The sequence below is a fragment of the Schistocerca nitens genome, chromosome 3 (assembly GCF_023898315.1).
Source record: "Schistocerca nitens isolate TAMUIC-IGC-003100 chromosome 3, iqSchNite1.1, whole genome shotgun sequence".
NCBI lineage: Eukaryota > Metazoa > Arthropoda > Insecta > Orthoptera > Acrididae > Schistocerca > Schistocerca nitens.
Window position 1 is genome coordinate 105,025,852 of NC_064616.1, and position 144,179 is coordinate 105,170,030.

A 144,179-nucleotide genomic window follows, 5' to 3' on the forward strand; every position below is an offset into this window, starting at 1 on the left:
CTAGTTGTGTATCTTAAGAGAAACATCGTTACTCTTGCCAGCGGTTTCTTGACTTTGAAGATGTGATTATACTGGTGACGAGATATTTGTTACCCTAAGAGAGTCACAGTGTTTCGTGCCAGTTGCTCACCCAAATACACATTTTTTAGATACTGTTTCCAGTGTGCCGGAAGCGATACGCCACTAGTTGTGTATCTTAAGAGAAACATCGTTACTCTTGCCAGCGGTTTCTTGACTTTGAAGATGTGATTATACTGGTGACGGGATATTGGCTACCCTAAGAGAGTCACAGTGTTTCCTGCCAGTTGCTCATCCAAATACACATTTTTTAGATACTCTTTCCAGTCTGCCTGATAGCTACGCCACTAGTTGTGTAACTTAAGAGTCATTCTAACTTTTGCCAGGGGTTTCTTGAAGTTGCTGATGTGATTATGCTGGTGACGAGGCATTGGCTACCCTATGAGTGTCATAGTGATTCCTGCTAGTTGCTCACACAAATACACATTTTTTTGATACTTTGGCCAGTCTGCCTCAAGTGACACCCCCTAGCTGTGTATCTTATGAGAAGCTTCGTTACCTTTGCAAGCGGTTTCTTGAAGTTGGTGATGTGATTATGTTGGTGACGAGGCATTGGCTACCTTAAGAGAGTCATAGTGCTTTCTGCCAGTTGCTCACCCAAATACACATTTTGAGATACTGTGGCCAGTCTGCCTGAAGCGATACGCCACTAGTTGTGTATCTTAAGAGAAACATCGTTACTTTTGACAGGGGTTTCTAGAAGTTGCTGATTTGATTCTGCTGGTGACGAAGGATTGGCTACCGCAAGAGAGTCATAGAGATTCCTGCCAGTTCTTCACCCAAATACACATTTTTCAGATACTCTTTCCAGTCTGCCTGATAGCTACGCCACTAGTTGTGTATCTTAAGAGTCATTGTAACTTTTGCCAGGGGTTTCTTGAAGTTGCTGCTGTGATTATGCTGGTGACGAGGCATTGGCTACCCTATGAGTGTCATAGTGATTCCTGCTAGTTGCTCACCCAAATACACATTTTTTTGATACTTTGGCCAGTCTGCCTCAAGTGACACCCCACTAGCTGTGCATCTTATGAGAAGCTTCGTTACATTTGCAAGCGGTTTCTTGAAGTTGGTGATGGGATTATGTTGGTGACGAGGCATTGGCTACCTTAAGAGAGTCATAGTGCTTCCTGCCAGTTGCTCACCCAAATACACATTTTGAGATACTGTGGCCAGTCTGCCTGAAGCGATACGCCACTAGTTGTGAATCTTAAGAGAAACATCGTTACTCTTGCCAGCGGTTTCTTGACTTTGAAGATGTGATTATACTGGTGACGAGATATTGGTTACCCTAAGAGGGTCACAGTGTTTCGTGCCAGTTGCTCACCCAAATACACATTTTTTAGATACTCTTTCCAGTGTGCCTGAAGCGATACGCCACTAGTTGTGTATCTTAAGAGAAACATCGTTACACTTGCCAGCGGTTTCTTGACTTTGAAGATGTGATTATACTGGTGACGGGATATTGGCTACCCTAAGAGAGTCACAGTGTTTCCTGCCAGTTGCTCATCCAAATACACATTTTTTAGATACTCTTTCCAGTCTGCCTGATAGCTACGCCACTAGTTGTGTATCTTAAGAGTCATTGTAACTTTTGCCAGGGGTTTCTTGAAGTTGCTGATGTGATTATGCTGGTGACGAGGCATTGGCTACCCTATGAGTGTCATAGTGATTCCTGCTAGTTGCTCACCCAAATACACATTTTTTTGATACTTTGGCCAGTCTGCCTCAAGTGACAACCCCCTAGCTGTGTATCTTATGAGAAGCTTCGTTACCTTTGCAAGCGGTTTCTTGAAGTTGGTGATGGGATTAAGTTGGTGACGAGGCATTGGCTACCTTAAGAGAGTCATAGTGCTTCGTGCCAGTTGCTCACCCAAATACACATTTTGAGATACTGTGGCCAGTCTGCCTGAAGCGATACGCCACTAGTTGTGTATCTTAAGAGAAACTTCGTTACTCTTGCCAGCGGTTTCCTGACTTTGAAGCTGTGATTATACTCACCCAAATACACATTTTTTAGATACTGTTTCCAGTGTGCCTGAAGCGATACGCCACTAGTTGTGTATCTTAAGAGAAACATCGTTACTTTTGCCAGGGGTTTCTAGAAGTTGCTGATTTGATTCTGCTGGTGACGAGGCATTTGCTACCTCAAGAGAGTCATAGAGATTCCTGCCAGTTCTTCACCCAAATACACATTTTTAGATACTCTTTCCAGTCTGCCTGATAGCTACGCCACTAGTTGTGTATCTTAAGAGTCATTGTAACTTTTGCCAGGGGTTTCTTGAAGTTGCTGATGTGATTATGCTGTTGACGAGGCATTAGCTACCCTATGAGTGTCATAGTGATTCCTGCTAGTTGCTCACCCATATACACATTTTTTTGATACTTTGGCCAGTCTGCCTCAAGTGACACCCCACTAGCTGTGTATCTTATGAGAAGCTTCATTACATTTGCAAGCGGTTTCTTGAAGTTGGTGATGGGATTATGTTGGTGACGAGGCATTGGCTACCTTAAGAGAGTCATAGTGCTTCCTGCCAGTTGCTCACCCAAATACACATTTTGAGATACTGTGGCCAGTCTGCCTGAAGCGATACGCCACTAGTTGTGTATCTTAAGAGAAACATCGTTACTCTTGCCAGCGGTTTCTTGACTTTGAAGATGTGATTATACTGGTGACGAGATATTTGTTACCCTAAGAGAGTCACAGTGTTTCGTGCCAGTTGCTCACCTAAATACACATTTTTTAGATACTGTTTCCAGTGTGCCGGAAGCGATACGCCACTAGTTGTGTATCTTAAGAGAAACATCGTTACTCTTGCCAGCGGTTTCTTGACTTTGAAGATGTGATTATACTGGTGACGGGATATTGGCTACCCTAAGAGAGTCACAGTGTTTCCTGCCAGTTGCTCATCCAAATACACATATTTTAGATACTCTTTCCAGTCTGCCTGATAGCTACGCCACTAGTTGTGTAACTTAAGAGTCATTGTAACTTTTGCCAGGGGTTTCTTGAAGTTGCTGATGTGATTATGCTGGTGACGAGGCATTGGCTACCCTATGAGTGTCATAGTGATTCCTGCTAGTTGCTCACACAAATACACATTTTTTTGATACTTTGGCCAGTCTGCCTCAAGTGACACCCCCTAGCTGTGTATCTTATGAGAAGCTTCGTTACCTTTGCAAGCGGTTTCTTGAAGTTGGTGATGTGATTATGTTGGTGACGAGGCATTGGCTACCTTAAGAGAGTCATTGTGCTTTCTGCCAGTTGCTCACCCAAATACACATTTTGAGATACTGTGGCCAGTCTGCCTGAAGCGATACGCCACTAGTTGTGTATCTTAAGAGAAACATCGTTACTTTTGACAGGGGTTTCTAGAAGTTGCTGATTTGATTCTGCTGGTGACGAAGGATTGGCTACCGCAAGAGAGTCATAGAGATTCCTGCCAGTTCTTCACCCAAATACACATTTTTTAGATACTCTTTCCAGTCTGCCTGATAGCTACGCCACTAGTTGTGTATCTTAAGAGTCATTGTAACTTTTGCCAGGGGTTTCTTGAAGTTGCTGCTGTGATTATGCTGGTGACGAGGCATTGGCTACCCTATGAGTGTCATAGTGATTCCTGCTAGTTGCTCACCCAAATACACATTTTTTTGATACTTTGGCCAGTCTGCCTCAAGTGACACCCCACTAGCTGTGCATCTTATGAGAAGCTTCGTTACATTTGCAAGCGGTTTCTTGAAGTTGGTGATGGGATTATGTTGGTGACGAGGCATTGGCTACCTTAAGAGAGTCATAGTGCTTCCTGCCAGTTGCTCACCCAAATACACATTTTGAGATACTGTGGCCAGTCTGCCTGAAGCGATACGCCACTAGTTGTGTATCTTAAGAGAAACATCGTTACTTTTGCCAGCGGTTTCTTGACTTTGAAGATGTGATTATACTGGTGACGAGATATTGGTTACCCTAAGAGAGTCACAGTGTTTCGTGCCAGTTGCTCACTCAAATACACATTTTTTAGATACTGTTTCCAGTGTGCCTGAAGCGATACGCCACTAGTTGTGTATCTTAAGAGAAACATCGTTACTTTTGCCAGGGGTTTCTAGAAGTTGCTGATTTGATTCTGCTGGTGACGAGGCATTGGCTACCTCAAGAGAGTCATAGAGATTCCTGCCAGTTCTTCATCCAAATACACATTTTTAGATACTCTTTCCAGTCTGCCTGATAGCTACGCCACTAGTTGTGTATCTTAAGAGTCATTGTAACTTTTGCCAGGGGTTTCTTGAAGTTGCTGATGTGATTATGCTGGTGACGCGGCATTGGCGACCCTATGAGTGTCATAGTGATTCCTGCTAGTTGCTCACCCAAATACACATTTTTTTGATACTTTGGCCAGTCTGCCTCAAGTGACAACCCCCTAGCTGTGTATCTTATGAGAAGCTTCGTTACCTTTGCAAGCGGTTTCTTGAAGTTGGTGATGTGATTATGTTGGTGACGAGGCATTGGCTACCTTAAGAGAGTCATAGTGCTTTCTGCCAGTTGCTCACCCAAATACACATTTTTTAGATACTGTTTCCAGTGTGCCTGAAGCGATACGCCACTAGTTGTGTATCTTAAGAGAAACATCGTTACTTTTGAAAGGGGTTTCTCGAAGTTGCTGATTTCATTCTGCTGGTGACGAAGCACTGGCTACCTCAAGAGAGTCATAGAGATTCCTGCCAGTTCTTCACCCAAATACACATTTTTTAGATACTCTTTCCAGTCTGCCTGATAGCTACGCCACTGGTTGTGTATCTTAAGAGTCATTGTAACTTTTGCCAGGGGTTTCTTGAAGTTGCTGATGTGATTATGCTGGTGACGGATCATTGGCTACCCTATGAATGTCACAGTGTTTCGTGCCAGTTGCTCACCCAAATACACATTTTTTAGATACTGTTTCCAGTGTGCCTAAAGCGATACGCCACTAGTTGTGTATCTTAAGAGAAACATCGTTACTTTTGCCAGCGGTTTCTTGACTTTGAAGATGTGATTATACTGGTGACGAGATATTGGTTACCCTAAGAGAGTCACAGTGTTTCGTGCCAGTTGCTCACCCAAATACACATTTTTTAGATACTGTTTCCAGTGTGCCTGAAGCGATACGCCACTAGTTGTGTATATTAAGAGAAAAATCGTTACTTTTGCCAGGGGTTTCTAGAAATTGCTGATTTGATTCTGCTGGTGACGAGGCATTGGCTACCTCAAGAGAGTCATAGAGATTCCTGCCAGTTCTTCACCCAAATACACATTTTTAGATACTCTTTCCAGTCTGCCTGATAGCTACGCCACTAGTTGTGTATCTTAAGAGTCATTGTAACTTTTGCCAGGGGTTTCTTGAAGTTGCTGATGTGATTATGCTGGTGACGAGGCATTGGCTACCCTATGAGTGTCATAGTGATTCCTGCTAGTTGCTCACCCAAATACACATATTTTTGATACTTTGGCCAGTCTGCCTCAAGTGACACCCCACTAGCTGTGTATCTTATGAGAAGCTTCATTACATTTGCAAGCGGTTTCTTGAAGTTGGTGATGGGATTATGTTGGTGACGAGGCATTGGCTACCTTAAGAGAGTCATAGTGCTTCCTGCCAGTTGCTCACCCAAATACACATTTTGAGATACTGTGGCCAGTCTGCCTGAAGCGATACGCCACTAGTTGTGTATCTTAAGAGAAACATCGTTACTCTTGCCAGCGGTTTCTTGACTTTGAAGATGTGATTATACTGGTGACGAGATATTGTTTACCCTAAGAGGGTCACAGTGTTTCGTGCCAGTTGCTCACCCAAATACACATTTTTTAGATACTGTTTCCAGTGTGCCTGAAGCGATACGCCACTAGTTGTGTATCTTAAGAGAAACATCGTTACACTTGCCAGCGGTTTCTTGACTTTGAAGATGTGACGGGATATTGGCTACCCTAAGAGAGTCACAGTGTTTTCTGCCAGTTGCTCATCCAAATACACATTTTTTAGATACTCTTTCCAGTCTGCCTGATAGCTACGCCACTACTTGTGTATCTTAAGTGTCATTGTAACTTTTGCCAGGGGTTTCTTGAAATTGCTGATGTGATTATGCTGGTGACGAGGCATTGGCTACCCTATGAGTGTCATAGTGATTCCTGCTAGTTGCTCACCCAAATACACATTTTTTTGATACTTTGGCCAGTCTGCCTCAAGTGACAACCCCCTAGCTGTGTATCTTATGAGAAGCTTCGTTACCTTTGCAAGCGGTTTCTTGAAGTTGGTGATGGGATTAAGTTGGTGACGAGGCATTGGCTACCTTAAGAGAGTCATAGTGCTTCCTGCCAGTTGCTCACCCATATACACATTTTGAGATACTGTGGCCGGTCTGCCTGAAGCGATACGCCACTAGTTGTGTATCTTAAGAGAAACATCGTTACTCTTGCCAGCGGTTTCCTGACTTTGAAGCTGTGATTATATTGGTGACGAGAAATTGGCTACCCTAAGAGAGTCACAGTGTTTCGTGCCAGTTGCTCACCCAAATACACATTTTTTAGATAGTGTTTCCAGTGTGCCTGAAGCGATACGCCACTAGTTGTGTATCTTAAGAGAAACATCGTTACTTTTGCCAGGGGTTTCTAGATGTTGCTGATTTGATTCTGCTGGTGACGAGGCATTGGCTACCTCAAGAGAGTCATAGAGATTTCTGCCAGTTCTTCACCCAAATACACATTTTTAGATACTCTTTCCAGTCTGCCTGATAGCTACGCCACTAGTTGTGTATCTTAAGAGTCATTGTAACTTTTGCCAGGGGTTTCTTGAAGTTGCTGATGTGATTATGCTGGTGACGAGGCATTGGCTACCCTATGAGTGTCATAGTGATTCCTGCTAGTTGCTCACCCAAATACACATTTTTTTGATACTTTGGCCAGTCTGCCTCAAGTGACAACCCCCTAGCTGTGTATCTTATGAGAAGCTTCGTTACCTTTGCAAGCGGTTTCTTGAAGTTGGTGATGGGATTAAGTTGGTGACGAGGCATTGGCTACCTTAAGAGAGTCATAGTGCTTCGTGCCAGTTGCTCACCCAAATACACATTTTGAGATACTGTGGCCAGTCTGCCTGAAGCGATACGCCACTAGTTGTGTATCTTAAGAGAAACTTCGTTACTCTTGCCAGCGGTTTCCTGACTTTGAAGCTGTGATTATACTCACCCAGATACACATTTTTTAGATACTGTTTCCAGTGTGCCTGAAGCGATACGCCACTAGTTGTGTATCTTTAGAGAAACATCGTTACTTTTGCCAGGGGTTTCTAGAAGTTGCTGATTTGATTCTGCTGGTGACGAGGCATTGGCTACCTCAAGAGAGTCATAGAGATTCCTGCCAGTTCTTCACCCAAATACACATTTTTAGATACTCTTTCCAGTCTGCCTGATAGCTACGCCACTAGTTGCGTATCTTAAGAGTCATTGTAACTTTTGCCAGGGGTTTCTTGAAGTTGCTGATGTGATTATGCTGTTGACGAGGCATTGGCTACCCTATGAGTGTCATAGTGATTCCTGCTAGTTGCTCACCCAAATACACATTTTTTTGATACTTTGGCCAGTCTGCCTCAAGTGACACCCCACTAGCTGTGTATCTTATGAGAAGCTTCATTACATTTGCAAGCGGTTTCTTGAAGTTGGTGATGGGATTATGTTGGTGACGAGGCATTGGCTACCTTAAGAGAGTCATAGTGCTTCCTGCCAGTTGCTCACCCAAATACACATTTTGAGATACTGTGGCCAGTCTGTCTGAAGCGATACGCCACTAGTTGTGTATCTTAAGAGAAACATCGTTACTCTTGCCAGCGGTTTCTTGACTTTGAAGATGTGATTATACTGGTGACGAGATATTGGTTACCCTAAGAGAGTCACAGTGTTTCGTGCCAGTTGCTCATCCAAATACACATTTTTTAGATACACTTTCCAGTGTGCCTGAAGCGATACGCCACTAGTTGTGTATCTTAAGAGAAACATCGTTACTCTTGCCAGCGGTTTCTTGACTTTGAAGATGTGATTATACTGGTGACGGGATATTGGCTACCCTAAGAGAGTCACAGTGTTTCCTGCCAGTTGCTCATCCAAATACACATTTTTTAGATACTCTTTCCAGTCTGCCTGATAGCTACGCCACTAGTTGTGTATCTTAAGAGTCATTGTAACTTTTGCCAGGGGTTTCTTGAAGTTGCTGATGTGATTATGCTGGTGACGAGGCATTGGCTACCCTATGAGTGTCATAGTGATTCCTGCTAGTTGCTCACCCAAATACACATTTTTTTGATACTTTGGCCAGTCTGCCTCAAGTGACAACCCCCTAGCTGTGTATCTTATGAGAAGCTTCGTTACCTTTGCAAGCGGTTTCTTGAAGTTGGTGATGTGATTATGTTGGTGACGAGGCATTGGCTACCTTAAGAGAGTCATAGTGCTTTCTGCCAGTTGCTCACCCAAATACACATTTTGAGATACTGTGGCCAGTCTGCCTGAAGCGATACGCCACTAGTTGTGTATCTTAAGAGAAACATCGTTACATTTGACAGGGGTTTCTAGAAGTTGCTGATTTGATTATGCTGGTGACGAAGGATTGGCTACCGCAAGAGAGTCATAGAGATTCCTGCCAGTTCTTCACCCAAATACACATTTTTTAGATACTCTTTCCAGTCTTCCTGATAGCTACGCCACTAGTTGTGTATCTTAAGAGTCATTGTAACTTTTGCCAGGGGTTTCTTGAAGTTGCTGCTGTGATTATGCTGGTGACGAGGCATTGGCTACCCTATGAGTGTCATAGTGATTCCTGCTAGTTGCTCACCCAAATACACATTTTTTTGATACTTTGGCCAGTCTGCCTCAAGTGACCCCCCACTAGCTGTGCATCTTATGAGAAGCTTCGTTACATTTGCAAGCGGTTTCTTGAAGTTGGTGATGGGATTATGTTGGTGACGAGGCATTGGCTACCTTAAGAGAGTCATAGTGCTTCCTGCCAGTTGCTCACCCAAATACACATTTTGAGATACTGTGGCCAGTCTGCCTGAAGCGATACGCCACTAGTTGTGTATCTTAAGAGAAACATCGTTACTTTTGCCAGCGGTTTCTTGACTTTGAAGATGTGATTATACTGGTGACGAGATATTGGTTACCCTAAGAGAGTCACAGTGTTTCGTGCCAGTTGCTCACCCAAATACACATTTTTTAGATACTGTTTCCAGTGTGCCTGAAGCGATACGCCACTAGTTGTGTATCTTAAGAGAAACATCGTTACTTTTGCCAGGGGTTTCTAGAAGTTGCTGATTTGATTATGCTGGTGACGAGGCATTGGCTACCTCAAGAGAGTCATAGAGATTCCTGCCAGTTCTTCATCCAAATACACATTTTTAGATACTCTTTCCAGTCTGCCTGATAGCTACGCCACTAGTTGTGTATCTTAAGAGTCATTGTAACTTTTGCCAGGGGTTTCTTGAAGTTGCTGATGTGATTATGCTGGTGACGAGGCATTGGCTACCCTATGAGTGTCATAGTGATTCCTGCTAGTTGCTCACCCAAATACACATTTTTTTGATACTTTGGCCAGTCTGCCTCAAGTGACACCCCACTAGCTGTGTATCTTATGAGAAGCTTCATTACATTTGCAAGCGGTTTCTTGAAGTTGGTTATGGGATTATGTTGGTGACGAGGCATTGGCTACCATAAGAGAGTCATAGTGCTTCCTGCCAGTTGCTCACCCAAATACACATTTTGAGATACTGTGGCCAGTCTGCCTGAAGCGATACGCCACTAGTTGTGTATCTTAAGAGATACATCGTTACTCTTGCCAGCGGTTTCTTGACTTTGAAGATGTGATTATACTGGTGACGAGATATTGGTTACCCTAAGAGTGTCACAGTGTTTCGTGCCAGTTGCTCACCCAAATACACATTTTTTAGATACTGTTTCCAGTGTGCCTGAAGCGATACGCCACTAGTTGTGTATCTTAAGAGAAACATCGTTACTTTTGAAAGGGGTTTCTCGAAGTTGCTGATTTCATTCTGCTGGTGACGAAGCATTGGCTACCTCAAGAGAGTCATAGAGATTCCTGCCAGTTCTTCACCCAAATACACATTTTTTAGATACTCTTTCCAGTCTGCCTGATAGCTACGCCACTGGTTGTGTATCTTAAGAGTCATTGTAACTTTTGCCAGGGGTTTCTTGAAGTTGCTGATGTGATTATGCTGGTGACGAGGCATTGGCTACCCTATGAATGTCACAGTATTTCGTGCCAGTTGCTCACCCAAATACACATTTTTTAGATACTGTTTCCAGTGTGCCTAAGGCGATACGCCACTAGTTGTGTATCTTAAGAGAAACATCGTTACTTTTGCCAGCGGTTTCTTGACTTTGAAGATGTGATTATACTGGTGACGAGATATTGGTTACCCTAAGAGAGTCACAGTGTTTCGTGCCAGTTGCTCACCCAAATACACATTTTTTAGATACTGTTTCCAGTGTGCCTGAAGCGATACGCCACTAGTTGTGTATATTAAGAGAAAAATCGTTACTTTTGCCAGGGGTTTCTAGAAATTGCTGATTTGATTCTGCTGGTGACGAGGCATTGGCTACCTCAAGAGAGTCATAGAGATTCCTGCCAGTTCTTCATCCAAATACACATTTTTAGATACTCTTTCCAGTCTGCCTGATAGCTACGCCACTAGTTGTGTATCTTAAGAGTCATTGTAACTTTTGCCAGGGGTTTCTTGAAGTTGCTGATGTGATTATGCTGGTGACGAGGCATTGGCTACCCTATGAGTGTCATAGTGATTCCTGCTAGTTGCTCACCCAAATACACATATTTTTGATACTTTGGCCAGTCTGCCTCAAGTGACACCCCACTAGCTGTGTATCTTATGAGAAGCTTCATTACATTTGCAAGCGGTTTCTTGAAGTTGGTGATGGGATTATGTTGGTGACGAGGCATTGGCTACCTTAAGAGAGTCATAGTGCTTCCTGCCAGTTGCTCACCCAAATACACATTTTGAGATACTGTGGCCAGTCTGCCTGAAGCGATACGCCACTAGTTGTGTATCTTAAGAGAAACATCGTTACTCTTGCCAGCGGTTTCTTGACTTTGAAGATGTGATTATACTGGTGACGAGATATTGGTTACCCTAAGAGAGTCACAGTGTTTCGTGCCAGTTGCTCACCCAAATACACATTTTTTAGATACTGTTTCCAGTGTCCCTGAAGCGATACGCCACTAGTTGTGTATCTTAAGAGAAACATCGTTACTTTTGCAAGGGGTTTCTAGAAGTTGCTGATTTGATTCTGCTGGTGACGAGGCATTGGCTACCTCAAGAGAGTCATAGAGATTCCTGCCAGTTCTTCACCAAAATACACATTTTTAGATACTCTTTCCAGTCTGCCTGATAGCTACGCCACTAGTTGTGTATCTTAAGAGTCATTGTAACTTTTGCCAGGGGTTTCTTGAAGTTGCTGATGTGATTATGCTGGTGACGAGGCATTGGCTACCCTATGAGTGTCATAGTGATTCCTGCTAGTTGCTCACCCAAATACACATTTTTTTGATACTTTGGCCAGTCTGCCTCAAGTGACACCCCACTAGCTGTGTATCTTATGAGAAGCTTCATTACATTTGCAAGCGGTTTCTTGAAGTTGGTGATGGGATTATGTTGGTGACGAGGCATTGGCTATCTTAAGAGAGTCATAGTGCTTCCTGCCAGTTGCTCACCCAAATACACATTTTGAGATACTGTGGCCAGTCTGCCTGAAGCGATACGCCACTAGTTGTGTATCTTAAGAGAAACTTCGTTACTCTTGCCAGCGGTTTCCTGACTTTGAAGCTGTGATTATACTCACCCAAATACACATTTTTTAGATACTGTTTCCAGTGTGCCTGAAGCGATACGCCACTAGTTGTGTATCTTAAGAGAAACATCGTTACACTTGCCAGCGGTTTCTTGACTTTGAAGATGTGATTATACTGGTGACGGGATATTGGCTACCCTAAGAGAGTCACAGTGTTTCCTGCCAGTTGCTCATCCAAATACACATTTTTTAGATACTCTTTCCAGTCTGCCTGATAGCTACGCCACTACTTGTGTATCTTAAGAGTCATTGTAACTTTTGCCAGTGGTTTCTTGAAATTGCTGATGTGATTATGCTGGTGACGAGGCATTGGCTACCCTATGAGTGTCATAGTGATTCCTGCTAGTTGCTCACCCAAATACACATTTTTTTGATACTTTGGCCAGTCTGCCTCAAGTGACAACCCCCTAGCTGTGTATCTTATGAGAAGCTTCGTTACCTTTGCAAGCGGTTTCTTGAAGTTGGTGATGGGATTAAGTTGGTGACGAGGCATTGGCTACCTTAAGAGAGTCATAGTGCTTCGTGCCAGTTGCTCACCCAAATACACATTTTGAGATACTGTGGCCAGTCTGCCTGAAGCGATACGCCACTAGTTGTGTATCTTAAGAGAAACTTCGTTACTCTTGCCAGCGGTTTCCTGACTTTGAAGCTGTGATTATACTCACCCAAATACACATTTTTTAGATACTGTTTCCAGTGTGCCTGAAGCGATACGCCACTAGTTGTGTATCTTAAGAGAAACATCGTTACTTTTGCCAGGGGTTTCTAGAAGTTGCTGATTTGATTCTGCTGGTGACGAGGCATTGGCTACCTCAAGAGAGTCATAGAGATTCCTGCCAGTTCTTCACCCAAATACACATTTTTAGATACTCTTTCCAGTCTGCCTGATAGCTACGCCACTAGTTGTGTATCTTAAGGGTCATTGTAACTTTTGCCAGGGGTTTCTTGAAGTTGCTGATGTGATTATGCTGTTGACGAGGCATTGGCTACCCTATGAGTGTCATAGTGATTACTGCTAGTTGCTCACCCAAATACACATTTTTTTGATACTTTGGCCAGTCTGCCTCAAGTGACACCCCACTAGCTGTGTATCTTATGAGAAGCTTCATTACATTTGCAAGCGGTTTCTTGAAGTTGGTGATGGGATTATGTTGGTGACGAGGCATTGGCTACCTTAAGAGAGTCATAGTGCTTCCTGCCAGTTGCTCACCCAAATACACATTTTGAGATACTGTGGCCAGTCTGCCTGAAGCGATACGCCACTAGTTGTGTATCTTAAGAGAAACATCGTTACTCTTGCCAGCGGTTTCTTGACTTTGAAGATATGATTATACTGGTGACGAGATATTGGTTACCCTAAGAGAGTCACAGTGTTTCGTGCCAGTTGCTCATCCAAATACACATTTTTTAGATACACTTTCCAGTGTGCCTGAAGCGATACGCCACTAGTTGTGTATCTTAAGAGAAACATCGTTACTCTTGCCAGCGGTTTCTTGACTTTGAAGATGTGATTATACTGGTGACGGGATATTGGCTACCCTAAGAGAGTCACAGTGTTTCCTGCCAGTTGCTCATCCAAATACACATTTTTTAGATACTCTTTCCAGTCTGCCTGATAGCTACGCCACTAGTTGTGTATCTTAAGAGTCATTGTAACTTTTGCCAGGGGTTTCTTGAAGTTGCTGATGTGATTATGCTGGTGACGCGGCATTGGCTACCCTATGAGTGTCATAGTGATTCCTGCTAGTTGCTCACCCAAATACACATTTTTTTGATACTTTGGCCAGTCTGCCTCAAGTGACAACCCCCTAGCTGTGTATCTTATGAGAAGCTTCGTTACCTTTGCAAGCGGTTTCTTGAAGTTGGTGATGTGATTATGTTGGTGACGAGGCATTGGCTACCTTAAGAGAGTCATAGTGCTTTCTGCCAGTTGCTCACCCAAATACACATTTTGAGATACTGTGGCCAGTCTGCCTGAAGCGATACGCCACTAGTTGTGTATCTTAAGTGAAACATCGTTACTTTTGACAGGGGTTTCTAGAAGTTGCTGATTTGATTCTGCTGGTGACGAAGGATTGGCTACCGCAAGAGAGTCATAGAGATTCCTGCCAGTTCTTCACCCAAATACACATTTTTTAGATACTCTTTCCAGTCTGCCTGATAGCTACGCCACTAGTTGTGTATCTTAAGAGTCATTGTAACTTTTGCCAGGGGTTTCTTGAAGTTGCTGCTGTGATTATGCTGGTGACGAGGCATTGGCTACCCTATGAGTGTCATAGTGATTCCTGCTAGTTGCTCACCCAAATACACATTTTTTTGATACTTTGGCCAGTCTGCCTCAAGTGACCCCCCACTAGCTGTGCATCTTATGAGAAGCTTCGTTACATTTGCAAGCGGTTTCTTGAAGTTGGTGATGGGATTATGTTGGTGACGAGGCATTGGCTACCTTAAGAGAGTCATAGTGCTTCCTGCCAGTTGCTCACCCAAATGCACATTTTGAGATACTGTGGCCAGTCTGCCTGAAGCGATACGCCACTAGTTGTGTATCTTAAGAGAAACATCGTTACTTTTGCCAGCGGTTTCTTGACTTTGAAGATGTGATTATACTGGTGACGAGATATTGGTTACCCTAAGAGAGTCACAGTGTTTCGTGCCAGTTGCTCACCCAAATACACATTTTTTAGATACTGTTTCCAGTGTGCCTGAAGCGATACGCCACTAGTTGTGTATCTTAAGAGAAACATCGTTACTTTTGCCAGGGGTTTCTAGAAGTTGCTGATTTGATTCTGCTGGTGACGAAGCATTGGCTACCTCAAGAGAGTCATAGAGATTCCTGCCAGTTCATCACACAAATACACATTTTTTAGATACTCTTTCCAGTCTGCCTGATAGCTACGCCACTAGTTGTGTATCTTAAGAGTCATTGTAACTTTTGCCAGGGGTTTCTTGAAGTTGCTGATGTGATTATGTTGGTGACGAGGCATTGGCTACCTTAAGAGAGTCATAGTGCTTCCTGCCAGTTGCTCGCCCAAATACACATTTTGAGATACTGTGGCCAGTCTGCCTGAGGCGATACGCCACTAGTTGTGTATCTTAAGAGAAACATCGTTACTCTTGCCAGCGGTTTCTTGACTTTGAAGATGTGATTATACTGGTGACGAGATATTGGTTACCCTAAGAGAGTCACAGTGTTTCGTGCCAGTTGCTCACCCAAATACACATTTTTTAGATACTGTTTCCAGTGTGCCTGAAGCGATACGCCACTAGTTGTGTATCTTAAGAGAAACATCGTTACTTTTGCCAGGGGTTTCTAGAAGTTGCTGATTTGATTCTGCTGGTGACGAGGCATATGCTACCTCAAGAGAGTCATAGAGATTCCTGCCAGTTCTTCACCCAAATACACATTTTTTAAATACTCTTTCCAGTCTGCCTGATAGCTACGCCACTAGTTGTGTATCTTAAGAGTCATTGTAACTTTTGCCAGGGGTTTCTTGAAGTTGCTGATGTGATTATGCTGGTGACGAGGCATTGGCTACCCTATGAGTGTCACAGTGTTTCGTGCCAGTTGCTCACCCAAATACACATTTTTTAGATACTGTTTCCAGTGTGCCTGAAGCGATACGCCACTAGTTGTGTATCTTAAGAGAAAAATCGTTACTTTTGCCAGGGGTTTCTAGAAGTTGCTGATTTGATTCTGCTGGTGACGAGGCATTGGCTACCTCAAGAGAGTCATAGAGATTCCTGTAAGTTCTTCACCCAAATACACATTTTTAGATACTCTTTCCAGTCTGCCTGATAGCTACGCCACTAGTTGTGTATCTTAAGAGTCATTGTAACTTTTGCCAGGGGTTTCTTGAAGTTGCTGATGTGATTATGCTGGTGACGAGGCATTGGCTACCCTATGAGTGTCATAGTGATTCCTGCTAGTTGCTCACCCAAATACACATTTTTTTGATACTTTGGCCAGTCTGCCTCAAGTGACAACCCCCTAGCTGTGTATCTTATGAGAAGCTCCGTTACCTTTGCAAGCGGTTTCTTGAAGTTGGTGATGGGATTATGTTGGTGACGAGGCATTGGCTACCTTAAGAGAGTCATAGTGCTTCCTGATAGTTGCTCACCCGAATACACATTTTGAGATACTGTGGCCAGTCTGCCTGAAGCGATACGCCACTAGTTGTGTATCTTAAGAGAAACATCGTTACTCTTGCCAGCGGTTTCCTGACTTTGAAGCTGTGATTATACTGGTGACGAGATATTGGCTACCCTAAGAGAGTCACAGTGTTTCGTGCCAGTTGCTCACCCAAATACACATTTTTTAGATACTATTTCCAGTGTGCCTGAAGCGATACGCCACTAGTTTTGTATCTTAAGAGAAACATCGTTACACTTGCCAGCGGTTTCTTGACTTTGAAGATGTGATTATACTGGTGACGGGATATTGGCTACCCTAAGAGAGTCACAGTGTTTCCTGCCAGTTGCTCATCCAAATACACATTTTTTAGATACTCTTTCCAGTCTGCCTGATAGCTACGCCACTACTTGTGTATCTTAAGAGTCATTGTAACTTTTGCCAGGGGTTTCTTGAAATTGCTGATGTGATTATGCTGGTGACGAGGCATTGGCTACCCTATGAGTGTCATAGTGATTCCTGCTAGTTGCTCACCCAAATACACATTTTTTTGATACTTTGGCCAGTCTGCCTCAAGTGACAACCCCCTAGCTGTGTATCTTATGAGAAGCTTCGTTACCTTTGCAAGCGGTTTCTTGACGTTGGTGATGGGATTATGTTGGTGACGAGGCATTGGCTACCTTAAGAGAGTCATAGTGCTTCCTGCCAGTTGCTCACCCAAATACACATTTTGAGATACTGTGGCAGGTCTGCCTGAAGCGATACGTCACTAGTTGTGTATCTTAAGAGAAACATCGTTACTCTTGCCAGCGGTTTCCTGACTTTGAAGCTGTGATTATACTGGTGACGAGATATTGGCTACCCTAAGAGAGTCACAGTGTTTCGTGCCAGTTGCTCACCCAAATACACATTTTTTAGATACTGTTTCCAGTGTGCCTGAAGCGATACGCCACTAGTTGTGTATCTTAAGAGAAACATCGTTACTTTTGCCTGGGGTTTCTAGAAGTTGCTGATTTGATTCTGCTGGTGACGAGGCATTGGCTACCTCAAGAGAGTCATAGAGATTCCTGTAAGTTCTTCACCCAAATACACATTTTTAGATACTCTTTCCAGTCTGCCTGATAGCTACGCCACTAGTTGTGTATCTTAAGAGTCATTGTAACTTTTGCCAGGGGTTTCTTGAAGTTGCTGATGTGATTATGCTGGTGACGAGGCATTGGCTACCCTAAGAGAGTCACAGTGTTTCGTGCCAGTTGCTCACCCAAATACACATTTTTTAGATACTATTTCCAGTGTGCCTGAAGCGATACGCCACTAGTTTTGTATCTTAAGAGAAACATCGTTACACTTGCCAGCGGTTTCTTGACTTTGAAGATGTGATTATACTGGTGACGGGATATTGGCTACCCTAAGAGAGTCACAGTGTTTCCTGCCAGTTGCTCATCCAAATACACATTTTTTAGATACTCTTTCCAGTCTGCCTGATAGCTACGCCACTACTTGTGTATCTTAAGAGTCATTGTAACTTTTGCCAGGGGTTTCTTGAAATTGCTGATGTGATTATGCTGGTGACGAGGCATTGGCTACCCTATGAGTGTCATAGTGATTCCTGCTAGTTGCTCACCCAAATACACATTTTTTTGATACTTTGGCCAGTCTGCCTCAAGTGACAACCCCCTAGCTGTGTATCTTATGAGAAGCTTCGTTACCTTTGCAAGCGGTTTCTTGACGTTGGTGATGGGATTATGTTGGTGACGAGGCATTGGATACCTTAAGAGAGTCATAGTGCTTCCTGCCAGTTGCTCACCCAAATACACATTTTGAGATACTGTGGCAGGTCTGCCTGAAGCGATACGTCACTAGTTGTGTATCTTAAGAGAAACATCGTTACTCTTGCCAGCGGTTTCCTGACTTTGAAGCTGTGATTATACTGGTGACGAGATATTGGCTACCCTAAGAGAGTCACAGTGTTTCGTGCCAGTTGCTCACCCAAATACACATTTTTAGATACTGTTTCCAGTGTGCCTGAAGCGATACGCCACTAGTTGTGTATCTTAAGAGAAACATCGTTACTTTTGCCTGGGGTTTCTAGAAGTTGCTGATTTGATTCTGCTGGTGACGAGGCATTGGCTACCTCAAGAGAGTAATAGAGATTCCTGGCAGTTCTTCACCCAAATACACATTTTTAGATACTCTTTCCTGTCTGCCTGATAGCTACGCCACTAGTTGTGTATCTTAAGAGTCATTGTAACTTTTGCCAGGGGTTTCTTGAAGTTGCTGATGTGATTATGCTGGTGACGAGGCATTGGCTACCCTATGAGTGTCATAGTGATTCCTGCTAGTTGCTCACCCAAATACACATTTTTTTGATACTTTGGCCAGTCTGCCTCAAGTGACACCCCACTAGCTGTGTATCTTATGAGAAGCTTCATTACATTTGCAAGCGGTTTCTTGAAGTTGGTGATGGGATTATGTTGGTGACGAGGCATTGGCTACCTTAAGTGAGTCATAGTGCTTCCTGCCAGTTGCTCACCCAAATACACATTTTGAGATACTGTGGCCAGTCTGCCTGAAGCGATACGCCACTAGTTGTGTATCCTAAGAGAAACATCGTTACTCTTGCCAGCGGTTTCTTGACTTTGAAGATGTGATTATACTGGTGACGAGATATTGGTTACCCTAAGAGAGTCACAGTGTTTCGTGCCAGTTGCTCACCCAAATACACATTTTTTAGATACTGTTTCCAGTGTGCCTGAAGCGATACGCCACTAGTTGTGTATCTTAAGAGAAACATCGTTACTCTTGCCAGCGGTTTCTTGACTTTGAAGATGTGATTATACTGGTGACGGGATATTGGCTACCCTAAGAGAGTCACAGTGTTTCCTGCCAGTTGCTCATTACAATACATATTTTTTAGATACTCTTTCCAGTCTGCCTGATAGCTACGCTACTAGTTGTGTATCTTAAGAGTCATTGTAACTTTTGCCAGGGGTTTCTTGAAGTTGCTGATGTGATTATGCTGGTGACGAGGCATTGGCTACCCTATGAGTGTCATAGTGATTCCTGCTAGTTGCTCACCCAAATACACATTTTTTTGATACTTTGGCCAGTCTGCCTCAAGTGACAACCCCCTAGCTGTGTATCTTATGAGAAGCTTCGTTACCTTTGCAAGCGGTTTCTTGAAGTTGGTGATGTGAATATGTTGGTGACGAGGCATTGGCTACCTTAAGAGAGTCATAGTGCTTTCTGCCAGTTGCTCACCCAAATACACATTTTGAGATACTGTGGCCAGTCTGCCTGAAGCGATACGCCACTAGTTGTGTATCTTAAGAGAAACATCGTTACTTTTGACAGGGGTTTCTAGAAGTTGCTGATTTGATTCTGCTGGTGACGAAGCATTGTCTACCTCAAGAGAGTCATAGAGATTCCTGCCAGTTCTTCACCCAAATACACATTTTTTAGATACTCTTTCCAGTCTGCCTGATAGCTACGCCACTAGTTGTGTATCTTAAGAGTCATTGTAACTTTTGCCAGGGGTTTCTTTAAGTTGCTGATGTGATTATGCTGGTGATGAGGCATTGGCTACCCTATGAGTGTCATAGTGATTCCTGCTAGTTGCTCACCCAATTACACATTTTTTTGATACTTTGGCCAGTCTGCTTCAAGTGACACCCCACTAGCTGTGTATCTTATGAGAAGCTTCGTTACATTTGCAAGCGGTTTCTTGAAGTTGGTGATGGGATTATGTTGGTGACGAGGCATTGGCTACCTTAAGAGAGTCATAGTGCTTCCTGCCAGTTGCTCACCCAAATACACATTTTGAGATACTGTGGCCAGTCTGCCTGAGGCGATACGCCACTAGTTGTGTATCTTAAGAGAAACATCGTTACTCTTGCCAGCGGTTTCTTGACTTTGAAGATGTGATTATACTGGTGACGAGATATTGGTTACCCTAAGCGAGTCACAGTGTTTCGTGCCAGTTGCTCACCCAAATACACATTTTTTAGATACTGTTTCCAGTGTGCCTGAAGCGATACGCCACTAGTTGTGTATCTTAAGAGAAACATCGTTACTTTTGCCAGGGGTTTCTAGATGTTGCTGATTTGATTCTGCTGGTGACGAGGCATATGCTACCTCAAGAGAGTCATAGAGATTCCTGCCAGTTCTTCACCCAAATACACATTTTTTAAATACTCTTTCCAGTCTGCCTGATAGCTACGCCACTAGTTGTGTATCTTAAGAGTCATTGTAACTTTTGCCAGGGGTTTCTTGAAGTTGCTGATGTGATTATGCTGGTGACGAGGCATTGGCTACCCTATGAGTGTCATAGTGATTCCTGCTAGTTGCTCACCCAAATACACATTTTTTTGATACTTTGGCCAGTCTGCCTCAAGTGACACCCCACTAGCTGTGTATCTTATGAGAAGCTTCATTACATTTGCAAGCGGTTTCTTGAAGTTGGTGATGGGATTATGTTGGTGACGAGGCATTGGCTACCTTAAGAGAGTCATAGTGCTTCCTGCCAGTTGCTCACCCAAATACACATTTTGAGATACTGTGGCCAGTCTGCCTGAAGCGATACGCCACTAGTTGTGTATCTTAAGAGAAACATCGTTACTCTTGCCAGCGGTTTCTTGACTTTGAAGATGTGATTATACTGGTGACGAGATATTGGTTACCCTAAGAGAGTCACAGTGTTTCGTGCCAGTTGCTCACCCAAATACACATTTTTTAGATACTGTTTCCAGTGTGCCTGAAGCGATACGCCACTAGTTGTGTATCTTAAGAGAAACATCGTTACTCTTTCCAGCGGTTTCTTGACTTTCAAGATGTGATTATACTGGTGACGGGATATTGGCTACCCTAAGAGAGTCACAGTGTTTCCTGCCAGTTGCTCATCACAATACATATTTTTTAGATACTCTTTCCAGTCTGCCTGATAGCTACGCTACTAGTTGTGTATCTTAAGAGTCATTGTAACTTTTGCCAGGGGTTTCTTGAAGTTGCTGATGTGATTATGCTGGCGACGAGGCATTGGCTACCCTATGAGTGTCATAGTGATTCCTGCTAGTTGCTCACCCAAATACACATTTTTTTGATACTTTGGCCAGTCTGCCTCAAGTGACAACCCCCTAGCTGTGTATCTTATGAGAAGCTTCGTTACCTTTGCAAGCGGTTTCTTGAAGTTGGTGATGTGATTATGTTGGTGACGAGGCATTGGCTACCTTAAGAGAGTCATAGTGCTTTCTGCCAGTTGCTCACCCAAATACACATTTTGAGATACTGTGGCCAGTCAGCCTGAAGCGATACTCCACTAGTTGTGTATCTTAAGAGAAACATCGTTACTTTTGACAGGGGTTTCTAGAAGTTGCTGATTTGATTCTGCTGGTGACGAAGCATTGGCTACCTCAAGAGAGTCATAGAGATTCCTGCCAGTTCTTCACCCAAATACACATTTTTTAGATACTCTTTCCAGTCTGCCTGATAGCTACGCCACTAGTTGTGTATCTTAAGAGTCATTGTAACTTTTGCCAGGGGTTTCTTGAAGTTGCTGATGTGATTATGCTGGTGATGAGGCATTGGCTACCCTATGAGTGTCATAGTGATTCCTGCTAGTTGCTCACCCAATTACACATTTTTTTGATACTTTGTCCAGTCTGCTTCAAGTGACACCCCACTAGCTGTGTATCTTATGAGAAGCTTCGTTACATTTGCAAGCGGTTTCTTGAAGTTGGTGATGGGATTATGTTGGTGACGAGGCATTGACTACCTTAAGAGAGTCATAGTGCTTCCTGCCAGTTGCTCACCCAAATACACATTTTGAGATACTGTGGCCAGTCTGCCTGAGGCGATACGCCACTAGTTGTGTATCTTAAGAGAAACATCGTTACTCTTGCCAGCGGTTTCTTGACTTTGAAGATGTGATTATACTGGTGACGAGATATTGGTTACCCTAAGAGAGTCACAGTGTTTCGTGCCAGTTGCTCACCCAAATACACATTTTTTAGATACTGTTTCCAGTGTGCCTGAAGCGATACGCCACTAGTTGTGTATCTTAAGAGAAACATCGTTACTTTTGCCAGGGGTTTCTAGAAGTTGCTGATTTGATTCTGCTGGTGACGAGGCATATGCTACCTCAAGAGAGTCATAGAGATTCCTGCCAGTTCTTCACCCAAATACACATTTTTTAAATACTCTTTCCAGTCTGCCTGATAGCTACGCCACTAGTTGTGTATCTTAAGAGTCATTGTAACTTTTGCCAGGGGCTTCTTGAAGTTGCTGATGTGATTATGCTGGTGACGAGGCATTGGCTACCCTATGAGTGTCATAGTGATTCCTGCTAGTAGCTCACCCAAATACACATTTTTTTGATACTTTGGCCAGTCTGCCTCAAGTGACACCCCACTAGCTGTGTATCTTATGAGAAGCTTCGTTACCTTTGCAAGCGGTTTCTTGAAGTTGGTGATGGGATTATGTTGGTGACGAGGCATTGGCTACCTTAAGAGAGTCATAGTGCTTCCTGCCAGTTGCTCACCCAAATACACATTTTGAGATACTGTGGCCACTCTGCCTGAAGCGATACGCCACTAGTTGTGTATCTTAAGAGAAACATCGTTACTCTTGCCAGCGGTTTCCTGACTTTGAAGCTGTGATTATACTGGTGACGAGATATTGGCTACCCTAAGAGAGTCACAGTGTTTCGTGCCAGTTGCTCACCCAAATACCCTTTTTTTAGATACTGTTTCCAGTGTGCCTGAAGCGATACGCCACTAGTTGTGTATCTTAAGAGAAACATCGTTCACTTGCCAGCGGTTTCTTGACTTTGAAGATGTGATTATACTGGTGACGGGATATTGGCTACCCTAAGAGAGTCACAGTGTTTCCTGCCAGTTGCTCATCCAAATACACATTTTTTAGATACTCTTTCCAGTCTGCCTGATAGCTACGCCACTACTTGTGTATCTTAAGAGTCATTGTAACTTTTGCCAGGGGTTTCTTGAAATTGCTGATGTGATTATGCTGGTGACGAGGCATTGGCTACCCTATGAGTGTCATAGTGATTCCTGCTAGTTGCTCACCCAAATACACATTTTTTTGATACTTTGGCCAGTCTGCCTCAAGTGACAACCCCCTAGCTGTGTATCTTATGAGAAGCTTCGTTACCTTTGCAAGCGGTTTCTTGAAGTTGGTGATGTGATTATGTTGGTGACGAGGCATTGGCTACCTTAAGAGAGTCATAGTGCTTTCTGCCAGTTGCTCACCCAAATACACATTTTGAGATACTGTGGCCAGTCTGCCTGAAGCGATACGCCACTGGTTGTGTATCTTAAGAGAAACATCGTTACTTTTGACAGGGGTTTCTAGAAGTTGCTGATTTGATTCTGCTGGTGACGAAGCATTGGCTACCTCAAGAGAGTCATAGAGATTCCTGCCAGTTCTTCACCCAAATACACATTTTTTAGATACTCTTTCCAGTCTGCCTGATAGCTACGCCACTAGTTGTGTATCTTAAGAGTCATTGTAACTTTAGCCAGGGGTTTCTTGAAGTTGCTGATGTGATTATGCTGGTGATGAGGCATTGGCTACCCTATGAGTGTCATAGTGATTCCTGCTAGTTGCTCACCCAATTACACATTTTTTTGATACTTTGTCCAGTCTGCTTCAAGTGACACCCCACTAGCTGTGTATCTTATGAGAAGCTTCGTTACATTTGCAAGCGGTTTCTTGAAGTTGGTGATGGGATTATGTTGGTGACGAGGCATTGGCTACCTTAAGAGAGTCATAGTGCTTCCTGCCAGTTGCTCACCCAAATACACATTTTGAGATACTGTTTCCAGTGTGCCTGAAGCGATACGCCACTAGTTGTGTATCTTAAGAGAAACATCGTTACTCTTGCCAGCGGTTTCCTGACTTTGAAGCTGTGATTATACTGGTGACGAGATATTGGCTACCCTAAGAGAGTCACAGTGTTTCGTGCCAGTTGCTCACCCAAATATCCTTTTTTTAGATACTGTTTCCAGTGTGCCTGAAGCGATACGCCACTAGTTGTGTATCTTAAGAGAAACATCGTTCACTTGCCAGCGGTTTCTTGACTTTGAAGATGTGATTATACTGGTGACGGGATATTGGCTATCCTAAGAGAGTCACAGTGTTTCCTGCCAGTTGCTCATCCAAATACACATTTTTTAGATACTCTTTCCAGTCTGCCTGATAGCTACGCCACTACTTGTGTATCTTAAGAGTCATTGTAACTTTTGCCAGGGGTTTCTTGAAATTGCTAATGTGATTATGCTGGTGACGAGGCATTGGCTACCCTATGAGTGTCATAGTGATTCCTGCTAGTTGCTCACCCAAATACACATTTTTTTGATACTTTGGCCAGTCTGCCTCAAGTGACAACCCCCTAGCTGTGTATCTTATGAGAAGCTTCGTTACCTTTGCAAGCGGTTTCTTGAAGTTGGTGATGAGATTATGTTGGTGACGAGGCATTGGCTACCTTAAGAGAGTCATAGTGCTTCCTGCCAGTTGCTCACCCAAATACACATTTTGAGATACTGTGGCCAGTCTGCCTGAAGCGATACGCCACTAGTTGTGTATCTTAAGAGAAACATCGTTACTCTTGCCAGCGGTTTCCTGACTTTGAAGCTGTGATTATACTGGTGACGAGATATTGGCTACCCTAAGAGAGTCACAGTGTTTCGTGCCAGTTGCTCACCCAAATACACATTTTTTAGATACTGTTTCCAGTGTGCCTGAAGCGATACGCCACTAGTTGTGTATCTTAAGAGAAACATCGTTACTTTTGCCAGGGGTTTCTAGAAGTTGCTGATTTGATTCTGCTGGTGACGAGGCATTGGCTACCTCAAGAGAGTCATAGAGATTCCTGCCAGTTCTTCACCCTAATACACATTTTTAGATACTCTTTCCAGTCTGCCTGATAGCTACGCCACTAGTTGTGTATCTTAAGAGTCATTGTAACTTTTGCCAGGGGTTTCTTGAAGTTGCTGATGTGATTATGCTGGTGACGAGGCATTGGCTACCCTATGAGTGTCATAGTGATTCCTGCTAGTTGCTCACCCAAATACACATTTTTTTGATACTTTGGCCAGTCTGCCTCAAGTGACACCCCACTAGCTGTGTATCTTATGAGAAGCTTCATTACATTTGCAAGCGGTTTCTTGAAGTTGGTGATGGGATTATGTTGGTGACGAGGCATTGGCTACCTTAAGAGAGTCATAGTGCTTCCTGCCAGTTGCTCACCCAAATACACATTTTGAGATACTGTGGCCAGTCTGCCTGAAGCGATACGCCACTAGTTGTGTATCTTAAGAGAAACATCGTTACTCTTGCCAGCGGTTTCTTGACTTTGAAGATGTGATTATACTGGTGACGAGATATTGGTTACCCTAAGAGAGTCACAGTGTTTCGTGCCAGTTGCTCACCCAAATACACATTTTTTAGATACTGTTTCCAGTGTGCCTGAAGCGATACGCCACTAGTTGTGTATCTTAAGAGAAACATCGTTACTTTTGCCAGGGGTTTCTAGAAGTTGCTGATTTGATTCTGCTGGTGACGAGGCATATGCTACCTCAAGAGAGTCATAGAGATTCCTGCCAGTTCTTCACCCAAATACACATTTTTTAAATACTCTTTCCAGTCTGCCTGATAGCTACGCCACTAGTTGTGTATCTTAAGAGTCATTGTAACTTTTGCCAGGGGCTTCTTGAAGTTGCTGATGTGATTATGCTGGTGACGAGGCATTGACTACCCTATGAGTGTCATAGTGATTCCTGCTAGTTGCTCACCCAATTACACATTTTTTTGATACTTTGGCCAGTCTGCCTCAAGTGACACCCAACTAGCTGTGTATCTTATGAGAGGCTTCGTTACCTTTGCAAGCGGATTCTTGAAGTTGGTGATGGGATTATGTTGGTGACGAGGCATTGGCTACCTTAAGAGAGTCATAGTGCTTCCTGCCAGTTGCTCACCCAAATACACATTTTGAGATACTGTGGCCAGTCTGCCTGAAGCGATACGCCACTAGTTGTGTATCTTAAGAGAAACATCGTTACTCTTACCAGAGGTTTCCTGACTTTGAAGCTGTGATTATACTGGTGACGAGATATTGGCTACCCTAAGAGAGTCACAGTGTTTCGTGCCAGTTGCTCACCCAAATACCCTTTTTTTAGATACTGTTTCCAGTGTGCCTGAAGCGATACGCCACTAGTTGTGTATCTTAAGAGAAACATCGTTACTTTTGAAATGGGGTTTCTAGAAGTTGCTGATTTGATTCTGCTGGTGACGAAGCATTGGCTACCTCAAGAGAGTCATAGAGATTCCTGCCAGTTCTTCACCCAAATACACATTTTTTAGATACTCTTTCCAGTCTGCCTGATAGCTACGCCACTAGTTGTGTATCTTAAGAGTCATTCTAACTTTTGCCAGGGGTTTCTTGAAGTTGCTGATGTGATTATGCTGGTGACGAGGCATTGGCTACCCTATGAGTGTCATAGTGATTCCTGCTAGTTGCTCACCCAAATACACATTTTTTTGATACTTTGGCCAGTCTGCCTCAAGTGACACCCCACTAGCTGTGTATCTTATGAGAAGCTTCGTTACATTTGCAAGCGATTTCTTGAAGTTGGTGATGGGATTATGTTGGTGACGAGGCATTGGCTACCTTAAGAGAGTCATAGTGCTTCCTGCCAGTTGCTCACCCAAATACACATTTTGAGATACTGTGGCCAGTCTGCCTGAAGCGATACGTCACTAGTTGTGTATCTTAAGAGAAACATCGTTACTTTTGCCAGCGGTTTCTTGACTTTGAAGATGTGATTATACTGGTGACGAGATATTGGTTACCCTAAGAGAGTCACAGTGTTTCGTGCCAGTTGCTCACCCAAATACACATATTTTAGATACTGTTTCCAGTGTGCCTGAAGCGATACGCCACTAGTTGTGTATCTTAAGAGAAACATCGTTACTTTTGCCAGGGGTTTCTAGAAGTTGCTGATTTGATTCTGCTGGTGACGAGGCATTGGCTACCTCAAGAGAGTCATAGAGATTCCTGCCAGTTCTTCACCCAAATACACATTTTTAGATACTCTTTCCAGTCTGCCTGATAGCTACGCCACTAGTTGTGTATCTTAAGAGTCATTGTAACTTTTGCCAGGGGTTTCTTGAAGTTGCTGATGTGATTATGCTGGTGACGGGGCATTGGCTACCCTATGAGTGTCATAGTGATTCCTGCTAGTTGCTCACCCAAATACACATTTTTTTGATACTTTGGCCAGTCTGCCTCAAGTGACACCCCACTAGCTGTGTATCTTATGAGAAGCTTCGTTACCTTTGCAAGCGGTTTCTTGAAGTTGGTGATGGGATTATGTTGGTGACGAGGCATTGGCTACCTTAAGAGAGTCATAGTGCTTCCTGCCAGTTGCTCACCCAAATACACATTTTGAGATACTGTGGCCAGTCTGCCTGAAGCGATACGCCACTAGTTGTGTATCTTAAGAGAAACATCGTTACTCTTGCCAGCGGTTTCCTGACTTTGAAGCTGTGATTATACTGGTGACGAGATATTGGCTACCCTAAGAGAGTCACAGTGTTTCGTGCCAGTTGCTCACCCAAATACACATTTTTTAGATACTGTTTCCAGTGTGCCTGAAGCGATACGCCACTAGTTGTGTATCTTAAGAGAAACATCGTTACTTTTGCCAGGGGTTTCTAGAAGTTGCTGATTTGATTCTGCTGGTGACGAGGCATTGGCTACCTCAAGAGAGTCATAGAGATTCCTGCCAGTTCTTCACCCAAATACACATTTTTAGATACTCTTTCCAGTCTGCCTGATAGCTACGCCACTAGTTGTGTATCTTAAGAGTCATTGTAACTTTTGCCAGGGGTTTCTTGAAGTTGCTGATGTGATTATGCTGGTGACGAGGCATTGGCTACCCTATGAGTGTCATAGTGATTCCTGCTAGTTGCTCACCCAAATACACATTTTTTTGATACTTTGGCCAGTCTGCCTCAAGTGACACCCCACTAGCTGTGTATCTTATGAGAAGCTTCATTACATTTGCAAGCGGTTTCTTGAAGTTGGTGATGGGATTATGTTGGTGACGAGGCATTGGCTACCTTAAGAGAGTCATAGTGCTTCCTGCCAGTTGCTCACCCAAATACACATTTTGAGATACTGTGTCCAGTCTGCCTGAAGCGATACGCCACTAGTTGTGTATCTTAAGAGAAACATCGTTACTCTTGCCAGCGGTTTCTTGACTTTGAAGATGTGATTATACTGGTGACGAGATATTGGTTACCCTAAGAGAGTCACAGTGTTTCGTGCCAGTTGCTCACCCAAATACACATTTTTTAGATACTGTTTCCAGTGTGCCTGAAGCGATACGCCACTAGTTGTGTATCTTAAGAGAAACATCGTTACTCTTTCCAGCGGTTTCTTGACTTTGAAGATGTGATTATACTGGTGACGGGATATTGGCTACCCTAAGAGAGTCACAGTGTTTCCTGCCAGTTGCTCATCACAATACATATTTTTAGATACTCTTTCCAGTCTGCCTGATAGCTACGCTACTAGTTGTGTATCTTAAGAGTCATTGTAACTTTTGCCAGGGGTTTCTTGAAGTTGCTGATGTGATTATGCTGGCGACGAGGCATTGGCTACCCTATGAGTGTCATAGTGATTCCTGCTAGTTGCTCACCCAAATACACATTTTTTTGATACTTTGGCCAGTCTGCCTCAAGTGACAACCCCCTAGCTGTGTATCTTATGAGAAGCTTCGTTACATTTGCAAGCGGTTTCTTGAAGTTGGTGATGGGATTATGTTGGTGACGAGGCATTGGCTACCTTAAGAGAGTCATAGTGCTTCCTGCCAGTTGCTCACTTAAATACACATTTTGAGATACTGTGGCCAGTCTGCCTGAAGCGATACGCCACTAGTTGTGTATCTTAAGAGAAACATCGTTACTCTTACCAGCGGTTTCCTGACTTTGAAGCTGTGATTATACTGGTGACGAGATATTGGCTACCCTAAGAGAGTCACAGTGTTTCGTGCCAGTTGCTCACCCAAATACCCTTTTTTTAGATACTGTTTCCAGTGTGCCTGAAGCGATACGCCACTAGTTGTGTATCTTAAGAGAAACATCGTTACTTTTGAAATGGGGTCTCTAGAAGTTGCTGATTTGATTCTGCTGGTGACGAAGCATTGGCTACCTCAAGAGAGTCATAGAGATTCCTGCCAGTTCTTCACCCAAATACACATTTTTTAGATACTCTTTCCAGTCTGCCTGATAGCTACGCCACTAGTTGTGTATCTTAAGAGTCATTGTAACTTTTGCCAGGGGTTTCTTGAAGTTGCTGATGTGATTATGCTGGTGACGAGGCATTGGCTACCCTATGAGTGTCATAGTGATTCCTGCTAGTTGCTCTCCCAAATACACATTTTTTTGATACTTTGGCCAGTCTGCCTCAAGTGACACCCCACTAGCTGTGTATCTTATGAGAAGCTTCGTTACATTTGCAAGCGGTTTCTTGAAGTTGGTGATGGGATTATGTTGGTGACGAGGCATTGGCTACCTTAAGAGAGTCATAGTGCTTCCTGCCAGTTGCTCACCCAAATACACATTTTGAGATACTGTGGCCAGTCTGCCTGAAGCGATACGCCACTAGTTGTGTATCTTAAGAGAAACATCGTTACTTTTGCCAGGGGTTTCTAGAAGTTGCTGATTTGATTCTGCTGGTGACGAGGCATTGGCTACCTCAAGAGAGTCATAGAGATTCCTGCCAGTTCTTCACCCAAATACACATTTTTAGATACTCTTTCCAGTCTGCCTGATAGCTACGCCACTAGTTGTGTATCTTAAGAGTCATTGTAACTTTTGCCAGGGGTTTCTTGAAGTTGCTGATGTGATTATGCTGGTGACGAGGCATTGGCTACCCTATGAGTGTCATAGTGATTCCTGCTAGTTGCTCACCCAAATACACATTTTTTTGATACTTTGGCCAGTCTGCCTCAAGTGACACCCCACTAGCTGTGTATCTTATGAGAAGCTTCATTACATTTGCAAGCGGTTTCTTGAAGTTGGTGATGGGATTATGTTGGTGACGAGGCATTGGCTACCTTAAGAGAGTCATAGTGCTTCCTGCCAGTTGCTCACCCAAATACACATTTTGAGATACTGTGGCCAGTCTGCCTGAAGCGATACGCCACTAGTTGTGTATCTTAAGAGAAACATCGTTACTCTTGCCAGCGGTTTCTTGACTTTGAAGATGTGATTATACTGGTGACGAGATATTGGTTACCCTAAGAGAGTCACAGTGTTTCGTGCCAGTTGCTCACCCAAATACACATTTTTTAGATACTGTTTCCAGTGTGCCTGAAGCGATACGCCACTAGTTGTGTATCTTAAGAGAAACATCGTTACTTTTGAGAGGGGTTTCTAGAAGTTGCTGATTTGATTCTGCTGGTGACGAAGCATTGGCTACCTCAAGAGAGTCATAGAGATTCCTGCCAGTTCTTCACCCAAATACACATTTTTTAGATACTCTTTCCAGTCTGCCTGATAGCTACGCCACTAGTTGTGTATCTTAAGAGTCATTGTAACTTTTGCCAGGGGTTTCTTGAAGTTGCTGATGTGATTATGCTGGTGATGAGGCATTGGCTACCCTATGAGTGTCATAGTGATTCCTGCTAGTTGCTCACCCAATTACACATTTTTTTGACACTTTGGCCAGTCTGCTTCAAGTGACACCCCACTAGCTGTGTATCTTATGAGAAGCTTCGTTACATTTGCAAGCGGTTTCTTGAAGTTGGTGATGGGATTATGTTGGTGACGAGGCATTGGCTACCTTAAGAGAGTCATAGTGCTTCCTGCCAGTTGCTCACCCAAATACACATTTTGAGATACCATGGCCAGTCTGCCTGAGGCGATACGCCACTAGTTGTGTATATTAAGAGAAACATCGTTACTCTTGCCAGCGGTTTCTTGACTTTGAAGATGTGATTATACTGGTGACGAGATATTGGTTACCCTAAGAGAGTCACAGTGTTTCGTGCCAGTTGCTCACCCAAATACACATTTTTTAGATACTGTTTCCAGTGTGCCTGAAGCGATACGCCACTAGTTGTGTATCTTAAGAGAAACATCGTTACTTTTGCCAGGGGTTTCTAGCAGTTGCTGATTTGATTCTGCTGGTGACGAGGCATATGCTACCTCAAGAGAGTCATAGAGATTCCTGCCAGTTCTTCACCCAAATACACATTTTTTAAATACTCTTTCCAGTCTGCCTGATAGCTACGCCACTAGTTGTGTATCTAAAGAGTCATTGTAACTTTTGCCAGGGGCTTCTTGAAGTTGCTGATGTGATTATGCTGGTGACGAGGCATTGACTACCCTATGAGTGTCATAGTGATTCCTGCTAGTTGCTCACCCAATTACACATTTTTTTGATACTTTGGCCAGTCTGCCTCAAGTGACACCCAACTAGCTGTGTATCTTATGAGAAGCTTCGTTACCTTTGCAAGCGGTTTCTTGAAGTTGGTGATGGGATTATGTTGGTGACGAGGCATTGGCTACCTTAAGAGAGTCATAGTGCTTCCTGCCAGTTGCTCACCCAAATACACATTTTGAGATACTGTGGCCAGTCTGCCTGAAGCGATACGCCACTAGTTGTGTAACTTAAGAGAAACATCGTTACTCTTGCCAGCGGTTTCCTGACTTTGAAGCTGTGATTATACTGGTGACGAGATATTGGCTACCCTAAGAGAGTCACAGTGTTTCGTGCCAGTTGCTCACCCAAATACCCTTTTTTTAGATACTGTTTCCAGTGTGCCTGAAGCGATACGCCACTAGTTGTGTATCTTAAGAGAAACATCGTTACTTTTGAAATGGGGTTTCTAGAAGTTGCTGATTTGATTCTGCTGGTGACGAAGCATTGGCTACCTCAAGAGAGTCATAGAGATTCCTGCCAGTTCTTCACCCAAATACACATTTTTTAGATACTCTTTCCAGTCTGCCTGATAGCTACGCCACTAGTTGTGTATCTTAAGAGTCATTGTAACTTTTGCCAGGGGTTTCTTGAAGTTGCTGATGTGATTATGCTGGTGACGAGGCATTGGCTACCCTATGAGTGTCATAGTGATTCCTGCTAGTTGCTCTCCCAAATACACATTTTTTTGATACTTTGGCCAGTCTGCCTCAAGTGACACCCCACTAGCTGTGTATCTTATGAGAAGCTTCGTTACATTTGCAAGCGGTTTCTTGAAGTTGGTGATGGGATTATGTTGGTGACGAGGCATTGGCTACCTTAAGAGAGTCATAGTGCTTCCTGCCAGTTGCTCACCCAAATACACATTTTGAGATACTGTGGCCAGTCTGCCTGAAGCGATACGCCACTAGTTGTGTATCTTAAGAGAAACATCGTTACTTTTGCCAGGGGTTTCTAGAAGTTGCTGATTTGATTCTGCTGGTGACGAGGCATTGGCTACCTCAAGAGAGTCATAGAGATTCCTGCCAGTTCTTCACCCAAATACACATTTTTAGATACTCTTTCCAGTCTGCCTGATAGCTACGCCACTAGTTGTGTATCTTAAGAGTCATTGTAACTTTTGCCAGGGGTTTCTTGAAGTTGCTGATGTGATTATGCTGGTGACGAGGCATTGGCTACCCTATGAGTGTCATAGTGATTCCTGCTAGTTGCTCACCCAAATACACATTTTTTTGATACTTTGGCCAGTCTGCCTCAAGTGACACCCCACTAGCTGTGTATCTTATGAGAAGCTTCATTACATTTGCAAGCGGTTTCTTGAAGTTGGTGATGGGATTATGTTGGTGACGAGGCATTGGCTACCTTAAGAGAGTCATAGTGCTTCCTGCCAGTTGCTCACCCAAATACACATTTTGAGATACTGTGGCCAGTCTGCCTGAAGCGATACGCCACTAGTTGTGTAACTTAAGAGAAACATCGTTACTCTTGCCAGCGGTTTCCTGACTTTGAAGCTGTGATTATACTGGTGACGAGATATTGGCTACCCTAAGAGAGTCACAGTGTTTCGTGCCAGTTGCTCACCCAAATACCCTTTTTTTAGATACTGTTTCCAGTGTGCCTGAAGCGATACGCCACTAGTTGTGTATCTTAAGAGAAACATCGTTACTTTTGAAATGGGGTTTCTAGAAGTTGCTGATTTGATTCTGCTGGTGACGAAGCATTGGCTACCTCAAGAGAGTCATAGAGATTCCTGCCAGTTCTTCACCCAAATACACATTTTTTAGATACTCTTTCCAGTCTGCCTGATAGCTACGCCACTAGTTGTGTATCTTAAGAGTCATTGTAACTTTTGCCAGGGGTTTCTTGAAGTTGCTGATGTGATTATGCTGGTGACGAGGCATTGGCTACCCTATGAGTGTCATAGTGATTCCTGCTAGTTGCTCTCCCAAATACACATTTTTTTGATACTTTGGCCAGTCTGCCTCAAGTGACACCCCACTAGCTGTGTATCTTATGAGAAGCTTCGTTACATTTGCAAGCGGTTTCTTGAAGTTGGTGATGGGATTATGTTGGTGACGAGGCATTGGCTACCTTAAGAGAGTCATAGTGCTTCCTGCCAGTTGCTCACCCAAATACACATTTTGAGATACTGTGGCCAGTCTGCCTGAAGCGATACGCCACTAGTTGTGTATCTTAAGAGAAACATCGTTACTTTTGCCAGGGGTTTCTAGAAGTTGCTGATTTGATTCTGCTGGTGACGAGGCATTGGCTACCTCAAGAGAGTCATAGAGATTCCTGCCAGTTCTTCACCCAAATACACATTTTTAGATACTCTTTCCAGTCTGCCTGATAGCTACGCCACTAGTTGTGTATCTTAAGAGTCATTGTAACTTTTGCCAGGGGTTTCTTGAAGTTGCTGATGTGATTATGCTGGTGACGAGGCATTGGCTACCCTATGAGTGTCATAGTGATTCCTGCTAGTTGCTCACCCAAATACACATTTTTTTGATACTTTGGCCAGTCTGCCTCAAGTGACACCCCACTAGCTGTGTATCTTATGAGAAGCTTCATTACATTTGCAAGCGGTTTCTTGAAGTTGGTGATGGGATTATGTTGGTGACGAGGCATTGGCTACCTTAAGAGAGTCATAGTGCTTCCTGCCAGTTGCTCACCCAAATACACATTTTGAGATACTGTGGCCAGTCTGCCTGAAGCGATACGCCACTAGTTGTGTATCTTAAGAGAAACATCGTTACTCTTGCCAGCGGTTTCTAGACTTTGAAGATGTGATTATACTGGTGACGAGATATTGGTTACCCTAAGAGAGTCACAGTGTTTCGTGCCAGTTGCTCACCCAAATACACATTTTTTAGATACTGTTTCCAGTGTGCCTGAAGCGATACGCCACTAGTTGTGTATCTTAAGAGAAACATCGTTACTTTTGACAGGGGTTTCTAGAAGTTGCTGATTTGATTCTGCTGGTGACGAAGCATTGGCTACCTCAAGAGAGTCATAGAGATTCCTGCCAGTTCTTCACCCAAATACACATTTTTTAGATACTCTTTCCAGTCTGCCTGATAGCTACGCCACTAGTTGTGTATCTTAAGAGTCATTGTAACTTTTGCCAGGGGTTTCTTGAAGTTGCTGATGTGATTATGCTGGTGATGAGGCATTGGCTACCCTATGAGTGTCATAGTGATTCCTGCTAGTTGCTCACCCAATTACACATTTTTTTGATACTTTGGCCAGTCTGCTTCAAGTGACACCCCACTAGCTGTGTATCTTATGAGAAGCTTCGTTACATTTGCAAGCGGTTTCTTGAAGTTGGTGATGGGATTATGTTGGTGACGAGGCATTGGCTACCTTAAGAGAGTCATAGTGCTTCCTGCCAGTTGCTCACCCAAATACACATTTTGAGATACTGTGGCCAGTCTGCCTGAGGCGATACGCCACTAGTTGTGTATATTAAGAGAAACATCGTTACTCTTGCCAGCGGTTTCTTGACTTTGAAGATGTGATTATACTGGTGACGAGATATTGGTTACCCTAAGAGAGTCACAGTGTTTCGTGCCAGTTGCTCACCCAAATACACATTTTTTAGATACTGTTTCCAGTGTGCCTGAAGCGATACGCCACTAGTTGTGTATCTTAAGAGAAACATCGTTACTTTTGCCAGGGGTTTCTAGCAGTTGCTGATTTGATTCTGCTGGTGACGAGGCATATGCTACCTCAAGAGAGTCATAGAGATTCCTGCCAGTTCTTCACCCAAATACACATTTTTTAAATACTCTTTCCAGTCTGCCTGATAGCTACGCCACTAGTTGTGTATCTTAAGAGTCATTGTAACTTTTGCCAGGGGCTTCTTGAAGTTGCTGATGTGATTATGCTGGTGACGAGGCATTGGCTACCCAATGAGTGTCATAGTGATTCCTGCTAGTTGCTCACCCAAATACACATTTTTTTGATACTTTGGCCAGTCTGCCTCAAGTGACACCCCACTAGCTGTGTATCTTATGAGAAGCTTCGTTACCTTTGCAAGCGGTTTCTTGAAGTTGGTGATGGGATTATGTTGGTGACGAGGCATTGGCTACCTTAAGAGAGTCATAGTGCTTCCTGCCAGTTGCTCACCCAAATACACATTTTGAGATACTGTGGCCAGTCTGCCTGAAGCGATACGCCACTAGTTGTGTATCTTAAGAGAAACATCGTTACTCTTGCCAGCGGTTTCCTGACTTTGAAGCTGTGATTATACTGGTGACGAGATATTGGCTACCCTAAGAGAGTCACAGTGTTTCGTGCCAGTTGCTCACCCAAATACACATTTTTTAGATACTGTTTCCAGTGTGCCTGAAGCGATACGCCACTAGTTGTGTACCTTAAGAGAAACATCGTCACTTTTGCCAGGGGTTTCTAAAAGTTGCTGATTTGATTCTGCTGATGACGAGGCATTGGCTACCTCAAGAGAGTCATAGAGATTCCTGCCAGTTCTTCACCCAAATACACATTTTTAGATACTCTTTCCAGTCTGCCTGATAGCTACGCCACTAGTTGTGTATCTTAAGAGTCATTGTAACTTTTGCCAGGGGTTTCTTGAAGTTGCTGATGTGATTATGCTGGTGACGAGGCATTGGCTACCCAATGAGTGTCATAGTGATTCCTGCTAGTTGCTCACCCAAATACACATTTTTTTGATACTTTGGCCAGTCTGCCTCAAGTGACACCCCACTAGCTGTGTATCTTATGAGAAGCTTCGTTACCTTTGCAAGCGGTTTCTTGAAGTTGGTGATGGGATTATGTTGGTGACGAGGCATTGGCTACCTTAAGAGAGTCATAGTGCTTCCTGCCAGTTGCTCACCCAAATACACATTTTGAGATACTGTGGCCAGTCTGCCTGAAGCGATACGCCACTAGTTGTGTATCTTAAGAGAATAATCGTTACTCTTGCCAGCGGTTTCCTGACTTTGAAGCTGTGATTATACTGGTGACGAGATATTGGCTACCCTAAGAGAGTCACAGTGTTTCGTGCCAGTTGCTCACCCAAATACACATTTTTTAGATACTGTTTCCAGTGTGCCTGAAGCGATACGCCACTAGTTGTGTACCTTAAGAGAAACATCGTCACTTTTGCCAGGGGTTTCTAAAAGTTGCTGATTTGATTCTGCTGATGACGAGGCATTGGCTACCTCAAGAGAGTCATAGAGATTCCTGCCAGTTCTTCACCCAAATACACATTTTTAGATACTCTTTCCAGTCTGCCTGATAGCTACGCCACTAGTTGTGTATCTTAAGAGTCATTGTAACTTTTGCCAGGGGTTTCTTGAAGTTGCTGATGTGATTATGCTGGTGACGAGGCATTGGCTACCCAATGAGTGTCATAGTGATTCCTGCTAGTTGCTCACCCAAATACACATTTTTTTGATACTTTGGCCAGTCTGCCTCAAGTGACACCCCACTAGCTGTGTATCTTATGAGAAGCTTCGTTACCTTTGCAAGCGGTTTCTTGAAGTTGGTGATGGGATTATGTTGGTGACGAGGCATTGGCTACCTTAAGAGAGTCATAGTGCTTCCTGCCAGTTGCTCACCCAAATACACATTTTGAGATACTGTGGCCAGTCTGCCTGAAGCGATACGCCACTAGTTGTGTATCTTAAGAGAATAATCGTTACTCTTGCCAGCGGTTTCCTGACTTTGAAGCTGTGATTATACTGGTGACGAGATATTGGCTACCCTAAGAGAGTCACAGTGTTTCGTGCCAGTTGCTCACCCAAATACACATTTTTTAGATACTGTTTCCAGTGTGCCTGAAGCGATACGCCACTAGTTGTGTATCTTAAGAGAAACATCGTTACTTTTGCCAGGGGTTTCTAGAAGTTGCTGATTTGATTCTGCTGGTGACGAGGCATTGGCTACCTCAAGAGAGTCATAGAGATTCCTGCCAGTTCTTCACCCAAATACACATTTTTAGATACTCTTTCCAGTCTGCCTGATAGCTACGCCACTAGTTGTGTATCTTAAGAGTCATTGTAACTTTTGCCAGGGGTTTCTTGAAGTTGCTGATGTGATTATGCTGGTGACGAGGCATTGGCTACCCTATGAGTGTCATAGTGATTCCTGCTAGTTGCTCACCCAAATACACATTTTTTTGATACTTTGGCCAGTCTGCCTCAAGTGACACCCCACTAGCTGTGTATCTTATGAGAAGCTTCATTACATTTGCAAGCGGTTTCTTGAAGTTGGTGATGGGATTATGTTGGTGACGAGGCATTGGCTACCTTAAGAGAGTCATAGTGCTTCCTGCCAGTTGCTCACCCAAATACACATTTTGAGATACTGTGGCCAGTCTGCCTGAAGCGATACGCCACTAGTTGTGTATATTAAGAGAAACATCGTTACTCTTGCCAGCGGTTTCTTGACTTTGAAGATGTGATTATACTGGTGACGAGATATTGGTTACCCTAAGAGAGTCACAGTGTTTCGTGCCAGTTGCTCACCCAAATACACATTTTTTAGATACTGTTTCCAGTGTGCCTGAAGCGATACGCCACTAGTTGTGTATCTTAAGAGAAACATCGTTACTTTTGCCAGGGGTTTCTAGCAGTTGCTGATTTGATTCTGCTGGTGACGAGGCATATGCTACCTCAAGAGAGTCATAGAGATTCCTGCCAGTTCTTCACCCAAATACACATTTTTTAAATACTCTTTCCAGTCTGCCTGATAGCTACGCCACTAGTTGTGTATCTTAAGAGTCATTGTAACTTTTGCCAGGGGCTTCTTGAAGTTGCTGATGTGATTATGCTGGTGACGAGGCATTGGCTACCCAATGAGTGTCATAGTGATTCCTGCTAGTTGCTCACCCAAATACACATTTTTTTGATACTTTGGCCAGTCTGCCTCAAGTGACACCCCACTAGCTGTGTATCTTATGAGAAGCTTCGTTACCTTTGCAAGCGGTTTCTTGAAGTTGGTGATGGGATTATGTTGGTGACGAGGCATTGGCTACCTTAAGAGAGTCATAGTGCTTCCTGCCAGTTGCTCACCCAAATACACATTTTGAGATACTGTGGCCAGTCTGCCTGAAGCGATACGCCACTAGTTGTGTATCTTAAGAGAATAATCGTTACTCTTGCCAGCGGTTTCCTGACTTTGAAGCTGTGATTATACTGGTGACGAGATATTGGCTACCCTAAGAGAGTCACAGTGTTTCGTGCCAGTTGCTCACCCAAATACACATTTTTTAGATACTGTTTCCAGTGTGCCTGAAGCGATACGCCACTAGTTGTGTACCTTAAGAGAAACATCGTCACTTTTGCCAGGGGTTTCTAAAAGTTGCTGATTTGATTCTGCTGATGACGAGGCATTGGCTACCTCAAGAGAGTCATAGAGATTCCTGCCAGTTCTTCACCCAAATACACATTTTTAGATACTCTTTCCAGTCTGCCTGATAGCTACGCCACTAGTTGTGTATCTTAAGAGTCATTGTAACTTTTGCCAGGGGTTTCTTGAAGTTGCTGATGTGATTATGCTGGTGACGAGGCATTGGCTACCCAATGAGTGTCATAGTGATTCCTGCTAGTTGCTCACCCAAATACACATTTTTTTGATACTTTGGCCAGTCTGCCTCAAGTGACACCCCACTAGCTGTGTATCTTATGAGAAGCTTCGTTACCTTTGCAAGCGGTTTCTTGAAGTTGGTGATGGGATTATGTTGGTGACGAGGCATTGGCTACCTTAAGAGAGTCATAGTGCTTCCTGCCAGTTGCTCACCCAAATACACATTTTGAGATACTGTGGCCAGTCTGCCTGAAGCGATACGCCACTAGTTGTGTATCTTAAGAGAATAATCGTTACTCTTGCCAGCGGTTTCCTGACTTTGAAGCTGTGATTATACTGGTGACGAGATATTGGCTACCCTAAGAGAGTCACAGTGTTTCGTGCCAGTTGCTCACCCAAATACACATTTTTTAGATACTGTTTCCAGTGTGCCTGAAGCGATACGCCACTAGTTGTGTATCTTAAGAGAAACATCGTTACTTTTGTCAGGGGTTTCTAGAAGTTGCTGATTTGATTCTGCTGGTGACGAGGCATTGGCTACCTCAAGAGAGTCATAGAGATTCCTGCCAGTTCTTCACCCAAATACACATTTTTAGATACTCTTTCCAGTCTGCCTGATAGCTACGCCACTAGTTGTGTATCTTAAGAGTCATTGTAACTTTTGCCAGGGGTTTCTTGAAGTTGCTGATGTGATTATGCTGGTGACGAGGCATTGGCTACCCTATGAGTGTCATAGTGATTCCTGCTAGTTGCTCACCCAAATACACATTTTTTTGATACTTTGGCCAGTCTGCCTCAAGTGACACCCGACTAGCTGTGTATCTTATGAGAAGCTTCGTTACATTTGCAAGCGGTTTCTTGAAGTTGGTGATGGGATTATGTTGGTGACGAGGCATTGGCTACCTTAAGAGAGTCATAGTGCTTCCTGCCAGTTGCTCACCCAAATACACATTTTGAGATACTGTGGCCAGTCTGCCTGAAGCGATACGCCACTAGTTGTGTATCTTAAGAGAAACATCGTTACTTTTGCCAGCGGTTTCTTGACTTTGAAGATGTGATTATACTGGTGACGAGATATTGGTTACCCTAAGAGAGTCACAGTGTTTCGTGCCAGTTGCTCACCCAAATACACATTTTTTAGATACTGTTTCCAGTGTGCCTGAAGCGATACGCCACTAGTTGTGTATCTTAAGAGAAACATCGTTACTTTTGCCAGGGGTTTCTAGAAGTTGCTGATTTGATTCTGCTGGTGACGAGGCATATGCTACCTCAAGAGAGTCATAGAGATTCCTGCCAGTTCTTCACCCAAATACACATTTTTTAGATACTCTTTCCAGTCTGCCTGATAGCTACGCCACTAGTTGTGTATCTTAAGAGTCATTGTAACTTTTGCCAGGGGTTTCTTGAAGTTGCTGATGTGATTATGCTGGTGACGAGGCATTGGCTACCCTATGAGTGTCATAGTGATTCCTGCTAGTTGCTCACCCAAATACACATTTTTTTGATACTTTGGCCAGTCTGCCTCAAGTGACACCCCACTAGCTGTGTATCTTATGAGAAGCTTCGTTACCTTTGCAAGCGGTTTCTTGAAGTTGGTGATGGGATTATATTGGTGACGAGGCATTGGCTACCTTAAGAGAGTCATAGTGCTTCCTGCCAGTTGCTCACCCAAATACACATTTTGAGATACTGTGGCCAGTCTGCCTGAAGCGATACGCCACTAGTTGTGTATCTTAAGAGAAACATCGTTACTCTTGCCAGCGGGGTCCTGACTTTGAAGCTGTGATTATACTGGAGACGAGATATTGGCTACCCTAAGAGAGTCACAGTGTTTCGTGCCAGTTGCTCACCCAAATACACATTTTTTAGATACTGTTTCCAGTGTGGCTGAAGCGATACGCCACTAGTTGTGTATCTTAAGAGAAACATCGTTACTTTTGAAAGGGGTATCTAGAAGTTGCTGATTTGATTCTGCTGGTGACGAAGCATTGGCTACCTCAAGAGGGTCATAGAGATTCCTGCCAGTTCTTCACCCAAATACACATTTTTTAGATACTCTTTCCAGTCTGCCTGATAGCTACGCCACTAGTTGTGTATCTTAAGAGTCATTGTAACTTTTGCCAGGGGTTTCTTGATGTTGCTGATGTGATTATGCTGGTGACGAGGCATTGGCTACCCTATGAGTGTCATAGTGATTCCTGCTAGTTGATCACCCAAATACACATTTTCTTGATACTTTGGCCAGTCTGACTCAAGTGACACCCCACTAGCTGTGTATCTTATGAGAAGCTTCGTTACATTTGCATGCGGTTTCTTGAAGTTGGTGATGGGATTATGTTGGTGACGAGGCATTGGCTACCTTAAGAGAGTCATAGTGCTTCCTGCCAGTTGCTCACCCAAATACACATTTTGAGATACTGTGTCCAGTCTGCCTGAAGCGATACGCCACTAGTTGTGTATCTTAAGAGAAACATCGTTACTTTTGCCAGCGGTTTCTTGACTTTGTAGCTGTGATTATACTGGTGACGAGATATTGGTTACCCTAAGAGAGTCACAGTGTTTCGTGCCAGTTGCTCACCCAAATACACATTTTTTAGATACTGTTTCCAGTGTGCCTGAAGCGATACGCCACTAGTTGTGTATCTTAAGAGAAACATCGTCACTTTTGCCAGGGGTTTCTAAAAGTTGCTGATTTGATTCTGCTGATGACGAGGCATTGGCTACCTCAAGAGAGTCATAGAGATTCCTGCCAGTTCTTCACCCAAATACACATTTTTAGATACTCTTTCCAGTCTGCCTGATAGCTACGCCACTAGTTGTGTATCTTAAGAGTCATTGTAACTTTTGCCAGGGGTTTCTTGAAGTTGCTGATGTGATTATGCTGGTGACGAGGCATTGGCTACCCAATGAGTGTCATAGTGATTCCTGCTAGTTGCTCACCCAAATACACATTTTTTTGATACTTTGGCCAGTCTGCCTCAAGTGACACCCCACTAGCTGTGTATCTTATGAAAAGCTTCGTTACCTTTGCAAGCGGTTTCTTGATGTTGGTGATGGGATTATGTTGGTGACGAGGCATTGGCTACCTTAAGAGAGTCATAGTGCTTCCTGCCAGTTGCTCACCCAAATACACATTTTGAGATACTGTGGCCAGTCTGCCTGAAGCGATACGCCACTAGTTGTGTATCTTAAGAGAATAATCGTTACTCTTGCCAGCGGTTTCCTGACTTTGAAGCTGTGATTATACTGGTGACGAGATATTGGCTACCCTAAGAGAGTCACAGTGTTTCGTGCCAGTTGCTCACCCAAATACACATTTTTTAGATACTGTTTCCAGTGTGCCTGAAGCGATACGCCACTAGTTGTGTATCTTAAGAGAAACATCGTTACTTTTGAAAGGGGTTTCTAGAAGTTGCTGATTTGATTCTGCTGGTGACGAAGCATTGGCTACCTCAAGAGAGTCATAGAGATTCCTGCCAGTTCTTCACCCAAATACACATTTTTTAGATACTCTTTCCAGTCTGCCTGATAGCTACGCCACTAGTTGTGTATCTTAAGAGTCATTGTAACTTTTGCCAGGGGTTTCTTGAAGTTGCTGATGTGATTATGCTGGTGACGAGGCATTGGCTACCCTATGAGTGTCATAGTGATTCCTGCTAGTTGATCACCCAAATACACATTTTTTTGATACTTTGGCCAGTCTGACTCAAGTGACACCCCACTAGCTGTGTATCTTATGAGAAGCTTCGTTACATTTGCATGCGGTTTCTTGAAGTTGGTGATGGGATTATGTTGGTGACGAGGCATTGGCTACCTTAAGAGAGTCATAGTGCTTCCTGCCAGTTGCTCACCCAAATACACATTTTGAGATACTGTGTCCAGTCTGCCTGAAGCGATACGCCACTAGTTGTGTATCTTAAGAGAAACATCGTTACTTTTGCCAGCGGTTTCTTGACTTTGAAGATGTGATTATACTGGTGACGAGATATTGGTTACCCTAAGAGAGTCACAGTGTTTCGTGCCAGTTGCTCATCCAAATACACATTTTTTAGATACTGTTTCCAGTGTGCCTGAAGCGATACGCCACTAGTTGTGTATCTTAAGAGAAACATCGTCACTTTTGCCAGGGGTTTCTAAAAGTTGCTGATTTGATTCTGCTGGTGACGAGGCATTGGCTACCTCAAGAGAGTCATAGAGATTCCTGCCAGTTCTTCAACCAAATACACATTTTTAGATACTCTTTCCATTCTGCCTGATAGCTACGCCACTAGTTGTGTATCTTAAGAGTCATTGTAACTTTTGCCAGGGGTTTCTTGAAGTTGCTGATGTGATTATGCTGGTGACGAGGCATTGGCTACCCTATGAGTGTCATAGTGATTCCTGCTAGTTGCTCACCCAAATACACATTTTTTTGATACTTTGGCCAGTCTGCCTCAAGTGACACCCTACTAGCTGTGTATCTTATGAGAAGCTTCGTTACCTTTGCAAGCGGTTTCTTGAAGTTGGTGATGGGATTATGTTGGTGACGAGGCATTGGCTACCTTAAGAGAGTCATAGTGCTTCCTGCCAGTTGCTCACCCAAATACACATTTTGAGATACTGTGGCCAGTCTGCCTGAAGCGATACGCCAATAGTTGTGTATCTTAAGAGAATAATCGTTACTCTTGCCAGCGGTTTCCTGACTTTGAAGCTGTGATTATACTGGTGACGAGATATTGGCTACCCTAAGAGAGTCACAGTGTTTCGTGCCAGTTGCTCACCCAAATACACATTTTTTAGATACTGTTTCCAGTGTGCCTGAAGCGATACGCCACTAGTTGTGTATCTTAGGAGAAACATCGTTACTTTTGAAAGGGGTTTCTAGAAGTTGCTGATTTGATTCTGCTGGTGACGAAGCATTGGCTACCTCAAGAGAGTCATAGAGATTCCTGCCAGTTCTTCACCCAAATACACATTTTTTAGATACTCTTTCCAGTCTGCCTGATAGCTACGCCACTAGTTGTGTATCTTAAGAGTCATTGTAACTTTTGCCAGGGGTTTCTTGAAGTTGTTGATGTGATTATGCTGGTGACGAGGCATTGGCTACCCTATGAGTGTCATAGTGATTCCTGCTAGTTGATCACCCAAATACACATTTTTTTGATACTTTGGCCAGTCTGACTCAAGTGACACCCCACTAGCTGTGTATCTTATGAGAAGCTTCGTTACATTTGCATGCGGTTTCTTGAAGTTGGTGATGGGATTATGTTGGTGACGAGGCATTGGCTACCTTAAGAGAGTCATAGTGCTTCCTGCCAGTTGCTCACCCAAATACACATTTTGAGATACTGTGTCCAGTCTGCCTGAAGCGATACGCCACTAGTTGTGTATCTTAAGAGAAACATCGTTACTTTTGCCAGCGGTTTCTTGACTTTGAAGATGTGATTATACTGGTGACGAGATATTGGTTACCCTAAGAGAGTCACAGTGTTTCGTGCCAGTTGCTCACCCAAATACACATTTTTTAGATACTGTTTCCAGTGTGCCTGAAGCGATACGCCACTAGTTGTGTATCTTAAGAGAAACATCGTCACTTTTGCCAGGGGTTTCTAAAAGTTGCTGATTTGATTCTGCTGGTGACGAGGCATTGGCTACCTCAAGAGAGTCATAGAGATTCCTGCCAGTTCTTCAACCAAATACACATTTTTAGATACTCTTTCCATTCTGCCTGATAGCTACGCCACTAGTTGTGTATCTTAAGAGTCATTGTAACTTTTGCCAGGGGTTTCTTGAAGTTGCTGATGTGATTATGCTGGTGACGAGGCATTGGCTACCCTATGAGTGTCATAGTGATTCCTGCTAGTTGCTCACCCAAATACACATTTTTTTGATACTTTGGCCAGTCTGCCTCAAGTGACACCCCACTAGCTGTGTATCTTATGAGAAGCTTCATTACATTTGCAAGCGGTTTCTTGAAGTTGGTGATGAGATTATGTTGGTGACGAGGCATTGGCTACCTTAAGAGAGTCATAGTGCTTCCTGCCAGTTGCTCACCCAAATACACATTTTGAGATACTGTGGCCAGTCTGCCTGAAGCGATACGCCACTAGTTGTGTATCTTAAGAGAAACATCGTTACTCTTGCCAGCGGTTTCCTGACTTTGAAGCTGTGATTATACTGGTGACGAGATATCGACTACCCTAAGAGAGTCACAGTGTTTCGTGCCAGTTGCTCACCCAAATACACATTTTTTAGATACTGTTTCCAGTGTGCCTGAAGCGATACGCCACTAGTTGTGTATCTTAAGAGAAACATCGTTACCTTTGAAAGGGGTTTCTAGAAGTTGCTGATTTGATTCTGCTGGTGACGAAGCATTGGCTACCTCAAGAGAGTCATAGAGATTCCTGCCAGTTCTTCACCCAAATACACATTTTTTAGATACTCTTTCCAGTCTGCCTGATAGCTACGCCACTAGTTGTGTATCTTAAGAGTCATTGTAACTTTTGCCAGGGGTTTCTTGAAGTTGCTGATGTGATTATGCTGGTGACGAGGCATTGGCTACCCTATGAGTGTCATAGTGATTCTTGCTAGTTGCTCACCCAAATACACATTTTTTTGATACTTTGGCCAGTCTGCCTCAAGTGACACCCCACTAGCTGTGTATCTTATGAGAAGCTTCGTTACCTTTGCAAGCGGTTTCTTGAAGTTGGTGATGGGATTATGTTGGTGACGAGGCATTGGCTACCTTAAGAGAGTCATAGTGCTTCCTGCCAGTTGCTCACCCAAATACACATTTTGAGATACTGTGGCCAGTCCGCCTGAAGCGATACGCCACTAGTTGTGTATCTTAAGAGAAACATCGTTACTTTTGCCAGCGGTTTCTTGACTTTGAAGATGTGATTATACTGGTGACGAGATATTGGTTACCCTAAGAGAGTCACAGTGTTTCGTGCCAGTTGCTCACCCAAATACACATTTTTTAGATACTGTTTCCAGTGTGCCTGAAGCGATACGCCACTAGTTGTGTATCTTAAGAGAAACATCGTTACTTTTGAAAGGGGTTTCTAGAAGTTGCTGATTTGATTCTGCTGGTGACGAAGCATTGGCTACCTCAAGAGAGTCATAGAGATTCCTGCCAGTTCTTCACCCAAATACACATTTTTTAGATACTCTTTCCAGTCTGCCTGATAGCTACGCCACTAGTTGTGTATCTTAAGAGTCATTGTAACTTTTGCCAGGGGTTTCTTGAAGTTGCTGATGTGATTATGCTGGTGACGAGGCATTGGCTACCCTATGAGTGTCATAGTGATTCCTGCTAGTTGATCACCCAAATACACATTTTTTTGATACTTTGGCCAGTCTGACTCAAGTGACACCCCACTAGCTGTGTATCTTATGAGAAGCTTCGTTACATTTGCATGCGGTTTCTTGAAGTTGGTGATGGAATTATGTTGGTGACGAGGCATTGGCTACCTTAAGAGAGTCATAGTGCTTCCTGCCAGTTGCTCACCCAAATACACATTTTGAGATACTGTGGCCAGTCTGCCTGAAGCGATACGCCACTAGTTGTGTATCTTAAGAGAATAATCGTTACTCTTGCCAGCGGTTTCCTGACTTTGAAGCTGTGATTATACTGGTGACGAGATATTGGCTACCCTAAGAGAGTCACAGTGTTTCGTGCCAGTTGCTCACCCAAATACACATTTTTTAGATACTGTTTCCAGTGTGCCTGAAGCGATACGCCACTAGTTGTGTATCTTAAGAGAAACATCGTTACTTTTGAAAGGGGTTTCTAGAAGTTGCTGATTTGATTCTGCTGGTGACGAAGCATTGGCTACCTCAAGAGAGTCATAGAGATTCCTGCCAGTTCTTCACCCAAATACACATTTTTTAGATACTCTTTCCAGTCTGCCTGATAGCTACGCCACTAGTTGTGTATCTTAAGAGTCATTGTAACTTTTGCCAGGGGTTTCTTGAAGTTGCTGATGTGATTATGCTGGTGACGAGGCATTGGCTACCCTATGAGTGTCATAGTGATTCCTGCTAGTTGATCACCCAAATACACATTTTTTTGATACTTTGGCCAGTCTGACTCAAGTGACACCCCACTAGCTGTGTATCTTATGAGAAGCTTCGTTACATTTGCATGCGGTTTCTTGAAGTTGGTGATGGGATTATGTTGGTGACGAGGCATTGGCTACCTTAAGAGAGTCATAGTGCTTCCTGCCAGTTGCTCACCCAAATACACATTTTGAGATACTGTGTCCAGTCTGCCTGAAGCGATACGCCACTAGTTGTGTATCTTAAGAGAAACATCGTTACTTTTGCCAGCGGTTTCTTGACTTTGAAGATGTGATTATACTGGTGACGAGATATTGGTTACCCTAAGAGAGTCACAGTGTTTCGTGCCAGTTGCTCATCCAAATACACATTTTTTAGATACTGTTTCCAGTGTGCCTGAAGCGATACGCCACTAGTTGTGTATCTTAAGAGAAACATCGTCACTTTTGCCAGGGGTTTCTAAAAGTTGCTGATTTGATTCTGCTGGTGACGAGGCATTGGCTACCTCAAGAGAGTCATAGAGATTCCTGCCAGTTCTTCAACCAAATACACATTTTTAGATACTCTTTCCATTCTGCCTGATAGCTACGCCACTAGTTGTGTATCTTAAGAGTCATTGTAACTTTTGCCAGGGGTTTCTTGAAGTTGCTGATGTGATTATGCTGGTGACGAGGCATTGGCTACCCTATGAGTGTCATAGTGATTCCTGCTAGTTGCTCACCCAAATACACATTTTTTTGATACTTTGGCCAGTCTGCCTCAAGTGACACCCTACTAGCTGTGTATCTTATGAGAAGCTTCGTTACCTTTGCAAGCGGTTTCTTGAAGTTGGTGATGGGATTATGTTGGTGACGAGGCATTGGCTACCTTAAGAGAGTCATAGTGCTTCCTGCCAGTTGCTCACCCAAATACACATTTTGAGATACTGTGGCCAGTCTGCCTGAAGCGATACGCCAATAGTTGTGTATCTTAAGAGAATAATCGTTACTCTTGCCAGCGGTTTCCTGACTTTGAAGCTGTGATTATACTGGTGACGAGATATTGGCTACCCTAAGAGAGTCACAGTGTTTCGTGCCAGTTGCTCACCCAAATACACATTTTTTAGATACTGTTTCCAGTGTGCCTGAAGCGATACGCCACTAGTTGTGTATCTTAGGAGAAACATCGTTACTTTTGAAAGGGGTTTCTAGAAGTTGCTGATTTGATTCTGCTGGTGACGAAGCATTGGCTACCTCAAGAGAGTCATAGAGATTCCTGCCAGTTCTTCACCCAAATACACATTTTTTAGATACTCTTTCCAGTCTGCCTGATAGCTACGCCACTAGTTGTGTATCTTAAGAGTCATTGTAACTTTTGCCAGGGGTTTCTTGAAGTTGTTGATGTGATTATGCTGGTGACGAGGCATTGGCTACCCTATGAGTGTCATAGTGATTCCTGCTAGTTGATCACCCAAATACACATTTTTTTGATACTTTGGCCAGTCTGACTCAAGTGACACCCCACTAGCTGTGTATCTTATGAGAAGCTTCGTTACATTTGCATGCGGTTTCTTGAAGTTGGTGATGGGATTATGTTGGTGACGAGGCATTGGCTACCTTAAGAGAGTCATAGTGCTTCCTGCCAGTTGCTCACCCAAATACACATTTTGAGATACTGTGTCCAGTCTGCCTGAAGCGATACGCCACTAGTTGTGTATCTTAAGAGAAACATCGTTACTTTTGCCAGCGGTTTCTTGACTTTGAAGATGTGATTATACTGGTGACGAGATATTGGTTACCCTAAGAGAGTCACAGTGTTTCGTGCCAGTTGCTCACCCAAATACACATTTTTTAGATACTGTTTCCAGTGTGCCTGAAGCGATACGCCACTAGTTGTGTATCTTAAGAGAAACATCGTCACTTTTGCCAGGGGTTTCTAAAAGTTGCTGATTTGATTCTGCTGGTGACGAGGCATTGGCTACCTCAAGAGAGTCATAGAGATTCCTGCCAGTTCTTCAACCAAATACACATTTTTAGATACTCTTTCCATTCTGCCTGATAGCTACGCCACTAGTTGTGTATCTTAAGAGTCATTGTAACTTTTGCCAGGGGTTTCTTGAAGTTGCTGATGTGATTATGCTGGTGACGAGGCATTGGCTACCCTATGAGTGTCATAGTGATTCCTGCTAGTTGCTCACCCAAATACACATTTTTTTGATACTTTGGCCAGTCTGCCTCAAGTGACACCCCACTAGCTGTGTATCTTATGAGAAGCTTCATTACATTTGCAAGCGGTTTCTTGAAGTTGGTGATGAGATTATGTTGGTGACGAGGCATTGGCTACCTTAAGAGAGTCATAGTGCTTCCTGCCAGTTGCTCACCCAAATACACATTTTGAGATACTGTGGCCAGTCTGCCTGAAGCGATACGCCACTAGTTGTGTATCTTAAGAGAAACATCGTTACTCTTGCCAGCGGTTTCCTGACTTTGAAGCTGTGATTATACTGGTGACGAGATATCGACTACCCTAAGAGAGTCACAGTGTTTCGTGCCAGTTGCTCACCCAAATACACATTTTTTAGATACTGTTTCCAGTGTGCCTGAAGCGATACGCCACTAGTTGTGTATCTTAAGAGAAACATCGTTACCTTTGAAAGGGGTTTCTAGAAGTTGCTGATTTGATTCTGCTGGTGACGAAGCATTGGCTACCTCAAGAGAGTCATAGAGATTCCTGCCAGTTCTTCACCCAAATACACATTTTTTAGATACTCTTTCCAGTCTGCCTGATAGCTACGCCACTAGTTGTGTATCTTAAGAGTCATTGTAACTTTTGCCAGGGGTTTCTTGAAGTTGCTGATGTGATTATGCTGGTGACGAGGCATTGGCTACCCTATGAGTGTCATAGTGATTCTTGCTAGTTGCTCACCCAAATACACATTTTTTTGATACTTTGGCCAGTCTGCCTCAAGTGACACCCCACTAGCTGTGTATCTTATGAGAAGCTTCGTTACCTTTGCAAGCGGTTTCTTGAAGTTGGTGATGGGATTATGTTGGTGACGAGGCATTGGCTACCTTAAGAGAGTCATAGTGCTTCCTGCCAGTTGCTCACCCAAATACACATTTTGAGATACTGTGGCCAGTCCGCCTGAAGCGATACGCCACTAGTTGTGTATCTTAAGAGAAACATCGTTACTTTTGCCAGCGGTTTCTTGACTTTGAAGATGTGATTATACTGGTGACGAGATATTGGTTACCCTAAGAGAGTCACAGTGTTTCGTGCCAGTTGCTCACCCAAATACACATTTTTTAGATACTGTTTCCAGTGTGCCTGAAGCGATACGCCACTAGTTGTGTATCTTAAGAGAAACATCGTTACTTTTGAAAGGGGTTTCTAGAAGTTGCTGATTTGATTCTGCTGGTGACGAAGCATTGGCTACCTCAAGAGAGTCATAGAGATTCCTGCCAGTTCTTCACCCAAATACACATTTTTTAGATACTCTTTCCAGTCTGCCTGATAGCTACGCCACTAGTTGTGTATCTTAAGAGTCATTGTAACTTTTGCCAGGGGTTTCTTGAAGTTGCTGATGTGATTATGCTGGTGACGAGGCATTGGCTACCCTATGAGTGTCATAGTGATTCCTGCTAGTTGATCACCCAAATACACATTTTTTTGATACTTTGGCCAGTCTGACTCAAGTGACACCCCACTAGCTGTGTATCTTATGAGAAGCTTCGTTACATTTGCATGCGGTTTCTTGAAGTTGGTGATGGAATTATGTTGGTGACGAGGCATTGGCTACCTTAAGAGAGTCATAGTGCTTCCTGCCAGTTGCTCACCCAAATACACATTTTGAGATACTGTGTCCAGTCTGCCTGAAGCGATACGCCACTAGTTGTGTATCTTAAGAGAAACATCGTTACTTTTGCCAGCGGTTTCTTGACTTTGAAGCTGTGATTATACTGGTGACGAGCTATTGGTTACCCTAAGAGAGTCACAGTGTTTCGTGCCAGTTGCTCACCCAAATACACATTTTTTAGATACTGTTTCCAGTGTGCCTGAAGCGATACGCCACTAGTTGTGTATCTTAAGAGAAACATCGTTACTTTTGCCAGGGGTTTCTAGAAGTTGCTGATTTGATTCTGCTGGTGACGAGGCATTGGCTACCTCAAGAGAGTCATAGAGATTCCTGCCAGTTCTTCACCCAAATACACATTTTTAGATACTCTTTCCAGTCTGCCTGATAGCTACGCCACTAGTTGTGTATCTTAAGAGTCATTGTAACTTTTGCCAGGGGTTTCTTGAAGTTGCTGATGTGATTATGCTGGTGACGAGGCATTGGCTACCCTATGAGTGTCATAGTGATTCCTGCTAGTTGCTCACCCAAATACACATTTTTTTGATACTTTGGCCAGTCTGCCTCAAGTGACACCCCACTAGCTGTGTATCTTATGAGAAGCTTCGTTACCTTTGCAAGCGGTTTCTTGAAGTTGGTGATGGGATTATGTTGGTGACGAGGCATTGGCTACCTTAAGAGAGTCATAGTGCTTCCTGCCAGTTGCTCACCCAAATACACATTTTGAGATACTGTGGCCAGTCTGCCTGAAGCGATACGCCACTAGTTGTGTATCTTAAGAGAATAATCGTTACTCTTGCCAGCGGTTTCCTGACTTTGAAGCTGTGATTATACTGGTGACGAGATATTGGCTACCCTAAGAGAGTCACAGTGTTTCGTGCCAGTTGCTCACCCAAATACACATTTTTTAGATACTGTTTCCAGTGTGCCTGAAGCGATACGCCACTAGTTGTGTATCTTAAGAGAAACATCGTTACTTTTGAAAGGGGTTTCTAGAAGTTGCTGATTTGATTCTGCTGGTGACGAAGCATTGGCTACCTCAAGAGAGTCATAGAGATTACTGCCAGTTCTTCACCCAAATACACATTTTTTAGATACTCTTTCCAGTCTGCCTGATAGCTACGCCACTAGTTGTGTATCTTAAGAGTCATTGTAACTTTTGCCAGGGGTTTCTTGAAGTTGCTGATGTGATTATGCTGGTGACGAGGCATTGGCTACCCTATGAGTGTCATAGTGATTCCTGCTAGTTGATCACCCAAATACACATTTTTTTGATACTTTGGCCAGTCTGCCTCAAGTGACACCCCACTAGCTGTGTATCTTATGAGAAGCTTCGTTACATTTGCATGCGGTTTCTTGAAGTTGGTGATGGGATTATGTTGGTGACGAGGCATTGGCTACCTTAAGAGAGTCATAGTGCTTCCTGCCAGTTGCTCACCCAAATACACATTTTGAGATACTGTGTCCAGTCTGCCTGAAGCGATACGCCACTAGTTGTGTATCTTAAGAGAAACATCGTTACTTTTGCCAGCGGTTTCTTGACTTTGAAGATGTGATTATACTGGTGACGAGATATTGGTTACCCTAAGAGAGTCACAGTGTTTCGTGCCAGTTTCTCACCCAAATACACATTTTTTAGATACTGTTTCCAGTGTGCCTGAAGCGATACGCCACTAGTTGTGTATCTTAAGAGAAACATCGTCACTTTTGCCAGGGGTTTCTAAAAGTTGCTGATTTGATTCTGCTGGTGACGAGGCATTGGCTACCGCAAGAGAGTCATAGAGATTCCTGCCAGTTCTTCAACCAAATACACATTTTTAGATACTCTTTCCAGTCTGCCTGATAGCTACGCCACTAGTTGTGTATCTTAAGAGTCATTGTAACTTTTGCCAGGGGTTTCTTGAAGTTGCTGATGTGATTATGCTGGTGACGAGGCATTGGCTACCCTATGAGTGTCATAGTGATTCCTGCTAGTTGCTCACACAAATACACATTTTTTTGATACTTTGGCCAGTCTGCCTCAAGTGACACCCCACTAGCTGTGTATCTTATGAGAAGCTTCATTACATTTGCAAGCGGTTTCTTGAAGTTGGTGATGGGATTATGTTGGTGACGAGGCATTGGCTACCTTAAGAGAGTCATAGTGCTTCCTGCCAGTTGCTCACCCAAATACACATTTTGAGATACTGTGGCCAGTCTGCCTGAAGCGATACGCCACTAGTTGTGTATCTTAAGAGAAACATCGTTACTCTTGCCAGCGGTTTCCTGACTTTGAAGCTGTGATTATACTGGTGACGAGATATCGGCTACCCTAAGAGAGTCACAGTGTTTCGTGCCAGTTGCTCACCCAAATACACATTTTTTAGATACTGTTTCCAGTGTGCCTGAAGCGATACGCCACTAGTTGTGTATCTTAAAAGAAACATCGTTACCTTTGAAAGGGGTTTCTAGAAGTTGCTGATTTGATTCTGCTGGTGACGAAGCATTGGCTACCTCAAGAGAGTCATAGAGATTCCTGCCAGTTCTTCACCCAAATACACATTTTTTAGATACTCTTTCCAGTCTGCCTGATAGCTACGCCACTAGTTGTGTATCTTAAGAGTCATTGTAACTTTTGCCAGGGGTTTCTTGAAGTTGCTGATGTGATTATGCTGGTGACGAGGCATTGGCTACCCTATGAGTGTCATAGTGATTCCTGCTAGTTGATCACCCAAATACACATTTTTTTGATACTTTGGCCAGTCTGCCTCAAGTGACACCCCACTAGCTGTGTATCTTATGAGAAGCTTCGTTACATTTGCATGCGGTTTCTTGAAGTTGGTGATGGGATTATGTTGGTGACGAGGCATTGGCTACCTTAAGAGAGTCATAGTGCTTCCTGCCAGTTGCTCACCCAAATACACATTTTGAGATACTGTGTCCAGTCTGCCTGAAGCGATACGCCACTAGTTGTGTATCTTAAGAGAAACATCGTTACTTTTGCCAGCGGTTTCTTGACTTTGAAGATGTGATTATACTGGTGACGAGATATTGGTTACCCTAAGAGAGTCACAGTGTTTCGTGCCAGTTTCTCACCCAAATACACATTTTTTAGATACTGTTTCCAGTGTGCCTGAAGCGATACGCCACTAGTTGTGTATCTTAAGAGAAACATCGTCACTTTTGCCAGGGGTTTCTAAAAGTTGCTGATTTGATTCTGCTGGTGACGAGGCATTGGCTACCGCAAGAGAGTCATAGAGATTCCTGCCAGTTCTTCAACCAAATACACATTTTTAGATACTCTTTCCAGTCTGCCTGATAGCTACGCCACTAGTTGTGTATCTTAAGAGTCATTGTAACTTTTGCCAGGGGTTTCTTGAAGTTGCTGATGTGATTATGCTGGTGACGAGGCATTGGCTACCCTATGAGTGTCATAGTGATTCCTGCTAGTTGCTCACCCAAATACACATTTTTTTGATACTTTGGCCAGTCTGCCTCAAGTGACACCCCACTAGCTGTGTATCTTATGAGAAGCTTCATTACATTTGCAAGCGGTTTCTTGAAGTTGGTGATGGGATTATGTTGGTGACGAGGCATTGGCTACCTTAAGAGAGTCATAGTGCTTCCTGCCAGTTGCTCACCCAAATACACATTTTGAGATACTGTGGCCAGTCTGCCTGAAGCGATACGCCACTAGTTGTGTATCTTAAGAGAAACATCGTTACTCTTGCCAGCGGTTTCCTGACTTTGAAGCTGTGATTATACTGGTGACGAGATATCGGCTACCCTAAGAGAGTCACAGTGTTTCGTGCCAGTTTCTCACCCAAATACACATTTTTTAGATACTGTTTCCAGTGTGCCTGAAGCGATACGCCACTAGTTGTGTATCTTAAGAGAAACATCGTCACTTTTGCCAGGGGTTTCTAAAAGTTGCTGATTTGATTCTGCTGGTGACGAGGCATTGGCTACCGCAAGAGAGTCATAGAGATTCCTGCCAGTTCTTCAACCAAATACACATTTTTAGATACTCTTTCCAGTCTGCCTGATAGCTACGCCACTAGTTGTGTATCTTAAGAGTCATTGTAACTTTTGCCAGGGGTTTCTTGAAGTTGCTGATGTGATTATGCTGGTGACGAGGCATTGGCTACCCTATGAGTGTCATAGTGATTCCTGCTAGTTGCTCACCCAAATACACATTTTTTTGATACTTTGGCCAGTCTGCCTCAAGTGACACCCCACTAGCTGTGTATCTTATGAGAAGCTTCATTACATTTGCAAGCGGTTTCTTGAAGTTGGTGATGGGATTATGTTGGTGACGAGGCATTGGCTACCTTAAGAGAGTCATAGTGCTTCCTGCCAGTTGCTCACCCAAATACACATTTTGAGATACTGTGGCCAGTCTGCCTGAAGCGATACGCCACTAGTTGTGTATCTTAAGAGAAACATCGTTACTCTTGCCAGCGGTTTCCTGACTTTGAAGCTGTGATTATACTGGTGACGAGATATCGGCTACCCTAAGAGAGTCACAGTGTTTCGTGCCAGTTGCTCACCCAAATACACATTTTTTAGATACTGTTTCCAGTGTGCCTGAAGCGATACGCCACTAGTTGTGTATCTTAAAAGAAACATCGTTACCTTTGAAAGGGGTTTCTAGAAGTTGCTGATTTGATTCTGCTGGTGACGAAGCATTGGCTACCTCAAGAGAGTCATAGAGATTCCTGCCAGTTCTTCACCCAAATACACATTTTTTAGATACTCTTTCCAGTCTGCCTGATAGCTACGCCACTAGTTGTGTATCTTAAGAGTCATTGTAACTTTTGCCAGGGGTTTCTTGAAGTTGCTGATGTGATTATGCTGGTGACGAGGCATTGGCTACCCTATGAGTGTCATAGTGATTCCTGCTAGTTGCTCACCCAAGTACACATTTTTTTGATACTTTGGCCAGTCTGCCTCAAGTGACACCCCACTAGCTGTGTATCTTATGAGAAGCTTCGTTACCTTTGCAAGCGGTTTCTTGAAGTTGGTGATGGGATTATGTTGGTGACGAGGCATTGGCTACCTTAAGAGAGTCATAGTGCTTCCTGCCAGTTGCTCACCCAAATACACATTTTGAGATACTGTGGCCAGTCTGCCTGAAGCGATACGCCAGTAGTTGTGTATCTTAAGAGAATAATCGTTACTCTTGCCAGCGGTTTCTTGACTTTGAAGCTGTGATTTTACTGGTGACGAGATATTGGCTACCCTAAGAGAGTCACAGTGTTTCGTGCCAGTTGCTCACCCAAATACACATTTTTTAGATACTGTTTCCAGTGTGCCTGAAGCGATACGCCACTAGTTGTGTATCTTAAGAGAAACATCGACACTTTTGCCAGGGGTTTCTAGAAGTTGCTGATTTGATTATGCTGGTGACGAGGCATTGGCTACCTCAAGAGAGTCATAGAGATTCCTGCCAGTTCTTCAACCAAATACACATTTTTAGATACTCTTTCCAGTCTGCCTGATAGCTACGCCACTAGTTGTGTATCTTAAGAGTCATTGTAACTTTTGCCAGGGGTTTCTTGAAGTTGCTGATGTGATTATGCTGGTGACGTGGCATTGGCTACCCTATGAGTGTCATAGTGATTCCTGCTAGTTGATCACCCAAATACACATTTTTTTGATACTTTGGCCAGTCTGACTCAAGTGACACCCCACTAGCTGTGTATCTTATGAGAAGCTTCATTACATTTGCAAGCGGTTTCTTGAAGTTGGTGATGGGATTATGTTGGTGACGAGGCATTGGCTACCTTAAGAGAGTCATAGTGCTTCCTGCCAGTTGCTCACCCAAATACACATTTTGAGATACTGTGGCCAGTCTGCCTGAAGCTATACGCCACTAGTTGTGTATCTTAAGAGAAACATCGTTACTCTTGCCAGCGGTTTCCTGACTTTGAAGCTGTGATTATACTGGTGACGAGATATCGGCTACCCTAAGAGAGTCACAGTGTTTCGTGCCAGTTGCTCACCCAAATACACATTTTTTAGATACTGTTTCCAGTGTGCCTGAAGCGATACGCCACTAGTTGTGTATCTTAAAAGAAACATCGTTACCTTTGAAAGGGGTTTCTAGAAGTTGCTGATTTGATTCTGCTGGTGACGAAGCATTGGCTACCTCAAGAGAGTCATAGAGATTCCTGCCAGTTCTTCACCCAAATACACATTTTTTAGATACTCTTTCCAGTCTGCCTGATAGCTACGCCACTAGTTGTGTATCTTAAGAGTCATTGTAACTTTTGCCAGGGGTTTCTTGAAGTTGCTGATGTGATTATGCTGGTGACGAGGCATTGGCTACCCTATGAGTGTCATAGTGATTCCTGCTAGTTGCTCACCCAAGTACACATTTTTTTGATACTTTGGCCAGTCTGCCTCAAGTGACACCCCACTAGCTGTGTATCTTATGAGAAGCTTCGTTACCTTTGCAAGCGGTTTCTTGAAGTTGGTGATGGGATTATGTTGGTGACGAGGCATTGGCTACCTTAAGAGAGTCATAGTGCTTCCTGCCAGTTGCTCACCCAAATACACATTTTGAGATACTGTGGCCAGTCTGCCTGAAGCGATACGCCAGTAGTTGTGTATCTTAAGAGAATAATCGTTACTCTTGCCGGCGGTTTCCTGACTTTGAAGCTGTGATTTTACTGGTGACGAGATATTGGCTACCCTAAGAGAGTCACAGTGTTTCGTGCCAGTTGCTCACCCAAATACACATTTTTTAGATACTGTTTCCAGTGTGCCTGAAGCGATACGCCACTAGTTGTGTATCTTAAGAGAAACATCGACACTTTTGCCAGGGGTTTCTAGAAGTTGCTGATTTGATTATGCTGGTGACGAGGCATTGGCTACCTCAAGAGAGTCATAGAGATTCCTGCCAGTTCTTCAACCAAATACACATTTTTAGATACTCTTTCCAGTCTGCCTGATAGCTACGCCACTAGTTGTGTATCTTAAGAGTCATTGTAACTTTTGCCAGGGGTTTCTTGAAGTTGCTGATGTGATTATGCTGGTGACGTGGCATTGGCTACCCTATGAGTGTCATAGTGATTCCTGCTAGTTGATCACCCAAATACACATTTTTTTGATACTTTGGCCAGTCTGACTCAAGTGACACCCCACTAGCTGTGTATCTTATGAGAAGCTTCGTTACATTTGCATGCGGTTTCTTGAAGTTGGTGATGGAATTATGTAGGTGACGAGGCATTGGCTACCTTAAGAGAGTCATAGTGGTTCCTGCCAGTTGCTCACCCAAATACACATTTTGAGATACTGTGTCCAGTCTGCCTGAAGCGATACGCCACTAGTTGTGTATCTTAAGAGAAACATCGTTACTTTTGCCAGCGGTTTCTTGACTTTGAAGACGTGATTATACTGGTGACGAGCTATTGGTTACCCTAAGAGAGTCACAGTGTTTCGTGCCAGTTGCTCACCCAAATACACATTTTTTAGATACTGTTTCCAGTGTGCCTGAAGCGATACGCCACTAGTTGTGTATCTTAAGAGAAACATCGTTACTTTTGCCAGGGGTTTCTAGAAGTTGCTGATTTGATTCTGCTGGTGACGAAGCATTGGCTACCTCAAGAGAGTCATAGAGATTCCTGCCAGTTCTTCACCCAAATACACATTTTTTAGATACTCTTTCCAGTCTGCCTGATAGCTACGCCACTAGTTGTGTATCTTAAGAGTCATTGTAACTTTTGCCAGGGGTTTCTTGAAGTTGCTGATGTGATTATGCTGGTGACGAGGCATTGGCTACCCTATGAGTGTCATAGTGATTCCTGCTAGTTGCTCACCCAAACACACATTTTTTTGATACTTTGGCCAGTCTGCCTCAAGTGACACCCCACTAGCTGTGTATCTTATGAGAAGCTTCGTTACCTTTGCAAGCGGTTTCTTGAAGTTGGTGATGGGATTATGTTGGTGACGAGGCATTGGCTACCTTAAGAGAGTCATAGTGCTTCCTGCCAGTTGCTCACCCAAATACACATTTTGAGATACTGTGGCCAGTCTGCCTGAAGCGATACGCCACTAGTTGTGTATCTTAAGAGAATAATCGTTACTCTTGCCAGCGGTTTCCTGACTTTGAAGCTGTGATTATACTGGTGACGAGATATTGGCTACCCTAAGAGAGTCACAGTGTTTCGTGCCAGTTGCTCACCCAAATACACATTTTTTAGATACTGTTTCCAGTGTGCCTGAAGCGATACGCCACTAGTTGTGTATCTTAAGAGAAACATCGTTACTTTTGAAAGGGGTTTCTAGAAGTTGCTGATTTGATTCTGCTGGTGACGAAGCATTGGCTACCTCAAGAGAGTCATAGAGATTCCTGCCAGTTCTTCACCCAAATACACATTTTTTAGATACTCTTTCCAGTCTGCCTGATAGCTACGCCACTAGTTGTGTATCTTAAGAGTCATTGTAACTTTTGCCAGGGGTTTCTTGAAGTTGATGATGTGATTATGCTGGTGACGAGGCATTGGCTACCCTATGAGTGTCATAGTGATTCCTGCTAGTTGCTCACCCAAATACACATTTTTTTGATACTTTGGCCAGTCTGCCTCAAGTGACACCCCACTAGCTGTGTATCTTATGAGAAGCTTCATTACATTTGCAAGCGGTTTCTTGAAGTTGGTGATGGGATTATGTTGGTGACGAGGCATTGGCTACCTTAAGAGAGTCATAGTGCTTCCTGCCAGTTGCTCACCCAAATACACATTTTGAGATACTGTGGCCAGTCTGCCTGAAGCGATACGCCACTAGTTGTGTATCTTAAGAGAAACATCGTTACTCTTGCCAGCGGTTTCCTGACTTTGAAGCTGTGATTATACTGGTGACGAGATATCGGCTACCCTAAGAGAGTGACAGTGTTTCGTGCCAGTTGCTCACCCAAATACACATTTTTTAGATACTGTTTCCAGTGTGCCTGAAGCGATACGCCACTAGTTGTGTATCTTAAGAGAAACATCGTTACCTTTGAAAGGGGTTTCTAGAAGTTGCTGATTTGATTCTGCTGGTGACGAAGCATTGGCTACCTCAAGAGAGTCATAGAGATTCCTGCCAGTTCTTCACCCAAATACACATTTTTTAGATACTCTTTCCAGTCTGCCTGATAGCTACGCCACTAGTTGTGTATCTTAAGAGTCATTGTAACTTTTGCCAGGGGTTTCTTGAAGTTGCTGATGTGATTATGCTGGTGACGAGGCATTGGCTACCCTATGAGTGTCATAGTGATTCCTGCTAGTTGCTCACCCAAGTACACATTTTTTTGATACTTTGGCCAGTCTGCCTCAAGTGACACCCCACTAGCTGTGTATCTTATGAGAAGCTTCGTCACCTTTGCAAGCGGTTTCTTGAAGTTGGTGATGGGATTATGTTGGTGACGAGGCATTGGCTACCTTAAGAGAGTCATAGTGCTTCCTGCCAGTTGCTCACCCAAATACACATTTTGAGATACTGTGGCCAGTCTGCCTGAAGCGATACGCCACTAGTTGTGTATCTTAAGAGAATAATCGTTACTCTTGCCAGCGGTTTCCTGACTTTGAAGCTGTGATTATACTGGTGACGAGATATTGGCTACCCTAAGAGAGTCACAGTGTTTCGTGCCAGTTGCTCACCCAAATACACATTTTTAGATACTGTTTCCAGTGTGCCTGAAGCGATACGCCACTAGTTGTGTATCTTAAGAGAAACATCGTTACTTTTGAAAGGGGTTTCTAGAAGTTGCTGATTTGATTCTGCTGGTGACGAAGCATTGGCTACCTCAAGAGAGTCATAGAGATTCCTGCCAGTTCTTCACCCAAATACACATTTTTTAGATACTCTTTCCAGTCTGCCTGATAGCTACGCCACTAGTTGTGTATCTTAAGAGTCATTGTAACTTTTGCCAGGGGTTCTTGATGTTGCTGATGTGATTATGCTGGTGACGAGGCATTGGCTACCCTATGAGTGTCATAGTGATTCCTGCTAGTTGATCACCCGAATACACATTTTTTTGATACTTTGGCCAGTCTGACTCAAGTGACACCCCACTAGCTGTGTATCTTATGAGAAGCTTCGTTACATTTGCATGCGGTTTCTTGAAGTTGGTGATGGGATTATGTTGGTGACGAGGCATTGGCTACCTTAAGAGAGTCATAGTGCTTCCTGCCAGTTGCTCACCCAAATACACATTTTGAGATACTGTGTCCAGTCTGCCTGAAGCGATACGCCACTAGTTGTGTATCTTAAGAGAAACATCGTTACATTTGCCAGCGGTTTCTTGACTTTGAAGATGTGATTATACTGGTGACGAGATATTGGTTACCCTAAGAGAGTCACAGTGTTTCGTGCCAGTTGCTCACCCAAATACACATTTTTTAGATACTGTTTCCAGTGTGCCTGAAGCGATACGCCACTAGTTGTGTATCTTAAGAGAAACATCGTTACTTTTGAAAGGGGTTTCTAGAATTTGCTGATTTGATTCTGCTGGTGACGAAGCATTGGCTACCTCAAGAGAGTCATAGAGATTCCTGCCAGTTCTTCACCCAAATACACATTTTTTAGATACTCTTTCCAGTCTGCCTGATAGCTACGCCACTAGTTGTGTATCTTAAGAGTCATTGTAACTTTTGCCAGGGGTTTCTTGAAGTTGCTGATGTGATTATGCTGGTGACGAGGCATTGGCTACCCTATGAGTGTCATAGTGATTCCTGCTAGTTGATCACCCAAATACACATTTTTTTGATACTTTGGCCAGTCTGACTCAAGTGACACCCCACTAGCTGTGTATCTTATGAGAAGCTTCGTTACATTTGCATGCGGTTTCTTGAAGTTGGTGATGGGATTATGTTGGTGACGAGGCATTGGCTACCTTAAGAGAGTCATAGTGCTTCCTGCCAGTTGCTCACCCAAATACACATTTTGAGATACTGTGTCCAGTCTGCCTGAAGCGATACGCCACTAGTTGTGTATCTTAAGAGAAACATCGTTACTTTTGCCAGCGGTTTCTTGACTTTGAAGATGTGATTATACTGGTGACGAGATATTGGTTACCCTAAGAGAGTCACAGTGTTTCGTGCCAGTTGCTCACCCAAATACACATTTTTTAGATACTGTTTATAGTGTGCCTGAAGCGATACGCCACTAGTTGTGTATCTTAAGAGAAACATCGTTACTTTTGAAAGGAGTTTCTAGAAGTTGCTGATTTGATTCTGCTGGTGACGAAGCATTGGCTACCTCAAGAGAGTCATAGAGATTCCTGCCAGTTCTTCACCCAAATACACATTTTTTAGATACTCTTTCCAGTCTGCCTGATAGCTACGCCACTAGTTGTGTATCTTAAGAGTCATTGTAACTTTTGCCAGGGGTTTCTTGAAGTTGCTGATGTGATTATGCTGGTGACGAGGCATTGGCTACCCTATGAGTGTCATAGTGATTCCTGCTAGTTGATCACCCAAATACACATTTTTTTGATACTTTGGCCAGTCTGACTCAAGTGACACCCCACTAGCTGTGTATCTTATGAGAAGCTTCATAACATTTGCATGCGGTTTCTTGAAGTTGGTGATGGGATTATGTTGGTGACGAGGCATTGGCTACCTTAAGAGAGTCATAGTGCTTCCTGCCAGTTGCTCACCCAAATACACATTTTGAGATACTGTGTCGTCTGCCTGAAGCGATACGCCACTAGTTGTGTATCTTAAGAGAAACATCGTTACTTTTGCCAGCGGTTTCTTGACTTTGAAGATGTGATTATACTGGTGACGAGATATTGGTTACCCTAAGAGAGTCACAGTGTTTCGTGCCAGTTGCTCACCCAAATACACATCTTTTAGATACTGTTTCCAGTGTGCCTGAAGCGATACGCCACAAGTTGTGTATCTTAAGAGAAACATCGTTACTTTTGAAAGGGGTTTCTAGAAGTTGCTGATTTGATTCTGCTGGTGACGAGGCATTGGCTACCTCAAGAGAGTCATAGAGATTCCTGCCAGTTCTTCACCCAAATACACATTTTTTAGATACTCTTTCCAGTCTGCGTGATAGCTACGCCACTAGTTGTGTATCTTAAGAGTCATTGTAACTTTTGCCAGGGGTTTCTTGAAGTTGCTGATGTGATTATGCTGGTGACGAGGCATTGGCTACCCTATTAGTGTCATAGTGATTCCTGCTAGTTGATCACCCAAATACACATTTTTTTGATACTTTGGCCAGTCTGCCTCAAGTGAAACCCCACTAGCTGTGTATCTTATGAGAAGCTTCATTACATTTGCAAGCGGTTTCTTGAAGTTGGTGATGGGATTATGTTGGTGACGAGGCATTGGCTACCTTAAGAGAGTCATAGTGCTTCCTGCCAGTTGCTCACCCAAATACACATTTTGAGATACTGTGGCCAGTTTGCCTGAAGCGATACGCCACTAGTTGTGTATCTTAAGAGAAACATCGTTACTCTTGCCAGCGGTTTCCTGACTTTGAAGCTGTGATTATACTGGTGACGAGATATCGGCTACCCTAAGAGAGTCACAGTGTTTCGTGCCAGTTGCTCACCCAAATACACATTTTTAGATACTGTTTCCAGTGTGCCTGAAGCGATACGCCACTAGTTGTGTATCTTAAGAGAAACATCGTCACTTTTGCCAGGGGTTTCTAGAAGTTGCTGATTTGATTATGCTGGTGACGAGGCATTGGCTACCTCAAGAGAGTCATAGAGATTCCTGCCAGTTCTTCAACCAAATACACATTTTTAGATACTCTTTCCAGTCTGCCTGATAGCTACGCCACTAGTTGTGTATCTTAAGAGTCATTGTAACTTTTGCCAGGGGTTTCTTGAAGTTGCTGATGTGATTATGCTGGTGACGAGGCATTGGCTACCCTATGAGTGTCATAGTGATTCCTGCTAGTTGCTCACCCAAACACACATTTTTTTGATACTTTGGCCAGTCTGCCTCAAGTGAAACCCCACTAGCTGTGTATCTTATGAGAAGCTTCATTACATTTGCAAGCGGTTTCTTGAAGTTGGTGATGGGATTATGTTGGTGACGAGGCATTGGCTACCTTAAGAGAGTCATAGTGCTTCCTGCCAGTTGCTCACCCAAATACACATTTTGAGATACTGTGTCCAGTTTGCCTGAAGCGATACGCCACTAGTTGTGTATCTTAAGAGAAACATCGTTACTCTTGCCAGCGGTTTCCTGACTTTGAAGCTGTGATTATACTGGTGACGAGATATCGGCTACCCTAAGAGAGTCACAGTGTTTCGTGCCAGTTGCTCACCCAAATACACATTTTTTAGATACTGTTTCCAGTGTGCCTGAAGCGATACGCCACTAGTTGTGTATCTTAAGAGAAACATCGTTACCTTTGAAAGGGGTTTCTAGAAGTTGCTGATTTGATTCTGCTGGTGACGAAGCATTGGCTACCTCAAGAGAGTCATAGAGATTCCTGCCAGTTCTTCACCCAAATACACATTTTTTAGATACTCTTTCCAGTCTGCCTGATAGCTACGCCACTAGTTGTGTATCTTAAGAGTCATTGTAACTTTTGCCAGGGGTTTCTTGAAGTTGCTGATGTGATTATGCTGGTGACGAGGCATTGGCTACCCTATGAGTGTCATAGTGATTCCTGCTAGTTGCTCACCCAAGTACACATTTTTTTGATACTTTGGCCAGTCTGCCTCAAGTGACACCCCACTAGCTGTGTATCTTATGAGAAGCTTCGTTACCTTTGCAAGCGGTTTCTTGAAGTTGGTGATGGGATTATGTTGGTGACGAGGCATTGGCTACCTTAAGAGAGTCATAGTGCTTCCTGCCAGTTGCTCACCCAAATACACATTTTGAGATACTGTGGCCAGTCTGCCTGAAGCGATACGCCACTAGTTGTGTATCTTAAGAGAATAATCGTTACTCTTGCCAGCGGTTTCCTGACTTTGAAGCTGTGATTATACTGGTGACGAGATATTGGCTACCCTAAGAGAGTCACAGTGTTTCGTGCCAGTTGCTCACCCAAATACACATTTTTTAGATACTGTTTCCAGTGTGCCTGAAGCGATACGCCACTAGTTGTGTATCTTAAGAGAAACATCGTTACTTTTGAAAGGGGTTTCTAGAAGTTGCTGATTTGATTCTGCTGGTGACGAAGCATTGGCTACCTCAAGAAAGTCATAGAGATTCCTGCCAGTTCTTCACCCAAATACACATTTTTTAGATACTCTTTCCAGTCTGCCTGATAGCTACGCCACTAGTTGTGTATCTTAAGAGTCATTGTAACTTTTGCCAGGGGTTTCTTGAAGTTGCTGATGTGATTATGCTGGTGACGAGGCATTGGCTACCCTATGAGTGTCATAGTGATTCCTGCTAGTTGCTCACCCAAATACACATTTTTTTGATACTTTGGCCAGTCTGCCTCAAGTGACACCCCACTAGCTGTGTATCTTATGAGAAGCTTCGTTACATTTGCATGCGGTTTCTTGAAGTTGGTGATGGGATTATGTTGGTGACGAGGCATTGGCTACCTTAAGAGAGTCATAGTGCTTCCTGCCAGTTGCTCACCCAAATACACATTTTGAGATACTGTGTCCAGTCTGCCTGAAGCGATACGCCACTAGTTGTGTATCTTAAGAGAAACATCGTTACTTTTGCCAGCGGTTTCTTGACTTTGAAGATGTGATTATACTGGTGACGAGATATTGGTTACCCTAAGAGAGTCACAGTGTTTTGTGCCAGTTGCTCACCCAAATACACATTTTTTAGATACTGTTTCCAGTGTGCCTGAAGCGATACGCCACTAGTTGTGTATCTTAAGAGAAACATCGTCAATTTTGCCAGGGGTTTCTAGAAGTTGCTGATTTGATTCTGCTGGTGACGAGGCATTGGCTACCTCAAGAGAGTCATAGAGATTCCTGCCAGTTCTTCAACCAAATACACATTTTTAGATACTCTTTCCATTCTGCCTGATAGCTACGCCACTAGTTGTGTATCTTAAGAGTCATTGTAACTTTTGCCAGGGGTTTCTTGAAGTTGCTGATGTGATTATGCTGGTGACGAGGCATTGGCTACCCTATGAGTGTCATAGTGATTCCTGCTAGTTGCTCACCCAAATACACATTTTTTTGATACTTTGGCCAGTCTGCCTCAAGTGACACCCCACTAGCTGTGTATCTTATGAGAAGCTTCATAACATTTGCATGCGGTTTCTTGAAGTTGGTGATGGGATTATGTTGGTGACGAGGCATTGGCTACCTTAAGAGAGTCATAGTGCTTCCTGCCAGTTGCTCACCCAAATACACATTTTGAGATACTGTGTCGTCTGCCTGAAGCGATACGCCACTAGTTGTGTATCTTAAGAGAAACATCGTTACTTTTGCCAGCGGTTTCTTGACTTTGAAGATGTGATTATACTGGTGACGAGATATTGGTTACCCTAAGAGAGTCACAGTGTTTCGTGCCAGTTGCTCACCCAAATACACATCTTTTAGATACTGTTTCCAGTGTGCCTGAAGCGATACGCCACAAGTTGTGTATCTTAAGAGAAACATCGTTACTTTTGAAAGGGGTTTCTAGAAGTTGCTGATTTGATTCTGCTGGTGACGAAGCATTGGCTACCTCAAGAGAGTCATAGAGATTCCTGCCAGTTCTTCACCCAAATACACATTTTTTAGATACTCTTTCCAGTCTGCGTGATAGCTACGCCACTAGTTGTGTATCTTAAGAGTCATTGTAACTTTTGCCAGGGGTTTCTTGAAGTTGCTGATGTGATTATGCTGGTGACGAGGCATTGGCTACCCTATTAGTGTCATAGTGATTCCTGCTAGTTGATCACCCAAATACACATTTTTTTGATACTTTGGCCAGTCTGCCTCAAGTGAAACCCCACTAGCTGTGTATCTTATGAGAAGCTTCATTACATTTGCAAGCGGTTTCTTGAAGTTGGTGATGGGATTATGTTGGTGACGAGGCATTGGCTACCTTAAGAGAGTCATAGTGCTTCCTGCCAGTTGCTCACCCAAATACACATTTTGAGATACTGTGGCCAGTTTGCCTGAAGCGATACGCCACTAGTTGTGTATCTTAAGAGAAACATCGTTACTCTTGCCAGCGGTTTCCTGACTTTGAAGCTGTGATTATACTGGTGACGAGATATCGGCTACCCTAAGAGAGTCACAGTGTTTCGTGCCAGTTGCTCACCCAAATACACATTTTTAGATACTGTTTCCAGTGTGCCTGAAGCGATACGCCACTAGTTGTGTATCTTAAGAGAAACATCGTCACTTTTGCCAGGGGTTTCTAGAAGTTGCTGATTTGATTATGCTGGTGACGAGGCATTGGCTACCTCAAGTGAGTCATAGAGATTCCTGCCAGTTCTTCAACCAAATACACATTTTTAGATACTCTTTCCAGTCTGCCTGATAGCTACGCCACTAGTTGTGTATCTTAAGAGTCATTGTAACTTTTGCCAGGGGTTTCTTGAAGTTGCTGATGTGATTATGCTGGTGACGAGGCATTGGCTACCCTATGAGTGTCATAGTGATTCCTGCTAGTTGCTCACCCAAACACACATTTTTTTGATACTTTGGCCAGTCTGCCTCAAGTGAAACCCCACTAGCTGTGTATCTTATGAGAAGCTTCATTACATTTGCAAGCGGTTTCTTGAAGTTGGTGATGGGATTATGTTGGTGACGAGGCATTGGCTACCTTAAGAGAGTCATAGTGCTTCCTGCCAGTTGCTCACCCAAATACACATTTTGAGATACTGTGGCCAGTTTGCCTGAAGCGATACGCCAGTAGTTGTGTATCTTAAGAGAAACATCGTTACTCTTGCCAGCGGTTTCCTGACTTTGAAGCTGTGATTATACTGGTGACGAGATATCGGCTACCCTAAGAGAGTCACAGTGTTTCGTGCCAGTTGCTCACCCAAATACACATTTTTTAGATACTGTTTCCAGTGTGCCTGAAGCGATACGCCACTAGTTGTGTATCTTAAGAGAAACATCGTTACCTTTGAAAGGGGTTTCTAGAAGTTGCTGATTTGATTCTGCTGGTGACGAAGCATTGGCTACCTCAAGAGAGTCATAGAGATTCCTGCCAGTTCTTCACCCAAATACACATTTTTTAGATACTCTTTCCAGTCTGCCTGATAGCTACGCCACTAGTTGTGTATCTTAAGAGTCATTGTAACTTTTGCCAGGGGTTTCTTGAAGTTGCTGATGTGATTATGCTGGTGACGAGGCATTGGCTACCCTATGAGTGTCATAGTGATTCCTGCTAGTTGCTCACCCAAGTACACATTTTTTTGATACTTTGGCCAGTCTGCCTCAAGTGACACCCCACTAGCTGTGTATCTTATGAGAAGCTTCGTTACCTTTGCAAGCGGTTTCTTGAAGTTGGTGATGGGATTATGTTGGTGACGAGGCATTGGCTACCTTAAGAGAGTCATAGTGCTTCCTGCCAGTTGCTCACCCAAATACACATTTTGAGATACTGTGGCCAGTCTGCCTGAAGCGATACGCCACTAGTTGTGTATCTTAAGAGAATAATCGTTACTCTTGCCAGCGGTTTCCTGACTTTGAAGCTGTGATTATACTGGTGACGAGATATTGGCTACCCTAAGAGAGTCACAGTGTTTCGTGCCAGTTGCTCACCCAAATACACATTTTTTAGATACTGTTTCCAGTGTGCCTGAAGCGATACGCCACTAGTTGTGTATCTTAAGAGAAACATCGTTACTTTTGAAAGGGGTTTCTAGAAGTTGCTGATTTGATTCTGCTGGTGACGAAGCATTGGCTACCTCAAGAAAGTCATAGAGATTCCTGCCAGTTCTTCACCCAAATACACATTTTTTAGATACTCTTTCCAGTCTGCCTGATAGCTACGCCACTAGTTGTGTATCTTAAGAGTCATTGTAACTTTTGCCAGGGGTTTCTTGAAGTTGCTGATGTGATTATGCTGGTGACGAGGCATTGGCTACCCTATGAGTGTCATAGTGATTCCTGCTAGTTGCTCACCCAAATACACATTTTTTTGATACTTTGGCCAGTCTGCCTCAAGTGACACCCCACTAGCTGTGTATCTTATGAGAAGCTTCGTTACATTTGCATGCGGTTTCTTGAAGTTGGTGATGGGATTATGTTGGTGACGAGGCATTGGCTACCTTAAGAGAGTCATAGTGCTTCCTGCCAGTTGCTCACCCAAATACACATTTTGAGATACTGTGTCCAGTCTGCCTGAAGCGATACGCCACTAGTTGTGTATCTTAAGAGAAACATCGTTACTTTTGCCAGCGGTTTCTTGACTTTGAAGATGTGATTATACTGGTGACGAGATATTGGTTACCCTAAGAGAGTCACAGTGTTTTGTGCCAGTTGCTCACCCAAATACACATTTTTTAGATACTGTTTCCAGTGTGCCTGAAGCGATACGCCACTAGTTGTGTATCTTAAGAGAAACATCGTCAATTTTGCCAGGGGTTTCTAGAAGTTGCTGATTTGATTCTGCTGGTGACGAGGCATTGGCTACCTCAAGAGAGTCATAGAGATTCCTGCCAGTTCTTCAACCAAATACACATTTTTAGATACTCTTTCCATTCTGCCTGATAGCTACGCCACTAGTTGTGTATCTTAAGAGTCATTGTAACTTTTGCCAGGGGTTTCTTGAAGTTGCTGATGTGATTATGCTGGTGACGAGGCATTGGCTACCCTATGAGTGTCATAGTGATTCCTGCTAGTTGCTCACCCAAATACACATTTTTTTGATACTTTGGCCAGTCTGCCTCAAGTGACACCCCACTAGCTGTGTATCTTATGAGAAGCTTCATAACATTTGCATGCGGTTTCTTGAAGTTGGTGATGGGATTATGTTGGTGACGAGGCATTGGCTACCTTAAGAGAGTCATAGTGCTTCCTGCCAGTTGCTCACCCAAATACACATTTTGAGATACTGTGTCGTCTGCCTGAAGCGATACGCCACTAGTTGTGTATCTTAAGAGAAACATCGTTACTTTTGCCAGCGGTTTCTTGACTTTGAAGATGTGATTATACTGGTGACGAGATATTGGTTACCCTAAGAGAGTCACAGTGTTTCGTGCCAGTTGCTCACCCAAATACACATCTTTTAGATACTGTTTCCAGTGTGCCTGAAGCGATACGCCACAAGTTGTGTATCTTAAGAGAAACATCGTTACTTTTGAAAGGGGTTTCTAGAAGTTGCTGATTTGATTCTGCTGGTGACGAAGCATTGGCTACCTCAAGAGAGTCATAGAGATTCCTGCCAGTTCTTCACCCAAATACACATTTTTTAGATACTCTTTCCAGTCTGCGTGATAGCTACGCCACTAGTTGTGTATCTTAAGAGTCATTGTAACTTTTGCCAGGGGTTTCTTGAAGTTGCTGATGTGATTATGCTGGTGACGAGGCATTGGCTACCCTATTAGTGTCATAGTGATTCCTGCTAGTTGATCACCCAAATACACATTTTTTTGATACTTTGGCCAGTCTGCCTCAAGTGAAACCCCACTAGCTGTGTATCTTATGAGAAGCTTCATTACATTTGCAAGCGGTTTCTTGAAGTTGGTGATGGGATTATGTTGGTGACGAGGCATTGGCTACCTTAAGAGAGTCATAGTGCTTCCTGCCAGTTGCTCACCCAAATACACATTTTGAGATACTGTGGCCAGTTTGCCTGAAGCGATACGCCACTAGTTGTGTATCTTAAGAGAAACATCGTTACTCTTGCCAGCGGTTTCCTGACTTTGAAGCTGTGATTATACTGGTGACGAGATATCGGCTACCCTAAGAGAGTCACAGTGTTTCGTGCCAGTTGCTCACCCAAATACACATTTTTAGATACTGTTTCCAGTGTGCCTGAAGCGATACGCCACTAGTTGTGTATCTTAAGAGAAACATCGTCACTTTTGCCAGGGGTTTCTAGAAGTTGCTGATTTGATTATGCTGGTGACGAGGCATTGGCTACCTCAAGTGAGTCATAGAGATTCCTGCCAGTTCTTCAACCAAATACACATTTTTAGATACTCTTTCCAGTCTGCCTGATAGCTACGCCACTAGTTGTGTATCTTAAGAGTCATTGTAACTTTTGCCAGGGGTTTCTTGAAGTTGCTGATGTGATTATGCTGGTGACGAGGCATTGGCTACCCTATGAGTGTCATAGTGATTCCTGCTAGTTGCTCACCCAAACACACATTTTTTTGATACTTTGGCCAGTCTGCCTCAAGTGAAACCCCACTAGCTGTGTATCTTATGAGAAGCTTCATTACATTTGCAAGCGGTTTCTTGAAGTTGGTGATGGGATTATGTTGGTGACGAGGCATTGGCTACCTTAAGAGAGTCATAGTGCTTCCTGCCAGTTGCTCACCCAAATACACATTTTGAGATACTGTGGCCAGTTTGCCTGAAGCGATACGCCAGTAGTTGTGTATCTTAAGAGAAACATCGTTACTCTTGCCAGCGGTTTCCTGACTTTGAAGCTGTGATTATACTGGTGACGAGATATCGGCTACCCTAAGAGAGTCACAGTGTTTCGTGCCAGTTGCTCACCCAAATACACATTTTTTAGATACTGTTTCCAGTGTGCCTGAAGCGATACGCCACTAGTTGTGTATCTTAAGAGAAACATCGTTACCTTTGAAAGGGGTTTCTAGAAGTTGCTGATTTGATTCTGCTGGTGACGAAGCATTGGCTACCTCAAGAGAGTCATAGAGATTCCTGCCAGTTCTTCACCCAAATACACATTTTTTAGATACTCTTTCCAGTCTGCCTGATAGCTACGCCACTAGTTGTGTATCTTAAGAGTCATTGTAACTTTTGCCAGGGGTTTCTTGAAGTTGCTGATGTGATTATGCTGGTGACGAGGCATTGGCTACCCTATGAGTGTCATAGTGATTCCTGCTAGTTGCTCACCCAAGTACACATTTTTTTGATACTTTGGCCAGTCTGCCTCAAGTGACACCCCACTAGCTGTGTATCTTATGAGAAGCTTCGTTACCTTTGCAAGCGGTTTCTTGAAGTTGGTGATGGGATTATGTTGGTGACGAGGCATTGGCTACCTTAAGAGAGTCATAGTGCTTCCTGCCAGTTGCTCACCCAAATACACATTTTGAGATACTGTGGCCAGTCTGCCTGAAGCGATACGCCACTAGTTGTGTATCTTAAGAGAATAATCGTTACTCTTGCCAGCGGTTTCCTGACTTTGAAGCTGTGATTATACTGGTGACGAGATATTGGCTACCCTAAGAGAGTCACAGTGTTTCGTGCCAGTTGCTCACCCAAATACACATTTTTTAGATACTGTTTCCAGTGTGCCTGAAGCGATACGCCACTAGTTGTGTATCTTAAGAGAAACATCGTTACTTTTGAAAGGGGTTTCTAGAAGTTGCTGATTTGATTCTGCTGGTGACGAAGCATTGGCTACCTCAAGAAAGTCATAGAGATTCCTGCCAGTTCTTCACCCAAATACACATTTTTTAGATACTCTTTCCAGTCTGCCTGATAGCTACGCCACTAGTTGTGTATCTTAAGAGTCATTGTAACTTTTGCCAGGGGTTTCTTGAAGTTGCTGATGTGATTATGCTGGTGACGAGGCATTGGCTACCCTATGAGTGTCATAGTGATTCCTGCTAGTTGCTCACCCAAATACACATTTTTTTGATACTTTGGCCAGTCTGACTCAAGTGACACCCCACTAGCTGTGTATCTTATGAGAAGCTTCGTTACATTTGCATGCGGTTTCTTGAAGTTGGTGATGGGATTATGTTGGTGACGAGGCATTGGCTACCTTAAGAGAGTCATAGTGCTTCCTGCCAGTTGCTCACCCAAATACACATTTTGAGATACTGTGTCCAGTCTGCCTGAAGCGATACGCCACTAGTTGTGTATCTTAAGAGAAACATCGTTACTTTTGCCAGCGGTTTCTTGACTTTGAAGATGTGATTATACTGGTGACGAGATATTGGTTACCCTAAGAGAGTCACAGTGTTTTGTGCCAGTTGCTCACCCAAATACACATTTTTTAGATACTGTTTCCAGTGTGCCTGAAGCGATACGCCACTAGTTGTGTATCTTAAGAGAAACATCGTCAATTTTGCCAGGGGTTTCTAGAAGTTGCTGATTTGATTCTGCTGGTGACGAGGCATTGGCTACCTCAAGAGAGTCATAGAGATTCCTGCCAGTTCTTCAACCAAATACACATTTTTAGATACTCTTTCCAGTCTGCCTGATAGCTACGCCACTAGTTGTGTATCTTAAGAGTCATTGTAACTTTTGCCAGGGGTTTCTTGAAGTTGCTGATGTGATTATGCTGGTGACGAGGCATTGGCTACCCTATGAGTGTCATAGTGATTCCTGCTAGTTGCTCACCCAAATACACATTTTTTTGATACTTTGGCCAGTCTGCCTCAAGTGACACCCCACTAGCTGTGTATCTTATGAGAAGCTTCATTACATTTGCAAGCGGTTTTTTGAAGCTGGTGATGGGATTATGTTGGTGACGAGGCATTGGCTACCTTAAGAGAGTCATAGTGCTTCCTGCCAGTTGCTCACCCAAATACACATTTTGAGATACTGTGGCCAGTCTGCCTGAAGCGATACGCCACTAGTTGTGTATCTTAAGAGAAACATCGTTACTCTTGCCAGCGGTTTCCTGACTTTGAAGCTGTGATTATACTGGTGACGAGATATTGGCTACCCTAAGAGAGTCACAGTGTTTCGTGCCAGTTGCTCACCCAAATACACATTTTTTAGATACTGTTTCCAGTGTGCCTGAAGCGATACGCCACTAGTTGTGTATCTTAAGAGAAACATCGTTACCTTTGAAAGGGGTTTCTAGAAGTTGCTGATTTAATTCTGCTGGTGACGAAGCATTGGCTACCTCAAGAGAGTCATAGAGATTCCTGCCAGTTCTTCACCCAAATACACATTTTTTAGATACTCTTTCCAGTCTGCCTGATAGCTACGCCACTAGTTGTGTATCTTAAGAGTCATTGTAACTTTTGCCAGGGGTTTCTTGAAGTTGCTGATGTGATTATGCTGGTGACGAGGCATTGGCTACCCTATGAGTGTCATAGTGATTCCTGCTAGTTGCTCACCCAAATACACATTTTTTTGATACTTTGGCCAGTCTGCCTCAAGTGACACCCCACTAGCTGTGTATCTTATGAGAAGCTTCGTTACCTTTGCAAGCGGTTTCTTGAAGTTGGTGATGGGATTTTGTTGGTGACGAGGCATTGGCTACCTTAAGAGAGTCATAGTGCTTCCTGCCAGTTGCTCACCCAAATACACATTTTGAGATACTGTGGCCAGTCTGCCTGAAGCGATACGCCACTAGTTGTGTATCTTAAGAGAATAATCGTTACTCTTGCCAGCGGTTTCCTGACTTTGAATCTGTGATTATACTGGTGACGAGATATTGGCTACCCTAAGAGAGTCACAGTGTTTCGTGCCAGTTGCTCACCCAAATACACATTTTTTAGATATTGTTTATAGTGTGCCTGAAGCGATACGCCACTAGTTGTGTATCTTAAGAGAAACATCGTTACTTTTGAAAGGGGTTTCTAGAAGTTGCTGATTTGATTCTGCTGGTGACGAAGCATTGGCTACCTCAAGAGAGTCATAGAGATTCCTGCCAGTTCTTCACCCAAATACACATTTTTTAGATACTCTTTCCAGTCTGCCTGATAGCTACGCCACTAGTTGTGTATCTTAAGAGTCATTGTAACTTTTGCCAGGGGTTTCTTGAAGTTGCTGATGTGATTATGCTGGTGACGAGGCATTGGCTACCCTATTAGTGTCATAGTGATTCCTGCTAGTTGATCACCCAAATACACATTTTTTTGATACTTTGGCCAGTCTGACTCAAGTGACACCCCACTAGCTGTGTATCTTATGAGAAGCTTCGTTACATTTGCATGCGGTTTCTTGAAGTTGGTGATGGGATTATGTTGGTGACGAGGCATTGGCTACCTTAAGAGAGTCATAGTGCTTCCTGCCAGTTGCTCACCCAAATACACATTTTGAGATACTGTGTCGTCTGCCTGAAGCGATACGCCACTAGTTGTGTATCTTAAGAGAAACATCGTTACTTTTGCCAGCGGTTTCTTGACTTTGAAGATGTGATTATACTGGTGACGAGATATTGGTTACCCTAAGAGAGTCACAGTGTTTCGTGCCAGTTGCTCACCCAAATACACATTTTTTAGATACTGTTTCCAGTGTGCCTGAAGCGATACGCCACTAGTTGTGTATCTTAAGAGAAACATCGTCACTTTTGCCAGGGGTTTCTAGAAGTTGCTGATTTGATTATGCTGGTGACGAGGCATTGGCTACCTCAAGAGAGTCATAGAGATTCCTGCCAGTTCTTCAACCAAATACACATTTTTAGATACTCTTTCCAGTCTGCCTGATAGCTACGCCACTAGTTGTGTATCTTAAGAGTCATTGTAACTTTTGCCAGGGGTTTCTTGAAGTTGCTGATGTGATTATGCTGGTGACGAGGCATTGGCTACCCTATGAGTGTCATAGTGATTCCTGCTAGTTGCTCACCCAAACACACATTTTTTTGGTACTTTGGCCAGTCTGCCTCAAGTGACACCCCACTAGCTGTGTATCTTATGAGAAGCTTCATTACATTTGCAAGCGGTTTCTTGAAGTTGGTGATGGGATTATGTTGGTGACGAGGCATTGGCTACCTTAAGAGAGTCATAGTGCTTCCTGCCAGTTGCTCACCCAAATACACATTTTGAGATACTGTGGCCAGTCTGCCTGAGGCGATACGCCACTAGTTGTGTATCTTAAGAGAAACATCATTACTCTTGCCAGCGGTTTCCTGACTTTGAAGCTGTGATTATACTGGTGACGAGATTTTGGCTACCCTAAGAGAGTCACAGTGTTTCGTGCCAGTTGCTCACCCAAATACACATTTTTTAGATACTGTTTCCAGTGTGCCTGAAGCGATACGCCACTAGTTGTGTATCTTAAGAGAAACATCGTTACCTTTGAAAGGGGTTTCTAGAAGTTGCTGATTTGATTCTGCTGCTGACGAAGCATTGGCTACCTCAAGAGAGTCATAGAGATTCCTGCCAGTTCTTCACCCAAATACACATTTTTTAGATACTCTTTCCAGTCTGCCTGATAGCTACGCCACTAGTTGTGTATCTTAAGAGTCATTGTAACTTTTGCCAGGGGTTTCTTGAAGTTGCTGATGTGATTATGCTGGTGACGAGGCATTGGCTACCCTATGAGTGTCATAGTGATTCCTGCTAGTTGCTCACCCAAATACACATTTTTTTGATACTTTGGCCAGTCTGCCTCAAGTGACACCCCACTAGCTGTGTATCTTATGAGAAGCTTCGTTACCTTTGCAAGCGGTTTCTTGAAGTTGGTGATGGGATTATGTTGGTGACGAGGCATTGGCTACCTTAAGAGAGTCATAGTGCTTCCTGCCAGTTGCTCACCCAAATACACATTTTGAGATACTGTGGCCAGTCTGCCTGAAGCGATACGCCACTAGTTGTGTATCTTAAGAGAAACATCGTTACTCTTGCCAGCGGTTTCCTGACTTTGAAGCTGTGATTATACTGGTGACGAGATATTGGCTACCCTAAGGGAGTCACAGTGTTTCGTGCCAGTTGCTCACCCAAATACACATTTTTTAGATACTGTTTCCAGTGTGCCTGAAGCGATACGCCACTAGTTGTGTATCTTAAGAGAAACATCGTTACCTTTGAAAGGGGTTTCTAGAAGTTGCTGATTTGATTCTGCTGGTGACGAAGCATTGGCTACCTCAAGAGAGTCATAGAGATTCCTGCCAGTTCTTCACCCAAATACACATTTTTTAGATACTCTTTCCAGTCTGCCTGATAGCTACGCCACTAGTTGTGTATCTTAAGAGTCATTGTAACTTTTGCCAGGGGTTTCTTGAAGTTGCTGATGTGATTATGCTGGTGACGAGGCATTGGCTACCCTATGAGTGTCATAGTGATTCCTGCTAGTTGCTCACCCAAATACACATTTTTTTGATACTTTGGCCAGTCTGACTCAAGTGACACCCCACTAGCTGTGTATCTTATGAGAAGCTTCGTTACATTTGCATGCGGTTTCTTGAAGTTGGTGATGGGATTATGTTGGTGACGAGGCATTGGCTAGCTTAAGAGAGTCATAGTGCTTCCTGCCAGTTGCTCACCCAAATACACATTTTGAGATACTGTGTCCAGTCTGCCTGAAGCGATACGCCACTAGTTGTGTATCTTAGGAGAAACATCGTTACTTTTGCCAGCGGTTTCTTGACTTTGAAGATGTGATTATACTGGTGACGAGATATTGGTTACCCTAAGAGAGTCACAGTGTTTCGTGCCAGTTGCTCACCCAAATACACATTTTTTAGATACTGTTTCCAGTGTGCTTGAAGCGATACGCCACTAGTTGTGTATCTTAAGAGAAACATCGTTACTTTTGCCAGGGGTTTCTAGAAGTTGCTGATTTGATTCTGCTGGTGACGAGGCATTGGCTACCTCAAGAGAGTCATAGAGATTCCTGCCAGTTCTTCACCCAAATACACATTTTTAGATACTCTTTCCAGTCTGCCTGATAGCTACGCCACTAGTTGTGTATCTTAAGAGTCATTGTAACTTTTGCCAGGGGTTTCTTGAAGTTGCTGATGTGATTATGCTGGTGACGAGGCATTGGCTACCCTATGAGTGTCATAGTGATTCCTGCTAGTTGCTCACCCAAATACACATTTTTTTGATACTTTGGCCAGTCTGCCTCAAGTGACACCCCACTAGCTGTGTATCTTATGAGAAGCTTCGTTACCTTTGCAAGCGGTTTCTTGAAGTTGGTGATGGGATTATGTTGGTGACGAGGCATTGGCTACCTTAAGAGAGTCATAGTGCTTCCTGCCAGTTGCTCACCCAAATACACATTTTGAGATACTGTGGCCAGTCTGCCTGAAGCGATACGCCACTAGTTGTGTATCTTAAGAGAAACATCGTTACTCTTGCCAGCGGTTTCCTGACTTTGAAGCTGTGATTGTACTGGTGACGAGATATTGGCTACCCTAAGAGAGTCACAGTGTTTCGTGCCAGTTGCTCACCCAAATACACATTTTTTAGATACTGTTTCCAGTGTGCCTGAAGCGATACGCCACTAGTTGTGTATCTTAAGAGAAACATCGTTACTTTTGCCAGGGGTTTCTAGAAGTTGCTGATTAGATTCTGCTGGTGACGAGGCATTGGCTACCTCAAGAGAGTCATAGAGATTCCTGCCAGTTCTTCACCCAAATACACATTTTTAGATACTCTTTCCAGTCTGCCTGATAGCTACGCCACTAGTTGTGTATCTTAAGAGTCATTGTAACTTTTGCCAGGGGTTTCTTGAAGTTCCTGATGTGATTATGCTGGTGACGAGGCATTGGCTACCCTATGAGTGTCATAGTGATTCCTGCTAGTTGCTCACCCAAATACACATTTTTTTGATACTTTGGCCAGTCTGACTCAAGTGACACCCCACTAGCTGTGTATCTTATGAGAAGCTTCGTTACATTTGCATGCGGTTTCTTGAAGTTGGTGATGGGATTATGTTGGTGACGAGGCATTGGCTAGCTTAAGAGAGTCATAGTGCTTCCTGCCAGTTGCTCACCCAAATACACATTTTGAGATACTGTGGCCAGTCTGCCTGAAGCGATACGCCACTAGTTGTGTATCTTAAGAGAAACATCGTTACTCTTGCCAGCGGTTTCCTGACTTTGAAGCTGTGATTATACTGGTGACGAGATATTGGCTACCCTAAGAGAGTCACAGTGTTTCGTGCCAGTTGCTCACCCAAATACACATTTTTTAGATACTGTTTCCAGTGTGCCTGAAGCGATACGCCACTAGTTGTGTATCTTAAGAGAAACATCGTTACTTTTGCCAGGGGTTTCTAGAAGTTGCTGATTTGATTCTGCTGGTGACGAGGCATTGGCTACCTCAAGAGAGTCATAGAGATTCCTGCCAGTTCTTCACCCAAATACACATTTTTAGATACTCTTTCCAGTCTGCCTGATAGCTACGCCACTAGTTGTGTATCTTAAGAGTCATTGTAACTTTTGCCAGGGGTTTCTTGAAGTTCCTGATGTGATTATGCTGGTGACGAGGCATTGGCTACCCTATGAGTGTCATAGTGATTCCTGCTAGTTGCTCACCCAAATACACATTTTTTTGATACTTTGGCCAGTCTGACTCAAGTGACACCCCACTAGCTGTGTATCTTATGAGAAGCTTCGTTACATTTGCATGCGGTTTCTTGAAGTTGGTGATGGGATTATGTTGGTGACGAGGCATTGGCTAGCTTAAGAGAGTCATAGTGCTTCCTGCCAGTTGCTCACCCAAATACACATTTTGAGATACTGTGGCCAGTCTGCCTGAAGCGATACGCCACTAGTTGTGTATCTTAGGAGAAACATCGTTACTTTTGCCAGCGGTTTCTTGACTTTGAAGATGTGATTATACTGGTGACGAGATATTGGTTACCCTAAGAGAGTCACAGTGTTTCGTGCCAGTTGCTCACCCAAATACACATTTTTTAGATACTGTTTCCAGTGTGCTTGAAGCGATACGCCACTAGTTGTGTATCTTAAGAGAAACATCGTTACTTTTGCCAGGGGTTTCTAGAAGTTGCTGATTTGATTCTGCTGGTGACGAGGCATTGGCTACCTCAAGAGAGTCATAGAGATTCCTGCCAGTTCTTCACCCAAATACACATTTTTAGATACTCTTTCCAGTCTGCCTGATAGCTACGCCACTAGTTGTGTATCTTAAGAGTCATTGTAACTTTTGCCAGGGGTTTCTTGAAGTTGCTGATGTGATTATGCTGGTGACGAGGCATTGGCTACCCTATGAGTGTCATAGTGATTCCTGCTAGTTGCTCACCCAAATACACATTTTTTTGATACTTTGGCCAGTCTGCCTCAAGTGACACCCCACTAGCTGTGTATCTTATGAGAAGCTTCGTTACCTTTGCAAGCGGTTTCTTGAAGTTGGTGATGGGATTATGTTGGTGACGAGGCATTGGCTACCTTAAGAGAGTCATAGTGCTTCCTGCCAGTTGCTCACCCAAATACACATTTTGAGATACTGTGGCCAGTCTGCCTGAAGCGATACGCCACTAGTTGTGTATCTTAAGAGAAACATCGTTACTCTTGCCAGCGGTTTCCTGACTTTGAAGCTGTGATTATACTGGTGACGAGATATTGGCTACCCTAAGAGAGTCACAGTGTTTCGTGCCAGTTGCTCACCCAAATACACATTTTTTAGATACTGTTTCCAGTCTGCCTGAAGCGATACGCCACTAGTTGTGTATCTTAAGAGAAACATCGTTACCTTTGAAAGGGGTTTCTAGAAGTTGCTGATTTGATTCTGCTGGTGACGAGGCATTGGCTACCTCAAGAGAGTCATAGAGATTCCTGCCAGTTCTTCACCCAAATACACATTTTTAGATACTCTTTCCAGTCTGCCTGATAGCTACGCCACTAGTTGTGTATCTTAAGAGTCATTGTAACTTTTGCCAGGGGTTTCTTGAAGTTCCTGATGTGATTATGCTGGTGACGAGGCATTGGCTACCCTATGAGTGTCATAGTGATTCCTGCTAGTTGCTCACCCAAATACACATTTTTTTGATACTTTGGCCAGTCTGCCTCAAGTGACACCCCACTAGCTGTGTATCTTATGAGAAGCTTCGTTACCTTTGCAAGCGGTTTCTTGAAGTTGGTGATGGGATTATGTTGGTGACGAGGCATTGGCTACCTTAAGAGAGTCATAGTGCTTCCTGCCAGTTGCTCACCCAAATACACATTTTGAGATACTGTGGCCAGTCTGCCTGAAGCGATACGCCACTAGTTGTGTATCTTAAGAGAAACATCGTTACTCTTGCCAGCGGTTTCCTGACTTTGAAGCTGTGATTATACTGGTGGCGAGATATTGGCTACCCTAAGAGAGTCACAGTGTTTCGTGCCAGTTGCTCACCCAAATACACATTTTTTAGATACTGTTTCCAGTGTGCCTGAAGCGATACGCCACTAGTTGTGTATCTTAAGAGAAACATCGTTACCTTTGAAAGGGGTTTCTAGAAGTTGCTGATTTGATTCTGCTGGTGACGAAGCATTGGCTACCTCAAGAGAGTCATAGAGATTCCTGCCAGTTCTTCACCCAAATACACATTTTTTAGATACTCTTTCCAGTCTGCCTGATAGCTACGCCACTAGTTGTGTATCTTAAGAGTCATTGTAACTTTTGCCAGGGGTTTCTTGAAGTTGCTGATGTGATTATGCTGGTGACGAGGCATTGGCTACCCTATGAGTGTCATAGTGATTCCTGCTAGTTGCTCACCCAAATACACATTTTTTTGATACTTTGGCCAGTCTGACTCAAGTGACACCCCACTAGCTGTGTATCTTATGAGAAGCTTCGTTACATTTGCATGCGGTTTCTTGAAGTTGGTGATGGGATTATGTTGGTGACGAGGCATTGGCTAGCTTAAGAGAGTCATAGTGCTTCCTGCCAGTTGCTCACCCAAATACACATTTTGAGATACTGTGTCCAGTCTGCCTGAAGCGATACGCCACTAGTTGTGTATCTTAAGAGAAACATCGTTACTTTTGCCAGCGGTTTCTTGACTTTGAAGATGTGATTATACTGGTGACGAGATATTGGTTACCCTAAGAGAGTCGCAGTGTTTCGTGCCAGTTGCTCACCCAAATACACATTTTTTAGATACTGTTTCCAGTGTGCCTGAAGCGATACGCCACTAGTTGTGTATCTTAAGAGAAACATCGTTACTTTTGCCAGGAGTTTCTAGAAGTTGCTGATTTGATTCTGCTGGTGACGAGGCATTGGCTACCTCAAGAGAGTCATAGAGATTCCTGCCAGTTCTTCACCCAAATACACATTTTTAGATACTCTTTCCAGTCTGCCTGATAGCTACGCCACTAGTTGTGTATCTTAAGAGTCATTGTAACTTATGCCAGGGGTTTCTTGAAGTTCCTGATGTGATTATGCTGGTGACGAGGCATTGGCTACCCTATGAGTGTCATAGTGATTCCTGTTAGTTGCTCACCCAAATACACATTTTTTTGATACTTTGGCCGGTCTGCCTCAAGTGACACCCCACTAGCTGTGTATCTTATGAGAAGCTTCGTTACCTTTGCAAGCGGTTTCTTGAAGTTGGTGATGGGATTATGTTGGTGACGAGGCATTGGCTACCTTAAGAGAGTCATAGTGCTTCCTGCCAGTTGCTCACCCAAATACACATTTTGAGATACTGTGGCCAGTCTGCCTGAAGCGATACGCCACTAGTTGTGTATCTTAAGAGAAACATCGTTACTTTTGCCAGGGGTTTCTAGAAGTTGCTGATTTGATTCTGCTGGTGACGAGGCATTGGCTACCTCAAGAGAGTCATAGAGTTTCCTGCCAGTTCTTCACCCAAATACACATTTTTAGATACTCTTTCCAGTCTGCCTGATAGCTACGCCACTTGTTGTGTATCTTAAGAGTCATTGTAACTTTTGCCAGGGGTTTCTTGAAGTTGCTGATGTGATTATGCTGGTGACGAGGCATTGGCTACCCTATGAGTGTCATAGTGATTCCTGCTAGTTGCTCACCCAAATACACATTTTTTTGATACTTTGGCCAGTCTGCCTCAAGTGACACCCCACTAGCTGTGTATCTTATGAGAAGCTTCGTTACCTTTGCAAGCGGTTTCTTGAAGTTGGTGATGGGATTATGTTGGTGACGAGGCATTGGCTACCTTAAGAGAGTCATAGTGCTTCCTGCCAGTTGCTCACCCAAATACACATTTTGAGATACTGTGGCCAGTCTGCCTGAAGCGATACGCCACTAGTTGTGTATCTTAAGAGAAACATCGTTACTCTTGCCAGCGGTTTCCTGACTTTGAAGCTGTGATTATACTGGTGACGAGATATTGGCTACCCTAAGAGAGTCACAGTGTTTCGTGCCAGTTGCTCACCCAAATACACATTTTTTAGATACTGTTTCCAGTCTGCCTGAAGCGATACGCCACTAGTTGTGTATCTTAAGAGAAACATCGTTACCTTTGAAAGGGGTTTCTAGAAGTTGCTGATTTGATTCTGCTGGTGACGAGGCATTGGCTACCTCAAGAGAGTCATAGAGATTCCTGCCAGTTCTTCACCCAAATACACATTTTTAGATACTCTTTCCAGTCTGCCTGATAGCTACGCCACTAGTTGTGTATCTTAAGAGTCATTGTAACTTTTGCCAGGGGTTTCTTGAAGTTCCTGATGTGATTATGCTGGTGACGAGGCATTGGCTACCCTATGAGTGTCATAGTGATTCCTGCTAGTTGCTCACCCAAATACACATTTTTTTGATACTTTGGCCAGTCTGCCTCAAGTGACACCCCACTAGCTGTGTATCTTATGAGAAGCTTCGTTACCTTTGCAAGCGGTTTCTTGAAGTTGGTGATGGGATTATGTTGGTGACGAGGCATTGGCTACCTTAAGAGAGTCATAGTGCTTCCTGCCAGTTGCTCACCCAAATACACATTTTGAGATACTGTGGCCAGTCTGCCTGAAGCGATACGCCACTAGTTGTGTATCTTAAGAGAAACATCGTTACTCTTGCCAGCGGTTTCCTGACTTTGAAGCTGTGATTATACTGGTGGCGAGATATTGGCTACCCTAAGAGAGTCACAGTGTTTCGTGCCAGTTGCTCACCCAAATACACATTTTTTAGATACTGTTTCCAGTGTGCCTGAAGCGATACGCCACTAGTTGTGTATCTTAAGAGAAACATCGTTACCTTTGAAAGGGGTTTCTAGAAGTTGCTGATTTGATTCTGCTGGTGACGAAGCATTGGCTACCTCAAGAGAGTCATAGAGATTCCTGCCAGTTCTTCACCCAAATACACATTTTTTAGATACTCTTTCCAGTCTGCCTGATAGCTACGCCACTAGTTGTGTATCTTAAGAGTCATTGTAACTTTTGCCAGGGGTTTCTTGAAGTTGCTGATGTGATTATGCTGGTGACGAGGCATTGGCTACCCTATGAGTGTCATAGTGATTCCTGCTAGTTGCTCACCCAAATACACATTTTTTTGATACTTTGGCCAGTCTGACTCAAGTGACACCCCACTAGCTGTGTATCTTATGAGAAGCTTCGTTACATTTGCATGCGGTTTCTTGAAGTTGGTGATGGGATTATGTTGGTGACGAGGCATTGGCTAGCTTAAGAGAGTCATAGTGCTTCCTGCCAGTTGCTCACCCAAATACACATTTTGAGATACTGTGTCCAGTCTGCCTGAAGCGATACGCCACTAGTTGTGTATCTTAAGAGAAACATCGTTACTTTTGCCAGCGGTTTCTTGACTTTGAAGATGTGATTATACTGGTGACGAGATATTGGTTACCCTAAGAGAGTCGCAGTGTTTCGTGCCAGTTGCTCACCCAAATACACATTTTTTAGATACTGTTTCCAGTGTGCCTGAAGCGATACGCCACTAGTTGTGTATCTTAAGAGAAACATCGTTACTTTTGCCAGGAGTTTCTAGAAGTTGCTGATTTGATTCTGCTGGTGACGAGGCATTGGCTACCTCAAGAGAGTCATAGAGATTCCTGCCAGTTCTTCACCCAAATACACATTTTTAGATACTCTTTCCAGTCTGCCTGATAGCTACGCCACTAGTTGTGTATCTTAAGAGTCATTGTAACTTTTGCCAGGGGTTTCTTGAAGTTCCTGATGTGATTATGCTGGTGACGAGGCATTGGCTACCCTATGAGTGTCATAGTGATTCCTGCTAGTTGCTCACCCAAATACACATTTTTTTGATACTTTGGCCGGTCTGCCTCAAGTGACACCCCACTAGCTGTGTATCTTATGAGAAGCTTCGTTACCTTTGCAAGCGGTTTCTTGAAGTTGGTGATGGGATTATGTTGGTGACGAGGCATTGGCTACCTTAAGAGAGTCATAGTGCTTCCTGCCAGTTGCTCACCCAAATACACATTTTGAGATACTGTGGCCAGTCTGCCTGAAGCGATACGCCACTAGTTGTGTATCTTAAGAGAAACATCGTTACTCTTGCCAGCGGTTTCCTGACTTTGAAGCTGTGATTATACTGGTGACGAGATATTGGCTACCCTAAGAGAGTCACAGTGTTTCGTGCCAGTTGCTCACCCAAATACACATTTTTTAGATACTGTTTCCAGTGTGCCTGAAGCGATACGCCACTAGTTGTGTATCTTAAGAGAAACATCGTTACCTTTGAAAGGGGTTTCTAGAAGTTGCTGATTTGATTCTGCTGGTGACGAAGCATTGGCTACCTCAAGAGAGTCATAGAGATTCCTGCCAGTTCTTCACCCAAATACACATTTTTTAGATACTCTTTCCAGTCTGCCTGATAGCTACGCCACTAGTTGTGTATCTTAAGAGTCATTGTAACTTTTGCCAGGGGTTTCTTGAAGTTGCTGATGTGATTATGCTGGTGACGAGGCATTGGCTACCCTATGAGTGTCATAGTGATTCCTGCTAGTTGCTCACCCAAATACACATTTTTTTGATACTTTAGCCAGTCTGACTGAAGTGACACCCCACTAGCTGTGTATCTTATGAGAAGCTTCGTTACATTTGCATGCGGTTTCTTGAAGTTGGTGATGGGATTATGTTGGTGACGAGGCATTGGCTAGCTTAAGAGAGTCATAGTGCTTCCTGCCAGTTGCTCACCCAAATACACATTTTGAGATACTGTGTCCAGTCTGCCTGAAGCGATACGCCACTAGTTGTGTATCTTAAGAGAAACATCGTTACTTTTGCCAGCGGTTTCTTGACTTTGAAGATGTGATTATACTGGTGACGAGATATTGGTTACCCTAAGAGAGTCGCAGTGTTTCGTGCCAGTTGCTCACCCAAATACACATTTTTTAGATACTGTTTCCAGTGTGCCTGAAGCGATACGCCACTAGTTGTGTATCTTAAGAGAAACATCGTTACTTTTGCCAGGGGTTTCTAAAAGTTGCTGATTTGATTCTGCTGGTGACGAGGCATTGGCTACCTCAAGAGAGTCATAGAGATTCCTGCCAGTTCTTCACCCAAATACACATTTTTAGATACTCTTTCCAGTCTGCCTGATAGCTACGCCACTAGTTGTGTATCTTAAGAGTCATTGTAACTTTTGCCAGGGGTTTCTTGAAGTTGCTGATGTGATTATGCTGGTGACGAGGCATTGGCTACCCTATGAGTGTCATAGTGATTCCTGCTAGTTGCTCACCCAAATACACATTTTTTTGATACTTTGGCCAGTCTGCCTCAAGTGACACCCCACTAGCTGTGTATCTTATGAGAAGCTTCGTTACCTTTGCAAGCGGTTTCTTGAAGTTGGTGATGGGATTATGTTGGTGACGAGGCATTGGCTACCTTAAGAGAGTCATAGTGCTTCCTGCCAGTTGCTCACCCAAATACACATTTTGAGATACTGTGGCCAGTCTGCCTGAAGCGATACGCCACTAGTTGTGTATCTTAAGAGAAACATCGTTACTCTTGCCAGCGGTTTCCTGACTTTGAAGCTGTGATTATACTGGTGACGAGATATTGGCTACCCTAAGAGAGTCACAGTGTTTCGTGCCAGTTGCTCACCCAAATACACATTTTTTAGATACTGTTTCCAGTCTGCCTGAAGCGATACGCCACTAGTTGTGTATCTTAAGAGAAACATCGTTACCTTTGAAAGGGGTTTCTAGAAGTTGCTGATTTGATTCTGCTGGTGACGAGGCATTGGCTACCTCAAGAGAGTCATAGAGATTCCTGCCAGTTCTTCACCCAAATACACATTTTTAGATACTCTTTCCAGTCTGCCTGATAGCTACGCCACTAGTTGTGTATCTTAAGAGTCATTGTAACTTTTGCCAGGGGTTTCTTGAAGTTCCTGATGTGATTATGCTGGTGACGAGGCATTGGCTACCCTATGAGTGTCATAGTGATTCCTGCTAGTTGCTCACCCAAATACACATTTTTTTGATACTTTGGCCAGTCTGCCTCAAGTGACACCCCACTAGCTGTGTATCTTATGAGAAGCTTCGTTACCTTTGCAAGCGGTTTCTTGAAGTTGGTGATGGGATTATGTTGGTGACGAGGCATTGGCTACCTTAAGAGAGTCATAGTGCTTCCTGCCAGTTGCTCACCCAAATACACATTTTGAGATACTGTGGCCAGTCTGCCTGAAGCGATACGCCACTAGTTGTGTATCTTAAGAGAAACATCGTTACTCTTGCCAGCGGTTTCCTGACTTTGAAGCTGTGATTATACTGGTGGCGAGATATTGGCTACCCTAAGAGAGTCACAGTGTTTCGTGCCAGTTGCTCACCCAAATACACATTTTTTAGATACTGTTTCCAGTGTGCCTGAAGCGATACGCCACTAGTTGTGTATCTTAAGAGAAACATCGTTACTTTTGCCAGGAGTTTCTAGAAGTTGCTGATTTGATTCTGCTGGTGACGAGGCATTGGCTACCTCAAGAGAGTCATAGAGATTCCTGCCAGTTCTTCACCCAAATACACATTTTTAGATACTCTTTCCAGTCTGCCTGATAGCTACGCCACTAGTTGTGTATCTTAAGAGTCATTGTAACTTTTGCCAGGGGTTTCTTGAAGTTCCTGATGTGATTATGCTGGTGACGAGGCATTGGCTACCCTATGAGTGTCATAGTGATTCCTGCTAGTTGCTCACCCAAATACACATTTTTTTGATACTTTGGCCGGTCTGCCTCAAGTGACACCCCACTAGCTGTGTATCTTATGAGAAGCTTCGTTACCTTTGCAAGCGGTTTCTTGAAGTTGGTGATGGGATTATGTTGGTGACGAGGCATTGGCTACCTTAAGAGAGTCATAGTGCTTCCTGCCAGTTGCTCACCCAAATACACATTTTGAGATACTGTGGCCAGTCTGCCTGAAGCGATACGCCACTAGTTGTGTATCTTAAGAGAAACATCGTTACTCTTGCCAGCGGTTTCCTGACTTTGAAGCTGTGATTATACTGGTGACGAGATATTGGCTACCCTAAGAGAGTCACAGTGTTTCGTGCCAGTTGCTCACCCAAATACACATTTTTTAGATACTGTTTCCAGTGTGCCTGAAGCGATACGCCACTAGTTGTGTATCTTAAGAGAAACATCGTTACCTTTGAAAGGGGTTTCTAGAAGTTGCTGATTTGATTCTGCTGGTGACGAAGCATTGGCTACCTCAAGAGAGTCATAGAGATTCCTGCCAGTTCTTCACCCAAATACACATTTTTTAGATACTCTTTCCAGTCTGCCTGATAGCTACGCCACTAGTTGTGTATCTTAAGAGTCATTGTAACTTTTGCCAGGGGTTTCTTGAAGTTGCTGATGTGATTATGCTGGTGACGAGGCATTGGCTACCCTATGAGTGTCATAGTGATTCCTGCTAGTTGCTCACCCAAATACACATTTTTTTGATACTTTAGCCAGTCTGACTGAAGTGACACCCCACTAGCTGTGTATCTTATGAGAAGCTTCGTTACATTTGCATGCGGTTTCTTGAAGTTGGTGATGGGATTATGTTGGTGACGAGGCATTGGCTAGCTTAAGAGAGTCATAGTGCTTCCTGCCAGTTGCTCACCCAAATACACATTTTGAGATACTGTGTCCAGTCTGCCTGAAGCGATACGCCACTAGTTGTGTATCTTAAGAGAAACATCGTTACTTTTGCCAGCGGTTTCTTGACTTTGAAGATGTGATTATACTGGTGACGAGATATTGGTTACCCTAAGAGAGTCGCAGTGTTTCGTGCCAGTTGCTCACCCAAATACACATTTTTTAGATACTGTTTCCAGTGTGCCTGAAGCGATACGCCACTAGTTGTGTATCTTAAGAGAAACATCGTTACTTTTGCCAGGGGTTTCTAAAAGTTGCTGATTTGATTCTGCTGGTGACGAGGCATTGGCTACCTCAAGAGAGTCATAGAGATTCCTGCCAGTTCTTCACCCAAATACACATTTTTAGATACTCTTTCCAGTCTGCCTGATAGCTACGCCACTAGTTGTGTATCTTAAGAGTCATTGTAACTTTTGCCAGGGGTTTCTTGAAGTTGCTGATGTGATTATGCTGGTGACGAGGCATTGGCTACCCTATGAGTGTCATAGTGATTCCTGCTAGTTGCTCACCCAAATACACATTTTTTTGATACTTTGGCCAGTCTGCCTCAAGTGACACCCCACTAGCTGTGTATCTTATGAGAAGCTTCGTTACCTTTGCAAGCGGTTTCTTGAAGTTGGTGATGGGATTATGTTGGTGACGAGGCATTGGCTACCTTAAGAGAGTCGTAGTGCTTCCTGCCAGTTGCTCACCCACATACACATTTTGAGATACTGTGTCGTCTGCCTGAAGCGATACGCCACTAGTTGTGTATCTTAAGAGAAACATCGTTACTTTTGCCAGCGGTTTCTTGACTTTGAAGATGTGATTATACTGGTGACGAGATATTGGTTACCCTAAGAGAGTCACAGTGTTTCGTGCCAGTTGCTCACCCAAATACACATTTTTTAGATACTGTTTCCAGTGTGCCTGAAGCGATACGCCACTAGTTGTGTATCTTAAGAGAAACATCGTTACTTTTGAAAGGGGTTTCTAGAAGTTGCTGATTTGATTCTGCTGGTGACGATGCATTGGCTACCTCAAGAGAGTCATAGAGATTCCTGCCAGTTCTTCACCCAAATACACATTTTTTAGATACTCTTTCCAGTCTGCCTGATAGCTACGCCACTAGTTGTGTATCTTAAGAGTCATTGTAACTTTTGCCAGGGGTTTCTTGAAGTTGCTGATGTGATTATGCTGGTGACGAGGCATTGGCTACCCTATTAGTGTCATAGTGATTCCTGCTAGTTGATCACCCAAATACACATTTTTTTGATACTTTGGCCAGTCTGACTCAAGTGACACCCCACTAGCTGTGTATCTTATGAGAAGCTTCGTTACATTTGCAAGCGGTTTCTTGAAGTTGGTGATGGGATTATGTTGGTGACGAGGCATTGGCTACCTTAAGAGAGTCATAGTGCTTCCTGCCAGTTGCTCACCCAAATACACATTTTGAGATACTGTGTCGAGTCTGCCTGAAGCGATACGCCACTAGTTGTGTATCTTAAGAGAAACATCGTTACTTTTGCCAGCAGTATCTTGACTTTGAAGATGTGATTATACTGGTGACGAGATATTGGTTACCCTAAGAGAGTCACAGTGTTTCGTGCCAGTTGCTCACCCAAATACACATTTTTTAGATACTGTTTCCAGTGTGCCTGAAGCGATACGCCACTAGTTGTGTATCTTAAGAGAAACATCGTTACTTTTGCCAGGGGTTTCTAGAAGTTGCTGATTTGATTCTGCTGGTGACGAGGCATTGGCTACCTCAAGAGAGTCATAGAGATTCCTGCCAGTTCTTCACCCAAATACACATTTTTAGATACTCTTTCCAGTCTGCCTGATAGCTACGCCACTAGTTGTGTATCTTAAGAGTCATTGTAACTTTTGCCAGGGGTTTCTTGAAGTTCCTGATGTGATTATGCTGGTGACGAGGCATTGGCTACCCTATGAGTGTCATAGTGATTCCTGCTAGTTGCTCACCCAAATACACATTTTTTTGATACTTTGGCCAGTCTGCCTCAAGTGACACCCCACTAGCTGTGTATCTTATGAGAAGCTTCGTTACCTTTGCAAGCGGTTTCTTGAAGTTGGTGATGGGATTATGTTGGTGACGAGGCATTGGCTACCTTAAGAGAGTCATAGTGCTTCCTGCCAGTTGCTCACCCAAATACACATTTTGAGATACTGTGGCCAGTCTGCCTGAAGCGATACGCCACTAGTTGTGTATCTTAAGAGAAACATCGTTACTCTTGCCAGCGGTTTCCTGACTTTGAAGCTGTGATTATACTGGTGACGAGATATTGGCTACCCTAAGAGAGTCACAGTGTTTCGTGCCAGTTGCTCACCCAAATACACATTTTTTAGATACTGTTTCCAGTGTGCCTGAAGCGATACGCCACTAGTTGTGTATCTTAAGAGAAACATCGTTACCTTTGAAAGGGGTTTCTAGAAGTTGCTGATTTGATTCTGCTGGTGACGAAGCATTGGCTACCTCAAGAGAGTCATAGAGATTCCTGCCAGTTCTTCACCCAAATACACATTTTTTAGATACTCTTTCCAGTCTGCCTGATAGCTACGCCACTAGTTGTGCATCTTAAGAGTCATTGTAACTTTTGCCAGGGGTTTCTTGAAGTTGCTGATGTGATTATGCTGGTGACGAGGCATTGGCTACCCTATGAGTGTCATAGTGATTCCTGCTAGTTGCTCACCCAAATACACATTTTTTTGATACTTTGGCCAGTCTGACTCAAGTGACACCCCACTAGCTGTGTATCTTATGAGAAGCTTCGTTACATTTGCATGCGGTTTCTTGAAGTTGGTGATGGGATTATGTTGGTGACGAGGCATTGGCTACCTTAAGAGAGTCATAGTGCTTCCTGCCAGTTGCTCACCCAAATACACATTTTGAGATACTGTGTCGAGTCTGCTTGAAGCGATACGCCACTAGTTGTGTATCTTAAGAGAAACATCGTTACTTTTGCCAGCAGTATCTTGACTTTGAAGATGTGATTATACTGGTGACGAGATATTGGTTACCCTAAGAGAGTCACAGTGTTTCGTGCCAGTTGCTCACCCAAATACACATTTTTTAGATACTGTTTCCAGTGTGCCTGAAGCGATACGCCACTAGTTGTGTATCTTAAGAGAAACATCGTTACTTTTGCCAGGGGTTTCTAGAAGTTGCTGATTTGATTCTGCTGGTGACGAGGCATTGGCTACCTCAAGAGAGTCATAGAGATTCCTGCCAGTTCTTCACCCAAATACACATTTTTAGATACTCTTTCCAGTCTGCCTGATAGCTACGCCACTAGTTGTGTATCTTAAGAGTCATTGTAACTTTTGCCAGGGGTTTCTTGAAGTTCCTGATGTGATTATGCTGGTGACGAGGCATTGGCTACCCTATGAGTGTCATAGTGATTCCTGCTAGTTGCTCACCCAAATACACATTTTTTTGATACTTTGGCCAGTCTGCCTCAAGTGACACCCCACTAGCTGTGTATCTTATGAGAAGCTTCGTTACCTTTGCAAGCGGTTTCTTGAAGTTGGTGATGGGATTATGTTGGTGACGAGGCATTGGCTACCTTAAGAGAGTCATAGTGCTTCCTGCCAGTTGCTCACCCAAATACACATTTTGAGATACTGTGGCCAGTCTGCCTGAAGCGATACGCCACTAGTTGTGTATCTTAAGAGAAACATCGTTACTCTTGCCAGCGGTTTCCTGACTTTGAAGCTGTGATTATACTGGTGACGAGATATTGGCTACCCTAAGAGAGTCACAGTGTTTCGTGCCAGTTGCTCACCCAAATACACATTTTTTAGATACTGTTTCCAGTCTGCCTGAAGCGATACGCCACTAGTTGTGTATCTTAAGAGAAACATCGTTACCTTTGAAAGGGGTTTCTAGAAGTTGCTGATTTGATTCTGCTGGTGACGAGGCATTGGCTACCTCAAGAGAGTCATAGAGATTCCTGCCAGTTCTTCACCCAAATACACATTTTTAGATACTCTTTCCAGTCTGCCTGATAGCTACGCCACTAGTTGTGTATCTTAAGAGTCATTGTAACTTTTGCCAGGGGTTTCTTGAAGTTCCTGATGTGATTATGCTGGTGACGAGGCATTGGCTACCCTATGAGTGTCATAGTGATTCCTGCTAGTTGCTCACCCAAATAAACATTTTTTTGATACTTTGGCCAGTCTGCCTCAAGTGACACCCCACTAGCTGTGTATCTTATGAGAAGCTTCGTTACCTTTGCAAGCGGTTTCTTGAAGTTGGTGATGGGATTATGTTGGTGACGAGGCATTGGCTACCTTAAGAGAGTCATAGTGCTTCCTGCCAGTTGCTCACCCAAATACACATTTTGAGATACTGTGGCCAGTCTGCCTGAAGCGATACGCCACTAGTTGTGTATCTTAAGAGAAACATCGTTACTCTTGCCAGCGGTTTCCTGACTTTGAAGCTGTGATTATACTGGTGGCGAGATATTGGCTACCCTAAGAGTGTCACAGTGTTTCGTGCCAGTTGCTCACCCAAATACACATTTTTTAGATACTGTTTCCAGTGTGCCTGAAGCGATACGCCACTAGTTGTGTAACTTAAGAGAAACATCGTTACCTTTGAAAGGGGTTTCTAGAAGTTGCTGATTTGATTCTGCTGGTGACGAAGCATTGGCTACCTCAAGAGAGTCATAGAGATTCCTGCCAGTTCTTCACCCAAATACACATTTTTTAGATACTCTTTCCAGTCTGCCTGATAGCTACGCTACTAGTTGTGTATCTTAAGAGTCATTGTAACTTTTGCCAGGGGTTTCTTGAAGTTGCTGATGTGATTATGCTGGTGACGAGGCATTGGCTACCCTATGAGTGTCATAGTGATTCCTGCTAGTTGCTCACCCAAATACACATTTTTTTGATACTTTGGCCAGTCTGACTCAAGTGACACCCCACTAGCTGTGTATCTTATGAGAAGCTTCGTTACATTTGCATGCGGTTTCTTGAAGTTGGTGATGGGATTATGTTGGTGACGAGGCATTGGCTAGCTTAAGAGAGTCATAGTGCTTCCTGCCAGTTGCTCACCCAAATACACATTTTGAGATACTGTGTCCAGTCTGCCTGAAGCGATACGCCACTAGTTGTGTATCTTAAGAGAAACATCGTTACTTTTGCCAGCGGTTTCTTGACTTTGAAGATGTGATTATACTGGTGACGAGATATTGGTTACCCTAAGAGAGTCGCAGTGTTTCGTGCCAGTTGCTCACCCAAATACACATTTTTTAGATACTGTTTCCAGTGTGCCTGAAGCGATACGCCACTAGTTGTGTATCTTAAGAGAAACATCGTTACTTTTGCCAGGAGTTTCTAGAAGTTGCTGATTTGATTCTGCTGGTGACGAGGCATTGGCTACCTCAAGAGAGTCATAGAGATTCCTGCCAGTTCTTCACCCAAATACACATTTTTAGATACTCTTTCCAGTCTGCCTGATAGCTACGCCACTAGTTGTGTATCTTAAGAGTCATTGTAACTTTTGCCAGGGGTTTCTTGAAGTTCCTGATGTGATTATGCTGGTGACGAGGCATTGGCTACCCTATGAGTGTCATAGTGATTCCTGCTAGTTGCTCACCCAAATACACATTTTTTTGATACTTTGGCCAGTCTGCCTCAAGTGACACCCCACTAGCTGTGTATCTTATGAGAAGCTTCGTTACCTTTGCAAGCGGTTTCTTGAAGTTGGTGATGGGATTATGTTGGTGACGAGGCATTGGCTACCTTAAGAGAGTCATAGTGCTTCCTGCCAGTTGCTCACCCAAATACACATTTTGAGATACTGTGGCCAGTCTGCCTGAAGCGATACGCCACTAGTTGTGTATCTTAAGAGAAACATCGTTACTCTTGGCAGCGGTTTCCTGACTTTGAAGCTGTGATTATACTGGTGGCGAGATATTGGCTACCCTAAGAGAGTCACAGTGTTTCGTGCCAGTTGCTCACCCAAATACACATTTTTTAGATACTGTTTCCAGTGTGCCTGAAGCGATACGCCACTAGTTGTGTATCTTAAGAGAAACATCGTTACCTTTGAAAGGGGTTTCTAGAAGTTGCTGATTTGATTCTGCTGGTGACGAAGCATTGGCTACCTCAAGAGAGTCATAGAGATTCCTGCCAGTTCTTCACCCAAATACACATTTTTTAGATACTCTTTCCAGTCTGCCTGATAGCTACGCCACTAGTTGTGTATCTTAAGAGTCATTGTAACTTTTGCCAGGGGTTTCTTGAAGTTTCTGATGTGATTATGCTGGTGACGAGGCATTGGCTACCCTATGAGTGTCATAGTGATTCCTGCTAGTTGCTCACCCAAATACACATTTTTTTGATACTTTGGCCAGTCTGACTCAAGTGACACCCCACTAGCTGTGTATCTTATGAGAAGCTTCGTTACATTTGCATGCGGTTTCTTGAAGTTGGTGATGGGATTATGTTGGTGACGAGGCATTGGCTAGCTTAAGAGAGTCATAGTGCTTCCTGCCAGTTGCTCACCCAAATACACATTTTGAGATACTGTGTCCAGTCTGCCTGAAGCGATACGCCACTAGTTGTGTATCTTAAGAGAAACATCGTTACTTTTGCCAGCGGTTTCTTGACTTTGAAGATGTGATTATACTGGTGACGAGATATTGGTTACCCTAAGAGAGTCGCAGTGTTTCGTGCCAGTTGCTCACCCAAATACACATTTTTTAGATACTGTTTCCAGTGTGCCTGAAGCGATACGCCACTAGTTGTGTATCTTAAGAGAAACATCGTTACTTTTGCCAGGAGTTTCTAGAAGTTGCTGATTTGATTCTGCTGGTGACGAGGCATTGGCTACCTCAAGAGAGTCATAGAGATTCCTGCCAGTTCTTCACCCAAATACACATTTTTAGATACTCTTTCCAGTCTGCCTGATAGCTACGCCACTAGTTGTGTATCTTAAGAGTCATTGTAACTTATGCCAGGGGTTTCTTGAAGTTCCTGATGTGATTATGCTGGTGACGAGGCATTGGCTACCCTATGAGTGTCATAGTGATTCCTGTTAGTTGCTCACCCAAATACACATTTTTTTGATACTTTGGCCGGTCTGCCTCAAGTGACACCCCACTAGCTGTGTATCTTATGAGAAGCTTCGTTACCTTTGCAAGCGGTTTCTTGAAGTTGGTGATGGGATTATGTTGGTGACGAGGCATTGGCTACCTTAAGAGAGTCATAGTGCTTCCTGCCAGTTGCTCACCCAAATACACATTTTGAGATACTGTGTCCAGTCTGCCTGAAGCGATACGCCACTAGTTGTGTATCTTAAGAGAAACATCGTTACTTTTGCCAGCGGTTTCTTGACTTTGAAGATGTGATTATACTGGTGACGAGATATTGGTTACCCTAAGAGAGTCGCAGTGTTTCGTGCCAGTTGCTCACCCAAATACACATTTTTTAGATACTGTTTCCAGTGTGCCTGAAGCGATACGCCACTAGTTGTGTATCTTAAGAGAAACATCGTTACTTTTGCCAGGGGTTTCTAGAAGTTGCTGATTTGATTCTGCTGGTGACGAGGCATTGGCTACCTCAAGAGAGTCATAGAGATTCCTGCCAGTTCTTCACCCAAATACACATTTTTAGATACTCTTTCCAGTCTGCCTGATAGCTACGCCACTAGTTGTGTATCTTAAGAGTCATTGTAACTTTTGCCATAGGTTTCTTGAAGTTGCTGATGTGATTATGCTGGTGACGAGGCATTGGCTACCCTATGAGTGTCATAGTGATTCCTGCTAGTTGCTCACCCAAATACACATTTTTTTGATACTTTGGCCAGTCTGCCTCAAGTGACACCCCACTAGCTGTGTATCTTATGAGAAGCTTCGTTACCTTTGCAAGCGGTTTCTTGAAGTTGGTGATGGGATTATGTTGGTGACGAGGCATTGGCTACCTTAAGAGAGTCATAGTGCTTCCTGCCAGTTGCTCACCCACATACACATTTTGAGATACTGTGTCGTCTGCCTGAAGCGATACGCCACTAGTTGTGTATCTTAAGAGAAACATCGTTACTTTTGCCAGCGGTTTCTTGACTTTGAAGATGTGATTATACTGGTGACGAGATATTGGTTACCCTAAGAGAGTCACAGTGTTTCGTGCCAGTTGCTCACCCAAATACACATTTTTTAGATACTGTTTCCAGTGTGCCTGAAGCGATACGCCACTAGTTGTGTATCTTAAGAGAAACATCGTTACTTTTGAAAGGGGTCTCTAGAAGTTGCTGATTTGATTCTGCTGGTGACGATGCATTGGCTACCTCAAGAGAGTCATAGAGATTCCTGCCAGTTCTTCACCCAAATACACATTTTTTAGATACTCTTTCCAGTCTGCCTGATAGCTACGCCACTAGTTGTGTATCTTAAGAGTCATTGTAACTTTTGCCAGGGGTTTCTTGAAGTTGCTGATGTGATTATGCTGGTGACGAGGCATTGGCTACCCTATTAGTGTCATAGTGATTCCTGCTAGTTGATCACCCAAATACACATTTTTTTGATACTTTGGCCAGTCTGACTCAAGTGACACCCCACTAGCTGTGTATCTTATGAGAAGCTTCGTTACATTTGCATGCGTTTTCTTGAAGTTGGTGATGGGATTATGTTGGTGACGAGGCATTGGCTACCTTAAGAGAGTCATTGTGCTTCCTGCCAGTTGCTCACCCATATACACATTTTGAGATACTGTGTCCAGTCTGCCTGAAGCGATACGCCACTAGTTGTGTATCTTAAGAGAAACATCGTTACTTTTGCCAGCGGTTTCTTGACTTTGAAGATGTGATTATACTGGTGACGAGATATTGGTTACCCTAAGAGAGTCACAGTGTTTCGTGCCAGTTGCTCACCCAAATACACATTTTTTAGATACTGTTTCCAGTGTGCCTGAAGCGATACGCCACTAGTTGTGTATCTTAAGAGAAACATCGTCACTTTTGCCAGGGGTTTCTAGAAGTTGCTGATTTGATTATGCTGGTGACGAGGCATTGGCTACCTCAAGAGAGTCATAGAGATTCCTGCCAGTTCTTCAACCAAATACACATTTTTAGATACTCTTTCCAGTCTGCCTGATAGCTACGCCACTAGTTGTGTATCTTAAGAGTCATTGTAACTTTTGCCAGGGGTTTCTTGAAGTTGCTGATGTGATTATGCTGGTGACGAGGCATTGGCTACCCTATGAGTGTCATAGTGATTCCTGCTAGTTGGTCACCCAAACACACATTTTTTTGATACTTTGGCCAGTCTGCCTCAAGTGACACCCCACTAGCTGTGTATCTTATGAGAAGCTTCATTACATTTGCAAGCGGTTTCTTGAAGTTGGTGATGGGATTATGTTGGTGACGAGGCATTGGCTACCTTAAGAGAGTCATAGTGCTTCCTGCCAGTTGCTCACCCAAATACACATTTTGAGATACTGTGGCCAGTCTGCCTGAAGCGATACGCCACTAGTTGTGTATCTTAAGAGAAACATCGTTACTCTTGCCAGCGGTTTCCTGACTTTGAAGCTGTGATTATACTGGTGACGAGATTTTGGTTACCTTAGAGAGTCACAGTGTTTCGTGCCAGTTGCTCACCCAAATACACATTTTTTAGATACTGTTTCCTGTGTGCCTGAAGCGATACGCCACTAGTTGTGTATCTTAAGAGAAACATTGTTACCTTTGAAAGGGGTTTCTAGAAGTTGCTGATTTGATTCTGCTGGTGACGAAGCATTGGCTACCTCAAGAGAGTCATAGAGATTCCTGCAAGTTCTTCACCCAAATACACATTTTTTAGATACTCTTTCCAGTCTGCCTGATAGCTACGCCACTAGTTGTGTATCTTAAGAGTCATTGTAACTTTTGCCAGGGGTTTCTTGAAGTTGCTGATGTGATTATGCTGGTGACGAGGCATTGGCTACCCTATGAGTGTCATAGTGATTCCTGCTAGTATCTCACCCAAATACACATTTTTTTGATACTTTGGCCAGTCTGCCTCAAGTGACACCCCACTAGCTGTGTATCTTATGAGAAGCTTCGTTACATTTGCATGCGGTTTCTTGAAGTTGGTGATGGGATTATGTTGGTGACGAGGCATTGGCTAGCTTAAGAGAGTCATAGTGCTTCCTGCCAGTTGCTCACCCAAATACACATTTTGAGATACTGTGTCCAGTCTGCCTGAAGCGATACGCCACTAGTTGTGTATCTTAAGAGAAACATCGTTACTTTTGCCAGCAGTTTCTTGACTTTGAAGATGTGATTATACTGGTGACGAGTGTTGTGTCGATTCCCTAAGGTCTCGACACAATGAGTGGCTAGGTGCACGCGAAACTAACGCAGACGGGCGTAAATTCTGAAACAGGAGACTGGATGAAAACTATAAAGAAAAGAAGAGAGATTTTAATATACTTAACTTTAATGTAGTCTTGTTCTTGTTGAAATACATCTCTTGCATAGTAGTAAGCAATTAGCAATGATACACATGGCGCCTTGCTAGGTAGTAGCGATGGACTAGCTGAAGGCTATTTAATCTGTCTCTCGGCAATTGAGAGGAATACTTGGTAGGTCTAGTCGCAAGCTATGTCGTCCGTACAACTGGGGCGAGGTCAAGTCCGTGTCTTGTGACCTGCCATGTGGTGGCGCTAGGTTTGCGATTACACAGTGGCGACACGCGGGTCCGACATGTACTACAGGACCGCGGCCGATTTAAGTTACCACCTAGCAAGTGTGGTGTCTAGCGGTGACACCACATTCCTCCCCCGCAAATCGGCGAACGGTCGTGAGATAAGGCTTCCGCCCGCCGTGGGGAGGACCCCATGTTGACGTATGCGATGAGGTGGGGAGCCTAACAACAGGCGAGGCTGTGCCACCCGCACCCGGCCATTCGGTCCGAGGGGAGCTAGGAAACGCCTGCAAACCTAGTCCAGGGTGCACGTCAACATGAGGTGTTTGCGCACGGAATGATATAAGAGGAGCCGCGGGGTCGACCTCCATGTGGTCGGAGCACCCGACGGGCGAAGACGACATCTGGTCCGGAGCGGGCAAGAGGTCCATGGCGGAGGACGGCTGGTCACGGGAAGCAAGCGGCGGCGCGTGACCCAGGGAGGCGCGAGGCGGCTGCAGCGAAGCGTCCGCTGCGGGCGGCGCCGGCGGCGGCTGCGGCGGCGCGACGCCATGAGGCAAAATGGAAGGCATCGTCGGTAACACCTGGGGATGAGGCGAGCCAGTAGATGGGTCCCCAGGGCGCTGACCTGACGGCTCCGTCGCTGAAAGCAGACGGGGAGCGGCAGAACCCAGGCGACGACAGAGGCGCAGCTGATTGAGATGCCGACGCACCTCACCAGAGGCCCCCAAAACCAAATACATCGCGCGGCCGAGGCAGCGAAGAATGCGCCCTGCGAGCCAACGCTGTGAACCGCGATAGTTGCGATAATAGACAACGTCGCCAGGAGCAAAAGCAGGAGTCTGCCGCTGCACAGGAACCTGATGTGGCGGATGCAGCAAAGACATCAGAGTTCGATGAGGACGACCATGGAGCAACTCAGCCGGCGAGCGACCATCGCGAGGCTGAGAGCGATATGAGGACAAAAAGAGCAACAAAGCGTCCTCCCGAGAATGCGACTCTTTCAATTTCAACATCTGCGACTTGAAAGTCCGGACCAATCGTTCAGCGGCACCGTTTGACTGAGGCGAAAACGGCGCGGATGTCAGATGTTGAATACCAGTGGCCTTGCAGAACGATTGAAATTCTGCGGACATGAATTGTGGGCCATTGTCGGAAACAATAGTCTGCGGAAGACCTTCAATGCAAAAGATAGCAGACAAGGCTTGGATTGTGGCAGAAGACGTCGTGGAAGACATCCGGACAACAAAAGGAAAATTACTGAAAGCATCGACCACAACCAACCATCGAGCATTCCAGAATGGACCAGCAAAATCGATGTGCAAGCGTTGCCAAGGGGAAGTGGCTTTCGGCCATGCAAAGAATGTACGCGGCGGTGCGGATTGGTGTTCGGCACACGCCACGCAATAGGAGCACATATTCGCAATCGCAGCATCGATGCCGAACCAAGTACAGTGCTGACGAGCAAGTTGTTTCGTTCGCACTATACCCCAATGTCCTTGGTGAAGAAGCCGTAAGACAGAGGACTGTAACGAACGTGGGACCACGACTCGGGATTGATCATTATCGGAACGCAACAACAAAACACCACGTCGTACAAAAAGTCTCTCCTTGTGAGCAAAAAATCTGCGAACCAAAGGATCCTCGATCCGTGACTTTGACAAGGGCCATTGCGTAGCAACAAAACGCAAAACGGGAGCAAGGACAGGGTCAGCAGCTGTGGCTGTAGCTACACGACGAAAATCAATCGGAAACGATGCGACCACGTCATCGGCTTCCGAATCAATGAACATGCAAGCAAGTTCGGAAGAATCGAATGCTTTATCCTCAGCAACAGGCAAACGGGACAACGCATCAGCGTTGCCGTGCTTAGCAGTGGACCGATACAAGATATCGTAGCGGTACTGCGAGAGAAAAAGTGACCAGCGAATGAATTTCTGCGCTGTACGTGGAGGTACAGGCTTGTTCGGATGAAAAAGCGATGTCAAAGGCTTGTGGTCCGTGATGATGGTAAAGTGACGACCATACAAGAAGTCGTGAAACTTTGTTACACCAAACACAAGAGCCAAAGCTTCTTTCTCTATTTGTGAATAATTTCTTTGCGCAGATGAGAGCAATTTGGACGCAAAGGCAATAGGGCGATCATGCGAGCCATCTTTGTGCGCAAGCACAGCACCGATCCCGAAATCCGATGCATCTACCATCAACAAAAGGGGTTTTCGGGGATCGAATGGCGTCAGGCAAGTATTGGAAAGTAACGCCGATTTCAACTGACGAAAGGCGCGTTCGCATTCCGTCGTCCAGACGAACGGAACACCTGTACGGCGTAAGCGATGAAGCGGAGCTGAAATGGAAGACGCATTGCGCACAAACCTATGATAATAATTTACCTTACCCAGCACACTCTGTAGCTGTTTTAAGTTCTGCGGTGACGGCAAGTCCTGAATGGCACGAAGGTGCTCTGGACTCGGATGTATACCTTGGGCATTTATGACATGCCCCAGGTACGGTAAGTCACGAGCAAAAAACACACATTTGTCCTTCCTCAAGCGAAGACCATTCTGACGCAAGACCTGAAATAATGTTCGGAGATTCTGCAAATGTTCGGCTTCTGTCTTTCCTGAGATCACAATATCGTCCAGATAGTTCGCAGCAGTAGGGACCGACGCACAAATAGTTTGTAAATATTGCTGAAACAAAGCAGGGGCGGATGCACACCCGAATGGCAGTCTTTTGAAGCGATACAAGCCAAGATGCGTGTTTACCACTAAGACGCGCTGGGATTCTTCGTCCACAGGGATTTGCAAGTACGCATCTGCTAGGTCCAATTTTGAAAAACATTTTCCCGGGCACAGTTTGTCAAAAAGATCTTCCGGGCGGGGCAAAGGAAAAGTAGCAGTCACAAGTTGTGGATTCACAGTTGCCTTGAAGTCCACGCAAATTCTCAATTTTCCGGAAGGTTTGGGCAAAATTACTAAGGGTGAGGCCCAGAGAGAAGCCTGCACTCGTTCAATGACACCTTGAGATTCTAATTCGGCTAATGTTCGTGCGACCTCATCACGCAATGCGTGGGGAACATTGCGCGCTCTGAAAAATTTCGGTTGCGCGTTGTCTTTCAGTTCCAAATGCGCTTCATAGTTCTTAGCGCAACCAAGGCCCGGTGCAAAAATGTCTGCAAATTCTTCACAAAGACTAGAAACACTGGCGGAAGGCACAGTCTGATGCACTGATAGGACCTGATTTACTATAGACAAATTAAACAATTGAAACAAATCTAAACCAAACAAGTTCACTGCACTAGAGGAACGAAGAACATAAAAGGACACAAGTTTTGTCTGTCCCTTGTATGTGGCAAGAAGGCTGCACTGTCCTAACACAGGTATATGCTGTCCTGAGTAAGTTAACGTAACATTTGCGGCACGCAATGGCGGGGCGCCCAGTTGTTTGTACGTGTCGTGATTGAGCAATGAAACAGCAGCTCCGGTATCGAGCTGGAATGGGATCACTTTTCCTGCAAAGTCTAAGTCCACAAAAAGTTTATTGTCTTGTTGACGACAAGAGCGACTGTCTCGTGCAATTTGAACTGAGACAGGTACAGAAGCACTTGCGACTTTACGGGATTTCCGGCGACGTCGACGCACACGTTGGGTGGGACGAACACAGTCACTGTTAGCTAAAGTGTCACTGGACGGGTGGGCATGAACTACATGGATGTCCATGGGCGAAGGTCCACGAGCCTGATTGTCCTGGGTGCGATTCCGGCGCGAAGCAAAGGGCCTGGAATTTGTGTGATTGTCTGATCTTAACTTTTTCTGGCAAACACTTTGTACATGTCCTTTCTTTTGGCAGTAAAAGCAAATAGCTTGGCGTGACGGGCAATTTTCACGCGAATGTCTAGTTGCACACCGCGGGCAAGATTTCACTGCATTTGCTTGCTTACGCGGCGCACGTGGTTGCAAGCTAGGCGGCCGCAGCGAAGTCGGGCGCGAGGGCCGCTTAGCGTCCCGTGCAGCGGGCCCGGCGGGCCGATTAATGTGACACACTGCGGGCGAAGTTTCAAATGATTCCTGAGCAAAGTCAAGTGTGTCTTGCCTGTCCAAAATGTCTATCACTTGTTGCAGGGAGGGATTAACTAGTTTCAAAATCTGTTCCCGTATGCGAACATCAGAAACGTTCTGTGCAATTGCATCACGCACCATAGTATCTGAATATGGGAGGCCACATTCACAGGCAAACGCGCAGTCTCTAGTAAGTCCTTGCAAAGTTGCTACCCACTCCCTGTTAGTCTGACCGGCGGTACGTTTTGTACGAAAAAACGTATACCGTTTTGCAACAACATTAACTGTTTCTTTGAAATAGGCATCTAAAGCCGACAAAATTTCCTCGTAGGTCAGAGTTGCTACGTCGCGTCGGGGAAACAATTTCACTATCACCCGGTAGGTAGACACACCGACACAAGAAAGCAAAAACGGCTGCCGCTCTTTACCTTGAATTCCATAAGCAGTGAGGTGGAAGTTGAACTGATCGGCCCACTCAGTCCAGCTTTCGGTTGTGGCCTCAAAGGGCCTAAATGGCGGTGCGACAGCGTTGTGTGGCTGCGGTAGCGAAGAAGCGGCTGCCGCCGCATCGGTTTGCAGCGCACGTTGACCCTGGACGAGCTGTCCAAGGGCTTCCAATAACGCCTGCGTCTGCTGATTCTGCAAGCGAAAAAATTCGGACAGTACATCTGGAGAATGCGGCGAAGCCATGACACAAGCAAATTAGAGCAAGTATAACACAAAGACTGCAACGTGGGCGCGGCATCCCATCCTCGTCGCCAAAATATTGTTGTGTCGATTCCCTAAGGTCTCGACACAATGAGTGGCTAGGTGCACGCGAAACTAACGCAGACGGGCGTAAATTCTGAAACAGGAGACTGGATGAAAACTATAAAGAAAAGAAGAGAGATTTTAATATACTTAACTTTAATGTAGTCTTGTTCTTGTTGAAATACATCTCTTGCATAGTAGTAAGCAATTAGCAATGATACACATGGCGCCTTGCTAGGTAGTAGCGATGGACTAGCTGAAGGCTATTTAATCTGTCTCTCGGCAATTGAGAGGAATACTTGGTAGGTCTAGTCGCAAGCTATGTCGTCCGTACAACTGGGGCGAGGTCAAGTCCGTGTCTTGTGACCTGCCATGTGGTGGCGCTAGGTTTGCGATTACACAGTGGCGACACGCGGGTCCGACATGTACTACAGGACCGCGGCCGATTTAAGTTACCACCTAGCAAGTGTGGTGTCTAGCGGTGACACCACAACGAGATATTGGTTACCCTAAGAGAGTCACAGTGTTTCGTGCCAGTTGCTCACCCAAATACACATTTTTTAGATACTGTTTCCAGTGTGCCTGAAGCGATACGCCACTAGTTGTGTATCTTAAGAGAAACATCGTCACTTTTGCCAGGGGTTTCTAGAAGTTGCTGATTTGATTATGCTGGTGACGAGGCATTGGCTACCTCAAGAGAGTCATAGAGATTCCTGCCAGTTCTTCAACCAAATACACATTTTTAGATACTCTTTCCAGTCTGCCTGATAGCTACGCCACTAGTTGTGTATCTTAAGAGTCATTGTAACTTTTGCCAGGGGTTTCTTGAAGTTGCTGATGTGATTATGCTGGTGACGAGGCATTGGCTACCCTATGAGTGTCATAGTGATTCCTGCTAGTTGCTCACCCAAACACACATTTTTTTGATACTTTGGCCAGTCTGCCTCAAGTGACACCCCACTAGCTGTGTATCTTATGAGAAGCTTCATTACATTTGCAAGCGGTTTCTTGAAGTTGGTGATGGGATTATGTCGGTGACGAGGCATTGGCTACCTTAAGAGAGTCATAGTGCTTCCTGCCAGTTGCTCACCCAAATACACATTTTGAGATACTGTGGCGAGTCTGCCTGAAGCGATACGCCACTAGTTGTGTATCTTAAGAGAAACATCGTTACTCTTGCCAGCGGTTTCCTGACTTTCAAGCTGTGATTATACTGGTGACGAGATTTTGGTTACCCTAAGAGAGTCACAGTGTTTCGTGCCAGTTGCTCACCCAAATACACATTTTTTAGATACTGTTTCCAGTGTGCCTGAAGCGATACGCCACTAGTTGTGTATCTTAAGAGAAACATCGTCACTTTTGCCAGGGGTTTCTAGAAGTTGCTGATTTGATTATGCTGGTGACGAGGCATTGGCTACCTCAAGAGAGTCATAGAGATTCCTGCCAGTTCTTCAACCAAATACACATTTTTAGATACTCTTTCCAGTCTGCCTGATAGCTACGCCACTAGTTGTGTATTTTAAGAGTCATTGTAACTTTTGCCAGGGGTTTCTTGAAGTTGCTGATGTGATTATGCTGGTGACGAGGCATTGGCTACCCTATGAGTGTCATAGTGATTCCTGCTAGTATCTCACCCAAATACACATTTTTTTGATACTTTGGCCAGTCTGACTCAAGTGACACCCCACTAGCTGTGTATCTTATGAGAAGCTTCGTTACATTTGCATGCGGTTTCTTGAAGTTGGTGATGGGATTATGTTGGTGACGAGGCATTGACTAGCTTAAGAGAGTCATAGTGCTTCCTGCCAGTTGCTCACCCAAATACACATTTTGAGATACTGTGTCCAGTCTGCCTGAAGCGATACGCCACTAGTTGTGTATCTTAAGAGAAACATCGTTACTTTTGCCAGCAGTTTCTTGACTTTGAAGATGTGATTATACTGGTGACGAGATATTGGTTACCCTAAGAGAGTCACAGTGTTTCGTGCCAGTTGCTCACCCAAATACACATTTTTTAGATACTGTTTCCAGTGTGCCTGAAGCGATACGCCACTAGTTGTGTATCTTAAGAGAAACATCGTTACCTTTGAAAGGGGTTTCTAGAAGTTGCTGATTTGATTCTGCTGGTGACGAAGCATTGGCTACCTCAAGAGAGTCATAGAGATTCCTGCCAGTTCTTCACCCAAATACACATTTTTTAGATACTCTTTCGAGTCTGCCTGATAGCTACGCCACTAGTTGTGTATCTTAAGAGTCATTGTAACTTTTGCCAGGGGTTTCTTGAAGTTGCTGATGTGATTATGCTGGTGACGAGGCATTGGCTACCCTATGAGTGTCATAGTGATTCCTGCTAGTTGCTCACCCAAATACACATTTTTTTGATACTTTGGCCAGTCTGCCTCAAGTGACACCCCACTAGCTGTGTATCTTATGAGAAGCTTCGTTACATTTGCATGCGGTTTCTTGAAGTTGGTGATGGGATTATGTTGGTGACGAGGCATTGGCTACCTTAAGAGAGTCATAGTGCTTCCTGCCAGTTGCTCACCTAAATACACATTTTGAGATACTGTGTCCAGTCTGCCTGAAGCGATACGCCACTAGTTGTGTATCTTAAGAGAAACATCGTTACTTTTGCCAGCGGTTTCTTGACTTTGAAGATGTGATTATACTGGTGACGAGATATTGGTTACCCTAAGAGAGTCACAGTGTTTCGTGCCAGTTGCTCACCCAAATACACATTTTTTAGATACTGTTTCCAGTGTGCCTGAAGCGATACGCCACTAGTTGTGTATCTTAAGAGAAACATCGTTACTTTTGCCAGGGGTTTCTAGAAGTTGCTGATTTGATTCTGCTGGTGACGAGGCATTGGCTACCTCAAGAGAGTCATAGAGATTCCTGCCAGTTCTTCACCCAAATACACATTTTTAGATACTCTTTCCAGTCTGCCTGATAGCTACGCCACTAGTTGTGTATCTTAAGAGTCATTGTAACTTTTGCCAGGGGTTTCTTGAAGTTCCTGATGTGATTATGCTGGTGACGAGGCATTGGCTACCCTATGAGTGTCATAGTGATTCCTGCTAGTTGCTCACCCAAATACACATTTTTTTGATACTTTGGCCAGTCTGCCTCAAGTGACACCCCACTAGCTGTGTATCTTATGAGAAGCTTCGTTACATTTGCATGCGGTTTCTTGAAGTTGGTGATGGGATTATGTTGGTGACGAGGCATTGGCTACCTTAAGAGAGTCATAGTGCTTCCTGCCAGTTGCTCACCCAAATACACATTTTGAGATACTGTGTCCAGTCTGCCTGAAGCGATACGCCACTAGTTGTGTATCTTAAGAGAAACATCGTTACTTTTGCCAGCGGTTTCTTGACTTTGAAGATGTGATTATACTGGTGACGAGATATTGGTTACCCTAAGAGAGTCACAGTGTTTCGTGCCAGTTGCTCACCCAAATACACATTTTTTAGATACTGTTTCCAGTGTGCCTGAAGCGATACGCCACTAGTTGTGTATCTTAAGAGAAACATCGTTACTTTTGCCAGGGGTTTCTAGAAGTTGCTGATTTGATTCTGCTGGTGACGAGGCATTGGCTACCTCAAGAGAATCATAGAGATTCCTGCCAGTTCTTCACCCAAATACACATTTTTAGATACTCTTTCCAGTCTGCCTGATAGCTACGCCACTAGTTGTGTATCTTAAGAGTCATTGTAACTTTTGCCAGGGGTTTCTTGAAGTTCCTGATGTGATTATGCTGGTGACGAGGCATTGGCTACCCTATGAGTGTCATTGTGATTCCTGCTAGTTGCTCACCCAAATACACATTTTTTTGATACTTTGGCCAGTCTGCCTCAAGTGACACCCCACTAGCTGTGTATCTTATGAGAAGCTTCGTTACCTTTGCAAGCGGTTTCTTCAAGTTGGTGATGGGATTATGTTGGTGACGAGGCATTGGCTACCTTAAGAGAGTCATAGTGCTTCCTGCCAGTTGCTCACCCAAATACACATTTTGAGATACTGTGGCCAGTCTGCCTGAAGCGATACGCCACTAGTTGTGTATCTTAAGAGAAACATCGTTACTCTTGCCAGCGGTTTCCTGACTTTGAAGCTGTGATTATACTGGTGACGAGATATTGGCTACCCTAAGAGAGTCACAGTGTTTCGTGCCAGTTGCTCACCCAAATACACATTTTTTAGATACTGTTTCCAGTGTGCCTGAAGCGATACGCCACTAGTTGTGTATCTTAAGAGAAACATCGTTACCTTTGAAAGGGGTTTCTAGAATTTGCTGATTTGATTCTGCTGGTGACGAAGCATTGGCTACCTCAAGAGAGTCATAGAGATTCCTGCCAGTTCTTCACCCAAATACACATTGTTTAGATACTCTTTCCAGTCTGCCTGATAGCTACGCCACTAGTTGTGTATCTTAAGAGTCATTGTAACTTTTGCCAGGGGTTTCTTGAAGTTGCTGATGTGATTATGCTGGTGACGAGGCATTGGCTACCCTATGAGTGTCATAGTGATTCCTGCTAGTTGCTCACCCAAATACACATTTTTTTGATACTTTGGCCAGTCTGACTCAAGTGACACCCCACTAGCTGTGTATCTTATGAGAAGCTTCGTAACATTTGCATGCGGTTTCTTGAAGTTGGTGATGGGATTATGTTGGTGACGAGGCATTGGCTAGCTTAAGAGAGTCATAGTGCTTCCTGCCAGTTGCTCACCCAAATACACATTTTGAGATACTGTGTCCAGTCTGCCTGAAGCGATACGCCACTAGTTGTGTATCTTAAGAGAAACATCGTTACTTTTGCCAGCGGTTTCTTGACTTTGAAGATGTGATTATACTGGTGACGAGATATTGGTTACCCTAAGAGAGTCACAGTGTTTCGTGCCAGTTGCTCACCCAAATACACATTTTTTAGATACTGTTTCCAGTGTGCCTGAAGCGATACGCCACTAGTTGTGTATCTTAAGAGAAACATCGTTACTTTTGCCAGGGGTTTCTAGAAGTTGCTGATTTGATTCTGCTGGTGACGAGGCATTGGCTACCTCAAGAGAGTCATAGAGATTCCTGCCAGTTCTTCACCCAAATACACATTTTTAGATACTCTTTCCAGTCTGCCTGATAGCTACGCCACTAGTTGTGTATCTTAAGAGTCATTGTAACTTTCGCCAGGGGTTTCTTGACGTTCCTGATGTGATTATGCTGGTGACGAGGCATTGGCTACCCTATGAGTGTATTAGTGATTCCTGCTAGTTGCTCACCCAAATACACATTTTTTTGATACTTTGGCCAGTCTGCCTCAAGTGACACCCCACTAGCTGTGTATCTTATGAGAAGCTTCGTTACCTTTGCAAGCGGTTTCTTGAAGTTGGTGATGGGATTATGTTGGTGACGAGGCATTGGCTACCTTAAGAGAGTCATAGTGCTTCCTGCCAGTTGCTCACCCAAATACACATTTTGAGATACTGTGGCCAGTCTGCCTGAAGCGATACGCCACTAGTTGTGTATCTTAAGAGAAACATCGTTACTCTTGCCAGCGGTTTCCTGACTTTGAAGCTGTGATTATACTGGTGACGAGATATTGGCTACCCTAAGAGAGTCACAGTGTTTCGTGCCAGTTGCTCACCCAAATACACATTTTTTAGATACTGTTTCCAGTGTGCCTGAAGCGATACGCCACTAGTTGTGTATCTTAAGAGAAACATCGTTACCTTTGAAAGGGGTTTCTAGAAGTTGCTGATTTGATTCTGCTGGTGACGAAGCATTGGCTACCTCAAGAGAGTCATAGAGATTCCTGCCAGTTCTTCACCCAAATACACATTTTTTAGATACTCTTTCCAGTCTGCCTGATAGCTACGCCACTAGTTGTGTATCTTAAGAGTCATTGTAACTTTTGCCAGGGGTTTCTTGAAGTTGCTGATGTGATTATGCTGGTGACGAGGCATTGGCTACCCTATGAGTGTCATAGTGATTCCTGCTAGTTGCTCACCCAAATACACATTTTTTTGATACTTTGGCCAGTCTGACTCAAGTGACACCCCACTAGCTGTGTATCTTATGAGAAGCTTCGTTACATTTGCATGCGGTTTCTTGAAGTTGGTGATGGGATTATGTTGGTGACGAGGCATTGGCTACCTTAAGAGAGTCATAGTGCTTCCTGCCAGTTGCTCACCCAAATACACATTTTGAGATACTGTGTCCAGTCTGCCTGAAGCGATACGCCACTAGTTGTGTATCTTAAGAGAAACATCGTTACTTTTGCCAGCGGTTTCTTGACTTTGAAGATGTGATTATACTGGTGACGAGATATTGGTTACCCTAAGAGAGTCACAGTGTTTCGTGCCAGTTGCTCACCCAAATACACATTTTTTAGATACTGTTTCCAGTGTGCCTGAAGCGATACGCCACTAGTTGTGTATCTTAAGAGAAACATCGTTACTTTTGCCAGGGGTTTCTACAAGTTGCTGATTTGATTCTGCTGGTGACGAGGCATTGGCTACCTCAAGAGAGTCATAGAGATTCCTGCCAGTTCTTCACCCAAATACACATTTTTAGATACTCTTTCCAGTCTGCCTGATAGCTACGCCACTAGTTGTGTATCTTAAGAGTCATTGTAACTTTTGCCAGGGGTTTCTTGAAGTTCCTGATGTGATTATGCTGGTGACGAGGCATTGGCTACCCTATGAGTGTCATAGTGATTCCTGCTAGTTGCTCACCCAAATACACATTTTTTTGATACTTTGGCCAGTCTGCCTCAAGTGACACCCCACTAGCTGTGTATCTTATGAGAAGCTTCGTTACCTTTGCAAGCGGTTTCTTGAAGTTGGTGATGGGATTATGTTGGTGACGAGGCATTGGCTACCTTAAGAGAGTCATAGTGCTTCCTGCCAGTTGCTCACCCAAATACACATTTTGAGATACTGTGGCCAGTCTGCCTGAAGCGATACGCCACTAGTTGTGTATCTTAAGAGAAACATCGTTACTCTTGCCAGCGGTTTCCTGACTTTGAAGCTGTGATTATACTGGTGACGAGATATTGGCTACCCTAAGAGAGTCACAGTGTTTCGTGCCAGTTGCTCACCCAAATACACATTTTTTAGATACTGTTTCCAGTGTGCCTGAAGCGATACGCCACTAGTTGTGTATCTTAAGAGAAACATCGTTACCTTTGAAAGGGGTTTCTAGAAGTTGCTGATTTGATTCTGCTGGTGACGAAGCATTGGCTACCTCAAGAGAGTCATAGAGATTCCTGCCAGTTCTTCACCCAAATACACATTGTTTAGATACTCTTTCCAGTCTGCCTGATAGCTACGCCACTAGTTGTGTATCTTAAGAGTCATTGTAACTTTTGCCAGGGGTTTCTTGAAGTTGCTGATGTGATTATGCTGGTGACGAGGCATTGGCTACCCTATGAGTGTCATAGTGATTCCTGCTAGTTGCTCACCCAAATACACATTTTTTTGATACTTTGGCCAGTCTGACTCAAGTGACACCCCACTAGCTGTGTATCTTATGAGAAGCTTCGTAACATTTGCATGCGGTTTCTTGCAGTTGGTGATGGGATTATGTTGGTGACGAGGCATTGGCTAGCTTAAGAGAGTCATAGTGCTTCCTGCCAGTTGCTCACCCAAATACACATTTTGAGATACTGTGTCCAGTCTGCCTGAAGCGATACGCCACTAGTTGTGTATCTTAAGAGAAACATCGTTACTCTTGCCAGCGGTTTCTTGACTTTGAAGATGTGATTATACTGGTGACGAGATATTGGCTACCCTAAGAGAGTCACAGTGTTTCGTGCCAGTTGCTCACCCAAATACACATTTTTTAGATACTGTTTCCAGTGTGCCTGAAGCGATACGCCACTAGTTGTGTATCTTAAGAGAAACATCGTTACCTTTGAAAGGGGTTTCTAGAAGTTGCTGATTTGATTCTGCTGGTGACGAAGCATTGGCTACCTCAAGAGAGTCATAGAGATTCCTGCCAGTTCTTCACCCAAATACACATTGTTTAGATACTCTTTCCAGTCTGCCTGATAGCTACGCCACTAGTTGTGTATCTTAAGAGTCATTGTAACTTTTGCCAGGGGTTTCTTGAAGTTGCTGATGTGATTATGCTGGTGACGAGGCATTGGCTACCCTATGAGTGTCATAGTGATTCCTGCTAGTTGCTCACCCAAATACACATTTTTTTGATACTTTGGCCAGTCTGACTCAAGTGACACCCCACTAGCTGTGTATCTTATGAGAAGCTTCGTAACATTTGCATGCGGTTTCTTGCAGTTGGTGATGGGATTATGTTGGTGACGAGGCATTGGCTAGCTTAAGAGAGTCATAGTGCTTCCTGCCAGTTGCTCACCCAAATACACATTTTGAGATACTGTGTCCAGTCTGCCTGAAGCGATACGCCACTAGTTGTGTATCTTAAGAGAAACATCGTTACTTTTGCCAGCGGTTTCTTGACTTTGAAGATGTGATTATACTGGTGACGAGATATTGGTTACCCTAAGAGAGTCACAGTGTTTCGTGCCAGTTGCTCACCCAAATACACATTTTTTAGATACTGTTTCCAGTGTGCCTGAAGCAATACGCCACTAGTTGTGTATCTTAAGAGAAACATCGTTACTTTTGCCAGGGGTTTCTAGAAGTTGCTGATTTGATTCTGCTGGTGACGAGGCATTGGCTACCTCAAGAGAGTCATAGAGATTCCTGCCAGTTCTTCACCCAAATACACATTTTTAGATACTCTTTCCAGTCTGCCTTATAGCTACGCCACTAGTTGTGTATCTTAAGAGTCATTGTAACTTTTGCCAGGGGTTTCTTGAAGTTCCTGATGTGATTATGCTGGTGACGAGGCATTGGCTACCCTATGAGTGTCATAGTGATTCCTGCTAGTTGCTCACCCAAATACACATTTTTTTGATACTTTGGCCAGTCTGCCTCAAGTGACACCCCACTAGCTGTGTATCTTATGAGAAGCTTCGTTACCTTTGCAAGCGGTTTCTTCAAGTTGGTGATGGGATTATGTTGGTGACGACGCATTGGCTACCTTAAGAGAGTCATAGTGCTTCCTGCCAGTTGCTCACCCAAATACACATTTTGAGATACTGTGGCCAGTCTGCCTGAAGCGATACGCCACTAGTTGTGTATCTTAAGAGAAACATCGTTACTCTTGCCAGCGGTTTCCTGACTTTGAAGCTGTGATTATACTGGTGACGAGATATTGGCTACCCTAAGAGAGTCACAGTGTTTCGTGCCAGTTGCTCACCCAAATACACATTTTTTAGATACTGTTTCCAGTGTGCCTGAAGCGATACGCCACTAGTTGTGTATCTTAAGAGAAACATCGTTACCTTTGAAAGGGGTTTCTAGAAGTTGCTGATTTGATTCTGCTGGTGACGAAGCATTGGCTACCTCAAGAGAGTCATAGAGATTCCTGCCAGTTCTTCACCCAAATACACATTTTTTAGATATTCTTTCCAGTCTGCCTGATAGCTACGCCACTAGTTGTGTATCTTAAGAGTCATTGTAACTTTTGCCAGGGGTTTCTTGAAGTTTCTGATGTGATTATGCTGGTGACGAGGCATTGGCTACCCTATGAGTGTCATAGTGATTCCTGCTAGTTGCTCACCCAAATACACATTTTTTTGATACTATGGCCAGTCTGACTCAAGTGACACCCCACTAGCTGTGTATCTTATGAGAAGCTTCGTTACATTTGCATGCGGTTTCTTGAAGTTGGTGATGGGATTATGTTGGTGACGAGTCATTGGCTACCTTAAGAGAGTCATAGTGCTTCCTGCCAGTTGCTCACCAAAATACACATTTTGAGATACTGTGGCCAGTCTGCCTGAAGCGATACGCCACTAGTTGTGTATCTTAAGAGAAACATCGTTACTTTTGCCAGCGGTTTCTTGACTTTGAAGATGTGATTATACTGGTGACGAGATATTGGTTACCCTAAGAGAGTCACAGTGTTTCGTGCCAGTTGCTCACCCAAATACACATTTTTTAGATACTGTTTCCAGTGTGCCTGAAGCGATACGCCACTAGTTGTGTATCTTAAGAGAAACATCGTTACTTTTGCCAGGGGTTTCTAGAAGTTGCTGATTTGATTCTGCTGGTGACGAGGCATTGGCTACCTCAAGAGAGTCATAGAGATTCCTGCCAGTTCTTCACCCAAATACACATTTTTAGATACTCTTTCCAGTCTGCCTGATAGCTACGCCACTAGTTGTGTATCTTAAGAGTCATTGTAACTTTTGCCAGGGGTTTCTTGAAGTTGCTGATGTGATTATGCTGGTGACGAGGCATTGGCTACCCTATGAGTGTCATAGTGATTCCTGCTAGTTGCTCACCCAAATACACATTTTTTTGATACTTTGGCCAGTCTGCCTCAAGTGACACCCCACTAGCTGTGTATCTTATGAGAAGCTTCGTTACCTTTGCAAGCGGTTTCTTGAAGTTGGTGATGGGATTAAGTTGGTGACGAGGCATTGGCTACCTTAAGAGAGTCATAGTGCTTCCTGCCAGTTGCTCACCCAAATACACATTTTGAGATACTGTGTCCAGTCTGCCTGAAGCGATACGCCACTAGTTGTGTATCTTAAGAGAAACATCGTTACTTTTGCCAGCGGTTTCTTGACTTTGAAGATGTGATTATACTGGTGACGAGATATTGGTTACCCTAAGAGAGTCACAGTGTTTCGTGCCAGTTGCTCACCCAAATACACATTTTTTAGATACTGTTTCCAGTGTGCCTGAAGCGATACGCCACTAGTTGTGTATCTTAAGAGAAACATCGTTACTTTTGCCAGGGGTTTCTAGAAGTTGCTGATTTGATTCTGCTGGTGACGAGGCATTGGCTACCTCAAGAGAGTCATAGAGATTCCTGCCAGTTCTTCACCCAAATACACATTTTTAGATACTCTTTCCAGTCTGCCTTATAGCTACGCCACTAGTTGTGTATCTTAAGAGTCATTGTAACTTTTGCCAGGGGTTTCTTGAAGTTGCTGATGTGATTATGCTGGTGACGAGGCATTGGCTACCCTATGAGTGTCATAGTGATTCCTGCTAGTTGCTCACCCAAATACACATTTTTTTGATACTTTGGCCAGTCTGCCTCAAGTGACACCCCACTAGCTGTGTATCTTATGAGAAGCTTCGTTACCTTTGCAAGCGGTTTCTTGAAGTTGGTGATGGGATTATGTTGGTGACGACGCATTGGCTACCTTAAGAGAGTCATAGTGCTTCCTGCCAGTTGCTCACCCAAATACACATTTTGAGATACTGTGGCCAGTCTGCCTGAAGCGATACGCCACTAGTTGTGTATCTTAAGAGAAACATCGTTACTCTTGCCAGCGGTTTCCTGACTTTGAAGCTGTGATTATACTGGTGACGAGATATTGGCTACCCTAAGAGAGTCACAGTGTTTCGTGCCAGTTGCTCACCCAAATACACATTTTTTAGATACTGTTTCCAGTGTGCCTGAAGCGATACGCCACTAGTTGTGTATCTTAAGAGAAACATCGTTACCTTTGAAAGGGGTTTCTAGAAGTTGCTGATTTGATTCTGCTGGTGACGAAGCATTGGCTACCTCAAGAGAGTCATAGAGATTCCTGCCAGTTCTTCACCCAAATACACATTTTTTAGATATTCTTTCCAGTCTGCCTGATAGCTACGCCACTAGTTGTGTATCTTAAGAGTCATTGTAACTTTTGCCAGGGGTTTCTTGAAGTTTCTGATGTGATTATGCTGGTGACGAGGCATTGGCTACCCTATGAGTGTCATAGTGATTCCTGCTAGTTGCTCACACAAATACACATTTTTTTGATACTTTGGCCAGTCTGACTCAAGTGACACCCCACTAGCTGTGTATCTTATGAGAAGCTTCGTTACATTTGCGTGCGGTTTCTTGAAGTTGGTGATGGGATTATGTTGGTGACGAGGCATTGGCTACCTTAAGAGAGTCATAGTGCTTCCTGCCAGTTGCTCACCAAAATACACATTTTGAGATACTGTGGCCAGTCTGCCTGAAGCGATACGCCACTAGTTGTGTATCTTAAGAGAAACATCGTTACTTTTGCCAGCGGTTTCTTGACTTTGAAGATGTGATTATACTGGTGACGAGATATTGGTTACCCTAAGAGAGTCACAGTGTTTCGTGCCAGTTGCTCACCCAAATACACATTTTTTAGATACTGTTTCCAGTGTGCCTGAAGCGATACGCCACTAGTTGTGTATCTTAAGAGAAACATCGTTACTTTTGCCAGGGGTTTCTAGAAGTTGCTGATTTGATTCTGCTGGTGACGAGGCATTGGCTACCTCAAGAGAGTCATAGAGATTCCTGCCAGTTCTTCACCCAAATACACATTTTTAGATACTCTTTCCAGTCTGCCTGATAGCTACGCCACTAGTTGTGTATCTTAAGAGTCATTGTAACTTTTGCCAGGGGTTTCTTGAAGTTGCTGATGTGATTATGCTGGTGACGAGGCATTGGCTACCCTATGAGTGTCATAGTGATTCCTGCTAGTTGCTCACCCAAATACACATTTTTTTGATACTTTGGCCAGTCTGCCTCAAGTGACACCCCACTAGCTGTGTATCTTATGAGAAGCTTCGTTACCTTTGCAAGCGGTTTCTTGAAGTTGGTGATGGGATTAAGTTGGTGACGAGGCATTGGCTACCTTAAGAGAGTCATAGTGCTTCCTGCCAGTTGCTCACCCAAATACACATTTTGAGATACTGTGTCCAGTCTGCCTGAAGCGATACGCCACTAGTTGTGTATCTTAAGAGAAACATCGTTACTTTTGCCAGCGGTTTCTTGACTTTGAAGATGTGATTATACTGGTGACGAGATATTGGTTACCCTAAGAGAGTCACAGTGTTTCGTGCCAGTTGCTCACCCAAATACACATTTTTTAGATACTGTTTCCAGTGTGCCTGAAGCGATACGCCACTAGTTGTGTATCTTAAGAGAAACATCGTTACTTTTGCCAGGGGTTTCTAGAAGTTGCTGATTTGATTCTGCTGGTGACGAGGCATTGGCTACCTCAAGAGAGTCATAGAGATTCCTGCCAGTTCTTCACCCAAATACACATTTTTAGATACTCTTTCCAGTCTGCCTGATAGCTACGCCACTAGTTGTGTATCTTAAGAGTCATTGTAACTTTTGCCAGGGGTTTCTTGAAGTTGCTGATGTGATTATGCTGGTGACGAGGCATTGGCTACCCTATGAGTGTCATAGTGATTCCTGCTAGTTGCTCACCCAAATACACATTTTTTTGATACTTTGGCCAGTCTGCCTCAAGTGACACCCCACTAGCTGTGTATCTTATGAGAAGCTTCGTTACCTTTGCAAGCGGTTTCTTGAAGTTGGTGATGGGATTATGTTGGTGACGAGGCATTGGCTACCTTAAGAGAGTCATAGTGCTTCCTGCCAGTTGCTCACCCAAATACACATTTTGAGATACTGTGGCCAGTCTGCCTGAAGCGATACGCCACTAGTTGTGTATCTTAAGAGAAACATCGTTACTCTTGCCAGCGGTTTCTTGACTTTGAAGATGTGATTATACTGGTGACGAGATATTGGTTACCCTAAGAGAGTCACAGTGTTTCGTGCCAGTTGCTCACCCAAATACACATTTTTTAGATACTGTTTCCAGTGTGCCTGAAGCGATACGCCACTAGTTGTGTATCTTAAGAGAAACATCGTTACTCTTGCCAGCGGTTTCTTGACTTTGAAGATGTGATTATACTGGTGACGGGATATTGGCTACCCTAAGAGAGTCACAGTGTTTCCTGCCAGTTGCTCATCCAAATACACATTTTTTAGATACTCTTTCCAATCTGCCTGATAGCTACGCCACTAGTTGTGTATCGTAAGAGTCATTGTAACTTTTGCCAGGGGTTTCTTGAAGTTGCTGATGTGATTATGCTGGTGACGAGGCATTGGCTACCCTATGAGTGTCATAGTGATTCCTGCTAGTTGCTCACCCAAATACACATTTTTTTGATACTTTGGCCAGTCTGCCTCAAGTGACAACCCCCTAGCTGTGTATCTTATGAGAAACTTCGTTACCTTTGCAAGCGGTTTCTTGAAGTTGGTGATGTGATTATGTTGGTGACGAGGCATTGGCTATCTTAAGAGAGTCATAGTGCTTTCTGCCAGTTGCTCACCCAAATACACATTTTGAGATACTGTGGCCAGTCTGCCTGAAGCGATAGGCCACTAGTTGTGTATCTTAAGAGAAACATCGTTACTCTTGCCAGCGGTTTCTTGACTTTGAAGATGTGATTATACTGGTGACGAGATATGGGTTACCCTAAGAGAGTCACAGTGTTTCGTGCCAGTTGCTCACCCAAATACACATTTTTTAGATACTGTTTCCAGTGTGCCTGAAGCGATACGCCACTAGTTGTGTATCTTAAGAGAAACATCGTTACTTTTGCTAGGGTTTTCTAGAAGTTGCTGATTTCATTCTGCTGGTGACGAGGCATTGGCTACCTCAAGAGAGTCATAGAGATTCCTGCCAGTTCTTCACCCAAATACACATTTTTTAGATACTCTTTCCAGTCTGCCTGATAGCTACGCCACTAGTTGTGTATCTTAAGAGTCATTGTATTTTTTGCCAGGGGTTTCTTGAAGTTGCTGATGTGATTATGCTGGTGACGAGGCATTGGGTACCCTATGAGTGTCATAGTGATTCCTGCTAGTTGCTCACCCAAATACACATTTTTTTGATACTTTGGCCAGTCTGCCTCAAGTGACACCCCACTAGCTGTGTATCTTATGAGAAGCTTCGTTACCTTTGCAAGCGGTTTCTTGAAGTTGGTGATGGGATTATGTTGGTGACGAGGCATTGGCTACCTTAAGAGAGTCATAGTGCTTCCTGCCAGTTGCTCACCCAAATACACATTTTGAGATACTGTGGCCAGTCAGCCTGAAGCGATACGCCACTAGTTGTGTATCTTAAGAGAAACATCGTTACTTTTGCCAGGGGTTTCTAGAAGTTGCTGATTTGATTCTGCTGGTGACGAGGCATTGGCTACCTCAAGAGAGTCATAGAGATTCCTGCCAGTTCTTCACCCAAATACACATTTTTTAGATACTCTTTCCAGTCTGTCTGATAGCTACGCCACTAGTTGTGTATCTTAAGAGTCATTGTAACTTTTGCCAGGGGTTTCTTGAAGTTGCTGATGTGATTATGCTGGTGACGAGGCATTGGGTACCCTATGAGTGTCATAGTGATTCCTGCTAGTTGCTCACCCAAATACACATTTTTTTGATACTTTGGCCAGTCTGCCTCAAGTGACACCCCACTAGCTGTGTATCTTATGAGAAGCTTCGTTACCTTTGCAAGCGGTTTCTTGAAGTTGGTGATGGGATTATGTTGGTGACGAGGAATTGGCTACCTTAAGAGAGTCATAGTGCTTCCTGCCAGTTGCTCACCCAAATACACATTTTGAGATACTGTGGCCAGTCTGCCTGAAGCGATACGCCACTAGTTGTGTATCTTAAGAGAAACATCGTTACTTTTGCCAGGGGTTTCTAGAAGTTGCTGATTTGATTCTGCTGGTGACGAGGCATTTGCTACCTCAAGAGAGTCATAGAGATCCCTGCCAGTTCTTCACCCAAATACACATTTTTTAGATACTCTTTCCTGTCTGCCTGATAGCTACGCCACTAGTTGTGTATCTTAAGAATTATTGTAACTTTTGCCAGGGGTTTCTTGAAGTTGCTGATGTGATTATGCTGGTGACGAGGCATTGGCTACCCTATGAGTGTCATAGTGATTCGTGCTAGTTGCTCACCCAAATACACATTTATTTGATACTTTGGCCAGTCTGCCTCAAGTGACACCCCACTAGCTGTGTATCTTATGAGAAGCTTCGTTACCTTTGCAAGCGGTTTCTTGAAGTTGGTGATGGGATTATGTTGGTGACGAGGCATTGGCTACCTTAAGAGAGTCATAGTGCTTCCTGCCAGTTGCTCACCCAAATACACATTTTGAGATACTGTGGCCAGTCTGCCTGAAGCGATACGCCACTAGTTGTGTATCTTAAGAGAAACATCGTTACTCTTGCCAGCGGTTTCTTGACTTTGAAGCTGTGATTATACTGGTGACGAGATATTGGCTACCCTAAGAGAGTCACAGTGTTTCGTGCCAGTTGCTCACCCAAATACACATTTTTTAGATACTGTTTCCAGTGTGCCTGAAGCGATACGCCACTAGTTGTGTATCTTAAGAGAAACATCGTTACTTTTGCCAGGGGTTTCTAGAAGTTGCTGATTTGATTCTGCTGGTGACGAGGCATTGGCTACCTCAAGAGAGTCATAGAGATTCCTGCCAGTTCTTCACCCAAATACACATTTTTTAGATACTCTTTCCAGTCTGCCTGATAGCTACGCCACTAGTTGTGTATCTTAAGAGTCATTGTAACTTTTGCCAGGGGTTTCTTGAAGTTGCTGATGTGATTATGCTGGTGACGAGGCATTGGGTACCCTATGAGTGTCATAGTGATTCCTGCTAGTTGCTCACCCAAATACACATTTTTTTGATACTTTGGCCAGTCTGCCTCAAGTGACACCCCACTAGCTGTGTATCTTATGAGAAGCTTCGTTACCTTTGCAAGCGGTTTCTTGAAGTTGGTGATGGGATTATGTTGGTGACGAGGCATTGGCTACCTTAAGAGAGTCATAGTGCTTCCTGCCAGTTGCTCACCCAAATACACATTTTGAGATACTGTGGCCAGTCTGCCTGAAGCGATACGCCACTAGTTGTGTATCTTAAGAGAAACATCGTTACTTTTGCCAGGGGTTTCTAGAAGTTGCTGATTTGATTCTGCTGGTGACGAGGCATTGGCTACCTCAAGAGAGTCATAGAGATTCCTGCCAGTTCTTCACACAAATACACATTTTTTAGATACCCTTTCCAGTCTGCCTGATAGCTACGCCACTAGTTGTGTATCTTAAGAGTCATTGTAACTTTTGCCAGGGGCTTCTTGAAGTTGCTGATGTGATTATGCTGGTGACGATGCATTGGCTACCCTATGAGTGTCATAGTGATTCCTGCTAGTTGCTCACCCAAATACACATTTTTTTGATACTTTGGCCAGTCTGCCTCAAGTGACACCCCACTAGCAGTGTATCTTATGACAAGCTTCGTTACCTTTGCAAGCGGTTTCTTGAAGTTGGTGATGGGATTATGTTGGTGACGAGGCATTGGCTACCTGAAGAGAGTAATAGTGCTTCCTGCCAGTTGCTCACCAAAATACACATTTTGAGATACTGTGGCCAGTCTGCCTGAAGCGATACGCCACTAGTTGTGTATCTTAAGAGAAACATCGTTACCCTTGCCAGCGGTTTCTTGACTTTGAAGCTGTGATTATACTGGTGACGAGATATTGGCTACCCTTAGAGAGTCACAGTGTTTCGTGCCAGTTGCTCACCCAAATACACATTTTTTAGATACTGTTTCCAGTGTGCGTGAAGCGATACGCCACTAGTTGTGTATCTTAAGAGAAACATCGTTACTTTTGAAAGGGGTTTCTAGAAGTTGCTGATTTGATTCTGCTGGTGACGAAGCATTGGCTACCTCAAGAGAGTCATAGAGATTCCTGCCAGTTCTTCACCCAAATACACATTTTTTAGATACTCATTCCAGTCTGCCTGATAGCTACGCCACTAGTTGTGTATCTTAAGAGTCATTGTAACTTTTGCCAGGGGTTTCTTGAAGTTGCTGATGTGATTATGCTGGTGACGAGGCATTGGCTACCCTATGAGTGTCATAGTGATTCCTGCTAGTTGCTCACCCAAATACACATTTATTTGATACTTTGGCCAGTCTGCCTCAAGTGACACCCCACTAGCTGTGTATCTTACGAGAAGCTTCGTTACCTTTGCAAGCGGTTTCTTGAAGTTGGTGATGGGATTATGTTGGTGACGAGGCATTAGCTTCCTTAAGAGAGTCATAGTGCTTCCTGCCAGTTGCTCACCCAAATACACATTTTGAGATACTGTGGCCAGTCTGCCTGAAACGATACGCCACTAGTTGTGTATCTTAAGAGAAACATCGTTACTCTTGCCAGCGGTTACTTGACTTTGAAGCTGTGATTATACTGGTGACGAGATATTGGCTACCCTAAGAGAGTAACCGTGTTTCGTGCCAGTTGCTCACCCAAATACACATTTTTTAGATACTGTTTCCAGTGTGCGTGAAGCGATACGCCACTAGTTGTGTATCTTAAGTGAAACATCGTTACTTTTGAAATGGGTTTCTAGAAGTTGCTGATTTGATTCTGCTGGTGACGAAGCATTGGCTACCTCAAGAGAGTCATAGAGATTCCTGCCAGTTCTTCACCCAAATACACATTTTTTAGATACTCTTTCCAGTCTGCCTGATAGCTACGCCACTAGTTGTGTATCTTAAGAGTCATTGTAACTTTTGCCAGGGGTTTCTTGAAGTTGCTGATGTGATTATGCTGGTGACGAGGCATTGGCTACCCTATGAGTGTCATAGTGATTCCTGCTAGTTGCTCACCCAAATACACATTTTTTTGATACTTTGGCCAGTCTGCCTCAAGTGACACCCCACTAGCTGTGTATCTTATGAGAAGCTTCGTTACCTTTGCAAGCGGTTTCTTGAAGTTGGTGATGGGATTATGTTGGTGACGAGGCATTGGATACCTTAAGAGAGTCATAGTGCTTTCTGCCAGTTGCTCACCCAAATACACATTTTGAGATACTGTGGCCAGTGTGCGTGAGGCGATACGCCACTAGTTGTGTATCTTAAGAGAAACATCGTTACTCTTGCCAGCGGTTTCTTGACTTTGAAGCTGTAATTATACTGGTGACGAGATATTGGCTACCGTAAGAGAGTCACAGTGTTTCGTGCCAGTTGCTCACCCAAATACACATTTTTTAGATACTGTTTCCAGTGTGCCTGAAGCGATACGCCACTAGTTGTGTATCTTAAGAGAAACATCGTTACTTTTGCCAGGGTTTTCTAGCAGTTGCTGATTTGATTCTGCTGGTGACGAGGCATTGGCTACCTCAAGAGAGTCATAGAGATTCCTGCCAGTTCTTCACCCAAATACACATTTTTTAGATACTCATTCCAGTCTGCCTGATAGCTACGCCACTAGTTGTGTATCTTAAGAGTCATTGTAACTTTTGCCAGGGGTTTCTTGAAGTTGCTGATGTGATTATGCTGGTGACGAGGCATTGGCTACCCTATGAGTGTCATAGTGATTCCTGCTAGTTGCTCACCCAAATACACATTTATTTGATACTTTGGCCAGTCTGCCTCAAGTGACACCCCACTAGCTGTGTATCTTATGAGAAGCTTCGTTACCTTTGCAAGCGGTTTCTTGAAGTTGGTGATGGCATTATGTTGGTGACGAGGCATTGGCTACCTGAAGAGAGTAATAGTGCTTCCTGCCAGTTGCTCACCCAAATACACATTTTGAGATACTGTGGCCAGTCTGCCTGAAGCGATACGCCACTAGTTGTGTATCTTAAGAGAAACATCGTTACTCTTGCCAGCGGTTTCTTGACTTTGAAGCTGTGATTATACTGGTGACGAGATATTGGCTACCCTAAGAGAGTCACAGTGTTTCGTGCCAGTTGCTCACCCAAATACACATTTTTTAGATACTGTTTCCAGTGTGCCTGAAGCGATACGCCACTAGTTGTGTATCTTAAGAGAAACATCGTTACTTTTGCCAGGGGTTTCTAGAAGTTGCTGATTTGATTCTGCTGGTGACGAGGCATTGGCTACCTCAAGAGAGTCATAGAGATTCCTGCCAGTTCTTCACCCAAATACACATTTTTTAGATACTCATTCCAGTCTGCCTGATAGCTACGCCACTAGTTGTGTATCTTAAGAGTCATTGTAACTTTTGCCAGGGGTTTCTTGAAGTTGCTGATGTGATTATGCTGGTGACGAGGCATTGGCTACCCTATGAGTGTCATAGTGATTCCTGCTAGTTGCTCACCCAAATACACATTTATTTGATACTTTGGCCAGTCTGCCTCAAGTGACACCCCCCTAGCTGTGTATCTTATGAGAAGCTTCGTTACCTTTGCAAGCGGTTTCTTGAAGTTGGTGATGGGATTATGTTGGTGACGAGGCATTAGCTACCTTAAGAGAGTCATAGTGCTTCCTGCCAGTTGCTCACCCAAAAACACATTTTGAGATACTGTGGCCAGTCTGCCTGAAGCGATACGCCACTAGTTGTGTATCTTAAGAGAAACATCGTTACTCTTGCCAGCGGTTTCTTGACTTTGAAGCTGTAATTATACTGGTGACGAGATATTGGCTACCGTAAGAGAGTCACAGTGTTTCGTGCCAGTTGCTCACCCAAATACACATTTTTTAGATACTGTTTCCAGTGCGCCTGAAGCGATACGCCACTAGTTGTGTATCTTAAGAGAAACATCGTTACTTTTGCCAGGGGTTTCTAGAAGTTGCTGATTTGATTCTGCTGGTGACGAGGCATTGGCTACCTCAAGAGAGTCATAGAGATTCCTGCCAGTTCTTCACCCAAATACACATTTTTTAGATACTCATTCCAGTCTGCCTGATAGCTACGCCACTAGTTGTGTATCTTAAGAGTCATTGTAACTTTTGCCAGGGGTTTCTTGAAGTTGCTGATGTGATTATGCTGGTGACGAGGCATTGGCTACCCTATGAGTGACATAGTGATTCCTGCTAGTTGCTCACCCAAATACACATTTTTTTGATACTTTGGCCAGTCTGCCTCAAGTGACACCCCACTAGCTGTGTATCTTATGAGAAGCTTCGTTACCTTTGCAAGCGGTTTCTTGAAGTTGGTGATGGCATTATGTTGGTGACGAGGCATTGGCTACCTGAAGAGAGTAATAGTGCTTCCTGCCAGTTGCTCACCCAAATACACATTTTGAGATACTGTGGCCAGTCTGCCTGAAGCGATACGCCACTAGTTGTGTATCTTAAGAGAAACATCGTTACTCTTGCCAGCGGTTTCTTGACTTTGAAGCTGTGATTATACTGGTGACGAGATATTGGCTACCCTAAGAGAGTCACAGTGTTTCGTGCCAGTTGCTCACCCAAATACACATTTTTTAGATACCGTTTCCAGTGTGCCTGAAGCGATACGCCACTAGTTGTGTATCTTAAGAGAAACATCGTTACTTTTGAAAGGGATTTCTAGAAGTTGCTGATTTGATTCTGCTGGTGACGAAGCATTGGCTACCTCAAGAGAGTCATAGAGATTCCTGCCAGTTCTTCACCCAAATACACATTTTTGAGATACTCTTTCCAGTCTGCCTGATAGCTACGCCACTAGTTGTGTATCTTATGAGTCATTGTAACTTTTGCCAGGGGTTTCTTGAAGTTGCTGATGTGATTATGCTGGTGACGAGGCATTGGCTACCCTATGAGTGTCATAGTGATTCCTGCTAGTTGCTCACCCAAATACACATTTTTTTGATACTTTGGCCAGTCTGCCTCAAGTGACACCCCACTAGCTGTGTATCTTATGAGAAGCTTCGTTACCTTTGCAAGCGGTTTCTTGAAGTTGGTGATGGGATTATGTTGGTGACGAGGCATTGGATACCTTAAGAGAGTCATAGTGCTTCCTGCCAGTTGCTCACCCAAATACACATTTTGAGATACTGTGGCCAGTGTGCCTGAAGCGATACGCCACTAGTTGTGTATCTTAAGAGAAACATCGTTACTCTTGCCAGCGGTTTCTTGACTTTGATGCTGTGATTATACTGGTGACGAGATATTGGCTACCTTAAGAGAGTCACAGTGTTTCGTGCCAGTTGCTCACCCAAATACACATTTTTTAGATACTGTTTCCAGTGTGCCTGAGGCGATACGCCACTAGTTGTGTATCTTAAGAGAAACATCGTTACTTTTGCCAGGGGTTTCTAGAAGTTGCTGATTTGATTCTGCTGGTGACGAGGCATTGGCTACCTCAAGAGAGTCATAGAGATTCCTGCCAGTTCTTCACCCAAATACACATTTTTTAGATACTCATTCCAGTCTGCCTGATAGCTACGCCACTAGTTGTGTATCTTAAGAGTCATTGTAACTTTTGCCAGGGGTTTCTTGAAGTTGCTGATGTGATTATGCTGGTGACGAGGCATTGGCTACCCTATGAGTGTGATAGTGATTCCTGCTAGTTGCTCACCCAAATACACATTTATTTGATACTTTGGCCAGTCTGCCTCAAGTGACACCCCCCTAGCTGTGTACCTTATGAGAAGCTTCGTTACCTTTGCAAGCGGTTTCTTGAAGTTGGTGATGGGATTATGTTGGTGACGAGGCATTAGCTACCTTAAGAGAGTCATAGTGCTTCCTGCCAGTTGCTCACCCAAAAACACATTTTGAGATACTGTGGCCAGTCTGCCTGAAGCGATACGCCACTTTTTGTGTATCTTAAGAGAAACATCGTTACTCTTGCCAGCGGTTTCTTGACTTTGAAGCTGTAATTATACTGGTGACGAGATATTGGCTACCGTAAGAGAGTCACAATGTTTCGTGCCAGTTGCTCACCCAAATACACATTTTTTAGATACTGTTTCCAGTGTGCCTGAAGCGATACGCCACTAGTTGTGTATCTTAAGAGAAACATCGTTACTTTTGCCAGGGGTTTCTAGAAGTTGCTGATTTGATTCTGCTGGTGACGAGGCATTGGCTACCTCAAGAGAGTCATAGAGATTCCTGCCAGTTCTTCACCCAAATACACATTTTTTAGATACTCATTCCAGTCTGCCTGATAGCTACGCCACTAGTTGTGTATCTTAAGAGTCATTGTAACTTTTGCCAGGGGTTTCTTGAAGTTGCTGATGTGATTATGCTGGTGACGAGGCATTGGCTACCCTATGAGTGTCATAGTGATTCCTGCTGGTTGCTCACCCAAATACACATTTATTTGATACTTTGGCCAGTCTGCCTCAAGTGACACCCCCCTAGCTGTGTATCTTATGAGAAGCTTCGTTACCTTTGCAAGCGGTTTCTTGAAGTTGGTGATGGGATTATGTTGGTGACGAGGCATTAGCTACCTTAAGAGAGTCATAGTGCTTCCTGCCAGTTGCTCACCCAAAAACACATTTTGAGATACTGTGGCCAGTCTGCCTGAAGCGATACGCCACTAGTTGTGTATCTTAAGAGAAACATCGTTACTCTTGCCAGCGGTTTCTTGACTTTGAAGCTGTAATTATACTGGTGACGAGATATTGGCTACCCTAAGAGAGTCACAGTGTTTCGTGCCAGTTGCTCACCCAAATACACATTTTTTAGAAACTGTTTCCAGTGTGCCTGAAGCGATACGCCACTAGTTGTGTATCTTAAGAGAAACATCGTTACTTTTGCCAGGGGTTTCTAGAAGTTGCTGATTTGATTCTGCTGGGACGAGGCATTGGCTACCTCAAGAGAGTCATAGAGATTCCTGCCAGTTCTTCACCCAAATTTACATTTTTTAGATACTCATTCCAGTCTGCCTGATAGCTACGCCACTAGTTGTGTATCTTAAGAGTCATTGTAACTTTTGCCAGGGGTTTCTTGAAGTTGCTGATGTGATTATGCTGGTGACGAGGCATTGGCTACCCTATGAGTGTCATAGTGATTCCTGCTAGTTGCTCACCCAAATACACATTTATTTGATACTTTGGCCAGTCTGCCTCAAGTGACACCCCACTAGCTGTGTATCTTATGAGAAGCTTCGTTACCTTTGCAAGCGGTTTCTTGAAGTTGGTGATGGCATTATGTTGGTGACGAGGCATTGGCTACCTGAAGAGAGTAATAGTGCTTCCTGCCAGTTGCTCACCCAAATACACATTTTGAGATACTGTGGCCAGTCTGCCTGAAGCGATACGCCACTAGTTGTGTATCTTAAGAGAAACATCGTTACTCTTGCCAGCGGTTTCTTGACTTTGAAGCTGTGATTATACTGGTGACGAGATATTGGCTACCCTAAGAGAGTCACAGTGTTTCGTGCCAGTTGCTCACCCAAATACACATTTTTTAGATACTGTTTCCAGTGTGCCTGAAGCGATACGCCACTAGTTGTGTATCTTAAGAGAAACATCGTTACTTTTGCCAGGGGTTTCTAGAAGTTGCTGATTTGATTCTGCTGGTGACGAGGCATTGGCTACCTCAAGAGAGTCATAGAGATTCCTGCCAGTTCTTCACACAAATACACATTTTTTAGATACTCATTCCAGTCTGCCTGATAGCTACGCCACTAGTTGTGTATCTTAAGAGTCATTGTAACTTTTGCCAGGGGTTTCTTGAAGTTGCTGATGTGATTATGCTGGTGACGAGGCATTGGCTACCCTATGAGTGTCATAGTGATTCCTGCTAGTTGCTCACCCAAATACACATTTATTTGATACTTTGGCCAGTCTGCCTCAAGTGACACCCCACTAGCTGTGTATCTTATGAGAAGCTTCGTTACCTTTGCAAGCGGTTTCTTGAAGCTGGTGATGGGATTATGTTGGTGACGAGGCATTAGCTTCCTTAAGAGAGTCATAGTGCTTCCTGCCAGTTGCTCACCCAAATACACATTTTGAGATACTGTGGCCAGTCTGCCTGAAACGATACGCCACTAGTTGTGTATCTTAAGAGAAACATCGTTAGTCTTGCCAGCGGTTTCTTGACTTTGAAGCTGTGATTATACTGGTGACGAGATATTGGCTACCCTAAGAGTCACAGTGTTTCGTGCCACTAGCTCACCCAAATATACATTTTTTAGATACTGTTTCCAGTGTGCCTGAAGCGATACGCCACTAGTTGTGTATCTTAAGAGAAACATCGTTACTTTTGAAAGGGGTTTCTAGAAGTTGCTGATTTGATTCTGCTGGTGACGAAGCATTGGCTACCTCAAGAGAGTCATAGAGATTCCTGCCAGTTCTTCACCCAAATACACATTTTTGAGATACTCTTTCCAGTCTGCCTGATAGCTACGCCACTAGTTGTGTATCTTAAGAGTCATTGTAACTTTTGCCAGGGGTTTCTTGAAGTTGCTGATGTGATTATGCTGGTGACGAGGCATTGGCTACCCTATGAGTGTCATAGTGATTCCTGCTAGTTGCTCACCCAAATACACATTTTTTTGATACTTTGGCCAGTCTGCCTCAAGTGACACCCCACTAGCTGTGTATCTTATGAGAAGCTTCGTTACCTTTGCAAGCGGTTTCTTGAAGTTGGTGATGGGATTATGTTGGTGACGAGGCATTGGAGACCTTAAGAGAGTCATAGTGCTTCCTGCCAGTTGCTCACCCAAATACACATTTTGAGATACTGTGGCCAGTGTGCCTGAAGCGATACGCCACTAGTTGTGTATCTTAAGAGAAACATCGTTACTCTTGCCAGCGGTTTCTTGACTTTGAAGCTGTGATTATACTGGTGACGAGATATTGGCTACCTTAAGAGAGTCACAGTGTTTCGTGCCAGTTGCTCACCCAAATACACATTTTTTAGATACTCTTTCCAGTGTGCCTGAAGCGATACGCCACTAGTTGTGTATCTTAAGAGAAACATCGTTACTTTTGCCAGGGGTTTCTAGAAGTTGCTGATTTGATTCTGCTGGTGACGAGGCATTTGCTACCTCAAGAGAGTCATAGAGATTCCTGCCAGTTCTTCACCCAAATACACATTTTTTAGATACTCATTCCAGTCTGCCTGATAGCTACGCCACTAGTTGTGTATCTTAAGAGTCATTGTAACTTTTGCCAGGGGTTTCTAGAAGTTGCTGATGTGATTATGATGGTGACGAGGCATTGGCTACCCTATGCGTGTCATAGTGATTCCTGCTAGTTGCTCACCCAAATACACATTTATTTGATACTTTGGCCAGTCTGCCTCAAGTGACACCCCCCTAGCTGTGTATCTTATGAGAAGCTTCGTTACCTTTGCAAGCGGTTTCTTGAAGTTGGTGATGGGATTATGTTGGTGACGAGGCATTAGCTACCTTAAGAGAGTCATAGTGCTTCCTGCCAGTTGCTCACCCAAAAACACATTTTGAGATACTGTGGCCAGTCTGCCTGAAGCGATACGCCACTAGTTGTGTATCTTAAGAGAAACATCGTTACTCTTGCCAGCGGTTTCTTGACTTTGAAGCTGTAATTATACTGGTGACGAGATATTGGCTACCGTAAGAGAGTCACAGTGTTTCGTGCCAGTTGCTCACCCAAATACACATTTTTTAGATACTGTTTCCAGTGTGCCTGAAGCGATACGCCACTAGTTGTGTATCTTAAGAGAAACATCGTTACTTTTGCCAGGGGTTTCTAGAAGTTGCTGATTTGATTCTGCTGGTGACGAGGCATTGGCTACCTCAAGAGAGTCATAGAGATTCCTGCCAGTTCTTCACCCAAATACACATTTTTTAGATACTCATTCCAGTCTGCCTGATAGCTACGCCACTAGTTGTGTATCTTAAGAGTCATTGTAACTTTTGCCAGGGGTTTCTTGAAGTTGCTGATGTGATTATGCTGGTGACGAGGCATTGGCTACCCTATGAGTGTCATAGTGATTCCTGCTAGTTGCTCACCCAAATACACATTTATTTGATACTTTGGCCAGTCTGCCTCAAGTGACACCCCACTAGCTGTGTATCTTATGAGAAGCTTCGTTACCTTTGCAAGCGGTTTCTTGAAGTTGGTGATGGGATTATGTTGGTGACGAGGCATTGGCTACCTGAAGAGAGTAATAGTGCTTCCTGCCAGTTGCTCACCCAAATACACATTTTGAGATACTGTGGCCAGTCTGCCTGAAGCGATACGCCACTAGTTGTGTATCTTAAGAGAAACATCGTTACTCTTGCCAGCGGTTTCTTGACTTTGAAGCTGTGATTAAACTGGTGACGAGATATTGGCTACCCTAAGAGAGTCACAGTGTTTCGTGCCAGTTGCTAACCCAAATACACATTTTTTAGATACTGTTTCCAGTGTGCCTGAAGCGATACGCCACTAGTTGTGTATCTTAAGAGAAACATCGTTACTTTTGAAAGGGGTTTCTAGAAGTTGCTGTTTTGATTCTGCTGGTGACGAAGTATTGGCTACCTCAAGAGAGTCATAGAGATTCCTGCCAGTTCTTCACCCAAATACACATTTTTGAGATACTCTTTCCAGTCTGCCTGATATCTACGCCACTAGTTGTGTATCTTAAGAGTCATTGTAACTTTTGCCAGGGGTTTCTTGAAGTTGCTGATGTGATTATGCTGGTGACGAGGCATTGGCTACCCTATGAGTGTCATAGTGATTCCTGCTAGTTGCTCACCCAAATACACATTTTTTTGATACTTTGGCCAGTCTGCCTCAAGTGACACCCCACTAGCTGTGTATCTTATGAGAAGCTTCGTTACCTTTGCAAGCGGTTTCTTGAAGTTGGTGATGGGATTATGTTGGTGACGAGGCATTGGATACCTTAAGAGAGTCATAGTGCTTCCTGCCAGTTGCTCACCCAAATACACATTTTGAGATACTGTGGCCAGTGTGCCTGAAGCGATACGCCACTAGTTGTGTATCTTAAGAGAAACATCGTTACTCTTGCCAGCGGTTTCTTGACTTTGAAGCTGTGATTATACTGGTGACGAGATATTGGCTACCTTAAGAGAGTCACAGTGTTTCGTGCCAGTTGCTCACCCAAATACACATTTTTTAGATACTGTTTCCAGTGTGGCTGAAGCGATACGCCACTAGTTGTGTATCTTAAGAGAAACATCGTTACTTTTGAAAGGGGTTTCTAGAAGTTGCTGATTTGATTCTGCTGGTGACGAAGCATTGGCTACCTCAAGAGGGTCATAGAGATTCCTGCCAGTTCTTCACCCAAATACACATTTTTAGATACTCTTTCCAGTCTGCCTGATAGCTACGCCACTAGTTGTGTATCTTAAGAGTCATTGTAACTTTTGCCAGGGGTTTCTTGATGTTGCTGATGTGATTATGCTGGTGACGAGGCATTGGCTACCCTATGAGTGTCATAGTGATTCCTGCTAGTTGCTCACCCAAATACACATTTTTTTGATACTTTGGCCAGTCTGCCTCAAGTGACACCCCACTAGCTGTGTATCTTATGAGAAGCTTCGTTACCTTTGCAAGCGCTTTCCTGAAGCTGGTGATGGGATTATGTTGGTGACGAGCCATTGGCTACCTTAAGAGAGTCATAGTGCTTCCTGCCAGTTGCTCACCCAAATACACATTTTGAGATACTGTGGCCAGTCTGCCTGAGGCGATACGCCACTAGTTGTGTATCTTAAGAGAAACATCGTTACTCTTGCCAGCGGTTTCTTGACTTTGAAGCTGTGATTATACTGGTGACGAGATATTGGCTACCCTAAGAGAGTCACAGTGTTTCGTGCCAGTTGCTCACCCAAATACACATTTTTTAGATACTGTTTCCAGTGTGCCTGAAGCGATACGCCACTAGTTGTGTATCTTAAGAGAAACATCGTTACTTTTGAAAGGGGTTTCTAGAAGTTGCTGATTTGATTCTGCTGGTGACGAAGCATTGGCTACCTCAAGAGAGTCATAGAGATTCCTGCCAGTTCTTCACCAAATACACATTTTTTAGATACTCTTTCCAGTCTGCCTGATAGCTACGCCACTAGTTGTGTATCTTAAGAGTCATTGTAACTTTTGCCAGGGGTTCTTGAAGGCATTGGCTACCCTATGAGTGTCATAGTGATTCCTGCTAGTTGCTCACCCAAATACACATTTTTTTGATACTTTGGCCAGTCTGCCTCAAGTGACACCCCACTAGCTGTGTATCTTATGAGAAGCTTCGTTACCTTTTCAAGCGGTTTCTTGAAGTTGGTGATGGGATTATGTTGGTGACGAGGCATTGGCTACCTGAAGAGAGTAATAGTGCTTCCTGCCAGTTGCTCACCCAAATACACATTTTGAGATACTGTGGCCACTCTGCCTGAAGCGATACGCCACTAGTTGTGTATCTTAATGAAACATCGTTACTCTTGCCAGCGGTTTCTTGACTTTGAAGCTGTGATTATACTGGTGACGAGATATTGGCTACCCTAAGAGGGTCACAGTGTTTCGTGCCAGTTGCTCACCCAAATACACATTTTTTAGATACTGTTTCCAGTGTGCCTGAAGCGATACGCCACTAGTTGTGTTTCTTAAGAGAAACATCGTTACTTTTGAAAGGGGTTTCTAGAAGTTGCTGATTTGATTCTGCTGGTGACGAAGCATTGGCTACCTCAAGAGAGTCATAGAGATTCCTGCCAGTTCTTCACCCAAATACACATTTTTTAGATACTCTTTCCAGTCTGCCTGATAGCTACGCCACTAGTTGTGTATCTTAAGAGTCATTGTAACTTTTGCCAGGGGTTTCTTGAAGTTGCTGATGTGATTATGCTGGTGACGAGGCATTGGCTACCCTATGAGTGTCATAGTGATTCCTGCTAATTGCTCACCCAAATACACATTTTTTTGATACTTTGGCCAGTCTGCCTCAAGTGACACCACACTAGCTGTGTATCTTATGAGAAGCTTCGTTACCTTTGCAAGCGGTTTCTTGAAGTTGGTAATGGGAATATGTTGGTGACGAGGCATTGGCTACCTTAGGAGAGTTATAGCGCTTCCTGCCAGTTGCTCACCCAAAAACACATTTTGAGATACTGTGGCCAGTCTGCCTGAAGCGATACGCCACTAGTTGTGTATCTTAAGAGAAACATCGTTACTCTTGCCAGCGGTTTCTTGACTTTGAAGCTGTAATTATACTGGTGACGAGATATTGGCTACCGTAAGAGAGTCACAGTGTTTCGTGCCAGTTGCTCACCCAAATACACATTTTTTAGATACTGTTTCCAGTGTGCCTGAAGCGATACGCCACTAGTTGTGTATCTTAAGAGAAACATCGTTACTTTTGCCAGGGGTTTCTAGAAGTTGCTGATTTGATTCTGCTGGTGACGAGGCATTGGCTACCTCAAGAGAGTCATAGAGATTCCTGCCAGTTCTTCACCCAAATACACATTTTTGAGATACTCTTTCCAGTCTGCCTGATAGCTACGCCACTAGTTGTGTATCTTAAGAGTCATTGTAACTTTTGCCAGGGGTTTCTTGAAGTTGCTGATGTGATTATGCTGGTGACGAGGCATTGGCTACCCTATGAGTGTCATAGTGATTCCTGCTAGTTGCTCACCCAAATACACATTTTTTTGATACTTTGGCCAGTCTGCCTCAAGTGACACCCCACTAGCTGTGTATCTTATGAGAAGCTTCGTTACCTTTGCAAGCGGTTTCTTGAAGTTGGTGATGGGATTATGTTGGTGACGAGGCATTGGATACCTTAAGAGAGTCATAGTGCTTCCTGCCAGTTGCTCACCCAAATACACATTTTGAGATACTGTGGCCAGTGTGCCTGAAGCGATACGCCACTAGTTGTGTATCTTAAGAGAAACATCGTTACTCTTGCCAGCGGTTTCTTGACTTTGAAGCTGTGATTATACTGGTGACGAGATATTGGCTACCTTAAGAGAGTCACAGTGTTTCGTGCCAGTTGCTCACCCAAATACACATTTTTTAGATACTGTTTCCAGTGTGGCTGAAGCGATACGCCACTAGTTGTGTATCTTAAGAGAAACATCGTTACTTTTGAAAGGGGTTTCTAGAAGTTGCTGATTTGATTCTGCTGGTGACGAAGCATTGGCTACCTCAAGAGGGTCATAGAGATTCCTGCCAGTTCTTCACCCAAATACACATTTTTAGATACTCTTTCCAGTCTGCCTGATAGCTACGCCACTAGTTGTGTATCTTAAGAGTCATTGTAACTTTTGCCAGGGGTTTCTTGAAGTTGCTGATGTGATTATGCTGGTGACGAGGCATTGGCTACCCTATGAGTGTCATAGTGATTCCTGCTAGTTGCTCACCCAAATACACATTTTTTTGATACTTTGGCCAGTCTGCCTCAAGTGACACCCCACTAGCTGTGTATCTTATGAGAAGCTTCGTTACCTTTGCAAGCGCTTTCCTGAAGCTGGTGATGGGATTATCTTGGTGACGAGCCATTGGCTACCTTAAGAGAGTCATAGTGCTTCCTGCCAGTTGCTCACCCAAATACACATTTTGAGATAATGTGGCCAGTCTGCCTGAGGCGATACGCCACTAGTTGTGTATCTTAAGAGAAACATCGTTACTCTTGCCAGCGGTTTCTTGACTTTGAAGCTGTGATTATACTGGTGACGAGATATTGGCTACCCTAAGAGAGTCACAGTGTTTCGTGCCAGTTGCTCACCCAAATACACATTTTTTAGATACTGTTTCCAGTGTGCCTGAAGCGATACGCCACTAGTTGTGTATCTTAAGAGAAACATCGTTACTTTTGAAAGGGGTTTCTAGAAGTTGCTGATTTGATTCTGCTGGTGACGAAGCATTGGCTACCTCAAGAGAGTCATAGAGATTCCTGCCAGTTCTTCACCAAATACACATTTTTTAGATACTCTTTCCAGTCTGCCTGATAGCTACGCCACTAGTTGTGTATCTTAAGAGTCATTGTAACTTTTGCCAGGGGTTCTTGAAGGCATTGGCTACCCTATGAGTGTCATAGTGATTCCTGCTAGTTGCTCACCCAAATACACATTTTTTTGATACTTTGGCCAGTCTGCCTCAAGTGACACCCCACTAGCTGTGTATCTTATGAGAAGCTTCGTTACCTTTTCAAGCGGTTTCTTGAAGTTGGTGATGGGATTATGTTGGTGACGAGGCATTGGCTACCTGAAGAGAGTAATAGTGCTTCCTGCCAGTTGCTCACCCAAATACACATTTTGAGATACTGTGGCCACTCTGCCTGAAGCGATACGCCACTAGTTGTGTATCTTAATGAAACATCGTTACTCTTGCCAGCGGTTTCTTGACTTTGAAGCTGTGATTATACTGGTGACGAGATATTGGCTACCCTAAGAGGGTCACAGTGTTTCGTGCCAGTTGCTCACCCAAATACACATTTTTTAGATACTGTTTCCAGTGTGCCTGAAGCGATACGCCACTAGTTGTGTTTCTTAAGAGAAACATCGTTACTTTTGAAAGGGGTTTCTAGAAGTTGCTGATTTGATTCTGCTGGTGACGAAGCATTGGCTACCTCAAGAGAGTCATAGAGATTCCTGCCAGTTCTTCACCCAAATACACATTTTTTAGATACTCTTTCCAGTCTGCCTGATAGCTACGCCACTAGTTGTGTATCTTAAGAGTCATTGTAACTTTTGCCAGGGGTTTCTTGAAGTTGCTGATGTGATTATGCTGGTGACGAGGCATTGGCTACCCTATGAGTGTCATAGTGATTCCTGCTAATTGCTCACCCAAATACACATTTTTTTGATACTTTGGCCAGTCTGCCTCAAGTGACACCACACTAGCTGTGTATCTTATGAGAAGCTTCGTTACCTTTGCAAGCGGTTTCTTGAAGTTGGTAATGGGATTATGTTGGTGACGAGTTATTGGCTACCTTAGGAGAGTTATAGCGCTTCCTGCCAGTTGCTCACCCAAATACACATTTTGAGATACTGTGGCCAGTCTGCCTGAAGCGATAGGCCACTAGTTGTGTATCTTAAGAGAAACATCGTTACTCTTGCCAGCGGTTTCTTGACTTTGAAGCTGTTATTATACTGGTGACGAGATATTGGCTACCGTAAGAGAGTCACAGTGTTTCGTGCCAGTTTCTCACCCAAATACACATTTTTTAGATACTGTTTCCAGTATGCCTGAAGCGATACGCCACTAGTTGTGTATCTTAAGAGAAACATCGTTACTTTTGCCAGGGGTTTCAGGAAGTTGTTGATTTGATTCTGCTGGTGACGAGGCATTGGCTACCTCAAGAGAGTCATAGAGATTCCTGCCAGTTCTTCACCCAAATACACATTTTTTAGATACTCTTTCCAGTCTGCCTGATAGCTACGCCACTAGTTGTGTATCTTAAGAGTCATTGTAACTTTTGCCAGGGGTTTATTGAAGTTGCAGATGTGATTATGCTGGTGACCAGGCATTGGCTACCCTATGAGTGTCATAGTGATTCCTGCTAGTTGCTCACCCAAATACACATTTTTTTGATACTTTGGCCAGACTGCCTCAAGTGACACCCCACTAGCTGTGTATCTTATGAGAAGCTTCGTTACCTTTGCAAGCGGTTTCTTGAAGTTGGTGATGGGATTATGTTGGTGACGAGGCATTGGCTACCTTAAGAGAGTCATAGTGCTTCCTGCCAGTTGCTCACCCAAATACACATTTTGAGATACTGTGGCCAGTCTGCCTGAAGCGATAGGCCACTAGTTGTGTATCTTAAGAGAAACATCGTTACTCTTGCCAGCGGTTTCTTGACTTTGAAGATGTGATTATACTGGTGACGAGATATTGGTTACCCTAAGAGAGTCACAGTGTTTCGTGCCAGTTGCTCACCCAAACAAACATTTTTTAGATACTGTTTCCAGTGTGTCTGAAGCGATACGCCACTAGTTGTGTATCTTAAGAGAAACATCGTTACTCTTGCCAGCGGTTTCTTGACTTTGAAGATGTGATTATACTGGTGACGAGATATTGGCTACCCTAAGAGAGTCACAGTGTTTCCTGCCAGTTGCTCATCCAAATACACATTTTTTAGATACTCTTTCCAGTCTCCCTGATAGCTACGCCACTAGTTGTGTATCTTAAGAGAAACATCGTTACTATTGCCAGCGGTTTCTTGACTTTGAAGCTGTGATTATACTGATGACGAGATATTGGCTACCCTAAGAGAGTCACAGTGTTTCGTGCCAGTTGCTCACCAAAATACACATTTTTTAGATACTGTTTCCAGTGTGCCTGAAGCGATACGCCACTAGTTCTGTATCTTAAGAGAAACATCGTTACTCTTGCCAGCGGTTTCTTGACTTTGAAGCTGTGATTATACTGGTGACGAGATATTGGCTACCCTAAGAGAGTCACAGTGTTTCGTGCCAGTTGCTCACCCAAATACACATTTTTTAGATACTGTTTCCAGTGTGCCTGAAGCGATACGCCACTAGTTGTGTATCTTAAGAGAAACATCGTTACTTTTGAAAGGGGTTTCTAGAAGTTGCCGATTTGATTCTGCTGGTGACGAAGCATTGGCTACCTCAAGAGAGTCATAGAGATTCCTGCCAGTTCTTCACCCAAATACACATTTTTTAGATACTCTTTCCAGTCTGCCTGATAGCTACGCCACTAGTTGTGTATCTTAAGAGTCATTGTAACTTTTGCCAGGGGTTCTTGAAGTTGCTGATGTGATAATGCTGGTGACGAGGCATTGGCTACCCTATGAGTGTCATAGTGATTCCTGCTAGTTGCTCACCCAAATACACATTTTTTTGATACTTTGGCCAGTCTGCCTCAAGTGACACCCCACTAGCTGTGTATCTTATGAGAAGCTTCGTTACCTTTGCAAGCGGTTTCTTGAAGTTGGTGATGGGATTATGTTGGTGACGAGGCATTGGCTACCTTAAGAGAGTGATAGTGCTTCCTGCCAGTTGCTCACCCAAATACACATTTTGAGATACTTTGCCCAGTCTGCCTGAAGCGATATGCCACTAGTTGTGTATCTTAAGAGAAACATCGTTACTCTTGCCAGCGGTTTCTTGACTTTGAAGATGTGATTATACTGGTGACAAGATATTGGCTACCCTAAGAGAGTCACAGTGTTTCGTGCCAGTTGCTCACCCAAATACACATTTTTTAGATACTGTTTCCAGTGTGCCTGAAGCGATACGCCACTAGTTGTGTATCTTAAGAGAAACATCGTTACTTTTGAAAGGGGTTTCTAGAAGTTGCTGATTTGATTCTGCTGGTGACGAAGCATTGGCTACCTCAAGAGAGTCATAGAGATTCCTGCCACTTCTTCACCCAAATACACATTTTTTAGATACTCTTTCCAGTCTGCCTGATAGCTACGCCACTAGTTGTGTATCTTAAGAGTCATTGTAACTTTTGCCAGGGGTTTCTTGAAGTTGCTGATGTGATTATGCTGGTGACGAGGCATTGGCTACCCAATGAGTGTCATAGTGATTCCTGCTAGTTGCTCACCCAAATACACATTTTTTTGATACTTTGGCCAGTCTGCCTCAAGTGACACCCCACTAGCTGTGTATCTTATGAGAAGCTTCGTTACCTTTGCAAGCGGTTTCTTGAAGTTGGTAATGGGATTATGTTGGTGACGAGGCATTGGCTACCTTAAGAGAGTCATAGCGCTTCCTGCCAGTTGCTCACCCAAATACACATTTTGAGATACTGTGGCGTCTGCCTGAAGCGATACGCCACTAGTTGTGTATCTTAAGAGAAACATCGTTACTTTTGCCAGGGGTTTCTAGAAGTTGTTGATTTGATTCTGCTGGTGACGAGGCATTGGCTACCTCAAGAGAGTCATAGAGATTCCTGCCTGTTCTTCACCCAAATACACATTTTTTAGATACTCTTTCCAGTCTGCCTGATAGCTACGCCACTAGTTGTGTATCTTAAGAGAAACATCGTTACTATTGCCAGCGGTTTCTTGACTTTGAAGCTGTGATTATACTGGTGACGAGATATTGGCTATCCTAAGAGAGTCACAGTGTTTCGTGCCAGTTGCTCACCAAAATACACATTTTTTAGATACTGTTTCCAGTGTGCCTGAAGCGATACGCCACTAGTTGTGTATCTTAAGAGAAACATCGTTACTCTTGCCAGCGGTTTCTTGACTTTGAAGCTGTGATTATACTGGTGACGAGATATTGGCTACCCTAAGAGAGTCACAGTGTTTCGTGCCAGTTGCTCACCCAAATACACATTTTTTAGATACTGTTTCCAGTGTGCCTGAAGCGATACGCCACTAGTTGTGTATCTTAAGAGAAACATCGTTACTTTTGAAAGGGGTTTCTAGAAGTTGCTGATTTGATTCTGCTGGTGACGAAGCATTGGCTACCTCAAGAGAGTCATAGAGATTCCTGCCAGTTCTTCACCCAAATACACATTTTTTAGATACTCTTTCCAGTCTGCATGATAGCTACGCCACTAGTTGTGTATCTTAAGAGTCATTGTAACTTTTGCCAGGGGTTCTTGAAGTTGCTGATGTGATTATGCTGGTGACGAGGCATTGGCTACCCTATGAGTGTCATAGTGATTCCTGATAGTTGCTCACCCAAATACACATTTTTTTGATACTTTGGCCAGTCTGCCTCAAGTGACACCCCACTAGCTGTGTATCTTATGAGAAGCTTCGTTACCTTTGCAAGCGGTTTCTTGAAGTTGGTGATGGGATTATGTTGGTGACGAGGCATTGGCTACCTTAAGAGAGTCATAGTGCTTCCTGCCAGTTGCTCACCCAAATACACATTTTGAGATACTGTGGCCAGTCTGCCTGAAGCGATACGCCAGTAGTTGTGTATCTTAAGAGAAACATCGTTACTTTTGCCAGGGGTTTCTAGAAGTTGTTGATTTGATTCTGCTGGTGACGAGGCATTGGCTACCTCAAGAGAGTCATAGAGATTCCTGCCAGTTCTTCACCCAAATACACATATTTTAGATACTCTTTCCAGTCTGCCTGATAGCTACGCCACTAGTTGTGTATCTTAGGAGAAACATCGTTACTATTGCCAGCGGTTTCTTGACTTTGAAACTGTGATTATACTGGTGACGAGATATTCGCTACCCTAAGAGAGTCACAGTGTTTCGTGCCAGTTGCTCACCCAAATACACATTTTTTAGATACTGTTTCCAGTGTGCCTGAAGCGATACGCCACTAGTTGTGTATCTTAAGAGAAACATCGTTACTCTTGCCAGCGGTTTCTTGACTTTGAAGCTGTGATTATACCGGTGACGAGATATTGGCTACCCTAAGAGAGTCACAGTGTTTCGTGCCACTTGCTCACCCAAATACACATTTTTTAGATACTGTTTCCAGTGTGCCTGAAGCGATACGCCACTAGTTGTGTATCTTAAGAGAAACATCGTTACTTTTGAAAGGGGTTTCTAGAAGTTGCTGATTTGATTCTGCTGGTGACGAAGCATTGGCTACCTCAAGAGAGTCATAGAGATTCCTGCCAGTACTTCACCCAAATACACATTTTTTAGATACTCTTTCCAGTCTGCCTGATAGCTGCGCCACTAGTTGTGTATCTTAAGAGTCATTGTAACTTTTGCCAGGGGTTCTTGAAGTTGCTGATGTGATTATGCTGGTGACGAGGCATTGGCTACCCTATGAGTGTCATAGTGATTCCTGCTAGTTGCTCACCCAAATACACATTTTTTTGATACTTTGGCCAGTCTGCCTCAAGTGACACCCCACTAGCTGTGTATCTTATGAGAAGCTTCGTTACCTTTGCAAGCGGTTTCTTGAAGTTGGTGATGGGATTATGTTGGTGACGAGGCATTGGCTACCTTAAGAGAGTCACAGTGTTTCGTGCCAGTTGCTCACCCAAATACACATTTTGAGATACTGTGGCCATTCTGCCTGAAGCGATACGCCACTAGTTGTGTATCTTAAGAGAAACATCGTTACTCTTGCCAGCGGTTTCTTGACTTTGAAGCTGTGATTATACTGGTGACGAGATATTGGCTACCCTAAGAGAGTCACAGTGTTTCGTGCCAGTTGCACACCCAAATACACATTTTTTAGATACTGTTTCCAGTGCGCCTGAAGCGATACGCCACTAGTTGTGTATCTTAAGAGAAACATCGTTACTCTTGCCAGCGGTTTCTTGACTTTGAAGCTGTGATTATACTGGTGACGAGATATTGGCTACCCTAAGAGAGTCACAGTGTTTCGTGCCAGTTGCACACCCAAATACACATTTTTTAGATACTGTTTCCAGTGTGCCTGAAGCGATACGCCACTAGTTGTGTATCTTAAGAGAAACATCGTTACTCTTGCCAGCGGTTTCTTGACTTTGAAGCTGTGATTATACCGGTGACGAGATATTGGCTACCCTAAGAGAGTCACAGTGTTTCGTGCCACTTGCTCACCCAAATACACATTTTTTAGATACTGTTTCCAGTGTGCCTGAAGCGATACGCCACTAGTTGTGTATCTTAAGAGAAACATCGTTACTTTTGAAAGGGGTTTCTAGAAGTTGCTGATTTGATTCTGCTGGTGACGAAGCATTGGCTACCTCAAGAGAGTCATAGAGATTCCTGCCAGTTCTTCACCCAAATACACATTTTTTAGATACTCTTTCCAGTCTGCCTGATAGCTGCGCCACTAGTTGTGTATCTTAAGAGTCATTGTAACTTTTGCCAGGGGTTCTTGAAGTTGCTGATGTGATTATGCTGGTGACGAGGCATTGGCTACCCTATGAGTGTCATAGTGATTCCTGCTAGTTGCTCACCCAAATACACATTTTTTTGATACTTTGGCCAGTCTGCCTCAAGTGACACCCCACTAGCTGTGTATCTTATGAGAAGCTTCGTTACCTTTGCAAGCGGTTTCTTGAAGTTGGTGATGGGATTATGTTGGTGACGAGGCATTGGCTACCTTAAGAAAGTCACAGTGTTTCGTGCCAGTTGCTCACCCAAATACACATTTTGAGATACTGTGGCCATTCTGCCTGAAGCGATACGCCACTAGTTGTGTATCTTAAGAGAAACATCGTTACTTTTGCCAGGGGTTTCTAGAAGTTGCTGATTTGATTCTGCTGGTGACGAGGCATTGGCTACCTCAAGAGAGTCATAGAGATTCCTGCCAGTTCTTCACCCAAATACACATTTTTTAGATACTCTTTCCAGTCTGCCTGATAGCTACGCCACTAGTTGTGTATCTTAAGATTCATTGTAACTTTTGCCAGGGTTTTATTGAAGTTGCTGATGTGATTATGCTGGTGACGAGGCATTGGCTACCCTATGAGTGTCATAGTGATTCCTGCTAGTTGCTCACCCAAATACACATTTTTTTGATACTTTGGCCAGACTGCCTCAAGTGACACCCCACTAGCTGTGTATCTTATGAGAAGCTTCGTTACCTTTGCAAGCGGTTTCTTGAAGTTGGTGATGGGATAATGTTGGTGACGAGGCATTGGCTACCTTAAGAGAGTCATAGTGCTTCCTGCCAGTTGCTCACCCAAATACACATTTTGAGATACTGTGGCCAGTCTGCCTGAAGCGATACGCCACTAGTTGTGTATCTTAAGAGAAACATCGTTACTCTTGCCAGCGGTTTCTTGACTTTGAAGATGTGATTATACTGGTGACGAGATATTGGTTACCCTAAGAGAGTCACAGTGTTTCGTGCCAGTTGCTCACCCAAATACACATTTTTTAGATACTGTTTCCAGTGTGCCTGAAGCGATACGCCACTAGTTGTGTATCTTAAGAGAAACATCGTTACTTTTGCCAGGGGTTTCTAGAAGTTGTTGATTTGATTCTGCTGGTTACGAGGCATTGGCTACCTCAAGAGAGTCATAGAGATTCCTGCCAGTTCTTCACCAAAATACACATTTTTTAGATACTCTTTCCAGTCTGCCTGTTAGCTACGCCACTAGTTGTGTATCTTAAGAGAAACATCGTTACTATTGCCAGCGGTTTCTTGACTTTGAAGCTGTGATTATACTGGTGACGAGATATTGGCTACCCTAAGAGAGTCACAGTGTTTCGTGCCAGTTGCTCACCCAAATACACATTTTTTAGATACTGTTTCCAGTGTGCCTGAAGCGATACGCCACTAGTTGTGTATCTTAAGAGAAACATCGTTACTCTTGCCAGCGGTTTCTGACTTTGAAGCTGTGATTATACTGGTGACGAGATATTGGCTACCCTAAGAGAGTCACAGTGTTTCGTGCCAGTTGCTCACCCAAATACACATTTTTTAGATACTGTTTCCGGTGTGCCTGAAGCGATACGCCACTAGTTGTGTATCTTAAGAGAAACATCGTTACTTTTGAAAGGGGTTTCTAGAAGTTGCTGATTTGATTCTGCTGGTGACGAAGCATTGGCTACCTCAAGAGAGTCATAGAGATTCCTGCCAGTTCTTCACCCAAATACACAATTTTTAGATACTCTTTCCAGTCTGCCTGATAGCTACGCCACTAGTTGTGTATCTTAAGAGTCATTGTAACTTTTGCCAGGGGTTCTTGAAGTTGCTGATGTGAT